This window comes from Arvicanthis niloticus, chromosome 2 (assembly GCF_011762505.2).
Source record: "Arvicanthis niloticus isolate mArvNil1 chromosome 2, mArvNil1.pat.X, whole genome shotgun sequence".
Classification (NCBI taxonomy): Eukaryota; Metazoa; Chordata; class Mammalia; order Rodentia; family Muridae; genus Arvicanthis; species Arvicanthis niloticus.
Genome location: NC_047659.1, coordinates 12,005,088 through 12,142,717, shown reverse-complemented (window position 1 = coordinate 12,142,717; position 137,630 = coordinate 12,005,088). Strand labels below are relative to the sequence as shown.

General features: G+C 46.9%; 4 protein-coding genes and 2 non-coding genes across 22 annotated transcripts; 3 read left to right on the top strand and 3 right to left on the bottom strand.

Moving 5' to 3' along the window:
* The first annotated feature begins 22,396 nt into the window (after positions 1–22,396).
* Positions 22,397–42,338, top strand: Traf1 (TNF receptor associated factor 1). Of its 11 annotated transcripts, none has more exons than XM_076928577.1 (11): positions 22,397–22,599; positions 24,565–24,707; positions 25,243–25,384; positions 25,566–25,677; positions 26,102–26,249; positions 27,400–27,484; positions 34,846–34,911; positions 35,382–35,792; positions 37,118–37,295; positions 38,756–38,904; positions 39,943–42,338. In XM_076928577.1, the coding sequence occupies exons 5-11, from the start codon at positions 26,128–26,130 to the stop codon at positions 40,159–40,161; spliced, it is 1,230 nt and encodes a 409-aa protein (XP_076784692.1). In that variant the 5' UTR covers positions 22,397–22,599; positions 24,565–24,707; positions 25,243–25,384; positions 25,566–25,677; positions 26,102–26,127; the 3' UTR covers positions 40,162–42,338. The 11 variants fall into 11 exon arrangements, with proteins under 11 accessions (XP_076784692.1, XP_076784695.1, XP_076784691.1 ...); XM_076928579.1 differs by lacking the exon at positions 22,397–22,599 and adding an exon at positions 23,006–23,086; XM_076928580.1 differs by lacking the exon at positions 25,243–25,384 and having other exon boundaries at positions 24,565–24,603.
* A 16,532-nt stretch (positions 42,339–58,870) lies between these two features.
* Positions 58,871–85,017, top strand: Phf19 (PHD finger protein 19). 4 transcript variants are annotated; one of them, XM_076928571.1, is made up of 15 exons: positions 58,871–59,085; positions 65,838–66,023; positions 66,403–66,484; positions 70,567–70,662; positions 71,167–71,267; positions 71,828–71,976; positions 73,623–73,718; positions 74,344–74,412; positions 74,500–74,620; positions 76,896–76,963; positions 78,805–78,966; positions 79,522–79,609; positions 80,358–80,443; positions 81,340–81,435; positions 82,563–85,017. In XM_076928571.1, exons 2-15 carry the CDS (start codon positions 65,844–65,846, stop codon positions 82,903–82,905), a joined length of 1,737 nt encoding a protein of 578 aa, XP_076784686.1. In that variant the 5' UTR covers positions 58,871–59,085; positions 65,838–65,843; the 3' UTR covers positions 82,906–85,017. The 4 variants fall into 4 exon arrangements, 3 of the variants coding, with proteins under 3 accessions (XP_076784686.1, XP_076784687.1, XP_034351102.1); XM_076928572.1 differs by having other exon boundaries at positions 65,835–66,023; XM_034495211.2 differs by lacking the exon at positions 58,871–59,085 and adding an exon at positions 63,512–63,637.
* On the bottom strand, positions 61,160–61,266 carry LOC117704886 (U6 spliceosomal RNA). Its single transcript, XR_004606392.1, has one exon. It is a non-coding gene; the product is annotated as a U6 spliceosomal RNA (small nuclear RNA).
* On the bottom strand, positions 82,633–107,181 carry LOC117704515 (protein CutA homolog). Of its 3 annotated transcripts, none has more exons than XR_013108536.1 (7): positions 107,009–107,181; positions 97,494–97,639; positions 92,766–92,825; positions 91,047–91,092; positions 90,676–90,725; positions 87,869–88,220; positions 82,633–82,811 (listed from the first exon to the last, which is right to left on the bottom strand). XR_013108536.1 is itself a non-coding variant. In XM_034496682.2 (6 exons), the coding sequence occupies exons 1-6, from the start codon at positions 107,075–107,077 to the stop codon at positions 88,118–88,120; spliced, it is 474 nt and encodes a 157-aa protein (XP_034352573.1). In that variant the 5' UTR covers positions 107,078–107,181; the 3' UTR covers positions 86,447–88,117. The 3 variants fall into 3 exon arrangements, 1 of the variants encoding a protein (XP_034352573.1); XR_013108537.1 differs by having other exon boundaries at positions 82,765–82,872; XM_034496682.2 differs by lacking the exon at positions 82,633–82,811 and having other exon boundaries at positions 86,447–88,220.
* LOC117704873 (U6 spliceosomal RNA) lies at positions 104,736–104,839 on the bottom strand. Its single transcript, XR_004606381.1, has one exon. It is a non-coding gene; the product is annotated as a U6 spliceosomal RNA (small nuclear RNA).
* Positions 107,182–110,514: 3,333 nt separating the features above from the next.
* On the top strand, positions 110,515–130,737 carry Psmd5 (proteasome 26S subunit, non-ATPase 5). 2 transcript variants are annotated; one of them, XM_034495718.2, is made up of 10 exons: positions 110,515–110,742; positions 114,330–114,474; positions 115,289–115,402; positions 115,730–115,858; positions 117,782–117,891; positions 119,769–119,911; positions 122,916–123,107; positions 124,290–124,399; positions 127,028–127,168; positions 129,996–130,737. In XM_034495718.2, the coding sequence occupies exons 1-10, from the start codon at positions 110,570–110,572 to the stop codon at positions 130,251–130,253; spliced, it is 1,515 nt and encodes a 504-aa protein (XP_034351609.1). In that variant the 5' UTR covers positions 110,515–110,569; the 3' UTR covers positions 130,254–130,737. The 2 variants fall into 2 exon arrangements, with proteins under 2 accessions (XP_034351609.1, XP_034351610.1); XM_034495719.2 differs by lacking the exon at positions 114,330–114,474 and having other exon boundaries at positions 110,543–110,742.
* The last annotated feature ends 6,893 nt before the right edge of the window (positions 130,738–137,630 follow it).

Genomic DNA, 137,630 nt, shown 5'->3' with positions numbered 1-137,630 from the left:
ATTTCCCCTGGAACTTACTCTTGCCAGTAATTACTCTACCAGAAGGCAGACCCCAGGGCAAAAGCCCAGTGAAAGGAAACCAAGACTCAGGAGACTGTCATTCTGGCCCGGACCTAGCCTCTCTTGGATCCTCAGTCTGTACAAATGATTTATACAGAGGTTAGATTTCAAGTGACATTGTGTGTCACACTTCAGGTCTCAGGAGTTCGAATAGATATCCTCACCCAGAGGCTCCAGAGTCTCTCAAAATGAGATGCTCGTAATCACCATTTTAGAGTTGCCAAAATGGAGGCTCTAAAGCATGAAGCAAAACCCCAGGGTGTCCCAGGTCCACACTCCCACACAGCCCACTGCTTGCGTGGCTTGATTTTCTAAGATGAAAGCAAATGTAACCAGAGTTTTTAAAGTATAGGCTAACTAATCCCACATAAGAACATAAGAACCTAAGAAACATAAGAAATAGGTCAGCTGACTGGGGAACAAGGACAAAAGGAATCTGCCTTTCACCACCACACATGTGAAACTGTCAAGACTTCACAGCATGTCCCATTATTGGCCGAGACTTTTCTACTTCCAGGAACTTTTAGTGTCACAGCCCACACTGCACAGCATGTGACCACGATGCCAAGCAAGAGTGGAAGGGCTCCAGCCAAGCGCGCCGGTGTGTGGCTCCTGCCTCTCCTTGTTGAACAAAGGATAGAGGGGCCCTGCTTCCATGGCACAGGCCTTCAGGCTGTTAGGCTTCTGTCCCCAAGTGTGGTGGCAAATAGGCCAGACCACAGTCACCAGATGAAGCCATAAATGCAGCTGAACCGTTGAGAGCGTGTGTCCGCTCCTCCTCTACCCCCACACCTAGCACACTTCCTTTAGTCACGTTTTGTGACACTCCAGCCTAAGCCAAATCCTGACTCACTCTGCACTCCTCCCCCAAGGCTCCTGCGCACCTGCCGTGATGTAATCATATAGAGTTGTGTGGCATGTGCCACCCTGAATCCGTTATGAGCTCCTTCATGGGCAAGTGGGCCGGTTTAGCTGGTACAAAGTCGAACAGTCCTCTGAAGGAGGAGTGAGGATGATTATAGGAAAGATGGAAAAGAAGACTTAAGGACAGAGGTTAGACATCAGGAGGGCTGTCCAGTCAGTGCTGCGGCAGTATCCAGTTTAATTCTCTTAGGCTTTCTATACTTTACAGCATTGTGGGAAACAAAGCTACAAGCTAACAGAAACCATTTGCTTAAACATATACAAGGTACTTGTTCCCATCCCAAAGGCATCTGCTTTTTTTCCACCAAGGTTAACAGAATCTTCAGCCCCTAGCCTTGCACCTCAGGTGCACCCCTCTTATCAGTCCATGCCTCAGCAGACCGGGAAATCTGCCAACACGCCCCGATCTGCCTTCTTGACTCTGCCTGGCAAGCAGATTCTTATTCTCTCTCTCTCTCTCTTTCTCTCTCTCTCTCCCTCCCTCCCTCCCTTCCTCCTTCTCTTCTTCCTCCTCCTCCTCCTCCTCCTCCTCCTCCTCCTCCTCCTCCTCCTCCTCCTCCTTCTTCTTCTTCTTCTTTTCTCTCTCTCTCTCTCTCTCTCTCTCTCTCTCTCTCTCTCTCTCTCTCTCTCTCTGCTTCAGGGAAGCAGCAAAATGGCCTCCCAACAGGCAAGATCTGAGAGCACTCTCTTCACTTTATCTTCCAGTGTCTGGCATAATGCCAAGAACTTGACAGGGCTCCAGGAAGCTCTTGTGAGCTATCCAACTGACAGATGCTGAAGAATGGAAAGATCCAAGTTTTAGTCTCAGCTTTGCCCCTAACTGGTAGAGTAAACTCCCTTAATCTCTCTGAGAGTCTAAAAAAACCAAGGGGCCTGGATGTTTCTCTCTAGAGTGCTAAAAGTATCTAATAATCTTATGGTGAGAAACAGGAAACAAAACCAAAGGCATGAATGCATGCAGCAGTGGGGTATGTATTTCCATCCATAAATGTAGAGAGAGCTGAAGGTGTTGTCCATAGCGTCTGAGAAAAGGATGTAGGGACCTAGAGCGGTGAGGAGGCACGAGGGTCCTCAAAGCAGAGGGGAGACACATAAGCAAATTATCCCAGGGGTTAGCCAGACTAGCAACAGTTTCCATAGAAGAGTTCTATGATATTGTATGCTGGGAAACACAGAAGCAGTTCGTCCAAGTCCTGGTTTAAAATCTTCTTTTACTATAAGTGTATCCAAAAGTAACTCTGAGGAAAAGTGTTAAGTAAAAGCCTAGATTTTTTCTTAAGGGAAAGCCAACTTGACACATAAATAGTTGAGATTTAAGAAGTTCATCTTAGGTTGGACAGATGGCAGAGTCAGGAAAACCTAATTCCCAGACTCTATAAAGAGCTGGGAGTGGTGGCGTACACTTGTAACCCCGGGGCTGGGCAGGTGGGGACAGGTGGGTTCAAAGAGCTCCCTGACCAACCATCCTTGGTTTGGTGAGTCTCAGACCATGTCAAAGAAGAAAGTAGAGGAGGAAGAGGAATGGAAGAGTTGGTTTTAATACGCATATTGCTTGATCATCTTTGTCCTGGGCTGGACTCAAGCTTCTGTAAACATGTCAGGTGACCTAGGTCATGTGGTCTCTGTAGCAGCTGCTCTGCAACCTTGTAGTGCAAACACAGCTGGGGACAACACATAGGGAGCACGGCAGATTTGACCCTTGGGCAGCAGCATATTCCTCCTTGACCATGGCCATCACAGGAGGCAGAGGATGTGAAGCAGAAGTGAATCGGTGAGCAAGTGTGCTGAGGACGCTCATGTCTCAGAAACCAGCAGAAAGGCCATGAAGACTCAGAATGAAAAAAGCCAACTGAGGCACCCAAGGAATGCAATTGTCTAGAAAGAGAGAAAATGAGCAGACTACAGGTGTATAAGGTACTGGTCCTCAGTAAGAAGAGTTTCTCAACATAATTTAAAGAGAGACTGGTCAGCCTGGATTCTGGGATGTTTCAAGCCACTTTCAGAACCATGCAGTCAGTTCAACCAGGAACAGTTGTAATTGGATAGAATCTGTTGACACACTGTGGGGAGGGTATTAGCAAAGACTTATGGGATTTGGGCTGTGATGGGGGATGATTCAAGGGAGCAGACCTCCTCTCTAGGCTGAATACAGGACCAATTCTATAATGGGCATCTTGACTCTAGTCTAGTTGAAAAAAAAAGGGTGGGGGGATGCCTTTGGCTCTCAGATTAGCCACAAGAGGGAGATGTGGTCATTTTGTGGTTTAGACAATGTTCTTGTCTTTTATTCTCTGCTCAAACATGATTATAGAGGTACTCTTTTTTTTTTTTCTTCTTGATGCGTTTTGTCTGGCCTTGGCATTCTGTGACACAATACACAAAGAATACTATAGCCTAACCTCACACACCAGGCCAGCTCCTACAGACACCAAGGCCAATGTCTATGTCAAGGGCCGTTCCCCTTTCCTCACACAGAGTCAGTTTCAGAGGTGCTCCTGAAAGGCTATGCAGAGACCTCTCGGAAGTGAAAACCCCGTCTCGAGAGCCGACTATTTAGCAGCCAAATCTGAAGGTTTCTGGAGACACAAGACAAATCTGTGGACTTTTCCTACACCTGAGACTGGTTCAATAGAGTTAGTGTGACGAGAATATATTGCCCGTGACATGATCTTTAACTTTGATTGGGAGATCGAGCTATATCTTTACAGGGCTTAGTTCAACTGATAATATTCTTGGCTTGCAAGCATGAGAACCTGAGTTTGATCCTCTAAATATACATTAAACAAAGCAAAACACGCTAGCTAGTGTGGTGTGTTTTATAAAAAGACCAGGCTATATGGTGAGGTAGGACGGGTGCCTCAGTGGGCTCATGCTGAGACATCTCTCCCCACTGAGGTACCAGCCATAGGACTATGGGTCTAATGTAGAATAGAGTTTATTTAGATTTAGGCCAAAGGAGTTGAGAAGGGAGGGGGAAGAGGGGGGGGGAGAGGAGGAGGAGGAAGAGGAGGAGGAGGAAGAGGAGGAAGAGGAAGAGGAGGAAGAGAAGAGGAGGAGGAGGAGAGAAGAGGCTAGGCCAGGAACATTAGGAGAGAGAGGGGAAAGGGGAAAGAAGAGAGGTAAAAAAGTTTGGGAGAGAAAACAGTCAGAGAGGCAGAGAAGGGGCAGAGAGAGAGGGAGGAGGGGCCAAACAGCCTCTTTTATAGCAAGCCATGCCTGCCTGGCTGTTGCCAGGTAACTGTTGGGTGGAGCCTAGAAGGAATGCTAGCATAGTGCATGCTTATAATCACCATGGTGTCCAAACGGGTAGACTATGGAGGGCTTGAAGTGTAGTCATCAGCCTAGGCAATTTGGTGAGTTTCAGGCCAGTGAGAAACCGTGTCTTGTGGCCTCCACACACAGGCGCTCACTTGTACCTTTGCAACTGCATGTGTGTACACACACACAATTAAATAAATGAATAAAATATTCACTGGGCCAGGACACAAGTCCAAGACCTCTGACTGGACCCACTGTTCTTTCTACCACAAAGATAAGCAGAAGGTATGGAGAAATCAATCCTCCCTGGGGAAAAGCAAATCCTTCTGGCCAGCACTGTTCAAAGATAACACAGAACTCTGTAGGAAGAACTGAGCTCTGAGCACTGGAAATAGCCAAGCAAAGTCCAGATACCAGAGGACTATTGCAGGAGTATTGCATGGGCAGGAGGAAGCAGGCTGCGGTGATGGCCCAGCGCCCTTGTACCTGTGAAACGTAACAACAATGAAGAGCATTTTACCTCCCTAGGTCTCAAGTCTCACATCTGACAACCAGAAGTGCTAATAATTCCAAGTCAGAGGATCTCTGTAAGACTTGAATGAGAACACAGGAAACCTATAAAAGGACAGACACAGTTCGAGTCAGGGTTAGTGTGGCTTGGCAACTCAGTAGACATCTGGAATCACCTACACAACCCTGAACATGCCTTGAGGGATCTCCTTTATTGGCTTCACTGAGGAGGGAAGACTCACCCTAAACGTAGGTGGGAGCATCCCATAGGACAGGGTCCTGAACTGAATAAAAAGGGAAAGATGAGCTAAGCACCCATCTATCTGTGTGCTGACACTGTGATTCTAACTGACTCTGTTGTGGAACCCTGGGCTCCTTGTTCTACCTGCGAATCGAAGAGGTCCTGATCATGTGACTTCCTGATCATGTGAGGCAGGCTACCAGCTGCCTCAGCTCCAGCTGTGTCTCCTTCACTGCCACAGGCTGTGAGTCGTGCTACATCCCTCCATCATGTGACTTTTGTCCTGTAGGTTTTCACAGCATTGAAAAGGTAACTGGTGCACGAATGACTCACTAGTAAGACGTTTTCTGGCATAATATTAATATCTGATCATAATATTAATATCTGGAAATGTTAATTTTAAAAATAAAAAACTAAAACCTTCCTAGTGAACATACTACTTAAAATTAGAAACTGTTAACATTCCAGAGTTCTCCTGGAAGTCACATGATCAGGACCTCTTTGCTTCACAGGTAGAACAAGGAGCCCAGGGTTCCACAACAGTCAGTTAGAATCACATCGTCAGGCTCTACAGGCCTCTGTCGGTGGCCTGAGCCACTCCCACCAGCTCCAGGACAGAAATGGCACCAGAGAAGGGAGGTGTTACCCTGTGGAAATAGTAAGAAGAAGTGAGATACTGAACCATGAGTCAGAAGAGCTGTCCCCAAAAGCCAAGTACAACAGAAACCCAGTTTTACTCCTGTGTAACTTCTGCTTATATGTGGGGAACTGCCCAGACCTGGGAACCTGGGAAAGTTCTAGAACCTCACCCATAAAGTGAAAGTGACATTCTTGGCCCTGAGGGCTGCAAAGATTAGATACTGCTATGTGCTAGCCAGGTAGCAATGGCCGTCACTGGCTGCGGGACTCCCCTCCTCTCTGTGCGTCCCTTCTCTCCAGGCACAGCTTACAGATGTGCTGCAAGAATGAAGCACATCAAAGAGATGGCTCAGCAAGTAGGAGAACTGGCTGCTCTTGCAAAGGACCTTTGTTTGATTCCAGCACCTACATGGTGGCTCACAACCATCTGTAATTCCAGTTCCAAGGGACCTGACACCCTCTTCTAGTCTCCATGGGCAACAGCTATGCACATAGAACACACACATACATGCTGACAAAACACTTATACACATAGAATAAATACATCATTTTTTAAAAAGAAAGAGTGAAAGCATTTCAACTACAGAACAAAAGCGGGATGTCTTACACTCTTAGTTTCTTTGCACATCGCTACAGCAAAATAATCTGATCAAAGCAACCTAACAGAAGAGGCATATCCTGGTTTACAGTTCCAATGGGGTACAGTCCATCACTGTGGAGAAAGCAGGAGTGTGGGGTGCCTTGGTCACACTGTGTGTGCAGTAAGGAAGTGGAGAGAGAACAGGAAGTGGGACTGAGCTAGCAAACCTCAAGGCCCGCCCCCGGTCATATACATCTTCCTGTAAGACTCCACTTCTTAGAGATTCCAAAAATTTCCCAAACAGCACTGCCTGGGGACCACAAATACACAGAGACCTGAGCCTATGGGGGACACTTCACATTCAAACCACAGTGGGCAGTACTAACACCCGCTGTATCTTTGTGCTGAGATATCACAGAGACTTTGTACTATGCTTTTAAACCATTATAGGGCTAGAGAGATAGCATGTGTTAGGGTTTTTAATTGCTGTGAAGAGACACCACAACCACAGCAATTCTTACGAAGGGAAGTATTTAATTGGGACCGACTTACAGTTCAGAGGTTTATCATGATGGTGGGAAACATGGCAGCATGCAGGCAGACAAGGTACTAGAGGGGTAGATGAGAGTTCTATACCCAGATCCTCGGGCAGCCGGAGGCGGGGGGGGGAGAGAGAGAGAGAGAGAGAGAGAGAGAGAGAGAGAGAGAGAGAGAGAGAGCTGGCTTGAGCATTTGGAACCTCAAAGCCCATCCGTGACACCCTGACACCCTTCTCCAGCAAGACCACACCTCCTAATGGTGCCACTCCCTATGAGCTTATGGGGGCCATTTTCATTCAAACCACCACAGATGGCGCAGTGGCTAAAGCACTTGCCACACAACCTTAAGAACCTGGATTTAGATCACAACTAAAACCACATAAAAGGCAGGCAGACATGGTGGCCACTTATAATTATAGCACTTGGTAGACAGGGACTTTCCAGGGTAAGCTAGTTAACTAGACTTGTTAGGAAGTGAAGTTTAAGTGCAGTTGAGAGACCCTGCCTCAATAAATAAAATGGAAAACCGTAGAGAACGACATCCAATGTCAACTTTAGGCCTCCACAATCAGATACGCACATGAGTGTTATCTATCCACAGTATACTTGCATGTATACTACACACAAAATAATCATTGGGGAAATGCCACTGTTTTAAAAATAATTTCCCAACAACCAGCTATCCTGTTAGCAGCTGTGTTCTTGGCTCGGTGGCCCTCAAAAACATATCCTTTGTCTGGCAGCATCCAGGTCACTGAAGAGCCTCTTAGAAGTAGAGTCTCAGTCGCTACCATACAGTCACTGGAAACCTGTATTTCAGGAAGTTTCCAGGAATATTATAGGGGAATTAAAGTGTATGGAGTATTGTTGGTTCTGATTCTGTGGGGCCTGACTGGGCCACAACTCTTACAACTACATAGTAACAAAGGTGCAGCATGGAACATGCAAGACACTGGGCTATTGTGTCTGTTAGTTTTAATTGTCAACTTGATACAATCTAGAATCACCTGGGAAGACAGCTTCAATTGAGGAATTATCTAGATCAGGTTGGTCTGTAGGCATGTCTGGGTCAGGAGAATCCTCCTGGTCCTTCACTGATATAGGAAGATCCAGCCCATTGTGGGTGGCGCCATTCCCTAGGCAGAGTCCCAGAACAATGTCGGAGTGATGGAAACCAGCTGAGCACAAACAGAAACAAGCAGACATTCGTTTGCCTTGGCTCTTGGCTGTGCATGTGAGGCTTCAACTTTCTGCCTTGATCCTTGCAATTAAGGCTGTAACCTGGAACTGTCAGCTAAACAAGCACTTCGTCCCCTAAGTTACTTGTTCTCAAGGTATCATATCAAAGCCACAAAAATGAAAGTCAATAGCTTTCAGACAGCAATAGGCACTGAGGACACAGAGGATACAATTAAGTAATTCTTAGCAGCCATAGTAGAGGGGAACTGCATGGTGTCCTATACAGAAGTCCATACCAGGGAGAGAGTGCACACGCTATGTGGACTCACACAGGGACTACAGAGACACTCACCTAGAATACACCAGTGCAGAGAGTGGGTGCCTCTTGTGGTTCCTCCTTGGCTTGAGGCCCTGAGCAAATTGTTCTAAGAATGGCTATCAGGAGGGAGAGGGACCATGTTCTAAAAACCTGGGAAAGAAGATCCAGGAAACATTGAAAAAAAATGCCAGAGAAAGACTTGGGTGAGAGGCAGGCCTGGGTTACCATGGACAGCTGGTGCGGCAGATCTGTTTGTGCTCAAGAGTTCGGAGTTTTCAGGGAGTGCCCCACCCAAGATAGATGGAGGCAGGAATCTCATTGTTGTTTAGATCCAAACACACCACATCATAATTAAGCCCACCTCTGCAGTTATCTATCCACCCGCAAGGTTCTTAAACTCCTGCATCTTACAGAGGACACTGAATAAAATATTTAGTCATAGTAATTGCTGTCTAGTTAGCATGCTTGCCCAGAATGTGCAGAGCATGCTCACATCAGTCACTTGGTGAAAAGAGAGGCATCACTATCTGGGTAAGAACTTGAAGGAACTGAGACTCACAGAGTTCTCTCCACCTGACCCATGGGCATGAGCCTAGAGAACATCACAGGAGGCTCTGGTCCAGCTCTTCCCTGTACATCTTCCTGGAAAACCCCATAGGGATTGCCTGCTGATTTACAGACGATGAGAGAAGCCCCGGGGGAGAGAAGATAACTTGCCCAATGCCACACTCAGGGCTGAAACCCAGGCCTTTTTAACTCCGTATCCCGCTGGCCACAGATGGTCTTAAAAGAAGAACATGGAGGTGGGTACTCCAGATGAGACCCAGCACCCTAGTAATATGGCCCGTGAAGAGGTAGAAAAGGAATGGCAAGCCCTAAAGTACATACAGCCTTTGGTTATTCATCCTGGAGTCAGCTTCTCAGGGGCCTGGCTAGCCTGGTTCTAGCCAAGGCCCTTGTGAGTACCTGCATGGAAGACTACTGACCACTTGTCTGAGTTTGCCTTCTATGGCTGTAATTAAGCACCGTAAGCAAAAAGCTACGGGGGGCTGGGGGTGGGGGGACAGGAATGGGGTTTATTTGGCTTACACTCTCCATCATAGTTGGAGCAGGAACCCAAGCAGAAGCAGAAGAAGCAGGAATCATGGAGGGGTGCTGCTTACTGGTTTGTTCCCTGTGGCTTGCTCAACTTGCTTTCTTATACAACCCAAGACCACCTCCACTCCCCACAGTGGACTGGGCCCTCCAATATTAATCGTTAATAAAGAAATGGCCCCACAGGCCAATCTGATGGAGGCAATTGAGGTTCCCTCTTCCCAAGTGATTCTAGTTTGTGTCAAGTTGACATGACATAAACTAACCAGTGTATCACGCATGGCCACTCCATTGTGGCCACAATATGTGCACCTCTTACCTGCATTTCTACCTGGTACCCGAGTTCAGAATTTTTACTTCACTTTAGGAAGTTTGTCCTGCCCCTGTAGTTTGTCATTCCCTGTAAGCCTCTTCGAATAGGGTCTTTCTCTGTCCTCTCTGTCCTAAGCACAGGATCTGGAGCAGGGCAGATATGAATTATAGTCTGTGCTGCTTAGCAGAGCATCAGGTCAGAAGTTGGTTGTCTTAGAGCTTCCAACCCAAGCATGTGGATAAGAGGGAGTCCCTCCACCTGAGGACAGCGGGGTCCCCAGAAGGAGGAAGCTGGAAGCCAGATGCACACAGCTGAGTTTTGTGCTGACAGTTAAGTGGCTCTGACTGAGGCAAGCACACACTCTTAGCCACAAGATAGAAGCAAACACTCCCAACTAGAAGAACTAACTAGAAGAGATTCATTTCACAGTATAACCAATGAAGTCCCTACATCCAGCAAACAAAACTCATTGCATACACTCAGGAATCCACATTCTCTCCTTACCACCTTGTAAGAGCATATTCAGGAGGAAAGAAGAGGGGGTCCTGTCTGCCTCCCTTTGAAGCCTTCAACACCTTATGACAATCTTGGTCAGCCTTGGAAAGTAGAAGGTTCTAGGGCCATATCGCCAGCAAATAACATTCAGTATTCTGTCCCATACAAAAGGAAGATTCCAAACTTGATTTACCCATCCTGGCAGGGCCCGCCACAGATGGGTTCCTGTACCTGGAGGTTTCATTGCAGTGGCTGATTTTGCTCTCAAGACCCCCCTTCTCTGTTTTCTAGCTGTGGCATCTTTCCTGACAATTATGGTAATAAATCCTAAATGTATGATGTGCGATTTATTAACTCAGTGTCTGCTGACTGAGCCCCAGTGGCACCAAGTGTATTCACATTCTTCGGCTGCCCTGCCTGGGCAGAGGGATGGGTAGGGAGGAGACATGGAGGCATGCAACAGAACACTTACCTGACCAAAGCTTTGCAAGATGGCTCTCGAGGGCTTTGGTTCTGTGTGCGCTTGTCCGTGGGGATTTAGACATCTCCTTATAGCCATTTATACAACCCCTTGTCCTCATTTGAATGCTGCCCATTAGTGCCTTGCTAACTTCTGCAGCCCTCTTAATCCAGCAGGACCTGCTATCTGATCCTTCCCCATTCTGGGATTTGTCCCCTCCATAGCACATGAGACAGGCCTAAGAGGACTTCACATCTCCTTTGTATATGATCATCATTTTGTACACAAGAACAGGGAGAGCTCGGGCTGATGAGAACAGAGCCATTTCCCCTCTGTCTTGCTTGTCTACGTGGGTGCCTACCTCCCAGGCTCTCCATTCTATGAGACAGTGTCCACCCCGTCTCTGCTCCTCAAACTACTATGCCATGGACTAACTGAGGAAACTCTAGAATAAAGCACATTCATCTCAAGCTTTCTTTAGCAAAACTCCCATTTAACCTCAGTCTTTTAATGGCAGAGCTGATAGTCTCAGGGCTCCTGCTGGGACAGACTACAAATGCCATATTAAAGTTCATGCATCACGTGCACACTGTGATGCCTGTACGGGATGATCTAAGACAAACCTGCTAGCTTCTCGGATATCCCACCCACTGCAGGGCCTGGAAGAGAAGAGCGAGGCAGGGTAGTTCTTGCTGGAGTCTGGAGAGAAGACTCCACAGAGGTGACCTCTGAGAGGGGTTTTAAAGAATGGCCAGGATTGAGCTGGGGAAATGGCTCTGTTGGTAAAATGCTTGTCATGTAAGCATAAGGAACTGAGTCCAATCTCTAGCACCCTTGTTACAGAGCTGGGTGTGGCGCGGTGTGTTTGTAATCCCAGCTCTAGGAAGGCAGAGGTAGGAGGCTGGATCCCTGGAGCTAGCTGGTCAGCTAACCTAGTCTCAAAACACAAGATGCACAGCTGCTGAACAGCACTGCCCAAGGTTCACCTCTGACCTGAACATGCACGAAGGAAGCAATCAATTAGTCAGTCCATTAAAAATAATAGCCGGGATTTGTATTTCAGACAGGAGTCATAAAAAGGAGTTGAGGACAGGCAGTCTTGTGCGTAAATGAGACAAGGGGAAAAGAAAGCCAGGTGGGACCAAATGCCAAGAGTCTCGCGCTGAAATATGTTCTGCATTTCCTTGCACCATTAACCAGGACCTTTTAAAATGAAAAGTAAACCCAGTGTCTTCCAGGACTTGCTTTCTTTTCAGGACAGCTGCAAAGCAGAAACCGAGTATCTAGAGAGGCACCTCGTCCTGAATTCACTGCTCTGGCTCTAGGACCCTGAGCTAAGCACGGCTCCAGCAGCTGATGTGCGGGAGCCCCATTAGGGCTGAGTACAGCTCCCTAGGAAGAGGCACAGGCAAGGGGCTTTCGTCTCTGAGCTGGAACATTGTGCTGTGTCTTCTCTTTGCTCTGGGCCAAATGCGGAAATCCAAGAGTCTCAGAAGACAAGAGGACGGCGGGTTGGGTTCAAATCCCAGGACCGTTCTCCTTGTTCTTCCTCATGTGAGACCTCTGTCTTAATCTTTAAATCAAGAGCAAAACTACGCGCCTCAAGAGGCGTAGGTAGACAACGGAGATTTTGCAAGTTTAAGCAGCCGTGGGCAGGTACTCAGAAACAACCCTTCCGCCCCTCTCTAAACCCCTCCCTGTGTCCCCGTTTCCCACCTGTTAAATGTAATGGACATTGAAGAGGCTGAGTTAAGTAATGTCCCCAAACTTCTGCCACTGGTTCCACTCAAGGGCCCTAAGTAGAGTCCACGACCTTTAGTTAGAACTCAGAATTATTTTTTCTTTTCTTTTTGATAATGAACACACACACACACACACACACATCCATCCACTGGTAGCACACACATTAGCGCATACCTAGGATGAGCACACACATCGCAACATCACCCTCTCTTAGCCACCCTTGGTTTCCCCATTTGGCGACATATGAAGAGAGGCCAACCACTCCCTCCTCTGCAAGTGCCCACTAGGTTGGGAGGACAATGCCCAGCAGGGGGCGCTCCAAGTGTAACCTCCTGGCCAAGGTCCTGGAGAAAGGCAATAGGCCAAGGAAATTTCTAGTGGAAAAATCAAAGAAGGATTCCAGGTTTACGAAACCCAGACTTTGAAAAACAGAACTGCAGATTTGTCTCCTGAGTTGGCGGGTAGGGGGAAACGCCACAACCACAGTCAGATTTCCAGGAAACTCTTGGTGAAGACTGGGTGAGGCTGGCACAGGGCAGGCAGAGGGAACTTGGGGTGGCCCAGCATAGACTCAGATACCCTCGGAAGTGAGAGATGAGGGCAGTGCATGCCGGAGCCTGGGTATGCATATGCTCTTTGGCGTGATGGGTTATGTATGTTTATGTGGTACTATATCTGGATGCAAATTTGTGTGACACTAACTGCGAGTACAGTCCCTCGACTTATTTATTGCGTGATTTCTATGTTCTTTTTGCAACAGTGATTTTAAAAGGTACCATCGCTAGACTCATGGGGCTTAGCAGACTAACAGTCAATTTAAGTTTGGGTGTCTGAGAGGCAGCTTGAGTTATATCAACAGACACTGGATTTGTCATCAGACAACCTGGTGTTCCTCCAATCCAGCCACCCATTGGCTGCATGACACTTGGCAACTTCCTCCATGTTCGCTCTTCTTAGATGAGAAATGTAAGTATTAAGCCCATGTCCTGGGGGAGAGCATGCATGTGTTGATTTTCAGTGGTGGTCATCATCATAAACCCACATCTGGATAAACACTTAGAATGTGTGTAACCTGGGTGAGTGGCATCTCATCATGCCCACACCTTCACTCATGGTGTGTTTATGGAATGCCAGGTTCAGCCAGAGGTCTCACACAGTGGTCCACAGACAGGAAGTGTGGACAGTCTCATGTGGCTCGAGGGGCTTTGTTGGTGGTGGTTGGTTGGTTGGTTTTGACTTTCGTTCATGGTGTGTTCTTAAAAATCACGATATCATAGAAAAAAATCTAGATTTCCGGTTTCCATTGGAGGCTTCTGCAGCCATGAGCGTGTCTGTGCCTGCATGCTACAACTACTACTTCTCAATAGACGTGTCCTTCCCAGGGGCACCCTACCCTCTCTTGCCTGGTTGGTTTCCGGGGCAGTGATTGGAGGGGATCCATGGCAGCTTAGGGGTGCTTTTGTGCAGACATGTTCTCTGGGAAGGAGCAGGACAGGGCCAGTATCTGATGCTGAAGAGCTGGTCTCCCCTATCCACTCTGGTCTCAAAGGAGGACAGAGAGTGCCTGTCTGCCCTCCATGGAAACCTGTGGCTGTGAGCCAGACACTAGTTACAGGAAATAGTTGGCAAAATGCTTGCCCTGGTAGCCTAAGGACTTGGGTTTGGATCCCTAGAACCTACATAATGAGCTGGGCACAGCAGCAGGCACCTGTAATGCTGGCACTAGGGAGATCCCTGGGGCATACTGGCCGTGAAGCCAAATCAGTGAGCTCCAGGTTCAGTGAAAGACCTTGTCTCAAAATAAATGAGGCAGAGGGTGATGATGGCCTCACCCCAAAACCAGCCTCAGGCCTGCACAGGCTCTGCACCCCCACACACATTTGCACAAGTATGCATGCACATACACAAAATATTGGAAGAATAGGTCTGAATCATGGGAGACAATGGCTGCCCCAGAAAGTATTTAGACATCTTTTAAACAAACAAACAAAAAAATGAGTTTGCCTGAGCAGTGGTGGCGCACGCCTTTAATCCTAGCATTTGGGAGGCAGAGGCAGGTAGATTTCTGAGTTTGAGGCCAACCTGGTCTACACAGTGAGATCCAGGACAGCCAGGGCTACACAGAGAAACCCTGTCTCGAAAAACAAAATGAGAGAGAGAGAGAGAGAGAGAGAGAGAGAGAGAGAGAGAGAGAGAGAGAGCTTGTTAAATACATTTTGGAAGCCCACAGATGTGAAGTCCAGGAATAACTCACTGGGTCCTCTTAGGATGACAAATCTAGTCTAATATTAACTGTGCTCCCACTGCATGCAAGAGGTAGGCTGGGGTGTACACGGGCCTTCAGAGACATCTCTGTCCTGCCTCCTTGGCTCTCAGGGTCCTATCTTGAAGAGAGGTCACCATCTGAGCAGAGATGAACGCAGCACCAAAAATAGATGGTATTACTGAGACATTCTAGAACAAAAGGCAAGGAGACAGAAGATGTGTCTGACCCTTAGACAGACTATGCAAGCTGGGATCTCTCTCTTTCTGGGCTCCCCATTCCCTGTGTAAGGAAAAGAGGTCAGAAGTGATGAGCAAGCTTTGCCTGCCTGGCCCCCAGTTTTGGATTCTTTGAGGAGCAAAGGCCACTGCCCTGATTCTCAGTCTTATACTCCCACCCTGCATTTCTGGTCCAAGTCTTGGCTTGTGCTGGGAATTTGTCTAGCTTGAGCTGTAAGAGGAATCCATTGTAGGAGTGATTACACATAGCTTCCCTCAAAAAAAAAAAAAAAAAAAAAAAAAAAAAAAAAAAAAGTTCATAGTTCAAAAAGGCTAGGCCTTTTAGTAGAACCTTCCAGCATTTTCTTACCATGCTTCCTGGTACTATTCTAAGCCCAAATATGGAAAGCAACCCCTAAACTGATGCTTCCACAGCATCAGGGTTTGAATAATAAAGGACACAATGAGAAACTTCTCCCACTCTTTAGGGGGACATGTGGTACAAGGATGAAGAGCGTCTCCCTCATTGCTGCAGGGGAGCAGAAGCAGGTGCCCAGTTTCTAAGAACAGCCCACCTCACACTTTGTGTGATGGCTATTCTTGATTGTCAAGTAGACAACATCTAGACTTAGCTGAAACCGTAAGCTGGCAGGCACACACGTGAGGGAATTTTACAGGATCATTTGAGGCTGAAAGAATCCCCTTAAATCCATATATTCTGAGGTTAGAAAACACACCTTTAGTCTGTACCACACCTTCTAAGTCTCTCTCTCTCTCTCTCTCTCTCCCCCTCTCTCTCTCTCCCTCCCCCCCCCCATGTGTGTGTGTGTGTGTGTGTGTGTGTGTGTGTCTGCTCATTCTCCCCCTTGCTGGTAAGTCCATTCCTTTGCTGGCATTAGATTCTACTTCTTTGGCATTCTGGTGTATACTAAAGACCAGCTGAGACGTCCAGGCTCGTGGACTGTACACTACTGGATTCTTGGACTTTCCACTGGTGGACTAGCTGGTCCACAGCCCATAAGCCACCCTAATAAATCCCCTTTCTCTGTACATAGATTTATTCTATGAGGTCTCTTCCTCTGGAGGAGTGGTTCTCAACCTTCCTAATGCTGTGACCCTTTGATACAGTTCCTCATGTTTTGGTGACCCCGACCATAAAATTATTTTCATTGTTATTTCATAACTACAATTTTGTTGCTGTTATGAATTGTAATATAAATATCTGTGTTTTCTGAAGGTCTTAGACAACCCCAATAAAAGGGTTGCTCAACCCCAAGGTGGTGGCAACCCACAGGTTGAGCACCCTGGCCGATACACTTTATTTTTCTCCCTGAGACTGAGTCTTCAGGATGATGTGCCAAAGGACCATCAGACTGCATCCTGCTTCCACCAGATGCCAACTGCCGATGACTTAGAACACAGGCCCCATGCTTCTGCACTAGCCAGTAGCCAGCAAAACCGTGACTCACTCAGTGTGGAGTAGTAATTTGGAGACCCCTGCCGATGTTCTCACCGTTTGGAGAAAGCCCATGAAAGAAGGAAGAAACAGTCACAGAACATGGTGCATGGGTCGCCAGAGAAGGCAAAGAAAAGTGAGTTGGGTTAAGGCCATCCCCAGTGTGGACATCTTGGGGTTGTTTTTATTAGTCAAGCTCTTTCCCTGGACCTTGCCACCTGCTGTAACCTCTGGCTTTGCCACCAATGGACCAGGTTTCCCAAAGTAAAGACTCTGAGGCTGAATTTTTTTTTTTTTTGAGACTGAAATTTTTTAATTGTTTTATTTATTTATTTTATGTATGTAAATACATTGTATCTGTCTTCAGACACACCAGAAGGGAGTATTGGATCCCATTACAGATGGTTGGAAGCCTCAGTGGTTGCTGGGAATTGAACTCAGGACCTCTGGAAAGAGGAGTCAGTGCTCTTAACCACTAAGCCATCTCTCCAGCCCTGAGGCTGAATTCTTTATAAATAAGTGCCTAGGCCAATAGCTTTCGCTCTATTCCTCAATTAGCTCCTATGTCAGTTATCCCATTACCAGTCCTTCAGTTTCATGTCTCTCTCCATCTGTGTTTCGGTGAATTTCCCATGCCTCCCACTCTCCCAGAATCCTCTATGTACTGGAACTTCCACCTCCCTATTTCCTGCCTAAGCTAATAGGCCAACAACATTTTATTGACAAGTGAAGCTTCCATACATTGTACAAAAGATTCCCTTTACAACCTGCTCCTGAGGGTGGTGTCCTTTCCATGCCATCTGCGTCACCTGCAAAGTGCCCAGTCAACAGCTAACTGAGAAAACCCCCAGGGAGCCAGTGCTTAGAATGCAGAGAACTTCTGCAGGGCTTGGGCATTTTTAATTTAGAATCTGGATCTATTGAGATAGGAACAAACACCAGACATAAATAGTCTCTACCTTCAACAAACCCATGCTTCTTTTCTTTTTTAATGTTTTATTAGCATACTAGTTCTAATTTTAACAACACTTAAAGGATAATGTCAAAGACAAATTTAATATTTTCTGATGATTACATCATCCTTAACTATTTTTTCCTAAAGTAAAACATTTATGTACTTGTGTCTGTGCACACACACACACATGTACACACACACACCACAGCAGTGAACATGTGAAGGCCAGGGAACATTCTGTTCAAACTTGCTCTCTTCTTCCATTATGGAGATCCTGGGATCTAACTCAGTTTGTCAGGCTTGGTGGCAAGCACCTTTGCCCACAAAGCCATCTCACTGGCCCTAAAGTAAACTTTCTACAGACAGTCTTGTCAGGTCTCACTGACAGAAGAGAAGCACACAGGCACCTAAAGCCTGAGCAAACTAGGAAACAACACAGAAGCAATGGCCGCTTCCCTGCCAGGCCACCATGTATCCATAGCCTCTTTTCTTATCATTTGATATGCCCTTAGACTCTGCTGAAACAGAAAGGGGGGAAATATTGGAAAATGGGATTTTTTTAAATGTCTAGTTATGTAGAGCAAGAATGCCTTTAACTGTCACTTAAGCAAGCACACCACAGTAAGCTCTGGCTTTTCTAGTTTTTCTGAGCTCATTGAGTGTTTTTCTGATCTGCCGTGAGCAGCAGTTGTGTAAACTCCTGCGACGCTGTCCCCCTGCATTGCAGAACCCAGCACTTGTTCTTCTGATTGGCTGTTGCTGGTGGCCCCGCAGTCATCTGTTTAACCAAAAGTCCTGGCTCTTGAGTCAGACTTCAGCAGAGGCTAAGCTGGTAGTGACTGGAAGGCCCCCTGTATGTGTCTTTTCTGACTTGAGCCTTGTCGGTGAGAAGAAAGAGGAGGAAGGTGGGGTGGGGGTGGGGTCTTTGATTCTGCTCAGTACAAGCAATCAAGGCCACTCTGGCTCTGCATTTCAAGAAGGGTAAGCAAGCAGGACCATGTCAGATGGCTACTTTGGGCTGTGTGGATTCATTCACTTCTTCCTGCACGTTGTCCTGTTCTGGGAGACAGCCACCAGGGCACCAGGACTTTGGCTGTGTGGCCTTTACCACTCACCGCCATCCCTCTGACTTAATGGAGCTGTGTCTTTCCGGGGCTGGGCTCTCAAAAGCACCCTCTAAAATGGAAATGTGGATCAAGGTGATTCAGGGTCAAGAGTTAAGGAAATGTCAAGAGTTAAGAAACTGAAGAACAGGCTTGCGTGTTAGACAGGGATACGGAGTCAGCTGTCCCACAGTTCCCAACTGTCCCCCTAATGATGTCAGCATGCAAAGTGTCGTAGGAAGCATAATTTCCATTCTGTAACTTTGTCACTGAACAAGGAAGGAAACTGAGGGCCATAGTAGGAGAACAATGTCAGGTTTGATTTCGGCTTTGTCTGGGCTCACAGTAGAAAAACAATGTATCTAGAGGTGAATGCCTACCCTTCCTAAGGCTGCCAATCACTGGCCGTTTGACTTGAGCCTAATTAAGTACCTCAAGGTGTCAGTTTTCTAAAGACCTGAGCAAGATTCGTTCAGAGCCATGACTGACATCAAATTAAAGGGAGCCACTTATTCTCGTTGTTATACTTTTACCATGACCACAGATCTCAGTGTTCCAGGCTGGAGCGGAAGGCTGGTGACCCAGGCCAGTGTAAAGTCTTCCTTCTGTAGCAACTCAGTGTGAAGTACAGGAAGTGAAGGTGAACATGTTGGGTGGGGGTGGGGGTGGGGGAGGGAGAATGGCAGGGACTGCAGAGGCAGGCCAGCCACAGAGAGAATCCCCTTCCCACATCTGGGACCTGAGAACATCTAATTCAATGCATTATTTGCAGATTTTTGTTTCAATGGGAGGCCTAGAGCCCAAGATCCAGGTGGCGGCAGAGGGAGCAGCCTGTGTACAGACTCCCGGCTGCCTATTCTGCTTACATTCTCTCTCCTCCCATCTGCTTGTGTATTTGGGCTCTTTTTGTTGAGAGTATATGAAAATAAGATCTTGTAAACAGACAAGGTTTGAAAAATCCAGTGTGTTTTATGATCATTAAGGTCATGGCCTTAAAAAAATCAAAAAACAAACAAACAAAAACACCTAACCCAGCAGAGGTGGTACATGCCTACAATCCTAGCCCTGGGAAGGCAGAGGCAGGTGGATCTCTGAATTCAAGTCCACCCTGGTCTACAGAGTAAGTTCAGGACAGCCAGGACTACACAGAGAAACCCTGTCTCGAAAAACCGAACAAAAACAAAAATAAAACAAGTCTCTATAAACTGGATTGGGAAAGGTAGTTCATTCAGTAAAGCACTCTCCACACCGAGCTGAGTACCTAAGGCCACACCCCGGAACCACACAAAAACAATAGTCAGCACCTTCCTGGGCACTTGTAGTGCTGGAGACAGGAATCTGCTGACCTCTGGAGCCTGCTCACCAGCCTGCCTGGGTTCATCTTCGAGCCCCAGGTCCCAGTAAGCAATCCTGTCTCTATAAAACAAGATGGATAGCTCTGGGATGGGGTTGAGGGGATGACACGCAAGGCTGACCTCTGACCTCCATCCACACATGCACCTGAACACAAAACGCAGAGGAAGAGAGAGACCAAAAATATCTATTAACTATTATGTCTTGCATTTTCTACTTAAGCATTCATTTACAGCCCCCTTCTCAGAAAACAACTATTTGAGTGACTGAGAAATATAAACCAAAACAGAAGCCTCCTTATCTCCCAGCTCAGTGCTCATTCTGGAGTCTCTGTATTTGGGGTGGGGGGTGGGGAGAGCGGGGCACAAAGCCTTTCAACACAGCCCTAAGCCATCAGGGCCACCTCAGTTTTCGCCAGTCTTCTGCTCTGTGTCCTAGAATTGGACCATAAATCTTCCTCTAGGAAACAGCGCCAGACACTTGGAAGCAGTTCTAGAGCATTCATCTGTGTCCTATGCTCCTCTTCAGTGCATAGTGACTCACAACCAGTTAATTACCCAGCATCCCCCTTGCCATTCAGCCCCCCAACTGCATGGCAGCTGCCACAAACTCTATATGAACTGTAAAAAAGCCAGGCAGTCCCTTTCAATGTCAAAGGGCTGACTGCTGAGAAACTGAGACAGAACTTGGACTGAAACGTTTGCGGTTCAGTGCCTCTGAGATCCAAAGGAACAGGTGTGGGGAAATGGGCGGAGGCATACATGATCACGTGCTCACACGATCACGTGCTTCTCTGTATAATCATGGATAACCTTGAGCTTCTGATCCTCTTCGCCCATTTTCCGGGTGCTAGAATTACAGGTGTTTGACTCCATGCTCAGTTTCATGTGGTGCTGGGGAGCAAAGCCAGGTCCTCCCAAATACCAAGCAAATACTTTATCAGCTAAGCTACGCCCGAAGCCCACGTCTGCTTTCCTGATCCTCCCACACAGACCCAGTCACAGACTACCAGATATGAGGCCTAGGCCAGGAAGACGATTCCTCTTTTAAAATTTCTTTTTAGAAAAGTAAAGCAAGTGCCCTGGATAGAGGTGAATGATCTCCAAAAGGTTTATTTTCTTTCTGAACCAAAAGCTTCATCCGTGCTTGGCTTTCTATTTCTGCTGCCTGGCTGATCCCTGGGCACTTAGTGGTCCTCCGGTGATGCCTCCTCTGTTTCAAGAGCCCCCAAAATTAAGCCGGGTGACTACAAATGAGTTTTTGGTACTTTCCGAAATTAAACTATTTCCCTTGGTAAATTTCCAGCATATGAACTCACTCATCTGAAAACAGGATGTGGCACATGAAGTGTGAGCTCAGACTGCCTGCTCTTTTTTTTCTTTACCCTAGGGCAGAAAGGAAGGAGGGGTGGGAGACAGATGGGACCAGAGAGGAGATCTTACAGCACCCACATTTGAGAAATGTCACTTCACCAATTGTACTTGAGACTCAGTGACTTTTATATGCAAGAGGTAGATCAGCCATTAAAGCTAGGGTCACAACCAAAACTATGAGGGAACCAGTGAGTTTTAATGTCAAGGACACAGGGAGCTCATAGAATCCTTTACTGTTAGAATTCAAAGGCCCACATCTGGCTGAGTGGTGTATGCCTGTGATCCTAGCACTTGAGAAACTGAGGCAGGAGAAGGACTAATTCTAAACCAGCCTAGACTACATAGCAAGACCCAGTCTCAAAAAAAAAAAAAAAAAAAATTAAAAGCAAAAGAATGGAAGACCCTTAGAAGTTACCTCTGACTGTGCTTGCACGGGTCACAGGACCTCTGACCATGCTTGCACTCATCACAGGGGTTGTGTTTTGAGGGTTCCTGAGACACAATACTTGTCTTCAGGCAGACATCCCCTTACAAGTCAACCCCCAAAAGTCTTTATTCCACCAGCCGGCCAGAGGCTGCTTAGCAACACCTGCCTGCCAGAAACCTGAAGCCAGCAGCAGCCGTGCTGTGGGCGGGGATGTACACACCTCCCATGTCCAAAACAAAAGCCCAGCCTGTAATATCAGCACTTGGGAAACTGAGGCAGGAGCATGGCTTAAAGTTTGGTGTCTGCAGGGATACTCGGGAAGACCTTGTCTCAAAACAAACAAACAAACAAACAAACAAACAAATCCAGTTAGAAATCAAGTGAGGAGCCCAAAACAAATTAACCAGATAAAGAACCACTCAGTGACTGTCAGACCACGAGACAGTGGACATCTGAATACAGATGGTGCCCTTGTCAGATTGCTGGTTTGCAAAAATCACACCATTTTGTTTGTTTGTATCTTTAAACTAAACTTGTATCCTGACATTAAATTCCCTAACTTTTTGGATTAAATGTGTGTGTGTGTGTGTGTGTGTGTGAGTGTGTGTGTAATACTATGTGTGTCTAGCTTAAAAACCATAACCACTTCCCTGCTTCACCCAGTTTTTTTAGCGTCCAATGCCAAGATAGCTATACTATCTCACTGCCATCTGCACCGTTCACAGAGACTGGCAGAGCTTGCAGGGTGCTGGGCTCTTTACAAGAATCCACTGTGGTAAGGCTTGCTGCTTTTCCGCTCATGCCCTGCGGAATTTCAGGCTGGAGCTCAATGGTGTTTGTGTGCTGAGTTTATCTCCGGTGCGCAGCCACTGATCGAGTGCTCTAGGAGTTAACTAGCCCCAGGACCCCAGCAGAAGCAATCCAGCTCTCAGTTTCCTTGAGGGAGGAGCGCTCGGCCCGCCCCTAGCCGGCCTCGGAAGCCAGCCCAGCTCAGTCCCTCCCGCCTGCCCAGGCCCTGCTTCCTTTGGCTTCCGCCAGCCGGGTTCTCTGCCCCCAAGGACGCTCCCGCCCGGTGTGAACAGGAGGTGGCGCGCAGGTTGGTTGCCCGGCACCCGCAGGTTCCCCAAGTGCGAGCATCTGGATGCGAGTTCACTCTGCGTAATCCGCCAGGGAACTCAGCCCCTCTACCCTCCGAGCGGTGCCCTGGTCCTGAAGCCATCACTTCAATTCTGCCCTCAGCTCTGAACTCCTAATGTAGCTGAAGGAAAGGGGGCGGGCAGACAGGGGGTCATAGGCAGGCGACTGGACAGCATGTCCAGGCTATGGGCAGCATGTGTGCCATGGGATCCTAATCTGGGCACTGTCACAGAGACGTTTCAACTTGTGGGGTGTGGCCCAGGTGCGTCCCCAAAGACTAGAAAGAGGCTGGGTGGGACATCAGCAGTTAGATTCCACATTCTGGGAACCATGGAGATGGGAATGGGGGGGGGGGATGGGAGTAAGGGAGATGGAGGTGGGAAGGCAGTGAAAGAGACCCATAAAGAGCCACGGAGATGTTTTTACTCTGAAGGGTGTGAAAGAAGGTGCTGTCATAGAAGGGAAGGCTAGAAGCCCACTGGCCCGTTTCTGATAGGACTGAAACTAGGGCAGGCCCAGAGCATTTGACAGCGTGTGGGCCTATAATGGGGTTGAGTAAATTCCCTAGAGTTTCAGCAGCTGTGTGGACAATCTTTTTAAAACTTTTTACAGCAGCGTGAGAAGAGAGAGTAGAGATATGGAAGCGGAATGTGGGATAAGGGCTAGGCTCATTGTAAAGCAGGTCTGGGCTCAGTCCTTCCTGCCTCAGTAGCTGTAAGGTCTTTAGCAAAGCACTCAACTTAACCTGTGCCTTGGACCCCTCGGCTATAGAGTAAGGGGTCTCCAAAGAGTGGAGGGAAATACTGACGAAATGTTTGTAAAAGTACTTAAAACGAGGCTGAAAATGTGGCTCGGTAAGCAGGCACTTGTGTGCCTTGGGTTTGACCCCAGTACGGAGAAAAACAAACCACTTAACTGGCAGCACTGAGCCTGCTGTCTTACTCCATAGCCAAGTGGGAGTGTTCTAATGCCGATCGCAGGAGCTCGGAGATTTGGAGTCAGTGAGGGGGGAGGGAATGGGACAAGAGAAAAGGACCCAGTAGCTAGATGGAGCAGAAGGTTGGGTCCCAACAGGAGAAGAAAAGGACATGTGGGGTGCAGGGGTTTGTTGCTCAGGCTGAGGATTGGAGTTAAGGGAATGCCTGTCTGAGAGTAGGGAAGGAGATGCAAGAGCCTCTTTTCCAACAGCCGTTAGACGTTCTGGTATCATCCCAGGGACGGTAGACCACTGAGTTTACCTAGACTTCCTATCAGAGTCTAACTTGACCTGACCACCTGAGAGGCTCAAGGAAGCTGATAGATGCAAAAACACTGTCTAAGTGCAATCTGCCATCTTAAACCTCTTTCGTTGTGAAGAATAAGAAGGGTGTGGCCATCACCTGAATAAATTATCAAAAGTTTTGGAGCCTGTCACTTGGGCCAAGGCCTCTGCCACACCTTTGCCACTGTGCTAGCTAGCTATATAATTGCCAACTTGGCATGAACTGGGAAGAGAGTCTCAATGGGAGACTGAGACTCGGAAACATTGGGTTGGCCTGTGGGCATGAAGTGGGAGGTTGTCATAATTGAGTTAATTGATGCGGGAACATTCAGCCCACTGTGGGTGGCACCATTCCCTAGGCAGGGGATTTTAAATTGTGTAAGAGTGGAGAAACTGAGCTGAGTGCAAAAGAGCAAGCATCCATGCATTTTTTTTCCCTCTGTCCCTGACTGTGGGTATAATTTGACTAGTTGTATAGAGTCTTACCCACTCCATCAATGATACACTTTAACCTGGAATTGTAAGCCAAATACATTTCCTCTCATGTAGCTTTTTGTCAGGGTGTTTTATTACAGCAAAAGAAATAAAACTAGAACACCATCTCATTTGATCACCCTAGCAACTGGGTAAAATAGACATTTTTTTTAATCCCCCATTTTACAGATACAGAAAGTGAGACTCAGGCACATTGAAGACCGTGTGGTGAGTTGGGTGTGGTGAGTCTGACACGGTGATTCAGGCATGGTGACACATGGTGGTGCTCGACTTTATTCCCAGCACTTGGGAGAAGAAGCAGGCAGATCTCTGTAAGTTTAAGGCCAACCTGGTCTACATAGCAAATTCTAAGCCAGCCAGGGCTGCATAGTGAGTGAGACCTTATCTCAAAATAAATAAATAAATAAATAAATAAATAAATAAATAAATAAATAAATATTAAAATACCATGTGGTGGATCCTTGATCCCATTCCAGACCTGTCTGGACTCAGAGCAGCATGTATGCACATCTACAAGCCCTATGGCGGTTTGATTGGACTGAAAGGTATACAGAGGTCATTTTGTCATTTGACAGCCTGAGACAACCTGATGCTCTGACACACATCCCAGGTCCGGAAACGTCACCACGCTGCCTCCCTCTTACCTCTTCCATGTTAGAACAGCACAGCCCTGGTTTGGCTCCCATTGGTCCACCACAGGCTGTGCCTCTGTGAACCTCACACCTTGTTTCATTGAGCTATCTGCGGCTGCAGAAGGGTTGTAAGGATCGCAGGAGAAAGTCTGCCCAGCACACAGTCAGTTGTATGTTTTCCATGTTCTCGTTTCATGCACACATGGATCTCCAGTCTGATGGGCTGCTTAGAGCAGGTCTCATGCACCTGGACTCCTCTAGTGTTCTCAACAGGGAAGTGGTGGCTCCTGACCAGATACACAGCCGCCTATGACTTCCTGAGTGAGGCTGGGGAGGAAGACGCTGCTGAGTCTGAGGTGCGGAGGTCTTGGGCTTAAGTGAGGTAGGGCCCTGTTTGTTCATTTGTCACCGTCATGACTCATGTCACCATCATGACCCCACAGGCAGAGTGGGGTCATTGGAGGCCTTTCTGCTGCCTCTGGTTGCCTCAGTCATAGGCCCTAGAGACCACTTGTTGCAATCCATTTTTTTTTTCAGACATAGAGTAACCAAGTGACAGTATGAGAAAGTGACATTTTCCTGAGGCCACCCAGATACCCCAGAGGACCCAGAACTTGAATTTTGGACCCTAGGGATTCCCATCAGAAAGGTGAGCTCCATTGTCTCAGAGAATTCTACTTGTCTCAGAGGTACTAGGGAACAAGACCTTGGCCTCTCTACCGGGGGCTCTGGGAGGAGATAGGGGAAGCTAGCAGCAGCCTGTGGTTCTCAGGCAGAGGAACCGTGACTCTGTAGAACCAAGCCTACTCTCTTCCTCTGACTCTGTCTCTGATTCTTGCTCTTCCTCACTCTGAAAAACGTCTGGACACTCCTTAAAGTTTTCAGCTTCTGTCCAGGGGATTTTTTTAACCACAAAGGGTAATTCCTACTCCACCCTTACTGTGACTCAGCTATGACGTCGTACCACACAAGCCAGAGAGGAGAAGATAAAGTCACCAGAAAGGGTAGCCTGGGGCCAGAACCCATCTCTCTGTACAGACTCCACAAGGCTGATCCTCTGCTCTTCTTGACAGATCTTGTGGCCACCTGAAACCCCAGGATGGCCTCCAGCTCAGCCCCTGATGAAAACGAGTTTCAATTTGGTTGCCCCCCTGCTCCCTGCCAGGATCCACCGGAGCCCAGAGCTCTCTGCTGCACAGCCTGTCTCTCTGAGAACCTGAGGTGAGGGGGGTAAAGAGCCAAGGGCCGGAGGGAAAGACTGCCAGGGAGGAACCCCTGATGGGATTCTGGGCTGAAGGGAACTGATGACTGTGAGCAGGTAACTTCACCTCTCTGGGCCTACATTTCCACACTCTTTTCTTCTGAATACTGCCCCCACACAGAGGGCAGTGGCCGCAGAAAGCTGTCAGTCAGTCCAGTTACTATTAAGGCAGAACTTTAAGCATCATTTGACCACTTACTGTGAGGCCTGACTGTGGACCTTGGATGTCTGCAAGCCTTGATGTCTTATCTGTGAAGCTGTCTTCTGCCTCACACAATTGTTACAAGACTTCATCAATAACAATCCTAGAACTTCTTACAATAATGTGTGGGCCCCCGTGGCAAATATCAAACTGTGATAAAACAAACAAACAAACAATGTTGTTTTATTAAACCCAGTTAAAGGGGGCAAAGATACAGTGGGGTATACATTTATGCTTAAAGAAAAAATAATTGCATCAATAGCAGAATTAACACCCTGCCTTGAGCAATTGCTATGCACCTGCTGTGTTCCCTGTCCCCGTGCCCTCACACCAGCTTGCAGAGGTACAATCACTGCTCTGTTGCATAGAATGAGAACTCCAAAGTCTCCCAGAGAGATCAAGTCACCTTGCCTCCTGTGACTTTCCTGGTGAAGATAGTCCTAAATGGTCTTGAGCCACAAGCACGATCTTTACTTTGGGACATTACAGTGTAAGAATGTGGGGAAACTGAGTCAGTCAAATAAGAAGTCCACATTCGGTGACTAAGGGCAGGAGGCTGCAGGAGCAGGGCTGGAGGTTGTGGCCGAGGAAAGGCCGGGGGCAGAGGAGGAGGCCACAGCTGACAGGTTTCCTGGCCAGCCGATGCTCTGTGCTCATGTCAGGTCCCTTGACCCACACCCCACTGAAAACCTGGCAGAAGAGTGAGCAGAAGCTGACTGGAGCATGCGGGCAGGGCTCCAGCCAGAGCTGTGCTCTGGATTTGCCTTGATATCCTATGGACTTCGTTTCCTCACCGAGAAAGCCGTTTGGACACTCACTGTCAGCCAGAGCTATGTCCCATGGACATATGCTCCCATGGCAGCAAGGTGTGGTCCCTTATTTGAGAGACTTTGTTCATGTTTCCCCAGAGATGATGAGGATGGGATCTGTCCTAAATGCAGAGCAGACGACCTCCACCCTGTGAGCCCAGGAAGCCTTCTGACTCAGGAGAAGGTACGTTAGCATACAAGGAAGAAGGTCTGTCCATCTTTTGGAGATTGATGGGATGTCTCCATCTGTGTGGGAACCCATGTAATAACAGCCGTGTGCATGAGAAGACACATGGATCCCCGGGGCTCACTGGCCAGCTGGCCTACCCTACATAGTGACTTCCAGGCTAATCAGAACTTTGTCTCAAAAGAAAATGAAAAAAAATGGGGTAGCTGTCCCCTGAGGATCAACTCCTGAGAAAGTGGAGGGAGGGAGAAGGGGGGTGGCGGGGAAACTCAGCTAGGTATATGCAAAGCAAGTGGTTGCCTATGAGGCCACTGACTGGTGCGGCTCTCCTTTGTCTTGAGCCTACAATGAGTTTGCTTTATGAGCAAGGCAAGGCACTCACAGTGGTGACAGCACATTACCCTAAGACACCTGACAGGCTATGACCCTTTAACAATTGGAACCACCAAGACTAGACTAGAGCAGGGGTCTATAAACTCACTCCTGGACCAAATCCAGCCCACCTCCTGGTTTTATATGCAGTCCATGGGATAAGAATGGTTTGTATGCTTCTAGTTGATGGAAGAAATCACATTTAGGAACTCATGAAGATGCTAGAAATGCAAAGTCTCGGTCCACAAATAAAGTTTTATTAGCATGTAGCCACCTTCACTCTCACGTGTTATCTGTGGCCGCTTTCTCCCTACAGCAGTAGAGTTGAACACTCATAATAGAAACTTCAAAACCCCAAAGTATCTCTGGCCCTTGACTTGAGAAAGTCAGCCAGTTCCTGATACAGACAGAAGCCATTTTCAGATCATCTCTTGTGTGAGCCAAGCTGTGATTCCAGGAGTAAAAGAACCTTTGGAAGGGGCCAGAAAGACATACTTATTCAACACAGCCTTGAAATCTGCCCGCCCCCCCCCCAAGCTGAAAGGACCTTCATGGGGTGCCTGTGTAGCACAGAGGTTTTCCGATCCCACCAGCTCATGACCAAATGACAAAAGTATAGAAATATATTCAGTCTTATAAGTTCAATTATCTCTATTTAGAGAGTCCATCTTTACTCTGAGTGTTTCTTCCCTTTATATTTCTTTGTGGAAATGACATGAAGGTAGTTGAGAGTTTGTGGTAAATCTTTTATTAGATACAGAAATAGGATGGCAATCTTCATGCTAATGTCACAATTCAAGTCCCAAACAAAACTTGTGTGAGTCCAAAAGTCCAACCACATAGAAGCCGCTGCATAAAACCCCAGCCTCTTGGTTTACATGTGAGGAAGACACACTGGGACTTTCAATGTCAGAGCTCCTCAATGGCCAGCATCTCTGCTTGGTCATCCTCTCTGTCCCCATGCTAAGACAAATACAGGCTGCTTTTAGCCAAAGCTCCATCTAGCCTATAGATCCTCGGTGTGCAGGGATGGGTTTATGTCCCTTTGTGTGTGGCTAAAGGCAAAGTCTAAACTCTATTGCTCCCTTGGTAAAATGCTTGGAGATGCTAAGTTGGTTCTAGAAGGTTCTTCCCAGGACCAGTGACATCTGAGTCATAGGTCAACAACTGCCAGGGCTCCCCTTCCTCCTACCCATTGGTCCAGATGTAGTAGGGACTCCACACCTATCCCCTCTCCTTTGCACCAGTCCCTGACATTCAGAGAGTGCAGGGACTTCCCTCCCTGCCCAGAGCTGACTGAAGGGCTTTCCCTTCTACTTCTCGGCAGCCTCCCCCCCCAACATCTGGTGGACTCTCAGACAATAATAAGGGTCAAGTTCATTTCCACAGAAGAACTTCTGAGCCTCCCTGTTTGGCTGTCTTTGGCCCAGCTACTACATGGGAACAGACCTACTGTGAGCCTCTGTGCCCCACGTGTACAGCACAGGGAATGGGCTGTATACTTTCCAAGGCTTGTTTTGTCCTTTCCTCTCAGGAAAATTAAAACACACCACTTATATAAATGTTAGGTAACACTGGCCAGATATACTTTAATGCCACTTAATCTGGCAGCTTTAATATTTTCGTCTTTATCAAGATAAAACCCAGTACAAGCAGAAGGTTTGGGTGGAAGAAGCACCTGGAGCCAGGTCTCTTACCTAACCCATTTTTTTTTTTCTCCTGCCCGAGCCTCTAAGAGACTTGAGGGAAGCCCAGGGTTCTGCAAGGGCACAGGTTGAAATTTGCTGCCTCAGAATGAACAAAGTAAAAGGCTGGAGAGATGGCCCAGTGGTTAGGCTTGGTGGACCACAGGATAGTTACAGCAGGGATAACTCTGCTCCTGCCCCTGATGGGAACTTTAGGGGACTTTTGACCTAAGGAAAGTGACTAATACTAAGCCAGTCCTTTCTTTGCATGTGGTCACTTCCACGATTGTCTTTGTGTCTGAAAGTACTTAGAAGATAGAAACTGGGCAGAGAGGCCAGGCTGGAGAGTAGATGAGTTCAGTCCAAGGTGCCTATCTCACACACCCTCTCCACACCATCTACTTCAAAGCCTGTCATCATCATCCTGAGCCCATGATAGATCAGTATCTCCTTACTAGGGGCCCAGTTACCAACATAGCAAGCAAATATCAGAAGGTCAATGATAACTTAGTTAAGAGGGGCCTTTCTTGCCTGGAATGATCTTCCTGAACAATCGACAGTGGGGTAGGAGACAAACCAGGAGCTTGGGGCTGGGGAAGGGCTGGGCAGATAAAGGGTGCCTGCTGTGTGAGTATGGGGACCCATGTTCAAATTCCCAGCACCTGTGTCTTTTAAAAAAAGGCTGGGCTTAGCCATGCATACCTGTAACACCAGCATTGTAGAGGATAGAGACAGGAGGATCACTGGAGCTTGTCTACCAGCCTGGCTCTAGGTTCACTGAGAGACCCTGTCTCAAGGGACTGAGTCTCAAGGTGGAGAGTGATAGTGCAGGTATCTGATGTCCTCTTCTGCTCCCCATTGGCACCTGGGTGTACACATACAACACCACACACACACACACACACACACACACACACAAATCAGGAACTAGAAAATAACATTTGATTCTTTTTGCTGAGACCCCCAACTTCCACCCCCAAACAGGAAACTGTTTCTCTCACTTTCTTCTCTCTGAGGTTCGGTCAAGAAGATTGACTGTGGCTCACGATAATGCATGGCTTTTTCTCCAGCCTCAAATGACAGAAATTTAAGCCGTGGAGTCCAACTTCCAGTGTGTACATATAGCGGGCTCCTGCCAATGGGGTTATGTCTAGGAAACATGTGGCACTGTAAAGTGACCCCCACACCCATATGTTGGGTTCTGGCTACAGCACCGACTGCTTTTTTATTTGTGCTGAGCTGAAGCAGACTTCCTTTGAGGAAAGCCAGTCAGTAGCCTGTTCCTAGGGTCCCGGTGTGTGAGTAGACACTAATCATGTCTCTCCTGCATCTCTCCCCGTCTCTGTATCTGTGTTCTCTGAAGTGTGATAACCAGTGTGAACTCCCCAACTTTACACTCCTAAACCGGACAGTTTGCATCTATAATCTTGGCAATCCAGTGGCATCCTGATGGTCCCATTGATTTATTGATAGGCATTATATCAAGGCCCAAGGCAAAGAAGCTGCTGGTACCTAGACCTAAATCATGTGGGAAAGCTATTCTCCAATGTCCTGCTTCATTCACCGGTGTCATTTTCTTCATTTCAACCTCAAGTAGAAAATCAGCCCCAGATGCTTTATACATGACATATGAACCTGGCAGGAACAGTCATGGGAAACAAAGACTCTGTAGACACAAAGGCTCCTGAGGTGGGGGAGAGTGCCGTACTCCTGGGTGTACACAGAATAACCACAGGGGCCTTGTGAGAAGGAGACAAGCATCCTCAGGAGATAGGAAAGCAATGCTGACTCTAAAAATGGAGAGAAGGCCCACCAGACCAGGGCTGCATGCATCCTCCAGAGGAACATACCACTGCCAGCATGTCCTGGTAGACTTCTAGCCTTCAAAACCATGAGATTGTAAGTGTGCATTGTGGTAAACATGTGAGGTGTGTTTTCACACCAAGAGGCAACCACTACGAGCACATATGTATAGTCTTCTGATAACTGTAAGATGGGTTAGGGGTATCTCATTTTGCAGATGGGGAAACTAAGACATGGCAAATTAGTAACTCTCCCAATGTCATGACAGCAACAGTAATACACACACGCGCACACACACATGCACACGCACATACATCTATACATATACAAATACACATACACATATACATACAGGATGCCTCTGGAGCTCACACCCCAAGTACATCATAACGAACGAGTCATTGGTGACCAAAGCTGGCAGCCTGGCTGACCCTAGGGCCTCAGAAGATCTCTTGAGTCGCCCTGCCCATCTTTCAGCATTAGAGGTTATTCACCATAAGGTCCTGTGCATGCCTCATCATTAGGTGTGCCAGGCATCCACGAGCCCCACAGCAGGCTGCCCTACCCATAAGCCCTGCTTACCTGGGGGTACATCCCGCTGTGCAGGCAATGTCTGAATTCCAGTGTTAGCTGTTCCTCTTTCTTCTTCTTATCCATCTGAGCACTGTCAGCTTTAAGCTAAGGGTGAGGACTGTGGATGTGAGGGAGTCATAGAACCTTAGAGGATCCTAGGTCAGATATACCTGCATCTGGTGTCCCTGAGCCACATATCAACAGTGACCTGTGGGAGACACTTCATTGAGATGGATTCCCAGATCCAGTGTGTCTCCCTGACGTGGCCACCCTCTGCTTGCTCCCACAGAACATCTGTTTCCTATTCTTGGTTGGGAACAGCTTGTCTCTGCAAACAAAGGGTAGTAGGGCAGGTGGGTGGGGCTTTGCTAGGCTAGGCTCAGCATCCCAAACCAACTGCATGAGCCAGCTGTGAGAAAAGCAAGTCCTGTGACCTCCTGTCTGCTCAGCCTGAAGCCCTCTGGCTCCCCTCCTTCCCTCTTAATCCCCTTTGATTATTCTGTCAAAACAAGTTCTCATAGAATCAAGCTATTATTTACATGTGGAAAAAAATGTGCTCATTTTAAGTGTACATTTTGATGAAGTCCTGGTTAATGTACAAAATCAGGTGAGTCCCCACTGCCAAGATGACAAATGCCTCTGTCCTACAAAGAGCTGGTCATTCACAGCACACACAACCCCTCCAGCCTAGCATCAGGCAGTATGTCTACTGTCAGTCAGGACCACAATGCTTCTTCTGGACTTCTTCAGAAGGATGTCTTAGAGTAGGAGGTTTTTTTAAACACTTGACATCTTTCCTTTAACATAGTAGATTCAAAGTTCCTCCATGTTATAGCCAATGTTAATATTAATTCCCTTTGCTATCTGTAGAGTTCTGTAGGGAGTAGATACTTTCTGTGATCCATTTGTAGTCCATTTTGTGACCCCCCTGGCTGTTCCCAGATGGTTTTCAGGTTGGGGTACACCTGTTTCTTACTACTTTCCCCCACCCTTCTTTACCCCCTTTCTTCCACTCTTTCAACCCTCTAACATTAGAAGGGAGAGAGAAAAGGAAAAAGATCCCTGAATAAGGTCAGGGGAGACGTTTTTATTAGACTACTTCCTGCTGATTAGGGGTGTTAAGTTCTTTGGAGCAAGTTTGATCTTGCTGGCAGAATATCTCATTTCTTTTTCTTCTTTTATCTTCTTTGTGCATGACTACTTAACAAACCATGGCCAATAGCAACCAACCAACAACTCACCCCACCTCTCCGGGCCCTAGGATTTATATACCCTTTAAAAGGTCTCCAGAATTCCAAATGTCACACAGTATCAGAAACTATCTGCAGCTGGCAAAATCACACCTTTGCTAGAGCACGAGGGAAATCATAGTCAGTTACCTGGACAACCTGACAATCTGCGTGGGCATATCCCCACACCTGGGATTAAAATGAAAATATATTCTTATAATAGTCCTGTGTTTTCTTAAAGAAATCAAAATGCCAAAGTTGTCGGTACATTGGGATTGTTGTGAATTAAGTTGCTGTGTATTCACATACATCTCTGTGTAGACATGAGTTTCTTTTCCTCTTGATGGAATTCCTAAGAGTGGAGTATGATCAATTACGACTTGTCAGCAAGTGATTTAAGCAGGGCTTGACTTTTTATAAAATACTTCCATGGGGCTGGGAACACAGCCCAATTAATAGAATACTAATGTGGCACACAAGGCCCTGGGTTCAGTCCCCTGATCCTATACACCATGACGGATGCCACATGCTTACTCTTGGCATGCAGGAAATGGAGGCCAGAGAATCAGAAGTTCAAAGCTGGCTGAGTATGGTGGTTCATGGCCTAGTCTCAGCACTTGGGAGAGGATTTGATGACAGAGGCAGGAAGATTTCTGTGAATTTGGGGCTAACCTGTTCTTCATAGTGAGTTCCAGACCAGCTGGGGCTAAGTAGTGAGGCCTTTTATAATAATAATGAGAAGGAGGAGAAGGAAGAAGAAGAGAAGGAGGAAGAGGAGGAGGAGAAGAAGGAGGAGGAGGAAGAGAAGAAGGAAGTTACTTCCATAAGTTTTCCAAGATGTCTGTCCTGGCTGGACCAGCCTTGCTGTCCTTTAGTGTCAATTTTAGAGTTTTGGATTCTTTGAAAAAACACAGAGATATTATAAGAATAGGTTTTCATTTTCATCCCAGGTGTGAAATACGGGGCTGCTTTAGCTCGTTCCCGGCAGTTGTCTATGATTTGCCTCGTGCTCTCACAGGGCTGTGATTTTACCAGCTGCAGATAGTTTCTGTGTGATGCTGGGAACTCTGGGGACTTTTTAGACGGTATGTAAATGCTAGGGCCCTGAGAGACATGGCGGGTTGTTGGTTGCTGATGGTCATGATTTAAGTACTCGTGAGCTAAGAAGAAACAAGAAGAAATTAGATATCCTGACAGCAAAAATAAAACTTGCCTCAAGGATCTCAACCCTACCTAATCAGCAGGACGTAGTCTTAATGATAGCATCGCCCCTTCCTACCCCTGGCTTTATTCCAGAATCTCTTTCCTTTCCTCTCTATTCTTTTTTTGTCTCCTATCTAGTGTTAGGGGGGTGAAAGGGTGAAAGAAAAAAGAACCCACAAAGTAGCCAAAGGGCCACCTGCAGCACATCCCACTTTCATCTGCCTCTTCCTGTGATGTATCTGCTCAGCATTCTGAAGCTGGAGAGTGAGAGCTAGCTAGCTCCGTTTTGCTGTGTGTCTGTGTACAGTGAGGCTCTAGTCCTCTTTCCGTAGGACAATTGTGGAAGGGCTGAGGCTCCTGAAGTGAAACAAGGAGAAGGAAAAGAGTGGGTCAAGTCTCGCGCCTGGCCGGTTCTGGCCTTGTTAGCTCCTGTTGCTTTGAGTGAATCCTGGGGATGCCTCCCAGCCTCCAGTGACACGATTATCATTTCCAGGTTCACCCTGATATAGCTGAGGCTGAAATCATGTGTCCCTTTGCAGGTGTTGGCTGTTCCTTCAAGGTAAGTGACAGTATCAAATCTCTCCATGGTCCTAGACCCTGTGTCTCTCACTCTCCAAACCTTCCCAAAACACAAGCTACTCCTATGTTAATGAGATACCAAGCAACAAATCCCATCATTATGTCATTATTGCACCATGGGAAGTGGTTCTTAATGCCTCACCTAAGCTCTTGTTGAAGCATCAGTCAAGGGGCCCCCATGCACACCCCTCTCCATGGTCCTGAATTGTTGTTATGCTGAAGGGCAAGGCAAGATGGTCACACTAGTGATTGGATGCATGATGCTCCCTGTGGGCATATCTAGGGACTATATTCCTGCATATGACTCTACTTCACCTCTACTATGTACAGACAGCTACTTCCCCTTTGCTGGGATAGTGGAACTGGCTTTTGTTTGGTAGCCATGTCTCCTTGCTTGTCTCCAGGGTCTCCTACTTCTCTGTTTACTAAAGCCCCTGACTCTCTCATCAGGGGAGCCCACAGTCCATGCAGGAGCATGAGGCCACTTCCCAGTCCTCCCACCTGTACCTGCTGCTGGGGGTCTTAAAGGAGTGGAAATCCTCACCAGGCTCCAACCTGGGCTCTGCGCCTATGGCACTGGAGAGGAACCTGTCAGAGCTGCAACTTCAGGCAGCTGTGGAAGTGACAGGTGACCTGGAGGTAGACTGCTACCGGGCACCTTGCTGTGAGAGCCAGGAAGAACTGACCCTGCAGCACTTCCTAAAGGAGAAGCTGCTGGCTCAGCTGGAGGAGAAGCTGCGTGTGTTTGCAAACATCGTTGCTGTCCTCAACAAGGAAGTGGAGGCTTCCCACCTGGCACTGGCCGCCTCCATCCACCAGAGCCAGCTGGACCGAGAGCACATCTTGAGCTTGGAACAGAGGGTGAGTGTGATGGGCATGTTTTCAGAGTCAGCCCCTATGCCATTCCAGTCGTCTCGCCATTCATCCCGCTCAAAGCAGTTGCTGCCAGCCAAGACCATCTCCCCTGTGTACCAGGAACTAGTATTAAGACCCTGAATCAGGAGTTTGGGTTAAAAACCAAAGCCCCACTCTCCAATGAAAATCAGGTCTTCTGCTTTCCCTAGGAACTCTCCCTCCCCGGCTCCTTCCCTAGCTGTTCATCCCATTGTAGACCAGTGTCTTTGCTTATAGAATTCTTTCCACTAAGCCGTGTCTTCCCTGTATTTGTTCCTGGCTGTGCACTTCAAGGCCTGTGGAACAACCTGCATCCTCTTCCCCACAGCTGCTCTGGACGGATGGTCAGTGCTTACATCCTAGCAGACAGTTTCCTTCCATGCCTTTACCTGCTCGTCAGCGCATGGTGGGCTATGATGTCCTCTTACTCTCTGCTTCAGACTCTACAATACTCCACATGCGGACTGTAGTCCCAGACTGACTTGAGCTGGTAGTTCTCAATCCACCTCCTTTATTCCAGAGACTATACTTTCCACAATGTAGCCAGTCACTGATATTCTGTTACTTTAAAACAAACAAACAAAAAAAAAACCAGCAACATTGTCTCATTGTTTCCCATTTAACTCCACCTGCCTTTAGTTCCATCTCTACATAAGCTGCTGAGAAGAGGTGTCTCTCTCTCTCTCTCTCTCTCTCTCTCTCTCTCTCTCTCTCTCTCGGCTGAAGTTTGTTCTTTCAAACTTCTCTGGGTAATCTATTACAAGGTCCAGGCACTGGGCCCAATGGGCAGGCAGAACCTCTGTCTATACCATTTACACCATCACCTCAGTTGTACATGCCCTGTACATGCCCTGAGGGCAATGGGGGTTTCCATCTCACCAGACTTCTGGCTCCACTCTGGTAGCTGGGCACTATGCAATGTGTGAACAGAGAGGAAAGGAGCCCACCAGGGGGCGAGGGGGGACAGCCTGGACAGAAGGATAAAAATCGTTATCAGAGCTATGAAACACAGTGAGGGAGACCAGCCAGCTAGGACAATGGCTGGAGGTTTTACAGGAAGGGATATGTGGGCTGGGCTCCTGCTGGGTGACTAGGAAGTTGGTGGCCAGGGGAGCAAGAAGAGAAAGGGACTCCAAGCATGGGACAACATGCAGTACAAACACAGGCTCAGGCTCTGGAAGATGCTTAGTCAGGAAAACTTCTTTGGGGCAAATGCATTCCCATGCACCACTATCCCCTACTGTCCTCCAAGCTGGGTGTTGCTACTTCTGGCTGACCAGCCTTCCCTGCAGGTGGTGGAGTTACAGCAGACCCTGGCTCAAAAAGACCAGGTCCTGGGCAAGCTTGAGCACAGTTTGCGACTCATGGAGGAGGCGTCCTTTGATGGTACTTTCCTGTGGAAGATCACCAATGTCGCCAAGCGGTGCCATGAGTCAGTGTGTGGCAGGACTGTCAGCCTCTTCTCTCCAGGTGACTTCTCCTCTTGGGCACAGAGACTGGTAGGAGAGACAATGTCCTAGGGGGCCTGGGAGGCATGGGGTGAGAACAGCCATGCTGGGTCAGGCTGGGGACCTTGCCCGTGATTTGAAGGAGACAGAGACAGTGCCCTGATCCGTGGCTCTTAGGAGCACAGCGGCACCCCTCTCCTCTGGCAGCACCCCTCTCCTCCTGCAGCACCCCTCTCCTCCTGCAGCACCCCCTCCTCCTGCAGCACCCCTCTCCTCCTGCAGCACCCCTCTCCTCCTGCAGCACCCCCTCCTCCTGCAGCACCCCTCTCCTCCTGCATGTCACCTGCACTCTGTAAAGAGAAACAGAAGTCAGGTTCTTCTTGAGGCTGTGGGATGAGAAAGGGGCCTAGAGAGCCTAAGGTCAATGGTGAGAGTGGAGCAGAAGGAGGAACTCGGCAGGCAGCAATCTGCAGGAGGAGGAGGACCAAGTCAGGCACTGGGGTGGCTCTTTGTTTCTGGGTCCCTTGCTCAGAACAATGATTAAACAGAGTAGTGACTCAGTAGCTGTTATTATTCACTGATAACAAAATGCTCCTTTGTGTGTGTGTGTGTGTGTGTGTGTGTGTGAGAGAGAGAGAGAGAGAGAGAGAGAGAGAGAGAGAGAGAGAGAGAGAGTCTCTCTGTGTGTGTGTGTGTGTGTGTGTGTGTGTGTACATATAGATGACATACATATAATATTTACACACAGCTCTGGGTCTATTTAAGCCATACCATCTGCCAGGACCAGGCCATTCCTGGATGTGACATTTGAGAGCCTTGTCAAGTGCTTGTCCTCACAGCCTCATTTTACAGAAAAATAAACTGAAGATAAGGAGGTGGGGTCCCCAGCAGGGGCTGCTTAGATATGTGCAGAGCTCTGCCCAAGGATGTGCTACCAGGGAAAGAGCCCCCACAGGGCCCCATGCTTGGTCACTGAGGATGACGTGCCTCTTGGGGTCATTCCCAAGGCTTGTTAGCAGAAGCTAGAAGTGCCCTTCTCACACCAGCCTTCAGGGAGGGCCCAACTTTGCGGCAACAGAGAAAACTCAATGCTAAGATTTGGGACACCTGGGCCTTAACCCTAATTCTGTTCCAGGACATAAAACCTAGCCACTCCCCTCCCTGGACTCAATCTCTAGTTATTTGATGCTTGGTTAAAATGGTAGCTCCCATGTGTAACTGGGAGGCAAGCAGCATGGAACCCCAGGAAAGTATGAAAACCACAAATGCCAGTTCAACCCCACTGCTGAGTTAGCACTGTCAAGTGTGCGAGCCCCAGGGCTAGGCAATAAGAGTATGGCCTTCCTCAACTCTCTCCTAGAGAAGAGAGCTGGCCCCAAACCCCAATATCCTCAGGTCCCTGTCTGCTGAACCCCATCCCCCTCATCCACACTGCCCAGTGCTGCCCAGCTGCCCTGTGATGACACTGGCTTCACTTTGCAGCTTTCTACACTGCCAAGTATGGTTATAAGCTGTGCCTGCGCTTATACCTGAACGGGGATGGCTCAGGCAAGAAGACCCATCTGTCCCTGTTCATCGTGATCATGAGAGGAGAATATGATGCTCTGCTGCCTTGGCCTTTCCGGAACAAGGTATGGGCCCCAGAGAAGATGGTTTGGGGGAGGCCATGGTAACCTGGGTCGTGCTGACTTTAGCCATGGACTTGAGACCTAGGCAAGCCTCCCGTGGTTACTGTAATCAATATCTTTTTATAAAATGAAGCCAAATGCAAATCCTGTAGCCAAGACTCCCCCAGCCCTCTGAGCAGGAGCTGCAGTGTCTGGAACAGAGCACCCTGAGGAGGGTAAAGACCCAAACACTAGGCTTAGTGTCTAAAGCCCTCCCCAGGAATTCCGGTGCCAGCAAGAACAGCTTCAGTTGTTGATGAGAAGCAGTGTTTCCTGGGGTACCTTCAAGGGCTTGTGCCAAGGCAGAGTTTGCATCTTGCTTAAGTGATCCACTTCTCAGGGAGGTTACATGGTCTGTTCTGGGTACAACAGATGCTCCACTCTGCAGAAGCCCCGCCCCCAGCGGAAGTCTGCTTCTCTGCCTGGTCTTGGGAGGTCCCAGCTCGAGTTTCTGAGTCAGGAGCCAAGGCTAGGTGCATGTGTCCAGCTTCCATGTCAGTACATCTTAGTCTCAGCCACCAATGTAACTATGACATCAGATTCCCCACTGCTGTTGGCCTAGGGAGAAGTCTCAAATGGTTAATCCAATTCCCTAGAATCCACATCAAAAGCTAGGTACATCTCGTCATCCCAGAACTGAGAAGGAGGGGACATGAGGACCCCTGGGGCTTGCTAGACCTCTGATTTATACACATGCACATATACAGACACACACATATACACATACACACACTCGCACACACACACAGAATTTCCACTTACTTCCTGCTGTGTGGGCCAGTGTAGGACAAAGCCTGAAGTTGTCATAGTACCAGATGTTCCTTCCACTCCCTAGCACAGATGTGAAGTCCTGACATTTCTGCCTCCACCCAATGTGAACTAAAGGTCAGAGGCATAGCCCAAGCAGTGATCATGGAGTCCCTCTGACCCCAAACACTTGGCTTCCATGAGGAATAGTGCCATCCTCTGAAGCCCGGCCCTCCACCTGCCCCCACCCTACAGGTCACCTTTATGCTACTTGACCAGAACAACCGTGAGCACGCCATTGATGCCTTCCGGCCTGACCTGAGCTCAGCCTCCTTCCAGCGGCCGCAGAGCGAGACCAACGTGGCCAGTGGCTGCCCACTCTTCTTCCCCCTCAGCAAGCTGCAGTCACCCAAGCACGCCTACGTAAAAGATGATACAATGTTTCTCAAATGCATTGTGGACACTAGTGCTTAGGGATCGGGGATGCCGGCATCTCCTGATGGGAACCAGCTTAGACTGGGGGACTTAGCTAGACAGCCAGGCCCTGCCCTTGGAGCCCACAATCCAGGACAAGGATGGGCCGAGGCTGGCATGACTTGAGCGCCACAGCATCTTGGCTGTGGCTGCTATGAGACTGAGGAACTTGAGCTGTGTGTACGGACAGTGGAGGAGAAGATAAAAGTGCTCTCTTCACACAGACTACACAACACCAGGAGACCAGCATGCCAGCAGGGCCGGAATGTTGAGACCAGCTTAGATCAGGATGAAGCGAGCCTGGCCTGAGGCATGGACATTGAGCCGAGGCTGTGGGGCCTAAGTGGAGGGGCACTCCTACTAGGACATTCTCCGGAGGTCAGGGTATAACTGGGAAAATGCCCCATCTCTTTGTTCAGACTCAAAAGTAGGACCACAGGGCAGAAAGAAGGGTCAAACATTAATGTGAATTTAACCTGTCCTGGACTGAGTTCCTATGTTAACAGACATGCAAACAGGTATACCCAGAAGCTGTTCTGGGAAATGCTTGCTTGCTGGAATTAAAGATCTCTGATGTTTTTACAGACAAAACAAACAATAACCAAAGCCTTGAATTTCGAGCTTCCTGTCCCTGGTGAGACTACACTCACAGAGGATTCTGGGGAAATACCCAGGATCCTCATCCCCTTTCAGCTCCCCGTTCACCTAAACCTCTAAATTTAGCAGCCCCATTACCCAAAAGACAGAAGCACACCCAAGATCTGGCCATGCGTGTCTGGGGCTGGTGTCCAACACACACACAGCACCTTCATGACTGCTCAGAGTGCCCAGCCAACGGGGGACTACACTGCTAGGGTCTGCCATTCCTCCATCCATGTATCTTCCTCCCTTCCCCTCTCCTCCTCCTACTCTTCTTCCTCCTTCTCTTTTCCTTCCCTCCACCCCCCATCTCCTTTAACAAGTCTCAGGTAGCCCAGACTGGTTTCAAACTCATCACATATCAAGGATGATGCTGAGTTCCTGATTCTCCTGCCTCTAGCTCCCGAGTGCTGGGATCATAGGTGTGTGTCAACCTGCCTAGTTACATGAGGTGCTGGGTTCAAACCCAGGGCTTCCTGCATGGTGGACAAGCACTCTGCTTAGCTGCATCCCCACGCCTTTAATGGCGCACTTCTGATGGGAGGAGATTGTCGTCTTTGCACAGTGTAAGAGGCACTGTGCTTTCAGTGAAGCGTTGCAGACAGCAGTGTGTGTGTGTGTCGTCTATGCCTAGACACTGCAGAGGAAACAATGAGACATGCAACTCACTCTCCTGACTCTTCATCGGGAAGCCCACATGGTGATAATTATCATTGAAAGTTGAATGGTGGGAAAAGCATAGAATCCACTGGACAAATGAAGGGAGGCTTCATGGAAGAAGAGAGCCTCAAACCAGCCTGAAATATGTTAAAATACAGAAGATCTGGGTGTGGAGGAGAGAACAGCCTTAGAGGGATGGGATGTGTCTCGGCTGCAAGCAAGGGCTGGGTGACCAAAGGCTGGACCAGCCAAAACATAGATAAGCTAACTGGCCAGAACACAGAAATCATCATATTGGAGCTCTCGCACACCTGCAGGACCCTGGGCCTGTTAACAGAAGGGTGAGACAGTGGTTGAGACAGACAGATCATTTATCTTCCAAAGAAGCCCTGTGTTTTCTCTTCCAGGTGACTGGGGGTCAGGGAGGCAAGCTGCTGGCCAATCTCATTTCACTGGGTTTCTTAGCCACCTGCTGAGGTGCACAGTGAAATGAGATTGCACCCATTTGCAGATGGGAAAGCTAAGGCCAGAGCAACCATGGCAAGGAAACTGGCCTTGCAAACCCTGTCTTCAGGGTCCAATCTCCCTCCCAATGTCCCTCCAGTGACACCTCCAGCCATGACATGGTTGGAAGGCAATGGGTCCTTCACACAGTCTGAGAGCCAACCCTGCATTTGCTCAGAGGCCACATTGTCCAGTCCACAAGTGACCCACAGACAACGATAAAAAGTGGGAAGAACTGATTTGTGCCTTTGACTGTGAGGTTGTATGTAGACGAGAAACACTTGTAGAAAAGCCATGAAGAAAACACCAGGCAGAAAAAAGTTACCGTGATCCCAGAGACTCAAGGGCACTCCTGGGGATACTTTAGTATGTTTTCTTGTCTTTTAAAAACAGTGCTTCACGGGTGAAGACATCAGCTCAGAGAGGTCAGGCAGTTTTCTCTAGGGCAAACAGGCAATAGGCAGATCTCTGCTTCTAGAGTCTGAAGCTTACAACTCACCGTGGTACCCTCCCCAGGGACTTGGATGAGTGGTAGGACATCAAATAGGAAGTGGCATGCCTCCTGGAACAGCTGCCAGCCCTTCGGGCTCCCTCTCCAACAGAGGCGCCTTTTGCTTGCAGCACTCTGCCTTGGCGGGGAGGCTTCTTGGGTGGGATCCCCTAATGACCCTGCGCCAGAAGCTGGATTTCATTTGCCTCCACATCTGGGGCGTGCATGCACACACATGTATGTATTTAAGCAGAGTGCACGCATGTGGTACAGATGGGATTTAGGGCGCATACCAGGGGGAGCTGGGTATTATAGTCACCTGGGCCATTGGCATTCTGCTAGGAACTTTCCTCAAGCCCCACCTGTCTCAAGCTTTTTCCTCCTGGAAAAGTCCAGAGAGTTGCAGTGCTGACAGGACCAGCCAGAAACCACTGAGGAGCAATAGGAAGATCCAGAGTGGGGCAGACACTGGACCAGGCCACCTACCAAGTCGGGAGTGTTTCCTCTCCTCCCACAATACCTACACCCTCAGCTTCCCACAAGCCAATGGAGCAGTTAGATCCATTCTCCACCCCACTCCCAGCAACAGGGACTGTATTTGCAGAGTTAGCAACAGTTCACCCCCCCCACTGTCTCTCAATGTGTGTGTGTGTGTGTGAACACACATGTACGTGTGTGTGAAGATGCTTGTAGGTGGCTTTTTATGTAGCTGCTGGGGACTGAACTCAGGTCTTCACACTTGTACAGCAAGAACTTTACTGAGCCATCTCCCCAGACAGGCCCCTTTGTAGAGGTTTTGGGGAAAGGGCTTGTGGGGTGGGGGTGGAGGCCATTCAGGGAAGCAACTCCTTCAGAAGAGCCAAGCATTGTGGGCCTAAGTCTTCTGGCCATGGCTCATAGCCTGCCTTACTGGTACAGCCAGGAGCCTGCTGGGGTCGCTCTGTGGAAGATTCCCTTGTACACAGAACAGATCTTGTTCCATACGCTCCCCCCAAGCACAGCTCCATCTATATAGTAGTCCCCAGCCCAGTGGTGATGGAGCCTATCTGAGACACAGCTTCCTCCCTGCTACCTCTGTCTTCCCTGGGACATTCATGTCCCATGTATATATTGTACTGTGTGGTGATGAGGGTACCCCAAGGCCCTCAGAGTACTGTTAGGACAGTCACTTGCTGTCTCTGAGCTCTAACCACAGGTAGGAGGGTGGTGATAGACACAGACCCTGAGGAGCAACCTTTTCAGAAGCCCATATTCACTCGGCCTCAGTCTTCTTATCTATTAAATGAGGCCACTAAGCCCTGTGAGCTAACTCAGGACACCACCACACACTTCCAGAACCCAGGTCTCCTACTACATGGAAACATATACCATACACATACACACACCACACCACATACCACACACACGTATACACCATACCACATACATGCCATATACACCACACACACAACACATACACACTGCACAGTATATACCACACACCACACACACATACCGTATGCACATAACACACACAACACACAGAGATATACACAGATCCACATATGCCACACACAGAGAAATATATACATACAACACACACACACACACACTTCTGCTAGGAAAGCTCCCTTTGCAGATAACAGGCACTTCACCTTCTAATTATGTTGCCTTAATCTGCACAGGTTATCAATTTCACAGGTAAGACAAATGCAATCTTGTCTCAGATATGAAGTAACTTGCCCCATGGCCCACAGTTAGTTTGTGACTGAGCTCTGGCTTCAGCGGGAGTCTGATTATACTCTCACCTTTGTCCCTGGAGCTACCTATCCAGCAGAGTGATCACTAATGCACATAGGCAGACGGCAGTAAGGCAGGCTGGAGACAGCCCTTCATTTGCGCAGACTTGAACATGAAACTGTGTTGCGATTAAGTTAAATATCTTTACTTGAGAGAGCATCTCGGATTCCCTCAGAGGGTCCCAAGGTCATCACCAGAGAGATTATAAAAGGAACCATAAGAGCCCAAGGCAGAGAAGACGAAAATGAAGAGAAACACAGAGATGACAATAGAAGCTTCAGTATGTAGCTGACCTAGTGACCCGTGTGCAACACAAGGGGCACCTTTACCAGAGCCTGACAACTTGATCTGACCCTGGAAATCTCGATTCAGGCTGCTAACTCTCCAGGGTTGGGGAAGAACGTGGCTTTGAGCCACTGAGTTTGTGGTAATGTGTCCCAGCAGCCACAGGAAATGAGTCCAGCCCTTGAATTGTGACTGCATCCAGTTGAGAGGTGCTGAAACCTAACACACAGACTTGACGGCAAAGAGAGAATTTCGCTTATCTCACTAACGCCATGTGGCTGACATGCTAAAGTGATTTCAGCTTTCTGGATATTAGATTTCTAGGAAACTTAGAAACATATCCGTAGGCCACGTGAGCTTGACACCCAACCACAGGAGAGGATTCTTTCCATTGCCTTGGCCAGAAGAAACAGGCCCTGCCCTCTCCAAGTGGCCTGTGGCCAGCTTTGCAGAGCTGGGGATAGGGATCCCCCTACACACACATCCCTTCAAGTGGGGAGTACTGTGGTGGGTGAGTGTTCCCCCCCCCCCCGCCTCCTCCCCCACTCCCGCTCTGCCCCGCCCCCGTGTCCCTGTAAGACGTGATAGTTATTTTTAGCTCTCACTGGCTCAGCACAGCTGGCTCTGAAACCTTGCTGGGTGTAAGCCAGCCCCAACTGCCATCTCCTTGCCAACGAGGGTCTCAGGAGAGGTCAGTTCAGTGGTTCTGGGGCCTTTCTGGGCCTATGAGCAAACTCCCAACCTCCCTGGCAAGGATAACCATAGTCTGTAGTTTTTGGATAATGAAACGGAGGTTCCTGGGAGGCTCAGAGGTGGCTGCACTGGATCTTAGAAGGAAACCTTCCTCTGGCACTATGACACTTGGCAAGGCTAAAGCTGTGGGTCTGTCAGCTCAGTGCTGGCTGCTTTGGGGCCTCACACAAGCTTCTCCGGGGCAGAGGGGTGGGTGGCATTTTGTACCTTGGAAAGTCTTCTTGCTTTGATTTTTTTTCAGTGATGGACTTGACCCCAGAGCTGCTAGGAAAGTGTTTTAATCAAGACAAGAGCCAGTCAGCAGCATGAAGGAGGCTGGCATGGAAACCCTTCGCTTGCTGAGCCATCCCACCGGCCCAGGGGCAAGGGTGCTTATGAGTGTTCCTTTCTGGTAAAATGGCATCACAGATATGTTCTCATACAAGCGCAGGGTGAAATGAAGAAAGTAATCTGCATAAATTCTTAGCCCCAAGCCTGGCTCAGGAAATGAGTCCTTATAACCAATGCTGATCGGTACCCCACTGGACGTTCTCAAACACCAGTATGTAGAACAGAACACATGCAATAAATGTATGTTTGGTTTTATGCTGGGGGTTGAGTCTAGGATCTTAGGTGCTAACTACATGCTTTACCACTGAGCTACACCCCGAAGTTCTCGGTAAACATCCAGTGGCTGTGGTACATGTTTATATAACCTGCAGACTGAAACCCAGGATGCTTAGGAGACATGCACAGGAGTAAGTTATTGTATCAAGAAGCTATTAAACAAAGCCCTGCACCTTTCTCTGCCCAGTCCAGGCCCATCTTAATGTCTGCACAGCACTGTTGGCCTCTAGCTTAAACTTCAGCCTCCAGCTACTTCCTTGGCTCAGGTTGCCTCCCTCATTCTCTTGTACATTGCAGTAGCCTGAGGAGGTAGCAATTTCATCAATGCCCTGGTTAATTTGAGAGACCAATCTGGCTTCTTTATGGCCTCTAATTATTCAGTAATCATCTAGGTGTGACTGGAAAGGAATTTTGTGGGTGTAATTACCATTTATAATTGGTCAGTTTTAATGAAAGGATTATCCTAGTTGATCTGTTAGCAGGTGCTTGGAACCAAACTGAGGCCTCTCTGAAGATGAAAGTCACCTTGTGTGCTGGAAGGGCAGCTGGCAGCTACAGGCCTCAGCAGATCTCACAATCAAGCCAGTTATTTGCAATAAGTCAACCCAAATGATTTAATCTAGAAAACCTATTCTATCCTCACACAATATGATCTCTAAATGTGAGTCTGTTTTTAAGTGTACAAAATAAATTATAATTCCAAGTAAGGTTGTATCTTACTTTAAGAAAATAGGGCATCAACAAAGCCATTGGAATAATTATACTAAGGTGGCATTTAGCTATTATATAAACAGGTACAGCAATCATGTTCCCTAAAACCCTGGATGCTGGCAGCAGAGGAAGGCTTAATGCTGGCTTCTGTACTTTGTTTCCTTAAGGGGCCAGTTTCTAACTTTATGAATCTTAATTACTATGGGGTTCCAGGGAGGAAACTCATTCAGAAGGCAGAGGAGATGGAGTGGGAGGCTTCCTCTCTCCTTATGGAGCTTTACGATCACGATTTTGAAGCCAGCCTGGGCTACACAGAGGCTGGAGAGATGGCTCAGCAGTTAAGAGCACTGACTGCTCTTCCAGAGGTCCTGAGTTCAAGTCCCAGTAACTACATGGTGGCTCACAGTCATCTTTAATGGGATCCGATGCACTCTTCCAGTGTGTCTGAAGACAGCTACAGTGTACTCACATAAATAAAAATAAATACATCTTTAAAAAAAAAAAAAAAAAACTTCATTGTATCTTCCCAATGCCTTCCCAGAGCCCTGTTCAAGGCTAATGCCGGTGTTTGGGGTGACTATAGAGTGTTCAGGGACACTGTCTGGCAGCCAGAGGTGTGCCAGTAGCTAAGTGGTAGGAGAGCATAGTTGGTAGACACATTGGCTGGTATCCCTGCCCCCTTCAACAGGAAAAAACGTTCGAACTAACTCTGAGCCCCAGGCTCCTGCAAAGCCCCCTGGGGTGGGGCACTTTTAGTTGACAGCCTCTGGTGGCCTGCAACTTCCCCCACCCAGCCAGGCTTGCCCCTAGGTCGGGCCACCTCTTGAGAGGTGATCTGGAGACAAGGAGCCAGGTGGCCCCAGAGACAGCAATTCTCAAGGATCTGCTGCTTTGTTGAAGGAATGTAACCTGAGCCTCTGCTGGAGGCAGGATGGACAGGGAAGCTTGCAGTTCTATGGATGGTTTTCTACTTCCCCCTTGTCTTCCCTGCTTAATAACTGAAATTCGGTAAGGAAGTTAAAGCTTCTGGATTTATACTATGTTACAATTCCTAACTCCAATGTCAAAGACTAGAAAGTGAAGATGGTAGCCTGTCTCCGGAAACGCGATGGACTTAGGAAAGTAGAATTACAGGCTATTATACAGCTGTGCAGTCATCATCAGGACCTCATCAGACAGGGACCCTTTGTCCTCCTTCTCCCGGTGGCTGAGGTCTTATCGTGAAATTGGGACTGTCACAGAACAGCACCAGCGGAAGCTGGTCTGAAGCCATTACTTGGCACTCAACATCTGCCAGGCAGGGTCTGTGAGAGCTTCACCGGATTTAGAAATGGCCACTGTTCACAATCTGAAATCCACGGATATGTCCAGAGGTCCCAAACCTGGCTAGGAACCTGCTTTCCCATAGGTTATCATACAGAGTACCAGGCCCTCCCTTCCGTGGTTTCATGGGATGGAAGATTTGCATTTGTGACAGGTTCCAGGTTGATATAGATGCCCTTAACCTGGAATGCCCTACACAACAGTGCCTCTCTGTCAATGACTGGTACTTAGGCAGACCCTGAGTTCACCACAGGCCACTGAGCAGTGTTAAAGAGTTGGACTTTCCTACCTGCCCTACCCTCCGGGACTGCACTTCATCATCCCCAAGACCCCTCCAGGATACTGTGCGACACATATGTATCTATGAAGCCAGAAGATCAAGTCACTGTCCAGGATGACACTGGAGGGACTAGGGGACAGCTGGAAAATGTTTGCCTCTTAAACATGACAACCTGAGTTCAGTCCTCAGGCCCCTCAGACATGCGGCATAGTAGTATGTGCTTGGAATCCCAGACTGGGGACCTGGAGACAGGAGGACTTCTGAGGCTTACTGACTAGCCAGCCTAGGCTACTTAGGGAACCCCAGATTCAGTGAGAGACCCTGACTCAAAGAAGACTAATTCCTGAGGATGACATCCAGGATTGTCCTCTGACCTCCATGTATATGAACACACAACATATACCCCCACATATACAACATAAACACTCACAAATATGCATACACATACCGATATAAAAATAAAAAAGATGGGGGCTGGAGAGACAGGTCAACTGTGAAGAGTATTGCTGTGCTTAGACAGGCCTTGTTTGGTTCTGAGCACTCAAATGGAGTGGCTCACAGCCATCTGGAACTCCAGCTTCAGGGGGATCTGATATCTCTGGTATCTGGAGCATCTGCATGAATGCACACATAGCCGCACAGAGACATTAAAATGAATGTTTAACTCATTAAAAATAAAAATAAAATGAATGTTTTAAAAGTAACGTTTTTAAAAATGACTCTATGGAACTCAGCTCAGGGCCACGGACGGAGCAGGGAAGCTTGCAAAAAGCTGTCAGAGACTTCTAGAAAACAGACACAGAGGAGGTAAGAGCAAGTGAGGTGAGTGGTGGAGCAGACAGGAAACACCTTCAGCCCCTAAGCATGCTGGGAGAGTTATGGGGCAGTCACTAGTAGAACTACCTGCTTGTACCCAAGCTTGGAAGGAGGCGAGGAGCAGAGAGAATATGGACACCTGTGGATTTCTTGCCAAGACTCTAGTCACTTAATTGAAGAGAGAATGGTCCCACTCAGGCACAAACCCCATCTATTAGATGCTTGAATAGCATTTGCATACCAAGATGCGTGTTCATTTTTAAAATATCCTCGGTTGCCTCTTATTAGGTGGCTGTCCTGCGCCAGGCACTTTACCTGCTCCAGTCCTCTCAACAACTCTGATGAGGCAGGTTCTGGGGTTATCACCATTGCATAGCTAAGGCTTCGGGCTCTTGTCTTTAAGCCCCACCCCCACCCTGCCCCAACACCTGCTCTGTCCAGAGCACCTGCTCTGTGCGAAGCCCTAGGTGGTTCATTCCAGTGGTGACTCACCAGGGCAGTTGCTTATCGGTCATCTTTTCTCTTTTGGAGCACTTGCTATTTATCTGGACTTAATTGTTTAGAGCGTGCTTCATTCCAGAAAGCACTTCATGTCTTTGGTGGAGGGGTAAAAGAATACCTTTTTATAGGTGCAGCTACAACCATGTAGAAGGAGCAAAAGAAACCAGGCATGAGATACAAAACTCAAAAGACAGGCATGAAGTCTTACATACTCTGGGCAGAGGTCCCAAATTGTTCTCAGAGCTTTCTAAATGACAAAGCGTGATCCCACAGTTCCTGGTGTCTGCAGACTCCCATACAGCGTTACTGAGGCAAATAAAACTCTCCAAGGCCCTCAGACCAGGCGTCTAAGAGAACACCACTGGTCCTGAGTAGACATGTCCCCAAACAGCCTTCTGCTGGGCATGTGCAGTACCAGCCTCTGAGGGCTGATTCCTGAGCCTTGCTCCGTATGGCTCCACCGCCTGCAAAGGAAAAGAAGCTAGAACAGGCATCTCTCTTTCCAGTTGAATCTGTGGAGGTCAGAGAACACGCCTGTAGCAAATGCTGCACTCTTCCAGGGCCTGTCATTGACCTGAGCTTTCTTTTCAATTGTTTGAATAAATTGTCAGCTTTCAGAAGCTAGAATTTGGCCTAGTGGTGGCCAGCCACTCAGGAGGCAGAATCTAGAGGGACTCTATGAATTCAAAGCCAGCTTTAGTCTACAGAGCGAGTTCCAGGACAGCCAAGGCTACACAGAGAAACCCTGTCTCCAAAAAACAAACAAACAAACAACAACAAAAAAAAAAAAACACACCAACAACAACAACAAAAGTAAAGTTAGAATTTTTCACACTCATACATACACAAATCCAGCTTTTTGCCAATCTCTTTCAAAACAAAAGAAATTTTACAAGGAGCCCATATCCTCAAAGGGCAAAAGTTGGCTATTGCTTCCTTTTCCATCCCTCTATGGTTCTGTGAATGTCCTGTCAGCCTCTAATGCCCCTCCCCAACTCTGCGAGATATCTGGAGTCTGCAGCCAGTCTTAGGATGTTTTGTGCATCAGAACACCAGGTGACCAGTGTCCCAGGGCAGGTTCCTGGTTCTGAAGCAGGAAGAGTGTACACAGGAGTTCCTGTAGCTGGCTGTGGAAGGCAATGTGATGTGAGAGGCTGGGCAAGCATCATACAGCCACATAGCACTGCCCGTCCACATAGCACTGCCTGTCCAGACAGATGGATGAATAGTTTTCTTTTAATAAATCATTGGGCTTCAGAGGTTATGAGACAAAGACCATACTCCCTGGCAAGTGGATGTCCAGAGCACAGCTCCTCTGAACGGCTGTGTCAGAGAACCACTTAGAAGAAGCTCTTCAACCCACACACTCCAACCCCCTGCCCAGGGCAACTCTTGACCAGCTTAACAGAAAGCTGTGTTGCTGTACCTTGTACCAGGTATCCCCCTTTCCACCCCCCAAAAATCCGTGATGAGCAGAGGAGTCGAGTGCCCTGGAGGGGTGCACAAGCAGGGTTGTCTAACCCTGCCTGTGGGATTCTAACCACTCCCCTACAGGAGAGGCGGGACTATCTGGAAGTAAATATCCAGCCACGAAAAAACCAGCCCCGGTGGGTTATAGTCCAAGATTCTGAGTGGAAAGTGCAGGAGACAGTCTGCAGCCAGTCTTGGGATGTTGTGTGTATCAGAAGACTAGGTTGGGATAGAGAGTATGAAAAGCCACAGACATGGGCGGGGTATGTATTCCATAAAGCCTTGCAATCGGGCATAGTGGTGCTTTCCTGTAATCTCAGCACTGGGAAGATGAAGGCATAGTTGTGAATTTGAAGGTTAAACTTGACCCTGAAGCTGGAAGGTTCCAGTGGAGGGCTTTAAGTCTCATGGGTGCACAAAGCTTTGCTGAGGCAAAGTTACCAAAGAGGACTTCCAGAAAGGACTCAAGCCTGGGACCAGGAAGTGATAGAAGCAGAAAACGAGGGTCTTCATCAGCCTCTCCAGCTAAAGCTATGGAAACTCTTCCTCTTCCGTCCACACCCTTTCAGACAGTCTGAATCAGAGACCGTGTGTGTAAAGGGGTATTGATCTGCTATTTGAAAGAGCTGCCGTTTTCTTTTTAACAGCTCCTGGGCCCCATCCTTTGACCAGGCACCAGGAAGGGATGAAGGAGGACCCTCTTGATAATGAGTGCAGGGGGCCTCGGCATGGCCTGTGGCGTCACTGGCTCTGTTGCCAGCCGTTTCTCATTTCTAACTGGGCAAAGTTTTCTGGACATTTTTATGGGCTGCCCCAAAGCCAGCTGGAAGCACTTTTTCCATAAACTCTCCCGGAGACAAGTAGCCAGGTTTCACATATTAAAATGAACATGTCAAAGGGGCTGCTAAAAAGAAAACATTGTGGGTTCATTTATGAGGCTGCAGCTCACAAATGCGGTACAGAGGCCTCTGCCCATTGTGTTAGGTTGGTGATGGTACTGGATTGTTTGCTTGCTCGGTGTTTGTTTGTTTAGCACAGGGTCCATGTAACCCAGGTTGGCCTCAAAACTTACTTTGTAGATGAAGAGGACCTTGAACTTCTATACTTCATGTCTTTACTTCCTGTAAGATAAGATTACAGGGGTACAAAGCCCACCATGCCCAACGTCATGCATTGCTAAAGTTGGAACCCAGGACTCCATGCATGCTAAGCAAGCAACTGCACTACAGTCCCAGGAGCTACAAACCTCTTTCTTGCGTTCTATTGTGGTATTACTTGTTTGTTTTTGCAAAAGCAGCGGCCAAATTGGGACAATGAGGATTGCTTGTTTATCAAGTTACTCTATAAACTGGACAGCTTGAGCAGAACACCAAGAAGCTATGTTGGCCATCAGTCCCTATAACCCCTACCCTCAGGCTCGTTTGTTTTCCATTTACAATGTCTGTAGGTTCCATGCTCTCATTTCTCAGAAGAGGGAATCATGGTTCTTCGAGATCAGCTATCTTAACCAAAGTTTTGATCTAATAGATGGCAAAACTTGATTTTGAGTTAATCTGGATCTCGGTCTAGGTTCTGTGTTGCTGGCTTAAGTTGGGCTACTGCTCCAAGAGGTTCAGGGGCCACTTAGAATCTTCCAAGCATCTAGCTCCACCTTAAATTCTCCTTTAGGGAGAATTCCCCATTTTGAGGGTTGGAAAACCTAACACTTACCACATACCATGTCATGATACTTCCGAGGCCAGCATCATGATAAGCGGGTAGTCCAACTACCATGTCTCTCTGCCGGGAGAGTAGACAGGATTTTGAAATACAGCTTGGAATGACATCAGATCAAGGATGACCCTTGGAGAGGAAGCTGAGCCTGCAGCCTTACCTTGGGTGGAGTTTCTACAGCTCCCTGACCATGGCCTAGGAGCTCTCTTGCTGGTCCTTGAGGCCTTTACTGTCCTCCGCTTTGCCTAAGAAGGGCAGTTTAGCCTGGTTGCTGGTAAGCAAGAGCCTCCATGGCTAGCACTCTGTGCACAGCTCTTTGTCCTGTTACAGAGCTGGAGGAAATGGCCATTTCCTGTGGTGCTGTGGACACCTCTGGATGCTGTGAACGCGCTGGTACAGCTTCTCTTGTCAAGGTCTAGGGAATGCCATTAGACAAGCCCAACAGGTGTGACCATACAACAGGCCCAACAGGTGTGACCATACAACAGGCCCAACAGGTGTGACCATACAACAGGCCCAACAGGTGTGACCATACAACAGGCCCAACAGGTGTGACCATACAACAAGGTCAACAGATGTGACCATACAACAGGCTCAACAGGTGTGACCATACAACAGGCCCAACAGATGTGACCATACAACAGGCCCAACAGGTGTGACCATGCAACAGGCTCAACAGGTGTGTGTCTGCCAATGTCCTAAAAAATCAGGCAGAATCTCTCACCTGTGGCTACAAGGCTCCAGATCTCCCCGAAGTTCTCTCTGGTACTTGTGTTTCCATCCAGACCCTTCTGGCCTTTGAATGGTCAAAAGTGTAGAGGAGGTGGCTGCAGGAAAAGCATGGGTGTGGCGAGCTAAAGAAGAAAGGTGGGAGATTTTTGCCCAGAAGATGAGACTGGCAAGGAGGAAAGGAGCCCCACCTGTTGTTGGGTACAGAGGAGCCTCAAGGGGCCCAAACAGGCTCTGCCCTCACAGACTGAATGAATGTGTTTCAGTCTGTTTGGCGAGAGACAGAGCCAGTATGAGACAGACGCATATCCATAGGTAATACAAAGAATTGCTTTGTGGGATTAGCTGGTAAGGCTGTGTCAGGCCAGCATGCTTGGAATCCGTAGGCTTGTGACTCAGGCATGCTGCAATCTTGAGAGGAGTTTTTTTTTCCCCTCTGGAAGCCTCATTTTTATTTTTCAGGCCTTCAACTGATTGACCAGGTCCCACTCATACTAGGGAGGATTGTTTCCCTCAGCTTAACTGGTGTGATCTGACTTAGGGTTACCTTCACAACAACACCCAGACCAGGGCCCCACAGCCTAGCCAAACTGACAACAAAGCTGTGAATAGCCGACTCAGAGGAAACAGCCCCCATTTCATCTCCTGTGATACAAGCTACAAGCTGGATGGACTGACTATGGGAATGGGAAGTGCTAGGGCTGCTGTCCAGTCACATAGAAGCCGTGGTCACACAAAAGGTGTGTGCCCAGGGCTTGGATTGGCCCGGAAGGCTGAGTGAACATGTTATTAGTGGTGTCAGGCCCTCACACAAACAACAGAAACAGACTTAGCAGATTATATTCATATGTATATTTATGTGCACACACATTGCACACACATATACATACCTATATATGTAACAGTGATTGAAGAAGAAGGTATTACCTTGAGAGTCGGGGTAGACAAGGGAGAAGTAGGAGAAAGGAAACTTGGGAAGGGAAGGGGGAGGGAGATAATTATATTTTAATTTTTAAAAAATTAAAAAATAATTTGTAAAAACCACTCCAGGGGTCTGCCTGAGAGCTACTGTGCAGATCTGGGCAGGGAAAGACTTATCACTCTCTGGTTCCTCCTCTGATTTCCAGCGCAGCCTGCAGTGAGTCTTCCCTATGTATTCTTGACCGAGTTTCTCCATAAGAAACTGAGGAATTAGGTGCTGACCTGGGAGGTCTTCTCAGCCAGCTGCCTAACCCACTTTTTGTGTCTAACTTCCAGCTGTGTGACCTTGACTAAGCCACTTAGCCTCCTTAAGCCTTAGTCACACCAAACCCAAGGGGAGGGAGCTCCGCCCTCCGCATGCCTTGCACACCTTGCAGCTGCTGTGGGGTGGGGTGAGGTAACACTTGAGAGTGAACCACCACGTGATATCAAAGTTGTCTGAAGCTGCACGTGGACAGGAGCTAAGGGCTGGGGAGGGGGTGCAGAGCAGGCACTTGGGTTGATGGATTAGCTTTGTCTCGTTTACCATCTCCTCAAAAGCAAAATGGGACAACACACCATAAAAATAAGGAGACAAAACAATTCTCAGTGAGAGACAGCGGTGTCACAAACCTTTAATCCCAGCACTCAGGCGGCAGATCTCAGAGTTCGAGGCCAACCTGGCCTACAAAGTGAGTTCCAGAAAAACCTTGTTCCCAATAAATAAATAGACAGACAGACAGACAGACAGACAGATCTCAATTATAAAGACTTGGAGTTAGACCAGGCCAAGAATTTATGTGAGATGCTTTATGATGAATGACTGAAAACCACAGATTTGTTCTAAATTTTAAGTTTAACCAGTGAGCAACTCTAATGCCCTAGTTGGTTAAGTATGTGCCCCAGGTTTACCCCATGAAGGACAAAGGTCACAGGGTCAAATGATTCAATGACCGGGCGTCAGGGGAATACTGGAAGTGTGTGTTCAAAGCCAGCCTGTTTATCTGAGCAATTACCTACCTGTACTGATGGGTCTGTCCCCACCTGTCTCCCCCAGCAGCTCTGGGCCAGGAACATCTTGAGGCCAGTGGTTCTCTAACTCTCTTTATCAGCATAGCATACCCAGATCCCACCAGATCCAAAACACAGCTCCCCAACTGACTGTTGGATGTTGAAAGTAGATATGAGAGACTACTTAATTTTTAACAGATGGACAGACTGAAATTCATAGAAAGGAAGACACTGGATTGCACAGTGACGTGGGGTGGGGTAGGGACAGTGTTGTGAGCTGGTAAAGGTTCTCTCTCTACAAGGTAGACACTTGGCTTCTGCTATTTACCCACAAAAGCCACAGGTAAAAAGTTTACAGCTTGGCCACTAACCAAGGCCACAGGCATTTTTTGTTTTTAAACATGTTAATGCAATGTTTTCTACCGTCATTTGAAAAATCAACACCTCCGTGGAGAGAGAATTCTAAACTGACTCCCAGATTTAGACAGCAGCTAGTCACCTGCATGATTAATTTACTCCGGAAGACTGGATATTCAAATATTTTTTTTTTAAAGATGGTAACATTCAAATGTCTGTGAAAAGTGTGTTCGCTTCATATAGCACTCTCAAGAATGATAAGTTGCTTATGACTTGAGCAAATGGTCCTGGAACAAAACAATGCTCTCTCAAAGTCAGTGACTGTGTGCCCGAAACAAGTGACTTATTGTTTGGGAGCCGCAGTCCAGGAAAGGCAGTTCTAGGTGTAAAATGGAGACCTTCTCCAGGGGCGTTGTTTTCTTACTTGCCTAATTCTGCATCTCCCCCCGTAACTGAATGAAAAAGGGGAGCTGTGCTGAGTGGTGAGGAGGCACAGCTGAGGGGGTGGAGCATGCCCTGGTGTGTGTGTGTGGTGTGTGTATGGTGTGGTGTGGTATGTGTATCTGTCTGTGTCTGTCTGTGTGTCTATGTGTCTGTGTATGCATCTGTGTGTGTGCTGTGTGTGTATGTGTGTGTGGTATGTGTGTGTGCTGTGTATTTGTGTGTGCTGTGTGTGCTATGTGTGTACGTGTGTGTGTGCTGTGTGTGTATTTGTGTGTGCTGTGTGTGTGTGTCTGTGTGTCTGTGTATGTATCTGTGTGTGAATCTGTGTTTGTGTTGTGTGTATGGTGTGGTGTGGTGTGTCTGTCTGTGTGTCTGTGTATCTATGTGTCTGTGTACTCATCTGTGTGTGTGGTGTGTGTGTCTCTGTGTGTGGTGTGTGTATCTGTGTGTGTGTGTTGTATGTGTGTGTGTGTGTGCTGTGTGTGTATTTGTGTGTGCTGTGTGTGTGTGTGTGTGTCTATGTATGTATCTGTGTATGCATCTGTGTTTGTGTTATGTGTATGGTGTGGTGTGTCTGTCTGTGTATCTGTGTGTGGTATGTGTGTGTTGTATGTGTATGTGCTGTGTGTGTTTTTGTGCTGTGTGCGCTGTGTGTGTATTGTGTGGTATGTGTGTGTGTTGTATAGAAATCCCACTGTCACTCTAAACCCCCATCCTCTCCCTGACGTCTGTCAAACCTGGCTCACCAAGTTGTAATAAGTCTTAAAAGAGAAGGACAGCTAATGCCAGTCATAGCGGAGCTGTGAGCCATAACCGCCTGCACACCTAACGTGCTGCACACCCAACGTGCTGCCCTGCCTCAAGCTTCCCCATCCACAGTCTGCTCAGGGCTTCCTGTGCCTCAATGGCCAGATGTCCCAATGTGTCTTCCCTGGGAACCTTGAACAAACAAACACCTGTTTGCCCCAAATAGCTAGAGCAGTGAGTTTACTGCAGCTAACTATAGTAGCATGGGTAACTTACAGGCAGCTGCATTGCCAAAAAGCCCACCTCATCATGGGTGACAGCTCACTAAATCCATGCCCCTGGATCTCCCACCTTACAGGCAGCTTCATCAGAGTCCTCTCTCTCTCCAGAAAATGTTCGCTCCATTGGAGTATATGCTTGTGAGTGCAGGTACGTTTGCCCATGTGTACACAGTGAAGGTCTGAGCTCACTGTCAGGTGTCTTCCTCTATCTCTTTGGGTTCTGTGTGCCTCCCACCTTTACAATGACTGGATTACTTGTAACTCTTCCCTAGGACACATAAAACACTTTTTTTTCCCTCCTGAGACAGGGTTTCTCTTTGTAACCCTGGCTGTCCTAGAACTCACAGAGATCTGCCTTCCTCTGCCTCCAGAGTGCCTGGATCTGTTTCAGGTAGACTTGGTGGCTGCTATATCTGCCTGCCTCCACTCTGAATCAATCCACTGTGCCCACTGAGATCGTGCGGTGAGTTCTGGGGATTAGTATCATACCCTCATGGTTATCAAGCAAGCACTTAGCCCACTGAACCTTCTCTCCAGCCCCGTTGTTTACTACTTTTAAGACCTTTTACAGGAGGAGGGGTTGTGAATCTTCTAATTTTCATGAACTCTTGGGGCCCTGTGGGTTTCAATGCTTCTAGTTACTGCCTCTTCCTTTCACTAGGGAAAGTTCCAATCCTGAGGAAAACCACTACAGAACCGCATAGAACGGGGGAAAACCGCAGCTCGGAAGAGAAACAGAGACAAGTATGAATCAGCCACCCAGCTCCATCAAATCCTCACATTTCGACATACTTGGTTTTTCTCCTGAGAAGGAAAATCTTACAGACCTGATTAAACCTACCTCTTTGCTTCTTTCTAATCCCAGACCTTTCTCTCCCTAGCTAAGACAGGCATCTTTCATTGTTCCTGCATGGTTAATACTTCTACACCACCTGACTGTCACTAAAACCAATGCACAGCGGAGCCTCAAATGTTTCATTTTTCACTACCCAATACCTAGGTACCTCCATGCTCATTTTCCCCTACAGGGTGTGTGCTAGGGTTCACTGTCTTACATTAGTTTCTCTCAGGATACAGTTCTGTTGTATGAACCTATCACACTGTATGTATCTGGACTGCTGCTGTTAGTGAGTAAGCGATTTCTTTCTTCCTCTCCTTTATTTTCTATTTGTTGGTTCTATTTTCTATTTGTTGCATGCCAAGTGACACTCAACTGAAGGCACCAGCATCTTAAATCCCACTTGACATTACCCAACAGCTCTTCAAAGTCCTAGCAACTGACATCTCCATCGGCAAATTCGAGAGGCCCCTGTCCTGCACCCTAACTGCCTCCATTCCCTAAGGCAGACAGACTTCAGTGCTTTGTCATTGGGGACATCTGATGGTGTGGCACAGTCCTTCAATTTGCATGGCCATGAGTCCTTCTTGCATGGCCAGTGAAGGTGAACGGCTCTTCTTATTTTTGGCTACTTTGGCTATTGGGTTTCCTCTTTTGGGAATGATCTGTTGAGATCTTTTGCCTAGCTTTAAATTTTAAATCAGTCTTATTTAAAGTTTTTCAACATCAACACCTGGGGGCAGAGGGAGACAAGAGGAAAACACAGAAGTGCAGCTAACAACATTCTTATGGAGCATAGTGGTTTAAATATGCTTGGCCCAGGCAGTGGACTATTAGGAGGTGTGGCCTTGTTGGAGGAAGTGTGTCACTGTGGGGATGGGTTTTCAGACCCTCCTCCTAATTGCCTAAAAACAGTCTGCTCCTGGCTTCCTTTCAATGAAAATGTAGAACTCTCAGCTTCTCCAGCACCATGCCTGCCTGGATGCTGTCATGATCCTGCCTTGATGATAGACTGGACCTCGAACCTGTAAGCCAGCCCCAATTAAATGTTGTCCTTTATAAGAATTGCCTTGATCAAGGAAGGTGTCTCTTCCCAGTAATGGAAACCCCAACTAAGACAGAAGTTGGAATCAGGGACTAGGGTATTGGTTGGTGTGATAGTGAACTGAACGTGCTTTTGTTTGGAAGAATGTGCATTTTGGCTCTTTGGAAAGCAGTGAAATGCTTTAAGTGGGGCTTAATGGGATATCCTGGTAGAAATATGGAAGACTGTGTTGCTGAGGGCGATTTGAACTGTGGAAGCCTGATTCTAGAGGCTCCAGAGGAGAAGAATCTTAGCATGTGACTGAGACTATTCTTGGGATATTTTGGTGAAGACCGTGGCTGCTTTTTGCCCTTGTCTGAGGCTGAGGTGAAGAGACTCAGATTAATTGTACTGACAAAGAAAGACTCAAAACAACCCAGTTTAGACTCCGTGCTGTGGTTTAGTTTCATGAAGAGCATTTTGATGAGTTCAAGGTCAATCTACAGACAAATCCCAGGACAGCCAACCTTAGGCGGTGAAGGAGTTGGAAAACAGAAAGCTGGTGATAACATAATAGAGCAAGGGGCCACGCCATGTTCCAGCTCCAGGAAGCAGCAGTACTCGGCAGCTTCAGCCATGTGTCTCTGGCTTTAGAATCAAGAGTAGGAGACTACTGGGACTATTGGTGCTGATGAGCTAGAGCTAAGAAATTAGTGGTGACTAAGAAGAGATTAGCAACACTGAGGTGACATCTTTTGAGGGAAGTGGTTTTTGTTTTTTGGTTTGTTTTTTTTTTTTTTTTTAACACAAAGAAAATGCATTCCAGAGATAGCCAAGGCTGTAGCTCATGTTTCAGCTGGACTTGGTAATGTGTAAGAGTCACCCGGGTGGTACTGGTTTTGAAGGTATGAAGGGGTCATGGAGAGCAGCTGAGGCTTGGCACTGTGAGAGGCCATGGAAGGTCATTGGTGAAGGTGCAGCCTCAGTTGCAATTGATGGCCCAGGACTGAAGGGGTCATGCAAAGGAGTTGAGGCTTGGCACCATGAAGGAAGCCTATGAGAGGCTATTCGTGAAGCCTGGTTGCAGTGGAAGAGTGCAGTGGAGTATTGGAGATGTCAGTACCATAGGATGATCACCAAGAACAGCAGCAGCCATGGAATGCAGTCAACCAGAGCCTAGAGTGCTACCGAGGGCAGAGCTGGAGAAGTGATACCAGCCTTTGGAGGAGCCCAGAAGATCATGTGTGGATCCCAGATATTAGAACAAGAAGCTGTAAAGCTGAAGTTGTCTTGGAGACGCCAAGACGTTAGAGATGCCAGAGCTGTTGGGATACCTGCTGAGGAAAGCTGCTCACAGGGAGTGGAAGCAGCCCAGGAGAAAGAAGTGTGTTGCAGTCAATAAAGCTGAAAGGAGTTGGAGATCTGAAGAGCATTTGACATCAGACATGGAGATGCAGAGTTTGGAGTTTCCCCAGCTGGTTTTTTTTGGTCTTGCTTTGGTTTTCAGTATTTCCTCACTATGTCATTTTGGAATAATAATATATATCCTGTGATGTTGGAGGTATGTGATCTGCTTTTTGATTTTTTAGGGGATTACAGTAAGTGATTGGATGAACATCAGAAGAGACTTTGAACTTTGGACTTTTAACATTATTGAGATTGTTATAGACTTTAGGTTTTTAGCATTATGCTATGGCTAGGTATGTGTTTGAACCCATAGACTCATGTGTTTGAACAAGCCTATGGGGGCCAAACAGTGGAATGTGGTGGCTTGTATATGCTTGGCCTGGGGAGTGTCACTATTAGGAGGTGTGGCCTGTTAGAGAAAGTGTGTCACTGCGGCAGTGGGCTTTCAGACACTCTGAATTGCCTGAAAACAGTCTGCTCCTGGCAGAAGAAGATGTAGAACTGGTGGCTTCTCCAGCACCATGCCTGTCTGGATGCTGCCAGGCTCTTGCTTTGATGATAATGGACTGAGCCTCTGAACCTGTAAGCCAGTCTCAATTAAATGTTGCCCTTATAAGAGCTGCCTTGGTTATGGTGTCTGTTCACAGCACTTTCCATAACTAAGACATGTGGAAGACATGGACTACTCATGAATCTGCATGTCGTCCTTGCACAGGGGCCATACTAAGTTTCTCTGTATTGTTCAAATTTTAGTATATATATTACCTAAGCAAGCACTAATTTTTTTTTAAATTTTTTCAAGACAGGGTTTCTCAGTGTAGCCCTGGTTGTCCTGGAACTTGCTCTGTATGTAGACCAGGCTGGCCTTGAACTCAGAAATCCGCCTGCCTCTGCCTCCCAAGTGCTGGGATTAAAAGCCGACACTACCACACCTGGCTAGCACTTATTATTTTTTTTAACCTGGATTTTTTTTTTTTTTTTTTTTTTTGCCAGTCCATTCAATTCCCTCCTCCTGAAATACATGCCTCTGTCTCTGCATCCTGTCAAATGCCAGTTTCTCCCTGGAGCTTAGGCTGTAAATCACTGTGAGTGACATACAGCCTTTCCTGTGGCATTACAGTCTTCTGTCGTTAGTACGTCAACACCTTCTGGTTTCACATGTCGCTCTGGAGTTTACCAAAGCACCTGCTCCTTCTTGAGCCTATGGTAACCTTTATCTGAGCGATGACCCTGTGAGACAGAGTAATCTTGCCCCTGCTTTGGAACAGATAGGATATAGTATATTAATAAACCTTGGGGGCTAGCTTACCCACAATCCCTCTGCTCAGAGGCAGAACTGGCCTCAGAGCAACAATTCCCTAATTCCATGTCAAACATCTTTTTTACATAAATGCGTTATCCCTGTACTGGCTACCTCACCGGACTACAGGCCCCATTTCTCTTACTTGCTTGTGTGTCCTAAGCCAGTCGTAGCCCCACACAAGAGAAGAGTGGATGAAGACAGACTGGACCAATCACACGACTTACCTTCTGCCCACACTCATGGGTCACAGGGGCTTTGTACGCAGTGCCTCTAACTTTCCCAACAGCTGGACAGCTAAAGTGACTCACTCAGTCTCACATCCAGGAATAGGTGGCGCCAGCCTCTGAGCAGAGACAGGCTTGCTCTTTTGTCTCTGCCCCTGGAATCCTAAGGGTGCCTCTGGACAGCCTAGAGGCTCATGACAGAGCTTCCTGGACAGAGAGGTGTTATCTCTGCAGAAGGTGATGTGCAGCTATGCCTTCCTAGGCTGGAAGAGCCTGTCTGGTGGGGCTGCTACCAACTTCCTTTCCAGGCTCAGCAAAGGGAGACAGATGCTCAAATTAACCAGATTCTGCTGTGGGTCAAATCCCCAGGAGGACCAGAGAAGCAGGAAGACCCAGGGGTAAAGGGGAATGTGGACATGTGGAAGAGAACTCCTGTATCTCAAGCTGGGGGACAAAGGTGGAAGGCAGGCAAGAGCTGCAGACCAGGCTGCCCACACCCCAAGAAGCAGAGTGCCAGTGTGGCCACTGTAAAATGAACAGGGAAGGCTCTGGGAGGAAAGAGCAGTGCACAGTCACACCAAGAATGCACTCATCCCAGCAGGGTGTGTCTGCAGGGGGCCATGCTAGCAGGTGCAGTGGGCAATCCAGATTGAAAGCAGGGATGCAGGTAAGGGGTGTTGACCAGCGCTATCTCCAGCCCTGGCGCCAAGAGTGCGTCTGGTTGAGGACACTTTTTCTTTTCTCCCGGAGGGAGATCTTATCTGATTGGATCCTATCCACAAGATCTGCCTTAAGTTTGCCCTTTACATATTTGCTGTGTTTGTGCACATGGTCTATGTGACTATCTCTCTTACTGTTAACTCTACAGTGTTATGTCTACAGTGCGTGACTGGCATACTCGAGTGGGTCTTGTGGTCACTGTATCGGGGCTCTATGCTGCTGACTTGTGTGTGCCTTGCACGTGGTTTCGCGGGAGTCTATGCTGAGGGCAGAGTCATTCTGAGTGTCGTGACTTATGGCACACATATGTGTGTGTGTGTGTGTGTGTGTGTGTGTGTGTGTGTGTGTGTCCTGTGTCTGATTCTCTTAGGCTTGCCCTGGTCTCCAGGGAGTGGTGGGGAATGTCGGTGCTGTAAGATCAAGGTGCTGGGAGACCTACCCGGGTCGTGAAAGGTCTGCGTGTAGTAGCTGTGTGCGTGTGGTGTGCGTACGCCTGCCCAGCCGTGGGTCTGTGCAGCTGTGTTTCCGCGTGTGCCCGCTCGGCTCGCTGCGCGGGGGCGGCCCCGGGAGACGCTGCGGGGCCCCGCCGGCCGCGGGCTCCAATGGCGAAGCCGGTGCGGCCCCTGCTAATTACATAAGCGGGGACGTCAATAATTCGCGGGAAAACGCGAAAAAGATGGCGCCCCGCGCCCGGGGGCTCCCTTCCTGAGCTCACCGGCCCCTCCCTCCCTGCGTCCCCTCCTCCCCGCGGCGCCCCCGCCCCTCCCCGCCCCCGCCGAGACCCCTACCCCGGCCCCAGGGGCGGACACTCGACCGGGCAGCCCTGGGCCGAGCGCACCGCTGCTGCCGATGTGCCTGGTGGCCAGACTCCAAGTAGGACCGGCTGACGCGCTGCCTCGCGGTAAGTCCCGCGCTGCGGGCGCCCCCGGAGTGTCCGCGGTTCATGCTTCAATCCCTGCACACACCCCTCTCCTAGAAACCTAGGTTGAGCCCTACGATCCCCGGGCGGGGGCTGGAGTACTGCGGAGCTGCGCGCTTGTGGGATGGGGACAGAGATGGAGCCCGAGCGGCACCCTCAGGGCAGCGGGAGTCCCAGCCACATACCCGGCGTTGGACAGGGTGTGGGTGACAGGTCTCCGTTTGTGGCCGCGTGTCTTTTCTTTTCCATTTGAAGCTATGGAGGGGAGGCTAGGCAGGGCATTTGGGATTTTGCTCACGTCCAAAGTCAGGCTACGATCGGCTGGGAGCCGGGAAAGTTTGCAATTAGAGCAACTGAGGAAAGGAGTGCCTGAAGCTGAAGGGGACACATTTTTCAAGCTATCCTCCCCCCTGAACACCCTTTTAAAAAGCCAACGGCCGCCCTGGAGAGGCCTCGGCGCATGAATCATCCGCGCTTCCTGCCCCCGCCCGGCCCCGCGCGCCCAGTGCCGCGGATTTGAACTGGACGCCGACGGGAACCCGCAAACAAGCATTTCTGTGCCGATGGGTTTGAATCAACCAATCACAGCCCGCGGGGGCCCTCTCCAGGAGGATGGAGGCGGGATGGGGGGGCCACCACCCGGGGGCCCATCACGGCCTCGGGGGGCGCAGCGACCCGGCCTGCCCCCAAAAGCTCAGTGGGGGAGGAAATGTCAGTTTGTGAACCTGCCGAGGCCGGCCGCACTCCAGGCCCGAGCAAGCAGGGACCTCCCAGCTCCCAAAGAGCCAAGTGCCAGGGAAGAGGGCAAAAGTTCTGACTACAGCCCTTACCTGGTGCTTGTGCCTCTGCCCTGGAGTAAAAGACAGGAAGGAGAAGGCAGAAGGAGGTTGACTCCCATCATCCGGAGACTTGGGACCCTGACTATGCCCCACCGCCCCAGGCCCCTCACATGTCCACGTGTATTTAGTTTCACATATAGGACTGGCACACTGCCATAGACTATCCTACAGTCTCTGAGGAGGCACTCACAGGAAAACACACCCAGAGCTGTCTTCTTGTGGGCTGGCAGAGCACCAGGTGCCCAACACCTAGGCTGAGGGAGGCACCCTGAGCAGGACCGCCCCCACCGTCCCCACACACTGCATCTTAAGGAAGCTGTGTTTGACCTTAGGAGAGTGTATGTGGAGGGATATGATGCCAAGTGAGGCCACGGAGGGGAGAAAGCAATAAAGCTGACCACCAATGCAAGTTTGGGAAGCCAAAAACCTTCTGGAAGATTGAGGTAGGGAAGCTGAGTGCCCTGAGGCTCCCCGTTCCAGGTGCCAGGCAGTAGCAAGCAATAGGCTCTGGAAATAGGCTTGGAAAAGGTGAATGAAATAATTGATGAGGAAAAATGAGACAGAGTTGGAAGCAGGACATAGTGGGGAATCAGGCAGGATGCTCCAACCACTCTAGGGGGAGATTCGGAGATTCTCAGACCAGAAGCCGCTATGGCAGTACACTGGGTGGAGAAGTAACCACCACGGAGACACGGATCAGGAACAAAGAAGCAAAAGGAAGCAGCACTTTAATGGGACGGAAAGAGCTAGATGTGTTAGGCTGGTGTGGTAATGGCTTAGCTGCTTTGAGCTGATGTGTATGTGGTAGGTTTAAATGCCCTGCACTGGTTCTCATGAAGTCATCAGTTAATCCAGGACAGAAATGGGAATTGCAAAAGAGGGGCCTGTGGCTGTGTCACTCCGTTCCCACCCCACCTCAAGAATCTTCATTGCTAGGTGGGCTTTTCTCTGAAGACATCTTAGGGGAATCATAACATCTTAAGTGCTTGCTTCCTCGGAATCGAGCCTACATATAGGACAAAGCCTCAGCCTCCTGGACATGTCACTCACTGTTCATGTCACAGATTCAGATCTGTGGGTCCTTCGCACCAGGTATGGTGGGAAGATACCCTCTCTTAGAAGCAGCGTGGTATGGTATAGAGCCACCTTGACTCCCCGTGAGCCATGGCTCTGCATCTGGACCATCAACCACTTCTTGCGTCTCCTGTTTCCCTATCTGTAGAATGAGATAATAATGTCTCCCTTCCAGGGTTGTCCTGTCAGTAAACGTGTTTGGGAGCCTTACAGGATTTCAGGAGCAGGAGGCAAGATAAACATTGTTCTTTCTCCTCTGGTGTCAGCAGAAGCTGATGGAGACTCAAGCTCTGGAACCAGGGACTCAGGAAGCCTTTGGTGCCACCAGCCCTAACAAGGGGGCCCTGTCTAAGACCAAAAAGAACTTCAAAGACTTGATGTCTAAGGTGACGGAGGGACAGTTTGTGCTATGCCGGTGGACAGACGGACTATACTACCTCGGCAAGATCAAGCGGGTGAGTCTGCTCTGGCCCTTGGGCCCAGGCTTGTCCCTTTTTATCCTTCATGCCTAGAAGGTGAAAGTGGAAGGGACCAGAGACTGGCTTTGCAGGCTCTATCCTCAAGTGCAGTGTGGCCCAGCAGGTTCTTCAAAGAACTTCAGCAAGCACCAGGCTAGGCAGGGCACAAATGACTGTCTGGCCTGCTCTTCTACCCTTCAAAGCATCCCTATAAGTCATCCCACTGTTCCTGATGGCCACACTCCGAGGTAGGGAGCACTCTCCCTACCCCCTCTCCTTCTGGCCTGTCTTCTGAAGCACAAGGCCAGGAGATGGAGGAAGACTGAGACCCAGCTCCTCCCTGCTGCTCCTCCACGCTTCTCTTCTCTTTCCTCAGGTCAGCAGTCCTAAGCAAAGCTGCCTTGTAACTTTTGAAGATAATTCCAAATACTGGGTCCTGTGGAAGGACATCCAGCATGGTGAGTGTCCAAGTGTCTACTGCCGCTTCCCCGTGCCTTCAGTTTTTCCTTCTCTGTCACCTTTTTTCCCTGGCATCTGTGCTGTCTATGAGCCCCAGGTCTTGAGTACTCATCTTGGGCCCATCAGAAATGATAACTAAATTTCTACTCAGGGCTCTCCTTTCTGAGTGCTTATACTTCAAGCTGGAAGCAGGGCAAATGGAAGAGGAACTTGGCTTGTCTTAGCACCAACAGTGCTTGGACTGGGTCTCAGGCCTGCAGTTTGTGTCCTTCCTGAATGGCACCTGCTACTCTGAGTCTCCTAGAGCTAGGGAGGAGGAAGAGGCCAGAGGAGAGGGGTTGTCAGTTATAGACTTGAACTGTGTTCCCTATTTGCATGTGAAGAAAATGGGTGGGGGAGATAAGGGTGACGTGTAGCCAGGAAAGCATAAAAATGGCCAGGCAGAGATGTAGCTGGATCATCTGTCAGGATGAAAAGGGAGCTGGACTGAGTGTCACTCCTGCCTTCAGATAGCTGACACTCCGTTAGAGATACAGCCAGTTGGGGTCATTCAATCTCCATAGGACAGATTTGGGTGATCACTAGTCACAATAACCATGTGTCTTTATCATGGAACTATGACCATGGCATAGCACCCATGACCACTGGCATGAGAGAAGAAACCTATTAAATATCATTTATCCTTAACAGAACAGATGTGGCCCACTGAGGCAGGTTCTCGGGTCAGACAGACTCTGGACCTCATTCCCAATGTATCTACTACAAAGCTACACAGCCTTAAGCAGTGATGTCACTTTTCTGACATCACTGTTGGGAAGCTCAGATACGGTGATGCATGTGTGTCAAATGCCCATCTCAGTGCTGCTGCACTGTAGGAAGGAAGTTCCTAAGAATCTGTTACTGAAAAAGATTATTCCAAGAAGCCAGCCAAGTGGACCACGGGACTAAGTCAGTTTTTATGTCTTTGAAACAAACAAATTTCTTTTCCTCCAAAACTCTGTGGCCAGGGACTACTGTCCCCACCCCCCCACCCCAGTCCCTTGCAATCTAACTCTGTTTTCTATAGATACAAAGCTATGAGCATCCCCTACTGGCTACACCTCTATGAAAAGCACAAAACTCCAGCCGCTGTAGTCATAGGTGCTATGTCATGTTTCAACTTCTCAGGGTTTAGGAAGCATCCCACTGTGTGCCAGGAACCAGGTGGGGCACAGCAAGTGTGTAGCTAGTAACAGGTTGTCCCATATCCAGCTGATTGCTCCTGACAAGCAGGTGACCCTTTGGCATCCCCTAAGATGAATGTTCAAGGCTGGGCATAATGCAGTTAAGATATCACTTTATTAAGGGAGCTAAGACTCAACCACCTTCCTTGGGTGTTGAACAAGGCAGGGTCCTTTCCTGGCCACTTAGTCAATAAATACATCTTGAACCATTTACTGCTTGCCAGAAATACCATTTCTGCCTTTACAAAAACTTTCATCCTAAGGAGAATGAGGAGGGGGGGATCACCAGTTCAAGGCCAGCCTGAGCCACATAGCAAGACTCAAAATCTCTAGAAACAAAACAAGAAAAATTTCAGGCGGCCCTCTGGAGTTAGAAAGCAGAAGTAATGCATCAAGATGTATTTAAGGGGTTGGAGAGATGGCTTAGCGGTTACAAGCATGTACTGCTCCTGCAGAAGTCCTGAGTCTGGTTCCTAGAACTCACGTCTCATGGCTCACAACTGCCTGTAACTCTAGCTTAGGACTCTAATGCCTCTGACCTAACAGGGCACCTGCACTCATACACACATACCCCCACATATACATACATATATATGTGTGTGTATATACACATAACTGAAATTTAGCTTAAAAATCATTTTCAAATGTGTTTAAGGAGAGTGTGGGAAGGTGACTCAGTCAGTAAAATACTTATCTCGATAGCACAAGCACCTGGATTTGATGCCCCAGAACCCACATAAGAAAGTGAGCATGGGGGCTGGAGTGATGGCTCAGAGGTTAAGAGAACTGGCTAAGAATTCACAGCCATCTGTAAATGCAGTCCTGGGTGAGCCAACACCCTTTTCTGGCTCCACGGACACCAGGCCCAGGAGTGATGCACACATCCATGCAGGCAAAACCCATACTCATAAAAACCAATGTATCTTTCAAAGAAAGCTTGCATGGTGGTTCCCACTTGTCATGCCAGCTCTGGAGAGGTAAAAACAGATACCTGGAGCTTACTAGCCACTCAGCCTAGTCAGTGAACCCTAGATCTCAGTGGAAGACTCCATCTCAAAAAGAAAGATGGCTGCCCCCCCCATCAATGTGACTTGTACACATGTACATCCACACATACACTAACCTTCATGCATGTATATACACCGAAAAGTTGTATTTGTGGGTGGGGGATGTGCTTTACCTAGAATGTACAGTCTTTGGTTTGCACCCCCCAAAAGGAAAAATATATTTAATATAGTCATGCAAGCACTTCAAATATAAAAATACTATATATTTAAAAGAAGACAAAAAAGAAAAAAACATCGAGGAGGGACCAGTAAATGAAAAGCCATTCTGTAACTGTATTAAGGGTGAGGGTTTACTTCAGTGGGAGAGAGAGAGTACCCAGCAAGCACAGGGCCTGGGTCTGAACCCCAGCTCTAAAATAAACTAAGATAAGCAAATTAACTGGTCATTAAATCTGGACCCTGGATCTTGATTCAAAACACAAATTTGTAGTGACATTTCAATTTGTTAGACATTTGGAAAGAAAAGTAACTTTAGATGCAATAAAGGCTATGCAGTGTGCTTTAAGAGAGCTCTGATTAGAAACGCAGTGGTTACAGAGAAATGAATGGGGGTCTGGGTCTGGAATTGAAATAACAGGGAGGAGATGTGGACGAGGCTGTCGTTTAAATAGGACTTTCTGAGTTCACAACTGATGGGAACATGGAGTCTCCTTACAAACCTACATTTTTATCAGATAGTAAGCGTTTTAAATGTCACTTGACACAAAAATGTTTAAACATAAAACGAGTCGGGATAGGTAGGAGAGGGAACCGGATGTGACAGAAGAGCACAGACTCAGCAGAGCAGTGGCTGTGCGTTTGAATCCCACTCATGCTTACCGGCTAAGCGAGGGCCTTACCTTCTTGAGCCTCAGTCTCTCCGTCTTCCGAGCAGGTGTTAACAGACACCTCTGAAGCCTGGGAAGATTCAGCGAGGCAGCTTGTGGGGTGGGGTGGGAAGCTTAGGGCACAGAAGTTCAGTTCCTGCTCTGGTGGTTTTTATTATGATTGATTTAAGAACTAAAGTCCCTGGCAGTTTTATACATGTACACTCTGGTTACACTCTCCTCAACCTTCCCTGATCCTCCCTTCCCACCACCATCACCTCTTCCCTCCTCCCTACCTGCCCCTTTCCCAGATACATGATTGTTGGTTTTGTTGTGTGACCCCTTTGGGTCACACAATAAGGGCCATCTGTGTGGTTATTGGATCGGGACTACCTACTGGAATCCAGTGGAATGGGTACACAGTAACTCCCCATCTTCCCCAGAATGTATCAATATGAAATTGTTCAGCAGTGAAGGACAGGCCCCCTGTGCCCCTGCCATGAATATATGCTACAGATGGGTCTGTTCTTGTGCAGACCCTTTGTCATGTGCAGTTGTTAAGGGTTCGTTACAGGGGCCACGCTTGAAGAATGGCATTTCACAGTCCTTATTTCTGCCTTTCAGCTCTTATGTTCTTCCTGGCCCCTCTTCAAGAGTGTCCCATGAGGGTATGGTGTGGATGTCTTGTTTAGAGCGGAGCTTCAACTGTCCCTTATTCTCAGCCTTTTATACAGATGTTTCTGCACTCTCTGTAGTCCACAGGAAACAGACGCATCTCTGGTTAAGGCTGAATAGGTATAGTGTAAATTTAGACTCTGTGTCAACTTAGCCGTGTCAACAGCAGAACTGAGTTTCCCAGTAGGGGGCCTATGAGCCCTTCACCAGATCCAAGTATGGATTCCTCCCCCCAACCCCCAACAGATGATTTTGACTATTTCTTGGTGGTGTGAGCTGGACCGGAGTTGAGGGGACTTTTCTTTTTCAGCTGGTGTTCCAGGAGAGGAGCCTAAGTGTGACATCTGCATGGGGAAGACTTCAGGGCCAATGAATGAGATCCTCATCTGTGGGAAGTGTGGCCTGGGTGAGTGGGTGAACATCTTGCTGCAAAGGCCCTGCCCTGTGGGCCCCTCCCACTTTGCGAGCACCTCCCACTTTGCGAGCACCTCCCACTTTGCGAGCACCTCCCACTTTGCGAGCACCTCCCACTTTGCGAGCACCTCCCACATCGCACTGGCTGAGGTCCAAGCTAGCTTCCTATTTCTCCTTCTATCCCTGGCTTGTTTCCTCCTACCTTGGGGAAGGACGACCAAAAGCAATTGGAAATGTAGTTTGTGTCCCTCCTAGGCAGAGAGGCAGGTGCTGGAGCTTGTCCTTGGTGCCCCTTGCAGTGGCCAGTACCGTCTTTTTGTGCCTCACTGGTTATCAGCTTGGCTTCTGGCTGGGTACCACCAGCCAGTACCATGAAAGCTGGCAGGCAGAGCTCCCTAGGGCTTGCCATAGCTTGGCTAGCCTCGCTGCCTTTGGCCAACTGGCCTTGGGCCACTGCTCCCTTGTGAGTGATTCACCATCCCCTCCTTCGCTCCAGGTTACCACCAACAGTGCCACATCCCCATCGCAGTAGATGCCAACTGGCCCCTCCTCACTCATTGGTTCTGCCGACGCTGCATTTTCGCACTGGCTGTGAGGGTGAGCAGCCCCAACCCCCATTCCCCAGCCCTTGCCTTCTTGCCTTCCAACTGGGTAGACCAGAGCCCCACGAGATTCAGGCCTGAGACTTCATCGCTGATGCTGTAGTCTAGGCAGAAGGGCTCCACTTGGACTGTGGAGACACAGGGTGCTCTCTGTCTTAGGCCAGATTTCAGAACCTCTCTAAACCTCAAGCTTCCCCAACCATAAAATGGATATAGTTTTGTGTCAGTATGAGGTCCCCAATAAAGGGCCATTTGCTATTAAAAGACAACCTTATGTATCTGCCCCTTCTTTTTAAAAATCTTGTTAAGATATATATATTCTTTCACGGAGTGTGTGTGTGTGTGTGTGTGTGTGTGTGTTGCTCTTATTACAAGTGACGCTATTAATGAATATCTTTAGGGGAAACAGGATGGTGAGGTTTAGGATTGGTGAGAAACGCTCCTTGTTTTTCTGATGCTCATAATTTGTCTGGGTCTTCCCAAACCCCGGCAGCATTTCTCCTGATAGCTGTGCTGACAGGTGTGGTTGGTGACCTGGGCCTTATCTCCCCCTAGAAAGGCGGCGCGCTGAAGAAAGGCGCCATCGCCAAGACGCTGCAGGCAGTGAAAATGGTGCTGTCCTACCAGCCGGAGGAGCTCGACTGGGACTCGCCCCATCGCACCAACCAGCAGCAATGCTACTGCTACTGCGGCGGGCCTGGAGAGTAAGGCGACGGAGCGGGACACGTGCAGGCTGCAGAGTGGGACTGACAGGCTCCGGGAGAACCCCATCTCAGGGGGCGGGGCCTGAGTGACAGCCTGAAGGGCGGGGCGCGGGGGCTTGAGTAGCAGGCTCTGGAAGCGGGACTTGGAGGGGCGCACTGCGAGTGACAGCTTGAAGGCGGGGCTTGAGCGTCAGACTCTGGAGGGGCTGACTCGGAGTGACAGCTGGGCTTCGGGGTATGAGTGTCTGGAGGCGGGACCTGGAGGGGCGAAACTGGAGCTATGAGGCGGGGCCTTAATGTCAAGCGGTTGAGGCGGGACCTAGAGAGACGTGACAGCTCGGGGGCGGGGTCTGAGTTTCTGGCTGTGAAGGCGGGATCTAGAGGGGTGGACCCAGAGTGACAGCCGCGGGGCGGGGCCTTAGTGTTAGACCTTGGAGGCGTGTCTTGGATGGGCAAACCCGGAGTGCCAGCTGGGGATTAAGTCTAGGGTAGACGGGCCTGAAGTGACAGTCACGAGGGCGGGGCCTAGGCGTCAGGCCATGGAGGCGGGATCTAGAGGGGCGGATTCGGGATGTCATTTTAGGGAGGGCAGATTTTAGTGTTGAGGCTGTGTCACTTTGCAGGAGGATGGGGCTTCAGGAGGGAGACCCAGAGTGGTCTGTGGGAATCAAGCTTTGAGGGGCGGGCCCAGCGGGTAGGATAGCAGCCATAAGGCAGGTCTGGAGCAAGGGGAACCAGGAGGTCTTAAGGGAAGGGCCCTGAAAGTAAGCTCAGAGTGAGAACCTGTGCAGATGGCAATGGAGAGTAGAAGGTGGAGTGCTTTTCTTGGAGCCACCTGAGAAAGGAGGAAGTAATGAAGCAGCTAAGAGCCTAGGCCTGACGAATGTCCATAGCGTGGCACAGAACTTTGGCAGCTGGGCCTCCCCTGATTCCCAGTTCACGTCCAAGTTTTTCTTTGTGTGGTTGTGATCATCAGTAACTATATAAAAGCTCACATGGGCTGAGATAATCAGCTGCTGATGGTGGAGGAGACTCCTCTCTTGCTGTGGGGCCAGAATCTGGTCTTGCTTGCCAACCTGGGCCTCCAAGGACAATTAAACCTGCTTCTTTGGGCTGTCTGCAGAGAGGTGGGATCTCTACCCTCAGTAGATGGCAGACTGCTCCTTCCCCTGTCCTGAAGTTTAGAGTGTCTGGAGGTTATGCTTATGGGCCAGCTAGCCTCTGTCTATGCCATTTGAACTACTTCATCTCTCTAATAGTCTGTTACCTTAATTACCCATGAGCATTTCTGGTGTGCTTGGAGGCATTATGAATGACAATGGAGAACAGTATACAGAAATCTATGTAACATTCATTAGTAAGTCGGTGCTTCTCAGTGTTTAATGGGCAGTTGTTAAAACACTCCTACACACACACACACACACACACACACACACACACACACTTCCGAAAGGCTCCTCTGAAAACCAAGCCAGATCTGAAGCCAACCAGATAACCTGCATATTAAACCTGTACTTTGAGGCCAGGGCCAATGGTGTGCTTTTCTAACGGTGGCCCAGAGTTCTCTTCCCTTTCTTGTAGAGGCAGGTGAGTAAGTTGCTGAGCCTGACTGTGATATGGCTGACCTAGCTCTTCTGTGCCTCCAGGTGGTACCTACGGATGCTGCAGTGCTACCGGTGTAGGCAGTGGTTTCATGAAGCTTGCACACAGTGCCTCAGTGAGCCTATGGTGTTTGGAGATCGGTAGGTGATTATCTACCAGATATCATACAAAGGAGGTCTGTGATAGCCTAGACTTGTCAGCAGGAGACTGCTCAAAAGAAAAGGGACCCTGCCTATGCTGGGCCAGGAGACAGCAAAGGAACATGCTGGGCTACATGCCTAGTTACTACTGATTTGTGGGGAACTTCGAGCACATTTCTGCCTTCACAAGTTCCAGACTTTACAAATATCTCAGAAAGAAGAGATGATAGTCTCTGCCTTAGCCTTACCAAGAGTTATTGTAAATACCACTAGGGAGATGGATGGCCTGTAATTGGTAATGCTAGGCTAATGGGAGATATTGTATCTGCCAAATCAGATATTATACTTCTTTGGCTGGTGGCTGGCAAGTAAGTGTGTATGTGGAGGGGAAGGGTCTCAGAAGGGACAGTGGTGACTATTATCACCCAACCTATGAACTGAGCTAAATTCTAGGGCAGTGATCTTTGGAGAGGGGTGGAGACATATTCCTTGGCCCCTGTCCCCTCCACTGCTCAGAGGCTGGAAGCCCAGAAGTGGCTGCTATGGGAAGCAGGTGGGAAGAGGAGAGATGGGGTGGGCTGAGGGTCAGAGGCTCTCCCACCACAGCCCCTCTCCTCTCACACAGCTTCTACCTGTTCTTCTGCTCCGTGTGTAACCAAGGCCCAGAGTATATCGAGAGGCTGCCCCTGCGATGGTGAGAGAATGGGACCTGTCCCTACCAGTTCTTCCTTTCCCTCTGCCCTGAGCCCGCCCCTCACTTGGCCCTTGCTTTCTTACTCAGGGTGGACATAGTTCACCTGGCCCTCTATAACCTGGGAGTACAGAGCAAGAAGAGGTACTTTGACTTTGAGGAGATCCTGGCCTTTGTCAACCAACACTGGGAGCTCCTGCAGCTTGGCAAGGTACGTAAGGTCCCAGGTGCCAGAGGTGCCTGCACGGGATCGCTCAGTGCAGGGCGAGGGCAGAGATATCCAAGTTCTCACCCTTGTGCTGCAACCTTGCCTCCAAGCCTGTGCCAGGGAGGGGCTTTCTGGCCTCCGGTTTGGGTAGTGGTCAGTTGGAACCTCGCTAACTCAGCTGCAGGGAGCTGAGGCATTGTGCCAAGTGTGGCTGGAGAGGGCAGGACTCTCTGCTAAGGTATTTGGCAGATTTCCTGGCTAGGTTAGAAATTACAGTGGTTTTGTCTTCTGCTGGTCTTGTTCTGTATTGTGTTTCTGGGGGCCTCAGTGCCCTGTAACTGAAAGACTTTGACATTGTCAGAGAGCTGGAGAGTGACCTAACACCCCCATGGGGCTACATAGGCCACCATCCTAACAATACCCTCAGAGCCTCTTTACTACTGCAGGAAGGAATGTCTCCCACTGACTACCCAGCCCTTCTTTGATGAGAAAGAGTTATAAAACACAAACAAGGGCCACTGAGATGCCTCAGTAGATGAGGGTGGTCTCTACCAAGTTTGAGAGCCTGAATTCACTCTTCAGGATCCAGAGAGTAGATGGTGAGAATTGAGCCAGGCCCCGAATTGTCCTCTAACTCCCAAACATGTGTTATCCATGCAGATGCTAAACACACACACACACACCACACACACACACACATATATACCACACACATACCACGCACGCGCACACACATGCACACACCACACATACACACACACACACTAAAGTGTATAATTTTTAAAAAATTAAAAAACACCAAATAGATAATCCTTATGTTTTGCAGTGAGTTGTGTATATGTCTCCATTTATAATGGTACTTGGTAAATTATAAAACACACAGAAGGCCTTGAAGAATGGAGTCAGTATTGTTTTTAGATTTATTTAATGCACATGAATGTTTTGTTCACGTGCATGTCTCCACACTATGTGTGCCCAGTGACCACAGATGCCATAAGAAGGTGCTGGACACCCTAAAACTGGGGCTATAGATGGTTGTTAGCTTCTGTGTTGGTGCTTGAAATCAAACCAAGGTCCTCTGCTGGAACAATTGGGGGTTTTTGTGTTGTTGTTGTTGTTGCTGCTGCTGCTGTTGTTTCTTTTCAAGACAAGGTCTCTCTGTGTAGTCCTGGCTGTCCTGGAACTCACTCTGTAGACCAGGCCGGCCTCAAATTCAGAAATCCACCTGCCTCTGCCTTCCAAGTACTGGGATTAAAGGCGTGCATCACCACTGCCCGGCTGCCACAGAGCTACTTCACCAACTCCTAGAGTTGGAAATTTTAAAATAACTTTTTCTGGTGTATGAAAAAAAAAAAAAAAACCATGCATCTGAGCTAGAGAAATGCTCGGCAGGTAAGAGAGCTCACACCGCCCTTGCAAGAACCCAAGCCTCATTCTCATACACGCGTGGCAGCTTACCAGCACTAGTGTCTGTAACACCGGTTCCAGGGATCCAGTGCCGTCTTCGGGCCTCTAGTGGGCACTGCACACACATGATATGTATACACACACACACACACACACACACACACACACACATGCATGCAGGTAAACATTCATAAAAATAAACATTAAAACAACATGTTTCTGATGGAAAAATTTAAATGATGAAAACATCAAGTATACTTTTTAAAGATTCATATTTTCACTACTCGGAAATAACTAGAAATAAAGCATGGCTATTTCCTGTTCCTCCCCTTTTTTATAGTTTACAAGAATTTACATACTGCTTTAGGTCATCTCTTCTCTGTTAGTGTTATGCTGTTTCAGGCTGTTAGTGTTCTCATAACCTTTTAAGTGGCTGGACTGATGTCCTCCCTAGTTGGCTTGTTGGGCACATAGTTCAACTTCTTTCTGTCTGCCATCAAGCACATTTGTGTATGTGTAATTTCGTTCATGCTCCATACTTGATCTGTATCATAGACCTCATAGGGTGGCATCACTGGACAGGAGTGTGGATGTCTTTAAAGCATCACTGAGGAATGAGCCCAGGGCCTTGTGCATGACAGTCTCCCACTAGGCTACAGCCTCGGCTCTGTAAAGCTCCTGAACCATTGAGGCCAGGGGCTTTCCTCTTTATCACAGATGGGGAAACTGACCTCAGAGAGGTAAAAGGTTGCAAGCCAATGGTTCTCCCTTGGAGGCCACTGCAGCAAGAGATGGGGTAAGTCAGGATCAGGCCAGTGCCTTCTTAGATGCTCCTGTAGATCTAACTCTCCTGTTCGCCCACTTCCCATAGCTCACCAGCACCCCTGTGACAGAACGAGGGCCGCACCTTCTCAACGCTCTCAACAGTTACAAAAGCCGGTGAGTGCAAGGAGGGAGGAAGAGCTGTGGGTCCTGACTGGGATTTCAGTCTGAAGGCTCTTCCTACCACAAATCCTCTGCTCAAGCTGTGCTCCTTGCCTGGCTCTCCTTCCTTCTTTTCCACCATCCAGGGAGTAAAGACATCTAGAGGCTTTCCTTTGCAAAGCTTTCCCAAGTGCTCAGGGCCTTGTCTCAGATGTATGCTAAACTCCATTCTATGCCCCAGCCAGCTAGAGAGCTTAGAAAAGCATCATTCAGGGCTTCCGCCTCTGAGCTACTTCCCTAGCCTGTGCCTTCCCATCCCAAGTTTTAGCACACACTTGTCCCTCAGCCATGTTCAAGGCCTTTTATGATACAAGCCTCCCTGTTTGCATCTTACACTGTTATCCTTTTGCTTTATGGACTCTGGGTATCAGCCAGCCCTGCTCAGCCCTTGGCTTCTTACCCGTTGGTTGGTTGGTTTGTTGGTTGGTTGGTTGGCTGGCTGGTTGGTTGGCTGGCTGGTTGGTTGGCTGGTTGGCTGGTTGGCTGGTTGGCTGGTTGGCTGGTTGGCTGGTTGGCTGGTTGGCTGGTTGGCTGGTTGGCTGGTTGGCTGGTTGGCTGGTTGGCTGGTTGGCTGGTTGGCTGGTTGGCTGGTTGGCTGGCTAGCCAACTGTTTGGCTGGTTGGCTGGCTACTTGGCTGACTGGTTGGTTGGCTGGTTGGCTAGTTCATTCTTTGGTTAGCTGGTTAGCTGGTTAGCTGGCTGACTGGCTGGCTAGCTGGCCAGCCGGCCAACTGGTTGGATGGTTGGTTGGTCGGTTGGTTGGCTGGCTGGCTGGCTGGCTTGGTTGGTTGGCTGGCTGGTTGGCTGGTCGGTTGGTTGGCTGGCTGGCTGGTTGGTTGGTTTGTTGGCTGGCTGGCTGGCCAGCTGGTTGGCTGGCTGGCTGGCTGGCTGGCTGGCTGGCTGGTTGGTTGGTTGGCTGGCTGGCTGGCTGGCTGGCTGGTTGGTTGGTTGGCTGGCTGGCCAGCTGGTTGGCTGGTTGGCTGGCTGGCGGGTTGGCTGATTAGTTGGTTGGTTGGCTGATTGATTGGTTGGTTGTTTGGTTGGCTGGTTGTTTTTTGAGATAGACTCTCATTCTGGCCCAAGCTCAAACTCTTGATTCCCCTACCTCAGCCTCCTCCATGCTGAGTTTACAAGTGTGCACCACCACATACCGTGTATTGAGCACTTTGCTCCTGCCTTCCCTCAGCCTCTTGTTCCCAACCTTCCTTCAGTTTTTGGCAGCAAGTAGTTTTTACAGAACTGTAAAAACATACAGTTACAGTTACAGGCTCTGTAACGGGCCTATCTAGGTAGATTTTGAGCTTCAGGGAGATTCTGAGCTACAAGATGCAGTCTCTGCTTCTGTGAAAGCTTGCCTGAAGCCTCTTGCAGGGTGACCTGTTTACACCTTCCTGTGGTTTGAGGTTCGACTAGACCTCCCCTTGAGGATGAGACCACTTGGCCTCCCAGTGTTCAGCTTCCTAAGAGCAGGCCTGGATTTGAACACTCTCTACAGCCTCAGGGCCCTACTCAGCCAGTGTTGAAAAAAAGAGATATGCCTACAGTTGCTTCCTGGCCATAGAACATTAAGAACTGGCAGCAGTACCTGGGTCCTGCAAGGTCTGCCCTATGCTGTACCTGGTGGCCTTGCAGCTGGCCAAGGCTAAAGAAGCCTTCAGGAGGCAGGGACAGGGAGGTGCTTGGCTGCATTCTCCAGCTGGGGACTGGGGACTTATTCTCGGGGCGGCCTTGGTGGAAATCTGCTTCACTCTGTAGAGAATTAGCTGACAGCCGAAGCCTCTCTTTTGCCACTCCAGGTTCCTGTGTGGCAAGGAGATTAAGAAGAAGAAATGCATCTTCCGACTGCGCATCCGTGTCCCACCCGCCCCTCCAGGAAAACTGCTTCCCGACAGGGCGCTGATGCCAAGTGACAAAGGGACCTCTGAGCTGCTTCGTAAGAAAGGAAAGAGCAAGCCTGGGTCAGTGCTGGTGGGGGGTCTGTGACTGCAGCCAGCTTGGGTTCTCAGCCTAAGCTCCCACCTCCTGCAAACGGTAGAAGCTACGCAATGGGCCCAGGCAGTGTGGTGGCCCCCCTGTAAACCTGGAGTCCTAGACCCAACAGGGTCCAGCTATAGGCACTCTGGGAGAGCTAGTGAGATGATCCTAGGTCCCTCTCACCACAGGCCCCTTACTTCCTAGCTCCAGGGAAGCCTGATCCTGGGACCCAGCACTGCTGCATTAGGGCTGGGCAGCAAATGGACACAGAAGTGTGTGATATGCCCTTGCTCTCCTGGCTAGGCAGAGCCTCCTCTCTAGGGGCACTGGGGCAAGGAGGCACCTCTCCTTTTTCTACTCTCTAAAGCCCCTCCACATTCACTGCCCCCAGAGGATGGCCTTCTCCCAGGCTCCCTCTACCCTGCCCAAACCCTCTGCTGACCACTGCCCCTGGCACTCCTGAGGCCTTTCCCACCAAGCCTCTGCCTCGCCCTCCCCGGCTCTGACTGGGCCACCCTCTCCCTTTTCTGTCTCCACAGTTTGTTGCCTCAGGAATCCCAGCAGCAGAAAAGGCGAGTTTATAGAAGAAAAAGATCAAAGTTTTTGCTGGAAGATGCTATTCCCAGTGTTAGTTCCTGGTTTTCTTATTCTCCAGTTCCACATGCAGGGGCCACACACATTAGGGGTCCTGTGCAGAAAATAACGCACTGTCCCCTACCCAAAGGGGCACCCCAACATCCTACTTCCAATTACAGAGAAACAAGGACGAGCCAGGCACCCTAGGACCATTATTGCCTTATCCCGACAAGTTCTGAGAACACAGGTTAGGGCAGGGGCAGATAATATCCCAGTTCCTGTCTGGGCAAACAAGGCTGTGTCAAGGCAGCAGCTTTGAAGATGGGATACATGAAGGCATTGACTGAGCCCAGCCTAGAACCAGGTCTCAGAGCACATTTCCCTTCTCTGATTATCCTTACTGGAACCCTCCTTGTGGATGACAGTGTTAACAGTGTGCCTCTGCACTCCAGCGCTTTACACTTTGCAAACCACATTCACAGGCGCTATTGATTCCTAACTGCTTCCTGTGGCCCCCAGTAAAGCAGGCTCTGAGTTATTCCCATTTTGCAATGGAGGCAGCCAAGACCCAGAGAGGCGAATAAGAAATCAGGTGGCTGGGAAAGAAGTCAGACTAGACACCAGGGTGACTTGGCTCTCTGCTCACAGAGTCCAGAGGAAGTGACAGGTTTTACCCAAGGAACGGCAGCCCTCATAGTCCTGGCTGAACAGCAGGCACCCCTCAGCTAGGGAAAAGGCTGCTTGGGGAGAGGCAGGTCCGTTGGTTCATTGACTGACCCTGTCTCTGCTGTGTCCACAGAGTGACTTCACCTCAGCCTGGAGCACAGACCACCACCTGGCCAGTATATTCGATTTCACACTGGATGAAATTCAGAGTTTAAAAAGGTACCTGCTATTCTAGAACTGACAGTGAGGGGGCGCTCTACTCCCCAGCATGAAGGAGGGACACAGCCTGAAGGTGTGGACACGCCCCATATGGGTCTTCTGAAACTTAGCTGAAAGGTCCAATATGCACAGGGCTACCTGAGAACTTTGTACGTTATAGCTTTCAGGCATAGCGCCCCCTACCCTCCAAAGCAGTGGTCTGGGCTGACTTGCCTGCAGCCCCACCTCTCTAGACCCCTCCCCTGCCTCACCCTACTCTCACTGCTTCATCCTTGTTTATACTGAGCCCTCTTCCTGGACCACTCTGTGCCCTGCCCTTCCCCAGCCAAAAACTCAGAACATTGCTTCCTCCGGGAAGCCCACACAGATCCTCCCAAGCTATAAGCCTGCTTATATCTGGTCAGATGAATATAAAATAGCCATGTTTGGGTATTTGAAGGGCAAGAATTTCATCTTTTATCACTCGACTCCCGAACTCACTGAAGACCACACTGTCTTGGTCATGGATCAGGAAGGGGAGGGTTTAAAGTCAGATGGGCGCTCTAGGCCATGCTTACCAGGTCCTACTATGCAGCATTAGCTGACTCCCTTAATCACTCAACCGCCTCATTTCTCCCACTTTGAATCTGTGAAATTTTGTACAATTGCCCATTGGCTCATGAACCGTGTCACCAGCCTGTCTGTTGCCATGGGAGAGTGGTCTGGGAACGTTTTCTTGACTCTTGGCTTTAAAGACTGAATGGTAGAAAACAGAACAGACAGATATGGGGTGAGAATCTTGGCAGTGAGGAGTTGGGCCCTGCTGGGATGGAGGACGCCTGTCAGAGACAAGAAAGGTGGAGAAGCTCCACGGTGCTGGGCCAGGCCAATAGCAGGCTCTTCTTCTCTCCTCTCAGTGGCAGCTCAGGCCAGACCTTCTTCTCAGATGTGGATTCCACTGATGCTGCCAGCACCTCCGGCTCTGCCTCCACCAGCCTCTCCTACGACTCCAGGTGAGCTTCCTGAGGGTGTGTTCTATAGCTTTGCGAGGGACAGTGGTCCCCAGCCTGGCCATTCCCTGCTGCTGGATGCAGACTTATCCTGCACTTCCAGGTCTTCTGTGACTGAGTCTGCTCTGGACTCTGTTCCAAAGCACCAGGGTGAAGCTAAGGTTGCTGTGAGCCCTTCTGTTTGTGAGGTCCTTTGCATGCTATGGTTAGAGTGATCCCTCTAGTCTATCGACCCAATTCTAATCAAATTCCATTTGATTAGAGAGGACATTTCCTTCTGGGCTTCTTGGCATCTGTGTGTCGTAACTGTGTGTCATCTGTGCCTTGGACTGCAGGGCTCCTGTTCTCAGTTCCTGGCTATCTGGTTTATATCCTAGGATCTTTAAGAGAAAATCCATTTCTTTTAAGCAGAGTCGAAGGGCAGACTGTGAGGTCTGGCTGAGAGTAAAGCCTGGTTGCCTGCTAGGCACAGTCCCCTCTGCATTCGTATTTTAGAGCACGTGGAGACTTTGCAGGTGTAGACTTTGAAACAATCTATAAAGATAGAAATCCTCTGCTCGTGCACATCTCTGTCTAGGGTCCTTCTCTGCTGTTGTTGCCTCTGTAGCTTTAGGAACCAAACCCAGGGCTCCGTGCTTACTAGACTAGTGATCCATCACTGAGCTACACTTCCCCAGTCTTCTGCTCCCTTGGGTTCTCACTATGCCTCCGTGTCTTGGCATCTGTTAACAGGCAGTTAACACCTCTGCCTGTATGGTACAAGGTCCTTCAGTTCCTGTCCCTATGTAGCTCACCCAGCTCATACAAAGGACTGAAGAAGCTAAGTAAGGCCTCTGCACTGTGCGACTTCAGAAGCACACACAACAATGACCCAACCTTCCAGATACAAACAGCATATGCTTCAAAATTGAATATGCCCAGGTTGGAATCCTGGCCTTCGTGCTCCCCAGCCACTCTCTTCTTCTCTGAAGCCTCAGTTTCCCTATTACAGGACTACTCTGAAGTCCCAATAAGATAATCCAAATGCCAGGGTCCGGCCTCGTCACTGGTACCTAAGAGCCTCTCTGGCTGAGGAGTCTTCTGATGGCTTCCACTCATCCCCATCATTCCCCTCTTCCTTCCTGATACAGATGGACAGTAGGCAGCCGCAAGAGGAAGCTGGCAGCCAAAGCGTACAGGCCCCTGAGGGCAAAGCATCGGGCGGCTGAGCTGGAAGGGCGCTGTGCCTCAGACAGCAGTGCAGAGGGAGCTCCGGTCCCTGAGCAGCAGGATGAAGGCATCGACAGCCACACACTTGAAAGCATCAGTGGAGATGATTCCTCCCTGTCCCACCTCAAGTCATCGATCACCAACTACTTTGGTGCAGCTGGGCGGTTGGCCTGCGGGGAAAAGTTTCAGGTGTTGGCGCGGAGGGTCACTCCAGAAGGCAAGGTTCAGTACCTGTTGGAATGGGAGGGGACCACCCCTTACTAATTACCCCTCAGAGGCTGCCCAGATCCATGCAAACCAAAGGAGGGACAGAAGAAGCCACCAGGTCCCTGTTTTCTCCAGGCTTGGAGTGGTGGAGGGAAACAGGACATCCTGGCTGCAGCCCCTGCCTGCTGCCTGCCAGGCCGAGGCCTGTGTGCTGCTGTACCAATTGCCCGAGTCTCAGACCCCAACTGGCTTTCTCTCTCTCTCATTGTCAATACTACACTCCATACCCCTCAAACTTTTTATTGGTTCCTCTCACAGTACCCTGGCTGTGACCCCTGATCTGAGGCCTGAATCTGTTTTTCATTGTCCTCAATTATCCATCTTCTGACCTCTCACCCCTTTCAGGTGTTTTGTGTGGACACACATCTTCCATGCACATACGCTCATCTGTCTCTCACTGGGCATCTTTTATTGGGCCCTCACTGGGAGGGACCATAGTGAGGGAAGGGAACCCTGGGGGTCTTCTTCTTTCTCGTTAGTACCCCTCACCCCAGGAGGGTAGGGGTGCCTGAGAAAGTTTAGGGTACCTGGGACCCAGAGCCTGGGGAGTGATGAGCTGGGTCTCTACTGAAGGGACTGGAATCAGGGTCCTTTATTGAGGCTGGGAGGGGAGACTAAAGGAATCAGGGCCAAGGCTCCCAGATGTTTGCCTGTCCCCAGCAACAACCCTTCACTGTTGTCACAGACTGGGGTCTGGCTTTGCTGCATAGACATGTTCTTAAACACATCGATCTGGGAGGAAAGGATGGGGAGGAAAACTAGGCCAGATTAAATCCCATCCCGAACACTGTGTGTACAGACAAACACCAACACATAATCCTGCCAGGGCCCCCTGGCTCCGGTCCTTGGCCTCTCCCGGGGATACATGCTCCAGTTAAATGTGAAAACCAAACTCCTGCCTCCTCTGGCCTGTGAACCAGCCTTGGTCCCACAGAGAAGCACAAAGACACCCCTCTCCTGCATGGCTCCTGCCTTGCCCTGGAGCTGACAATCACTTTTGGGACAGGCTGGGGGCTTTCGAGGGCCTGAATCATTGTTTCCCTTTAGAAAGGAAGTCTTTGTCATCGATGGTACAAATAGAAGTTTTAGAATGGACAAACTCAGCCGAGTCTGGAGGGAAACCAAAACTAAGAGGTGGGCAGGGGGCCCTTATTTTGCCTGCAGAAACAGAAACTGACTCACTCGGTTGGAAAAATGGAAAGAAGTGCCTTCTGGTGGGAGGCAGGGGCACCAGAATGGGACCAGCCTCCCTGACTGCTGCTGTGGCCTCCAGCTGGGAGTGGGAAGATGGCCTGCATGGTGACATCAGACTATATCAGTGGCTCTGATTTTCCCATGACTGGGTTCGACCCCTCCACACCTGCCTGTGAGCATTAAGTGGGGTCCCTGCGGCAGGTTAGATGGCCCCTCCCTTAAACCTCAGCCACCATAGTGCCTTGCAAAGGAACCTCGCCTCTCACTAAACACAGCTACCAACTTCCTTCTGCTTCTCCGGCTGGCTCAGCAGATGGACACTGAGCCCGGTTGTCAGCCCACAGCTGCTGTTACTGAGGTCCCCAAGTGGGGCCTGCTGGAAGGAGAGTTGTGAAGCCAACTCCCAGGCCAGCAGGCCTGTGGGAACTGGGGTCAAATTTGTGGCTTCCTGTTGGCTTCAGTGAGCATGGCAACCTCCAACATGTGTTTTCCAGGCTACTGGGGAAGCCAGAGAGCTAGGATGGCTATTTGTACATCTGCCCTTCCCCTGCTGTGCCCCAGAAGCTCTGGGCCTGAGCAGCAGGAAGGCAGGCAGGGTGCACATCCCTTTGGGGAAGCTAGCACAAGGCCTGACCAGGTCACCGGACCAGCAGGCCTGTGGGAACATTTCACTTCTACAAGATAATAGCTGCATTACTGCCAACTGACGGTATAACCCTGAGCACCTTTGAAAAGATTTTGGTTTTAAATTGCTGCTTTTAATGATATTTGTTATATTAAAGTTATAATTGATGTGTCTGGTTTACAACATAAGCGTGTCCTTGGAGCCGTCTGTGGGTTCTTTTCTTAGCTTCCTAAAGTTTAGGCAGAGGCTAACAAGGCCAGCCCTCTGGCCACCCAGCCCCGCCCCTGCATCCTCTGCACCTGTGCTCTCAGCAGGGATCCCCTATTGCCCCTAGGGAATGTGGGACTTTCTCTCTCTCTGCTGTTGAGTAATAGCGAACATTCACCCTTAGGATTTAGGAATAAATTAGAATTCTCAGGAAGTCCCCAAATCACATTAGTCTTAAAATACTTTGCTCTTCCCATCCCTTACCCTCATTATCATATTTACCTGAAAATTGTTGACTAAAGAGGCATGTTGTGCCTTTTTATTGGGACTAATAATAGAGGACCATAGCCTGGGGGTTAACCGTGAAGCCCGGAGAGTGCCAGCGAGCATCGTTTGAATAGTGTTCTAACTCACTGGATTTCCTAATTGAACGGCACAAAAGACCAACCTTCTGTCGGAATTACCAACTGAAGTGTCCCTTTCACTTCTTAAGTTTGTTTCATGCAACACCGCTCTCAGAGTTTGTATAAAGCATACACTGTGTATATAATATTATTTGCGAGAAAACCTCATCAATAGCAGCAGACTGGCTGACAAGGCCCATACGTTAGATGGTGGTGGTTTCTCCTTTGCACGCTCCTGGCTAGGCTCTGTCTTCAGTTCAACACTACAATGTTACCACTGCTGTTCTTTACTTGATGAAGGGGGTTTGGTTTGGTTTTGAGATAGGGTCTCCCTTTATAGCCTAAACTGGCCTTGAACTCGGGGTTGCCCTGCCTTACCCTCAGAAGGACTAGGATTATCGGGTCCACCATCACAGCCATATGCACAGATTCTTTTAAAGCAGTGGTGCTTATGTCTAGTGAGATTTAGCAGTTAAAAGATAAGTTTTTACTCATTTCTACAGTGGCCTTTTTTTTTTTTTAGAGATTCTGGAAATCCTACGAAATGCTGGAAAGGAATTCCCGTGTGGAGACACTAGTTTGGGAGCCATCAGTGTCTTCCACAGCTGCATTCTAGGAAGACAGTGTAGGACAGTGGCAGGTCACTGAACACTGCTCTCCCTTCATCCATGGAGTGGGTTACACCCCCCAGATCTGTGGTAAGGAAGAAACACCACAATGGATGTACAAATGTCAGGCTGACTAGCAGGTGTCTGTGGGGGACTGACTAGCCCCTTTGAGTAAAAAGGAGGAGGATGTTAGGTTTAGAATCTGACTCCAGTCCACATCCTCACGTTCCCCTTAAGTGGCTCATGCCCTCTGGCATGATTTCACCAGTAAAATGGTGACAGCGAACAAGCCTAACTTAGCAAGAATAAGACAGGAAGTTTCCTAGACAGTTCAGCAAGCATCCATCTCTGCAGTTTCCTGCACACCAAGGCAAAGACAGGCCACCAAGGAAGGTTATGTTGATGACATACATAGCACAGAAAACAAATCAATAAAAACCACAGGTATAAAAGTCTCTTGGATTTTAAGAAAAAAATAGGTATTTTGCATATTTCACACCTTAAAAGTAGAAAGCTTTGTTTATTTAAATCTTTGAAACTGGAATGCCAACTTGGGAAATAAATTCCCAAGCTTGGGCAAGAGATAAACAAGATTCCAACAGGCCTCTGACCTCCAGCCCAGGAGAGAGGCTTTTCAAAGGTGGAGGGGACTTCATGAGCACAGGGACAGTGCAGAGTAGGGTCACCCATCTGCCACAGAGGGGTGACACTTGTGATGAAAAGGACAGGGTTCTGAAAGGAAGACCTAGAAACTGGACTTTATCCAAAAGGCAACATGATCCATCTGGGGTCATTTTAAGTAGGGTTTTCAAGACTTATGAACACCTCAGAAACTGGATTTTTAAGACCAAGGGCATCTCCACTCCTTAGCCTTCAAAACCACCAGTGGAATTCTCTGGCCCTTTGGAAGGTCCTTCAGCCTTCAGTCCTGATCAGGTTTTCACAGGTGGGCCCTTGGAGACCCTTTGCCATCTGGTATTTGGGGACATCAAGGTGGGAGACACACAGCAGTTTGAATTTGAATGTGGTTCTATTTGGCTTATGTAAACCCACCCCTTTCCCCACTGCCATAGAGGAGACCAGGACACTATAGCTGTCTGTATCCCAACTCTAACTACCTGTGGTCCGCCCATTGTGGAGTTAGCTTGTGAAATTCACAAATGGAGTTTGTTTCAACTTTCCCTTTTCACAGCCATGGACTCAGCATCCCCACCTTCCCTGTTCTCTTCACCAGAGATGCCTGTGACCAGTGGAGAAGATACCAGTATCGTTCATACCTCAGTACTGTATAAAAAGCCATGGCTAGATTATGTAATTCAATATGCCCTCTTTATGAAATGTACTTTTTTGTGATGATGCATAAAATGGGGGAAATCACAATAGTGATTTACAAACTTCTGACAGCTTCACTTTGGTTGTGAGTGATAGCTACATTCCTCAAGAAGTTCAGGGATTCCTCTGTCAACCCCAGAAGCTCTGGCCAATTGATTCAAAAAAACACTGGCCCAGCAGGTTCCCAGGGCTCAGAACCTACAACTCCAGGATATTTTTATCTATTATATTAAATCCAGTAGAAAAAAAGTCTAGACTTACTCCCAACCCAAGAGTTTGTGTTGAAGGCCTAATATCCCCCTAGTCTATATAGGCTCAAGAACCCCTTACCCAGCTTCACCTCTGCAAGATTCAGGAGCAATAATTAATTCTGCTGACCCCTGAGTCCTACCAGGACAGTTGTTTTGAATAGAGCCCATATCAATTGCTTTAGAAGATAGCGTTCCCACACGTGCCTAGATGAGCAAGGTCACCCATCCCCATAAGAAACAGAGGAACAATTACACCCTAGGTACTTTCTGGTCAGCCCAGAGCCTGAAGATGAGGAACCTTGCCCCCACTGCTGCCTCCCCTCAGTCCCTCATCCTTACCCGAACGCCCTCAGGCCACCTGCAAACACACAGCACTCAGGAACAGGTTCTGCTTGGTTCCTGCAGGCCTTATTGACCTTCACTTCCAGCCTTGAAATTCTCAGCCCATCATTCAGCAGGCTCAGGTCAGCTAGAACCTGTGTGCTGTTAGGAACACTCTATGGGAGGCAGAAGGAAGCCTGCTTTTTCCCAGAGCACAGTCAACAAAGGCTAGAGCCAGCAGCCTGCATGATGAGCTTCTCTCTCTCCTTAGTTCTCCTTCATGCCCTCCTCAAGCCATTTTAAATAGCGAGCATCTCCTTGGTCCATGGGAATACTGAAGACCTCTGGGATTTCAAAAGGATGGGCCAACCTTTGGAAAGAAAGCAGAACTCCAGTGAGTGACTATGATAGGATCAACCTACATGATAAAACCCAACCCATAGGCTCTCTAGAGGCCCATACAATCTGCTGCAGCTCGATGCTCAATGCCATGGCTCAGCCTGCCTGAGCCTGTTTCCCATTCAACAGGTACTGGGTTAGGTTGGGTGCCTTTAGATTCTTAGAGATATGGGTTCAAATTCGATGCCTGCTCTTACTAGGTCTACAACTACTGGACAAGTCATTTAATTGCTCAGAACATCACTACAAAAGGGTATAAAAACATATAAAAACATACCTTTTGACTGGCTCACTAAGGACTAGCTAAGACAGGGTGTGCAAAGCACCTAGCTAGTGACCAGGACTGCACACACTCATGTTCACTACTCTTTCCATCGTCATCCACTCACATTACTGCATCTTCCTGCCCCTTCCCCAAAGCCTCTATAAGCCTTGAGACCTATAAAGTCCTCACTGTCCCTGCTGATCAGTCCTAATCCCCTCTCTTGAGCCTCTGGGCCAAGAAATCCCTGACTTTTCCATGAGGCCCTAACTGACAAGCCTGGCTCAGGCGCCTGCCTCTCTGTTCACCTGGCACACAGCACACAATGCCAGTTCTCTACACACCCATCTCTCGAGTGTCAGTTGAGGGCAATAATTATTTGCTTGCTATATAATCAACTTAGAGACATTGCAAAGTTCCCAAGAGATACCATGTTTAACTGTAGTGTGTTTATAAGTAGTGTGGCATTTACAGCAAGTAGGATTGTTTTATTCAGAACCTGAGATTTTCGACTTAATGAGCTTATTTCATGGACACCAAGGCCAGAATCTTTTTTTAAAAAAATAAACAGACATAGAATTCAAAGAATCTGAACTTCTTAGCAGTAAGATGAATTGTTGGAACACTTTATAGGTATACTTCGTGTATTCTAATATGTATGACAACCTGTGAACTGTCCCTCACAGGTTTCGATTTTGGTTCAACCAAGCCTCATCCCCTCACCTATGCTGAGGAAGTAATGAAAAAGCCTTCTCTGTAGTTAGAATTAACACTCAGCTACAGTCATATGACCACAAACTCCTAGTCTCTCTAAGATGAGAGGGAATGAGTTTTATCACGCAGAATAAGGGATTGTAGCCCAAGCTGCATATTACAGTCAACTTAGGGTGCTACTTAAGAATAATGCACTTGATCCCCACACCAGACAAAGTCAGAATCCATGAGGCAGGACTTATACTGGACATTTGAAAGGTAATTCAAAGTTATCTATCACGTGGTCAACACTGAGACTGCTAGTTAGACCCCTGCTTCAGATGTTAACATGAATAGGAATCACTGAAAACTTGCTAAAATGTAGCTCCATTTAGCAAGTCTGAAATGACAGAAGATCCCATCTCCAGTACTAGGGGACAACTTTTTATTGCCAATGAAGAAAAACCATTTGCAAGCTAAAATTCTAAATTTTGAAACGTTGAATTTATCATTGTAAACTTAAAACTGTCCCTAGCAACTCTCTTATTGTCACAATTTCCAGAATGCAAATGATGCCATTTTTTCATTACTTTCTTGGTTTTGAAAAAATATAATGACTTTTCATAAAAATCCAGTGTTTGTGTTATTAATATATAATGGCTTTATTATTATCTTAAGCAAAAAAACAGTTTTCAAAATCCTTAGCATTTATGACTTCCATGGACTTCATCAAAGTCTTGAGGACCTCAGAAGTCAAGAGACCTCGCTTTGTGGACCACTGATATGAACCGCTGAGGAACCTGACAGAAAGCAATTTAGGGAAGAAAGAGCTTATTTTACCTCACATAAGATCATAGTCAATTATTGTAGGGAAGTCACAGCTGTAGAAACTTTTTAAAGTAGCTAGTCACATTACCTGCTTGTTTGTGCTCACTTCCATTTTTCCAAGATGTCTAGCTTAAGGAATGGTGCCACTCACAGTTGGCTAGCTTTAATTAACTTAGTTAAGGCAATCTCACATACACGGCCACAGGGCAACTCCGTGTAGTCTATCCTTCACTAAGACTCTTCCCTCATGATTATCGGTCGGTTCAAGTTGATAATTAAAATTAGTCATCATAGACTTTAAGTCAACATTCCACAGAAATACTTGTACTACTCATAATAGCCGAAATATGACAAGTGTGAGCTTCAGGACGACAGTGCTGGTAACTAGCAGGAAGTTAACCCACACTGCTTCTGAGGGTCTGAACCGTTTTAAAGTATGAAGAGGCCCTGAGACAAGTATTTTGAAGCTTCCAGTGTAAATGATATCACTCTACTCTCCAATGTCCAGATGGAAACCTGAGACAAAGAGGAGGACAGGAGTCTTATGGGAGGCAATGGCTGAACCCCAACTCTCCCACCTCCCAGGTTCCTTTGCTCAGTGCCTAGAACATCCTGACTTGGTCCTGTGGTAAATGAACCTTACCTTATATAGGCGAACAGCCGGGAGACTTTGGAAGTCTTTGTCTTTATTAGCTGTGACAAGAAGAAAATTAGTCAGCAGTTGGGGATCTGGACCATTCATTTAGCCATTTAACATTCCCCCCGGGTCACCAGGCCAGGTCTCTAGCTTGTTAACGAGCCTCAGACATCTTACGTGGCGTAAGAACCTCAATCAGTTGATTGGCACTAATTTTTTTTCTTCTGTGGGGATCAGACTCAAGGCCTCCTGCATGTAAGGAATCATTGCTGGGCTACACCCCCGTCCTCATTGCTAATTTCTAAGGACATCCTGGGAAGAGGCTCTGATGTCATGTATTCTCCCATTAGAACCTCCTTTGCCCAAACCTCACTTACCAACAAGACCTCGGTGCCTTCTTCTATTTCTCCTTTCCAAAAGTACCTAGAGAGAACAAAATCAAACTGTAATGCTCACAAAAGGAGCCTGGCGAGTTGTCAGTCTGGACCAAGTAGATAAACTACTGAAGGGTAGAGACTTCAGAATCTTTCCCAATCCACTGTGTTGGCTGGTTTTTGTCAACTTGACCCAAGCGAGAGTCATCAGAAAGGAGAAAGCCTCAACTGAGAAAATGTCTCCATAAGATGGGCTGTGGGCCAGGCATTTTCCTAATTAATGATGTTCAAGGAAAGGCCCTGCCCATTTTAGGTGGTACCACCCCTGAGCTGGAAGCCCTGAATTCCATAAACAGGCAGACTGAAGTCAGATAGTGGTGGCACACGTTTTGATCCCAGCACTCAGGAGGCAGGGGCAGGCAGATTTCTGTGAGTTTGAGGCCAGCCTGGTCTACAGAGTGAGTTCCAACACAGCCAGGGCTACACAGAGAAACCCTGTGTTGGGGATGGGCTGGGACAAGAAGGCAGGTTAAGCAAGCCATAGAAAGCAAGCCAGTAAGCAGCATCCCTCCATGGCCTCTGCATCAGCTCCTGCCTCCAGGAGCCTGCCCTGTTTGAGTTCCTGTCCTGACTTCCTTTGACAGTGATATGGAACTAAAAGCCAAATAAACCCTTTCCTCCCTAACTTTGTGTTTCATCATAGCAATAGAAACTCTAAGACAGCACACAAAGACGGCTAGAGTTCTTGAAGACAGCTACCTAAGATTTCACATAAGGTCTCTCCTTCTTTCCTTCCTTCCTTTTTTCCTTCCTTCCTTCCTTCCTTCCTTCTTCCCTCCATTAGCCCTTCCCTCCTCTTGCTTTTATTTTATGTATGTCAGTACACCATTGCTCTCTTCAGACACACCAGAAAAGGGCATCAGATCCCATTACAGATAGTTGTGAGCCACCATGTGGTTGTTGGGAATTGAACTCAGGACCTCTGGAAGAGCACCTAGTGCTCTTAACCTCTGAGCCATCTCTTCAACCCTCCTCTTGCTTTTCTTGTTATGCTGGAGAGCAAACCCCAAGGCCTCCATGTTAGGCAAGCAAGCACTCCACGGCTGAGCTATATAATAAACCCCTAGAGCAGAAGTTCTCAGCCTTCCCATTGCTGCGACCCTTTAATCCGGCTCCTCATGTTATGGTGACCCCCAACCATAAAATCATCTCATTGCTATTTATAACTGTAATCTTGCCACTGTTATGAATTATAACATAAATATCTGCTATGCAGGCTATCTGATAGAGATAGCAAATAGGTGGAGACCCATAGGTTGTATGAAAGATTTAAAAATTTGGGCCTCACCCTCAGAGAGACTAATTGGACAGACTAGGCTGAAGCTTAGAGATCAAAATTAGAGCCAAGTTAAGGAGCCATGCTCAGCATGGTGTCAGAGCAGCTGAGCAAACACTGTGACATTTCCCTCCTTTTTCTATACACAGCGCTTTGGGGGTTTGGGGTTTTGTTTTTGTTTGTTTGTTTGGGTTTTTGTTGTTGTTATTGTTTTGTTTTTGCTTTCCTCCAGTGACATAAACTGATGAATCTCTGAATGCAAGTCAACTGTGACATGTTGACTAAATATTCTCTGACAGGTTGCCATTTGCTCCTTGATCTCTCAATCATCCAGGACCAAACCTTATCACCCCCAACTCCCTGCCACTGGCCTTGGCAAAACTCACAATGAAGAGATCTTAGGCGAAATGTTCACAGACGAAGCCATCTTCTTATCCAGGATGGCCCTAGAACAAAGAAAAAAAAAATGACCACTGGAGCAAGTCCAAAGTCCTAAGAGACAGGATAAGGATTGCCCAAAATATCTGAGTCTAAGGACAAAAGCATTCAGGGTGTCCCTCCTCCCTCTACCAGAGCATAGCCCTGAGGATTCTCAGGAAGGAAACTTATCCTGGAAGTCTTATGCTAATGAGGCTGTAGGTGAGGACACTGGGAAGGAATCAATTGGAGTAAACTTCAATTAATTGAAGCTGCTGTGGGAGCTGCTGCTGTGTTCACTTAGGCAATGCTAGGAGAACCACAGAGACTAAACAGCAGTAGAACTAACAGCATGAAATATGCACAGTGTGCTTCAGCTGAACTCAGCCAAGTGGCTGCACAAGGCCTGTGGCCCACCCACTATGGAATCAAGGAACTTACCCTGAGCCTTCAGAACGCAAATGCTATTGATGTTGGACTTACATGGTGTTCTGGCTAGTTTTATGCCAACTTGACATACACTATAGTCAGCTGAGACAAGGAACACTCCATTGAGAAAATGCCTCCATTAGATGGGCTGTGGGCCAGCCTATTGGACATTTTATTAATTAGTAATTGATGGAAGAAAAGCTTAGCCCATTGTAGGTGGGGCCATCCCTGGGCTGGTGGCCCTGGGTTTTTTATAAAAAAGCAGGTTGAATAAGCCAGTAAGTAGCACTCCTTCATGGCCTCTGCATCATCAGTTTCTGCAACCAGAAACTCCAGATTCCTGCCCTGTTTGAATTCCTGTCCCGACTTCCACTAATAATGAACAGTGATGTGGAAGTGTAAGGTGAATAAACCTTTTCCTCCACACTTGCTTTGTGGTCACAGGGTCACAGTGTTTCATCACAGCAGTAGAAACCCCAAGACACGTGGAGCCAGCAATTCCTTATTTCTTGCTATTTCTCTCTTTGGAAATGAGAATGTCTGTTCTATGTCTGCTCCCTCATTATACTTTAGAAGCCGGTAACGGTAACCTGTTTGATTTCACAAGCTAGTGAAGTCAGTTTGCGTCAGAGCGGTTTGAGTCTCACCCAAATCTGATTCAGAGGAGACCCTGGACTTTGGACTTTTGAGATGATGCTGTAGCTAGTTAAACTTTAGTGCTGTGGGGATAGAAGGACTGTGTTTTATATGTAAGGTCACAAATGCTGAGGGCTGGAGGCAGATTTCTATGATTTGAGCATGTCCCCAGAATTCCTGTGCTGGGAATCTAATTTTATAATCATATTAATGAATTTGGAGAGAGAGCTTTTAAAAGATGGTTAGTGAGGTTATGAGGGTGAACCCCCCATGATAGAGTTAGTGGCTTCATAAGGAAGAGAAACAGGGAGTCAGTATGCTCTCTACTGCCATGGGATGCCCTGTGCCTTGTAATAATGCAGGACTGTCAGATACCAAGCAGCATGCTTCTGGACTTCCCAATTCTACTGCCATAAGGTGAAATAAATCTTTATTTATAAGTCAATGGCCTACTTTATGACATTTGGTTACAGCAACAGAGGGGCAAGTATCATACCCACCCTCAGACCTGCATATCCTGTAACCACACACATCACCTCTGAGGACACAGAGAGGCATCTGTGAGGAGGCCCAGTGTGCTCTGGGAATGACTGGCCCTGGGCCTACCCAAGACAGGTCTAGGCCCTGCCTGGCTTTCCTGCCTGAAATGAATACCTATATCTGCTCAGAGACGAAAAGCTCTCCTGTCTACCTTACTAGATGAAAGACTGGCTTAGCCGGTGGTTTCTAACCTTGTTACTACTGAAAGCTCCTTTCATAATGCCACTGCTAACTCTGCCATGTACCCAGCTGACCTGTAGACCCCCATGTGACCAACCATAAAGAACACATACAACTCCAAGCAGAAACACATTAGTCAGTGGTTGTTTTGGCAAGTAGAAAGTTTTTTTCAAGGTTTTTTGGTGTTTTTGTTTTCTGTTTTAAAGGTTTCTAACCACAACCTCAAGAGCTTGGAACCAGGACAAAAACCGGCCCTAATCACAGGTCCTTCCTTTCCTCTGCTGTTCCAAGGAGAAGGCTGTGAAGTGGAAACTTCTGGTTTCTTTGGAAAGTCAGTTATGTCAAATGATGTTTTGCTGGGGCACACAGGTGAAAGGATGTCTTGCTATAACAGACTCGTGAAAGGATGCATGATACTCAGAAGGAATATAACTATGACCCCTCAGACAGTAGGAGCTTGTGCACTGGTTTGACTTACTCCGCCTCCCTATTCTTTGCTAACGACACACATATATTGGTTCACCTTACATTGTGTTGCTGAGCTCCGCTTGTGGTGATGCCATAGAGAGAAGCTTGCCAAAGAATTTCTTGTGAGGTTCCTGTGGCTTCTGGCCATTTCTGTAGCCTCAGGCTGGTTGGTGAGCCCTTGCTGGTTCGTATATGTTGTCTGCTGACAGGATTGGACTGCAGCTGCTGATTCGTATTTGGTGTTTGCTACTGGACTGAACTGCTGATATCCTGACAATGAAGATTGGACTTGCCCCCAAAAGAACTATTTCTAACCAGGTCTACTATCCCTGTGTCCTGATAACCTTTCTTTTCCACTACCTCAGGTGGGTGGTGGGCTAGAGGGGAGGTTGAACACTTATTAAAGTGGGTGAGAAAAAAATTATGCCTACAGAGCTGTTTTCCTTTTCCTACCCTTGAACCCCAGGCTAAGAGTACTGTACTTAAAATTCCATGTTAGGATCACCTCACTGCCATCCACCATGGTGGCTGCTTTGGAAAATCACCAGGGTATGACACATAAAACAAACCCGTTCACACATCCTCATCAAGGCTTGCCTGCTCAACTGTCCACTGGAAAATTTCATTTTTTGGGTGGCATACAAACGAGAGAGAGAGAGAGAGAGAGAGAGAGAGAGAGAGAGAGAGAGAGAGAGAGAGAGAGAGAATCTGTTGCTTGTTGTCCTTCACAGTCTCAGGAATGTGAGCTTCTCTGCCTCTGATCACAGCCATCTGTACTCAAGTAACAGACTACAAAACCATGGAGAATTTTTATGCAAAAAATAACCTGCACCCCCAAAAGAGAACGAGAATAAAGAAGAAGAGGAGGAGGGAGAAGAAGAAGAGGGACAGGAGGAGGAGGGACAGGAAGAGGGGGGAGAGAAGAGGAGGAACAGGAGGAGGGAGAGGAGGAGGGAGAGGAGGAGGGAGAGGAAGAGAGGGAGACTGCTTGAACTCTATCTCAGACAGAGCAGGTACACAAACCCTGCAGACCATTGAGTCATGCCCAGGAAGCTCAGGCCCTCGGAAACTTCAAGAAGAAGAGAGCCAGGCACACAGAGGTCACAGATAAAATACATGGTTTGACCCTCTGAGCATTTACAAAATCTTGACTTTGTTACCAATATTTAATATCAGGATATTTTATAGTCACAAGAACACAGATTATCTTGATCCTCAGTTCCAAATGGGTCTTAGCACATTGCACATCTGTCCAACTGAGCTGAGCATGCGCTCCTGTCTGTCTCCAAGCAGCTGTGTTTCAGGCAGGAAAGCCAGGCAGAGCCTAGACCTGTCTTCTGCAGGCCCAGGGTCAGTCATTCCCACAGCACACTGGGCCTCCCTCAGAGTGGCCTCCTCATAGTTACCTCTCTGTGTCCTCAGAGGCGATGTGTGCGGTTACAGGATATGCAGGTCTGAGGGTGGGTGTGATACCTGACCTTCTGTTGCTGTAACTAAATGTCACAGAGTAGACACGACACATGATTCCTGGGTCAACACACTCCCTTTCCTCCTTCCCCCAACACCCAGGGAGGTCAAAGGTTGCTGTCTGCCATTCTCTTTCATCATTATACCCTAGGCCAACTTATCAATCTGTCTGCTAAGTGTTTGTAATTGTAACCCCAATCTCCAAGATTCTTCCATAATAAAACAAGAAGAGAAGGGGAAAGTCCCACTTGCCCTCTCAGAGATATATTTATAAACAGATAAGATGGGGTTTTTGATACATTTAATGAGCACCTACTTTATTCCATTTCCTGGGGTGTGTGTTATAACATGTTTCATACCATGTAATCTTAATTACAACACTGTGAAGTAGGTGACATAATGCCATCTTGTAATTCAGCATTTTAGTACTTACCTAACGTGTTCAAGGTCCTAAGTTTCCATCATCATGCAACTTCTGTCCTCCACCACAAAGTCACATAAATAAAAGTGGCACGGCCAACATTAAAACTGTGGTGTAATTATAAACCCAGTGCTCCTCCCAGATCACCACAATCATTTCTAGAAAAATACCCAACACATGGGTGGCCTCTTCCTTAATTGAGCTAAGAAGAGAATGAGAAAGAGGTTGGAACAGCGATTGGGAGATTTGAATTGTCCCCAAGAAGCTCTCCCAGTCTCTTACTGCTTCAAGAAAGCCACTTCTCTCTATGGGTCTCATGTTCTTTTTCTACCTATTAGCCACTTAACACTGTATCGTGGCATGGGAGGGTCAGCCTTGGGGTCAGTCTGAACAGGATCATGCAGTGGCTTCCTCATCCCACCCCAAGCAGAAAGTATGGAGTTCCTTGTGCAGAACAGGCTGTCAAAAGCAAGAGAAGGTTTGCAGTGTGGCCCGTAGAGAGCACCCCGGTAGCCTCCCACACATTTAGGGGCAACACCCAGCCCCTGCGCTATACCTGGCGATGTCTCTGGCAATTTGCTCATTGGGACAGTTGACAAAAACGATGGAATACGAGCCAGAGACATAGCTCCCAGTGAGGGAGGAGTGGAGCCAGAGGCTAAAGGTCCTGAGCATGGGAAACGTCAGAACAGCTGTCAGGATCTACATGGTAGAAAAGAAAAACACAATGTCAATGGCTCCCGGCTCCACCAGACAAATTGTTTTGCCACCCCCATTCACAAAATGATTCCTGAGGTCTGTATTCAGCTGTACTACTTGGAGTCTTCATGCTCTGGGGCTGGGAAGCTAATTCAGTTTGACAAAGTGTTTGCCAAGTGGCTTGAAGACATAGGTAGATCCCCACAAGCCACAGAAAACAGTTAGGTTTGGCGATCCATGCTTGCAATCCGAGCAATGAAGATGCAAAGTCAGCCAGCATGCTCGCGGCACCCACTTGTCACGCTCTAGGCCAATGGTAGACTCCATCTCAAAAAACAAGGTCAGGAGCAATGCATGTTCTTTCAGAGGATATGGGTTCAATTCTCAGCACCCACACGGAGGCTCACAACCATCTGTAACCCAAGTTCCAGGGAAGCTGACACACTCTTCTAGCTTCTGAGGGCACCAGGCACACATGCGGTGCTAGCAAAGAACCCATACGCATTAAATAAAGAAAGAACAATATGAAAGTCTCCTGAAAAATGATATGCCAAGGCTGACTTCTGGCGCGCATGTGCGCACACACACACACACACACACACACACACACACACACACACACACACACACACACATTCATGCCTAGACGTTTTCCTTTGCAACAAAGGGAAAAAATGGACCATCACAAATCAATGAAGCAAAAAACTTGCTCAAAACTATAGCTTCTGTTGAAGGCAAATTTTCAGCTCAAGTCTGGATGGTTTCAAATCCAGTTTTATTGCACAAAACTGTCACTGCAGGTAACTGTAGCTGTCACTCACTGAACAGCAAGCATCCTGTGAAGATTATTTTGAATGGTGAGCACCTCTCTTTCTCTCTCTCTCTCCTGTTGCTTTAGTGAATAATTTCACTTGCATTTATTTATCTGTACCAGGTGTTGTATATAGCTTAAATGCAAACATACCAGTTTTAAAATTATGCAATATATGCTACTGGCACTGTGGATTAGAAGAACCAAGAAGCAGACATGGGGATGGGGTCCAAACAGGCTTGACTGAGAAGATACTTTCCGTATTGGTCACTTTTTTTATTGTCATGATGAGAGGCATCTTGGCTTACAGTTTGAGAGGCTGAGGAAGGCAGAGCAAGAAGCAGTGTTGTGGTGTGAGGCAGTTACTCACATTTTATTTTACTAAGAAGCAAAGACCAGACAGAGGCTGGCCAGGCCCTAAACCACAAGGCCCATTCCCAGCACCCAACTTCCTCCAGTTAACAGCCACTGCCTAAAAACCTCACAATGTCCAAAGCCACACCATCAGCTGGAAAACAAGTGTTCAAATACATGAGTCTACCCCAGGGCATTTTATATTCAACCTAGAACATTCTATACCTGGCCCCCATAGATTCTCATAATGCAAATCTTTTTGGTCTATCTTGAGAAGTCCTCATAGTCTTAGGGTTCCAACACTACTCAGAAGTGCAATGTCAGGAGACTCAAGGCAATGTCCTGGCTGTGAGCCCCTGTAATTTAAAGAAAAAATGCATATAATACTCTAGTATAAACATTCTCATTCCCAAAAGGAATAGGGGTTTACCGTGGAAAACTGAGACAAAGCACCACCAAAACACAGCAGGGCAAACACAGATGCAGCAGGGAAGACTTCGGTGCTTCAGTGAGCTCAGTCAGTCCTTCCTCCACCTCTGTCAAATGTGGTGTGTGTGGTCTGTCTTGGATCAGTTCTACCAGTGTGTACAGCTTTCCTCCGTGAATGCCCCATATTTCTGGCATCCCCAGTATCCTGTGGTCACCATGGCAACCAAGGCTTCACCTGCGCAGCTTCATACTCAGCCCACTCATGGAATCAGACTCCGATAAAGTGTTTCCTCACCGTGCAGTTTTGTGGAGCCTCTGTGCAGGTCTCTATGATCCTGCAATTTGCACTTTATGTGCCTGTAATACCAGTATCATGTGACTCAAGCCAAGTTCTGCTGCCAGCTCAGATGTAGCCCATCCCACTCAGACCACAGATGCAGTGTTCTCTGTACCTTTGAGGGTACACCTGGAAAACCACTACCCTAGGCAGCCTGTTGCAGAAGGCCATTGTAGAGGCACTCTCTGTTTAAGAGCCTCTCCCTTTCAAGCAGATTTGCGGTGGAGCTTCCCATGGATAAGGTCTTGCCCTTGAGGCGCCTTTCCTAATTCCCAGGCAGCTAAACTCAGGTTTCTCCTAACGGCTAAACTATTTAACAAGTACAGTTGTTTTCTCCGTGCCTGCCCTGTTCTGAACTTTAAGTTAAATTAGTTCTGTTACTTATCCTTTTCTTTGTGAGGGTTTCTATTGCTGCAACAAAAACGCCATGACCCAAAATCAAGTTTACGGGGAAAGGGTTTATTCAGCTTATACTTTGTTTGTTTGTTTGTTTGTTTGTTTGAGACAGGGTTTCCCTGTGTACCCCTGCCTGTCCTGGAACTCACTCTGTAGACCAGGCTGGCCTCGAACTCAGAGATCTGCCTGCCTCTGCCTCCCAAGTGCTGGGATTAAAGGCGTGTGCCACCACTGCCCCGTCAGTTTATACTTTCAGATCATAGTCCATCACTGGAGGAAGTCAGGACAGGAACTCAAACAGGGCAGGAACCTGGAGTCAGGAACTAATGCAGATGCCACAGAGGAGAGCTGCTTACTGGCTTGTTTCCCATAGCTTACTCACCCTGCTTTCTCATAGCACCCAGGACCAACAGCCCAGGGATGGCACCACCCACAATGGACTGGGCCCATTGATCACTATTTGAGAAATTGCCTTACAGTTGGATCTCATGGAGGCATTTCCTCAACTGAGGCTCCTTCCTCTCTAATGACACCAGCTTGTGTCAAGTTGACACACAAAAGCAGCCAGCAGAGTCCTTGTTAAACTCTGAAACCTTGGAGACACAGTTCTAACCACCCACATGTACACAGGCATTCCAGGCTTCTACACTTGCAGCTCAGTGACCCACAGGCTCTATTCACAGCAGCTATGGTTTCTCTAGCCCACAACTCTGAACTGTTCCAGATTCCTCCCACAAACCAGTTCCAGTGGCATGATAAACAACAGGGTCAAGCTTGTCACACCGACAGCCCTACACCTTAGCACCAATTTTCTACATTAGTTACACTTGACATCATGTGACTCGATGCTTGATAAGATTCAAATTAAGAGAGGAAGGATTTATTTGGGCTTACTTTGAGGAACACAGTTAGGCTAGGGAGATGGCTCCATGGGAAATGTGCTTGCTGTGCAGCTAGGTCTTGAGTTCGGGTCCCCAGCACCCAAGCAAAAATCCAGGCATGCCCGCACATGCTTATGATCTCAGTGCTAGGAGGCACTGAGACTCCCAGGGGCCCACTGGACAGCAGTCTAGCCACATTTGGCTTCAGGTTCAGTGACAGACCTTACCTCAAATAAATTAAGTAGAGAGCTATGATGGAAGACACTCAACATTGACTTGCACAGGAGTGTGTGTACACATGAACAAACATAGACACAAATATATACATATATGTGCATATATGCTACACACACACACACACACACACATATCACCTTTAAAATCAGAAAAATTTAAAACAAACAAAATAGTAGTCCACCATGATAAAGGTAATGTGTAGAAGCTTGGTTCTTCGAATTTTGCAAACCAAACAGCAGAGCTTGGAGAGGCCACACTATAAACATCAAGGCCCATCTCCAGTGACCCACTTCCTCCAGAGTCTCTGCCCTTCCCAATAGGGCAGCTAGTTGGAGACCAAGTATTCAAACACATGAGCCTGTGGCCAACATTCAAACCACAATACTGTTTGAATGGGATCTGAAATAGTAAGTCATCTATTGATGGGGGGCACTAATGCACTAACCAACTGCAGGGGTACAGAAGACCCGGTTTACATGGCTCTTCCTGTGTGGGTGGTTATGCGAAGCTCAGGAGAAAATGAGGCTGGCTACAATTACAAAGGAAAGGGTCAGGCCAAGAAGTTTGCATTTGGATTCAGGTTACAGGTACTTTGGGGGTTTTAAAGTAGGACAGTAACAGTATGCTACAGTCAATCTGAGTAGACTACTGAACAGGCAAGGAATGGAGACTGACCAGGAAGCAGCCTGTTTAGAAAGCCAACTCACTGACCTGGAAGATCTCAAGATGCTGAGTAATGTGACAGCAACTGTAGGGCTGTGATAGGATGACTTGGTCTCCGGCAGAGCACTGGCTCTGAGATAGGCAGACACCCAACAGGTGTCCATTGCCTGGGTAGGGACAACACATATCTCACCACGCCCCCAGATTTCAGACTCCTGACTCTCAGTCTATGATCTCCATTTGGTCTGCACCTTGCAGTCATGTAGGGGCTATGCAGGCCCTCCCAAAGGGGTGTCACCTAATACAGGTAGAGGGCGTGACTACAGGCTTCAGCCTAGAAAGATTTCAATATTAATGAGTTACCTAAAGGCCAGAGAGCATAGCTAATTAAGTTATTCCCTCCCAGATCCTTCCTTCTCCTCCTCCCTATTTAAGCCAGCTCCCCCACCCCGGCTTAAACTGGGGGGGAGGGGGTGGCACCCAGACATCTACATTCACCATGAACAATAAACTTTTGGCACCCCTTTGGACTTTCTCGTGCTATTGGGGCCAGTCGTGTGACCGTTGTGGAAGACATTCCCCGCGTCCCACCCCCAGGTCCCACAAGCAAACATGTGAGAAAACCTATTCTCCTAATGACAGAGGGAAAGATCAGAAGTGCCTTCCATTCCAGGGTCATCAAAGAATCATTAAAGGGGGCAGTGGCAACCTAGGAGTCAGGCTGGGACCTAGCCAGGCTGAGCCACCATGCCTCTCCTGCCTCCCAGCCAGGCTTGTGTCTTGTTCTAGTGAACTCTGTCCTTCTCTATTTTATATTATCACGTGAGTCCTCACACTAGCTCTTGATAGACTCTGAATAGTGTTCTTGTTCTGTTTTTACATAAAAATAAATTCATATGTGTTTTGCGTGCATATATATCTGTGCACCACATGCATGTCTGGTGCCTGCAAAGGCCAGAAGATCCCACTGGAACTGGAGTTACAGATGGTTGTGAATTATTGTGTGAGTGATGGGAACCAAACCCAGGTCCTCTGCAAGAGCAGCCAGTGCTCCTAGCCACTGAGCCATCTCTCCAGCACACTGTGTAATGTTTTTAATGTTCTGGCTGAAATCTTATGTCCTGGCACTTCTACTAGTGCCTCCATTTCAAGATAGTCCCCTACACTTCTGAACTGACCTGTTAGCCATGCAGCACAAAAAAAAAAAAAAAAAAAAAAAAAAAAAAAAAAAAAAAAAAAAAAAAAAGCCAGCCTTTTCAAGGGAGCTATTGCTGTTGTTTCTTTAAGGGAAACTCATTTGGTTCTAGGAAGAAATTCAAAGCACTAGAGGGCCAGAGGGATTTGGACTGTCACTAACTGTTGCTAACAGCTTGTGACTTCTAACAAGGCACAAGTTACTTCCGATCCTTCTATCAGCCTCAGTGAGGACCTGGAGATGAGGATGCTTGTGCTGCCTGAGTTACCAGGGTTCTGATGAGAAGTGCAATCTGCACTCACTAACTCAATAAAGGAAGGGCCGTGCTTTGTGACCCCAGCCCTAGCCTAGTCCCTTGTACATGGCAGGCTCTCAATAAATACTCGCAGGCTAGTAAAGGGACTAGGCTAGTAAGCACATAAGTGGCGCCAGGATTAGCTAGCTTGGTAAAGTAAGTAGGGCTTGGGAGCCACCCACTGTGAGTGTCACTGGCCTGGCTGCAATACACATATGCTTAAGACACATGTGTCCCTCAATCTGACCAATAGACTATTGAAACAATAGACCCAAGAAACTAGCCTCAACCCAGGATCCTCATGTTAGGAAAAGAAAAAGGTTGTTCTTGACACTGGCCAGAGAGGGAACTTGACTCCCAGAAATAGATTGCACTTCGTGGTTTGCTGGACCACCTGGTTGGAGACTGGACCCCAGACCATGATGGGTCACTGATGGTGGATAACCTTGACCTGTACAGCCTAGATGTCCGGATCCCTGGTTCTTTAAATCTCGATTCACTAGGACAGGTTTGGTGGGGATCACTGGGTCTCTTCATCGCTGGCTGTTTTAACTGACATCTCAGTGGCAGCTGGGGCACAGAATGTGTCCCCCAGTTCAAGTTCCCTAGCATGAGGCTTGAGCATAATTGTAAACAAAAGGAACACTTGCCAATGACCCGCAAACACAGAAGAAGGATGGTGATGTTACTGGAAAGAAAAGAGGCACCCTCAGTCTGTTCCTCAGCTGACACAGCCAGGAAGATCTGGGGCATTTCAGCCAGCAGATAAATGCCCTGGAAACATGAAATGGGCTCACAGCCAAAAATCTAAGAGGCAAGAGACCATCCAACACTATCTAAGTCAATTCTCGACTCAAGGTAACCAGAGGTCGTGGGTACAGAAACTCAAGCCAGGGTGATCTTTGTCCTCCAGGGGACTGAACATTGTCTGGAGACTGTTTTGACTCACAACTGGGAATGCGATGCTCTCATCAGCTAGTAAGGAGGGATCAGAACTGCCATCACTGTGGTTGCTACCACCTCCTCCATCGGACAGGAGGTTGTCATTCCTGATCACTTCTGTACTGACAACACCATAGCACCTTAACGGGGTATCATAAGCATGAAAGGTCAGCATGGACCCAATAATGGGTGGTAGTTTAGAAAATGACTTTTATGACTGCAAAACTGATGGGTGGAAAGCACCCTACTCCCTGACAGAAACATTGCAACAGAAGGCAGCCGCTTTCCCCACTGTCAATGCCATACCAAACACTCACTTTAATGGGAAAGGAGCTAACTATAATTTGTGTGTTGTGTGTGTACCCTTGCATACATGTGCTTGAGAGAAACAGAGGTCAATGTTGGGTGTCTCCCTCAGTTGCTTCCCACCTTTTTAAAAAATATTCTTTTTTTTTTAAAGTTATACAGTGTTGCCAGCATTGTAAACCAGAATCTCAACATTGGGTGTAAACCCATATACTTTATTTCATACTACAGACTGATAATATGAATGGAATTGAAAAATATGGAACGATTCACAAATTTGCATGTCATCCTTGCGCAGGGGCCATGTTAATCTTCTCTGTATTGTTCCAATTTTAGTATATGTGCTGCCACTAGTATATGAAGTGAGCACTTAAAATATTCTTTTGAAATTAAAATATAATTGTTATTCTCTCTTCTCTTGAAATTAAAATATAATTGTTATTCTCCCCTCCAGCCCTCCCACTTTCCCTTTCTTTGTTACTATTGCGCATATATAAACATGAAAATATATACAAATATAACCTGCTCGATCTATCTAGTGTTACATGTGTGTGTGTCTCTGTGTGTGTGTGTGTGTGTGTGTAAAACCTGCTCAATCTTTATAGTGGGGTGTGTGTGTGTGTATGTGTGTGTAAAACCTGCTCAATCTTTATAGTGTGTGTGTGTGTGTGTATGTGTGTAAAACCTGCTTAATCTTTATAGTGTGTGTGTGTATATATGTGTGTAAAACCTGCTCAATCTTTATAGTGTATGTGTCTCTGTGTATGTGTGTGTGTGTGTGTGTGTGTGTGTGTAAAACCTGCTTAATCTTTATAGTGTGTGTGTCTCTATGTATGTGTGTGTATGTGTGTGTGTGTAAAACCTGCTCAATCTTTATGGTGTGTGTGTGTATGTGTGTGTAAAACCTGCTCAATCTTTATAGTGTGTGTGTGTATGTGTGTGTGTAAAACCTGCTCAATCTTTATAGTGTGTGTGTGTGTGTGAGTGTGTGTGTGTGTAAAACCTGCTCAATCTTTATAGTGTGTGTGTGTGTGTGTGTGTGTGTGTGTGTGTTTGGGGCTGACCACCTGGTGTTGGATTCATAGTTAGGGAGCTCGTCCCTGGGGAAGATTACTCCTGCTCTCAGAATTCCTTAGTTGCCTGTAGTTCTTTGTCTGGAGTCATTTTATGTTTTTGTAACAGGGTCTCTCATTGACCCTAGAGCTCATTGGTTCATCTAGGCTGGCTGGTCAATGAACTCCAGGGTCTACCTGTCCTGCAACTCCCAGTGTCCCTAGAGCTGAGGTTACAGATGCGTGCTGCTGTACCTGGCTCTTCTTGACATAGCTACTGGGGATCTAAATGAGACTCACAGCCAGCTCCTTACTGACTAAGCCACCTCCCCAAGTTGAGTTTTAGATAAATGTCTTCACGTTATAAAGGGTTTATACTTTATATCTTTTGTATCTTCACTATACAGCTTTTCTAATTTTACACTTACATAAAATATTATATGTATCTGTTCAGTGATGTCTTACTTGGCCTTGCCATTATCTATCTTTCTTCCTTCCTTTCTTTCTTCCTTTCTTTCTTTCTTTCTTTCTTTCTTTCTTTCTTTCTTTCTTTCTTTTTTTCTACTTTTCTTTCTTTCTTTCTACTTTTCTTTTTTAGACAGTCTTGCTGTATACCCTTGGATAGCCTGAACTCATGTAGACCAGGTGAGCCTTGAACTTGCAGGGATTCTGTTGCCTCAGCCTATGTTGGGATCACAGAAGTGCACAACCACGCTGGGCTCCTTTCCCTCTGTCCTAGAGTATTTAGTATTTAGTATTGTGAAGTCAGCTTCACAAGTCTGGGACGAGGCAGAGGAAGCCTCACCTAATTCAATGGATTAACTTTTAACCAACCTAGCTCTATGGAATCTGTAAAAACCTTGAGATCAACACAACTTTCAGCTTATACGTTTTTCTGGCTACAAATCCAGAACTTAAAAAAAAAAAAAAAAAATCCTCAACTAGATTTACAGCCGTTTTCACAAATAAGGAAATAGTGGCCAGAGAAGGAGAGTAATCACTCCAAATGAGGGTACCAGAATCAGGCACAACCTTGGGTTCCGCTCGCTCCTACAGTCCGTCCTCACTACCATTGGCAGCTACTATGCCTACGTTCGCTTTCTAGGACACTTCAGAGATGAGATAGCAGCCTGCCGAAAGCAGGGGGAAACCATGATGGTAATTGCAATAGGCGAAGAAGATCCTATAAACAGGGCTTAGGAGAGACTGCACCACAAGCGCTCCTCCCCTCACACAGCACAGCCCCTTAGCCCCTCAAGGCAGGCATGAAAGGGTGCTGGTAACCCTTTAACCCTAGACGGCCTCCAGAAAGGTAAGGACTTCCAAGAATCTCAACTGTTCTCCCACAAAGCTGCCCACACTTCAAACCCCAAGAGCAGCGAAGAGAAATAACCTTTCCTTCAGTTCTTCTCCCTCAGTGCCCAGGTAAAAGCTTCAGAGCCAGGAGGACGGTATAATAAACCGGGCCACTCACCAGGAGGCATGTGAGGACGAATAGCCGGAGGAAGCCCGGTGGAGGGCACCGTGATTCTGGCCTCTCCATGGTGGTGTTGGGGATTTAGCCCCAGGCAGTAATCGTGAACTACAACCTCAGGTAGGGTGCGGGCTGGTAGGCGGGCACTGAAGCCTAAACTGCAACCTCCTCCGCCTTCAATACACACCTTTTTCCAGGACACTATCCAGCTCTGCCCCTCCCAGCCGGGCTGGCCAGCGGACTGCCAGCAGCCAGGGAAAGCCTTTCTGTTTGTTTTTCCCCCAACTAGTTACACCTCTCCCAAGCTTCCATTTCAGAGCTACTACTCTTTAAAACCTACTGTTACTTTTCCTTCCTATTCATGAAAACATTTAAACCATATAGGTAGACAGATAAAAACACAAAGCCTTTCTTAGGAAACAACACCTTCTGAAACCCCAGCACACAAAGCTGGAGCACACAGATAAAATCCTTCTGTCAACAGGCCAAAGCCACCCACAAAAACCGGCAAGTGAACTTGGACACACACACACACACCACACATCGAATTGCTTCTCTGGCCATAAAGCCTTTATTTAGTTCTAGTGCTCCAGAGGCAGAGGCGGGTGGATCTCTGTGAGTTTGAAGCCAGCCTGATCTATGAAGCAAGTTCCAGGTAATGACACAGAGAAACCCTGTCTTGAACCCATCCCCCAACACACACACACACACACACACACACACACACACACACACACACACACACTCACTCAAACACAAAAGGAAGAAAAAAAAAACTGCTTCTCTGTCACCATCTCCCTCCCTCCTGCTCCCCTCCCTGTACCTGTACCCACTGAACTAATTCCTCTCTTCCCAGACCAGTTGCTCCGGGAAGCCTTTCCTAGAATTCAGCTTAGTGTCATCTTTTTTTAACACACATCATACATACACAGTTAGAAGCATTCCAATGGGGTTGGGGGGCTGCCACAAACTGGAAAAGCAGTAAGCCAGCGGCTGAGTGTTGTCCTCCAGGGATGCAGAGTCCTCGGTTCTAACTTCTTGAAAAATATTTTACTCTGTGCTTGGAGAAATGGCTCAGTACTTAAGAGCAATTGTTGTTTTTCAGAGAACACAGGTTCGGTTCCCAGAATCCACATGTCATCCATAACTCTGTTCTAGGGGGATTTAACACCTCTGAAGGCGCCAGACATACATACACTCAAGCAAATACTCACACACATAAAAGTAAACACATCTAAACATATATATTCTTTTAGTTCTTTGAATTTTTTTAAAAAGTGAGTTACTATATTTTGTCCACTTATTTATTTAGTGTATCTGTGTGGTTCTGGTACACTGCTTTGTTGCACTTATGGGAGTCAAAGACACTTTGCATGAGTCTGTTCTCTTTTGTTAACCATGTAGATTTTGTCTGAGGAACTGAACTTGGCAGCAAGTGCACTTGCCTGCTAAACTATACTGCATTGGCTCACAGATTTCCAAATTTTTAATTTATCTCTTCAATGTGACATACCCTAATTTGACAATGATCACAACTCTAGACACAGGGAAAAGACACCGCATAAACTGGTTATGGAACTAGTTTTGTATGGTTTGTTATGGTTATGCTTTTGTATCTAGATTATTCTGGGGTGTGTGGGTGTGTGGGTGTGATTTTTTTGTTCAACAAAATATAAACTTAAACTGGTGAGTTTGAGCCAGAGAGATGGCTCATTAGGCAAAGGTGTTTGCCACCAAACCTGATAAATTAAGTTCAATCCCAGAACCCAAATGATGGAAAGAGAGCAAGTTGCCCTCTGACTTCCACACGTGTTGTGGAACATGTGTGTGTCTGTGTGCCAGCACTTAGACTATGTACCACGGTTGGTATCCAGAAGACAACATGTACGAGTCAGCTTTCTCCTTACACGATAAGGAATGGAGCTCAGATCTTCAGTTTGACAGCAAGTACCTCTACCTGCTGAGCCACCTCAGGTGCAGGAGCCATGTCAATTGCAAGCAGTGAGGACTGAGGCCTGGCGTGGGCAACATTCACTTCCCTTAGAATCATCTTTATCTGTGGTTGCAGGGACTGGTCTCCTTGTCTATGGATATACACTCTTGGTTCACTTTTCCTAACATTAATCTTAACCAATCAATCCTACACCCTTTTAAAATCTCATCAGCTCTAGGGAAACATGTGGCCATTCATAACATACTCCTAAAGTTTCCAGCTAACTTGAGGAATGGCTAGCTATGTGCCTTCTTTATTTTTTATTTTTAACTTCTTTTACAACTACTAAAAGTAGTATAAGGCTGCCGTACTACTTACATGTGTTTCATTTTTCAATGCAATGAGCAAAGTGGCCAAATGTCTTCTTGATATAATAATTCCTGAATATCTCAAAAATATTATGATCCAAGGGCTACAGAAAACACACCTCTGGGGGGTTGGGGCGGGGTTATAGTACCATAGTATCGATATTTAGGGTGAGCAAATGAATTTGAATGCCTGGGACTTCTGTTCACAATCACCAGCACCCTTAACTCAAGATTTTTCTCTGCCAATTAGCTTCTAGGCTTCAAGGGCACGATAATCGTGAAGTGACACAAAGAGAAGGCAATGGTTAGTGATATTTCTACATGTGCATGGCATAAAATGGGGAAATGGGTAGTTTAGCCTTCTCCAAAAGACAAGTGGGATTAGGGTCTTTGTAAAGTCACAGAATTTTATTTTTGTCACCTGAGTCCCTGACATGCACACAGCTTTCCGGATTTTTGTCTCTTTCCTTAAAAGTACAGGAAGTCATGCTTTCCCAAACAGACTTGTCTCCTTGGCACAGAGGACCAAATGAAGTCTACAACTCTGACCAGACTTTCCAACGGCTTGAAATAGTTGGATGTCAACTATTGAACAATGGTTCTTCTCCAACAATCCCGTGTTTCGCAGATGGCAGCGATTTTTAAACTTTTTTTTCCTCTCTCTCTTTTTCATGAAACTTATAAGGATTGTCCTTGACCACTGGTTTCCACCAGATACCTCTATGTGCATTTGGCCTGCTTGCAAATGGCCTTCGGAGTCTGAGGCCAGCCAGCCCTTCCATGGCCTGCTCCTCCACTCCGCACTAAATGCTGTCTATCCTTCAGATGATGACGTCACGCGCAGACTCTGCACACTGGCCCCAAACGTCTCTTTATCAGGCTTTCCATTGGCTGACAGATGTCAAAACGGTGGCCCACGTCTGCGTCCAAGTTTTCGGGGACCATGTACCTCATCTTGATGCCCATCTGGACTCGGATTCGGGTTCACTCATCCCGGTTCCGCCACGGAAGCCTTTGCAGAGAGCATGCACAAAGCCTTTCGATTCCCTGGGCGTTCAGACGCTCACAGTTACCTCGGCCACCGCCAGCCTGCCAAGCGCAGGAACCCTGTCCTCCAAGAAAGGGGCGGTGACCGCGCTGAGCGAGGATCTCGCGAGATCTGACAGATCTGTTGGGAGGCTGCGCTCCCTCAGATCTCGCGAGACTCGGAGAGGCGCTCTAGGAACCTGGTAGGTGGGCGGGCTGACGGGAGCCAGGAAGATGGCGGCGCAGGCTGTATCGCTCCTGCGGGAGGTGGCCCGGCTGGAGGCGCCGCTGGAGGAACTGCGTGCGCTGCAGTCAGTGGTGCAGGCTGTGCCGCTCCACGAGCTTCGCGAGCAGGCGGCGGAGCTACGCCTCCGCCCGCTGTTCTCCTTGCTTAACCAGAACAATCGGTGAGAGAACCCCGGGGCTTGGGTGGGTAGGGATGGCTGCAGTGGTTTTTCGCAGAAAAGTCAAGGTTGTCCAACTGCAAAAATTCCGCAGCTGTGCAGGAATTGACCAGGTCTTGGGGGTTCACCTCTTCAGAAGGGATCTTCTGCTGGTACTGTGGCGGGAGCCATCGCACGCCTTTTAATTTCAGTATCCAGTGAATGCTTGTCTACTTGAATTAAAACGTACGATGTAACAGATTTGTGAGACAGCAAAAAACTTTAAACTAGAAACAGCCATAGTAAGGACATAAATTGTAGCTGCATAACTTAAGTTTGAGGTCGATCTGTGTATTTGAATATAAAAAAAGTTGAATGTGAAAAAGGGAAACTGAAAAGCATATGTGTAAATTAATCCATTCTGTATACCCCTTGCCAGCGAGAGTAAACTGCATAACCCAGGATTATATGTAGAAATCATTACTGTTGCATCGGGAGTTAAAATGTTAGGATAGCAACCTTTGATTTTATATGCATCTATAGCATTAAATTTAAAGCGTCTTGTATTTGGTAATGAGTTAATGTATTTTTTTTAATTTGAATTTTAATTTGAAAAGATAGTGAACTCCAGTCAGTCAACACTGAAGGCTTTCAAGTGTGCTTTCTTACGTCTCTGATGCTATGTCTCTCCTCAGGATAAGCTGTCATTCTCTTCCTCTTGCTATGTCTGTTGAGTTGGTTTTAACGATCGGTATTTTAATGGTTATTTTCCTTTTCTGACTTGCCCTCACCCTACAACCAGAATTAATGTCTCAGGTCAGTTGGCTTGGCCTGTCCATGGTTGTTACCCTTGCCTACAGTGTGAAGTCATGATTGTATAGTTTGGTATTTAGGCCCTTCCTAGTATATTTCCAGTCTGCTTTTCCAGGCTAATCTTAATTTGCTCCACTGAGTTCATCTGTCCCACCTACTGTGTAGCATCACTAACGTTCCTGGGGCATGACTTGCACTTTCTGAACTCCACTCACACCAGTTCTGGTGACTAAGGACCAGCCGATGTGCCATCTCTCCAGAAAGTCTTTCTCCAGCTACAACTGGTTCTTCCTCAGACACTGTAATGGACATTTTCATTGTTTCTGTTTATAACTGGACACCTTTCCCTTGTGATAGTTCTGTGTATCTTTGTGGTTTATAAGATTTCTGAAGACAGGAGCCACCTTTGTTCCTCTCTGCATCTGCCCTGAAGCACAGTACATAAAATACAGGCTAAATACAAGATGAGGCCTACAGCCTTTAAAGAGTGTACCGGGTCCAACTTTTGTTGTTCGTTTGTTTTGCTTTGTTGTTTGTTTTTGAGATAGGATCTTACTATATAGAGCTGGTCTCAAACTCAATATGTAGCTCAGGCTATCTCCCAGGGCTCCTCGCTAGCCAGCTTTTCTTATTGAAAGTGAGATGATGTTGAAAAGTCCTACTGCGGGTTAGCAACAGAAACTGAAGTTGGGAAGTTTGGGAATAAAGAGAATGGAAAAGACAGTTTGCTACATGCTGGGGTGGTATCCTAGGAAGCAGTTTTAATGGAAATTCAGAGCTGGATGTGTACTATATATGGAGGTTGCAGTTTGCTCGAGTGATTCTTCTCTGATAGGATTACACACCTGTTACCTTGGCTAGACCACATAAGAGATTATGTTGATTCAGGTTCTGATTTTGCTCTGTAAATCTGTAATCTTGACACTTTGCATGAGGGAAAGTAACACCTAAGATCACTGACTGATATGCAACATAGAAGTCAAACAAGAATGACCGACTGACTGACTTACCACCTTTAGCTTGTTTGACAGCTAAGGGTCATATAGGACCTGCTACAGTTTATACACAATACACTTTACATCACTGCTTTTAAAAATTCTTAGAGAGAGGAGAAAGAGAGCGTGCAAGTGTACATATGTTCTCTCGAGTGCACACACACACCATGACATGCATGTGTACATGTATAGACAACTTCAGGGAGTCTGTTCTCATCTTCCAACTTGTTGAGGCAGGACCTCTGGTTGGTTGGTTTGTTTATTTGTTTTTTTGTTTGTTTGGTTTTTTTCCCCATTAGACTCCTGGCCAGTGGCTCTCAACCGTCTCTTAATGCTGCAACTCTGCAATACATTTCTTTGTGTTGTGGTGACCCCCAATCATAAAATGATTTTTGTTGTTACTTCATAACTGTAGTTTTGCTACTGTCGTGAATTGTGTAAATATCTGTATTCTGGTAGTCTTAGATGACCCCTGTAAAAGGGTTGGTCCACCTCACAAAGAGCTTGTGACCCACAGGTTGAGAGCCACTGCTCCAAGCTGACCCATCAGCATCCTGCCGACTGTAATGCGACATTTCCCATGGGTTCTGCAAGTCATCGGGCTTTGCAAGCCTTTTCACTGCGCCATCCAGTTCCTATAGGTCCTGGGAATCCCAACTCAGCTCCTCACTTAAATGGAACATACTTTACCTACCCACTGAGCGTCTCCTCAGCTCAAGTGTGTTCATTTATAAGGCTTTTGATATGTATTTTTATCACAGTCTTGGAAAGTTAGGCCAGTTTAATTCTGTACTGGCATCAGACATAAATTAGCCCATTTATTTATATTGCCTCTTCAGAGACAAGTAAATTGTTTGGGAACAAGATGCGCACCTGCAGTGGGCAGTCATCAAGCTCGGATTGGTTGACCTCTCTGGTAGCTTTCAAGCGTTTTCCCTCTTCTCTGCCCTTGCTGCCGCTCTCATTCTCTCTTTCATCGCCTTCACATCCATCGGCTGCATTCTACTTGAACTGTCTCTCTAACATGCTGCAGAGTGGCCTCTCTTTCTTCCTTCTTCATGCATTTTGTCTTTTCTGTTGTCTTGCCTTTAGGAGTTGGCCCAGGAGTTTGCACATGCTAAGTGTATGTTTGACCACTGAGTCCCATCCCAGCGCCCAGGAGATAGCTATAAGCTAACTGTCCTTGTTTCTGTTCTCTGCTTAAAGCCACTGGATCTCTTGCTTCTTCAAGGATGGCATAAGAGATCTTAGTTTTGTTTCTTACCACTCATCTTACCCTTCTGCCATCTCTCCCTCTCCCCAGTTCTGACCCCAGGCATGACGTGCTCCATAAGGCTTCTTTGAAGTATTAGTGTAATATCTTATTTCTCTGTGTGTTCTTGTATGCTGCTACTGCCTCTGCTTGAAACACCTTTCTAAACCATTCATTCCTGGGTTTTCCCTACAACCTAGTTCAGCATTACTGCTCCTGGAAGCCTTACCCATACCTTGCAAACTTACGTTTAATCTCTACAGCCTATCCTAGTTTACAACATTCATCTATACTTTGTCTATCTTCTTGTGTGCATGTCTTCTATTAGAGTGACCTTTCTAAGGCTAGACAATATGTCTTATCTGTCTCTGTAGCCCTAACACTACAAAGATTGTAGTGCAAAGATACACCAAATGTCTAGTGAGTGACTAGAATCTGCTTCTTTGAAGAAAATCTTCAGAAGGAAATTATCACTGAGCCAAGCTTTAAGGTGTTAGGTTGTTGTCTGCAGTCTGACATGACATGAATGAGATCTGTGCTGTCTCCTTTAGGGAACAGACTGCTTTGTGTGTATCCATTCTGGAGAGGTTGCTCCAAGCTGTGGAGCCAATTCACTTGGCCAGGAACCTCAGGCTTGACCTACAGAGGGGACTGACTCACCCTGATGACTCTGTAAAAACCCTCACTCTGTCCCAGGTATGGAATCATAGTGGTAAATGCAGAAACGTATCAGTCGCTCACTGACATCCTTGGACATGCCAGGTGTCCTGCCATTGCTGTGTGAAATAATAAGACAAAGCTGTAAGGAGCTCCTAGTCTGTAGAAACTGATTTTTAGGTGTTTAGAAGTTACTTTGCTATATTATGTTGTATCGGAAAAGCTTGAAGTGTAAACATCACAAAGTTAACACATATAACAGTGGCGCTCATCCTGGTAGCCAAGCATCATAGCATTTGTGGGGTGTACTGCTAGGGTCATGTATGTTAGGCACCTGCAGTTGGTTACCCAGCAGACAGTCCGCAGTTTTCCCTTTTCTTCTCTAAACTGTATATTCACTTTGGGGTGGGTGGGTGGGGTGGCATTTATTCACTGCCCATATGTATGCCAGAGACTGTAGCACTGTAGCAGGTACTTTGCCTCATCCACTTAATCATCTTATTGCCCTAAAATTTAAAATTGTACTCTTATTTTTCTATAAAAAAAAAAAAAAGTTCAAAGAAGATGATTTGTCGAAGACTTGTGCAGTTAAAAGTTGACACACTGGGGCTCACACTGTTGTGACTCAGTGTCTCCACTCCTCACCTGCTGTTTATTGTTCCTTTCCATTTAAAAGCACGACTATACCCTGTGTGTGTTTGGCTTTACTGAATTTGTATCGTTGTGAAGTTGTAGTGGTTTGTGTTAGATAACTCTAATAACTACTTGTAAAATAATTACACACTAAAAAATACAAATATCCTGTGTTCACATGTTCTATTTGGGAAGAGTGTCTCTCTGCTTTTTTTTCCAGATTGGAAGAATTGTTGAAAATTCAGAAGCTGTTACTGAGATTCTGAATAATGCTGAACTGTTGAAAGAGATTGTTTATTGCATTGGTGGAGAGAATCTATCTGTTGCTAAAGCGGTGAGTTCACTAGAACTCTCAGCCAACTGTGCAGACATTGGTGTCCTAAAGTCAGTAGAGAAGCTTAGTGCATGGTTTGTAAGGTTTAGGTAGAAATGAATCTTCAGTCTTGTGTAAATGGTGTCAGAAACAGCAGTGAGCTCCTGAGACACCTGTGTCATCTGTCACACTTAAATTTGGTTGCTTAATGTTTTACAGTTATAAATAACAGCAAAAATGGGAATCTTTGTTGGATTAGGGTATTTTATGTACTAATTTTACATCAGGCTTAAGAAGGAGATAAAAATCTTCTGTACTTTTCTGACAAATATTTTCTTTCTATATAAGGCTATTAAGTCCCTGTCAAGAATATCACTAACCCAAGCTGGACTGGAAGCTCTATTTGAAAGTAATTTGCTGGATGATTTGAAAAATGTAATGAAGACAAATGATATTGTTCGTTACAGGGTATATGAGGTAAGACTAAAGGCACACTTCCTAATGCTTCCAAAACAGTGGAGTACATTTACAAAGAAGCCAAGGTGGAGTGTGTCACAATATAGGGGTGTGTTTGCAGCCCCATGTGAGACCGTCACAAACATACTTACAGTGTGTTGTATGTATTACACCTGACCAAACGCCTTGACTCAACACTGAAAAGAATGTCAGTGCTCTTAGTGGGAAGAATGCTCTTCCTGCACCAGTTTTCTACTGAACCTCACACGCTGTCATTAGTTCCTTTCATGTGTTTATACTTGGGGTGTAGATATGTGCACGTGGAGCCCAGAGGTCAGTCTCGTTCCTCAGGTCTGCCTTGTTCTTTAAGACATGGTCTCATTGGTCTGGAATCCACTGATTACACTAATCTACCTAGCTGGTGAGCACCAGGGACCTGCCCATCTTTGCCTACACAGCACTGGGATTGCACACCACTACACCTGGTGTTTTTAACATGAGTCTCCTTGCTTGTATGTATGCACTTTAATGACCAATTGTCTTAGTCCCAGTGTTATTAAGTAATACAATAATGTTATATATTGTTAATCTCACTGCTGAGGATTGAAGAAGCATTTGACCCAGTCTACACACATAAATAAGTAGCATATCTAAAAATGAAGCCATGTGTAATCTAATTCCCTCCCCACGTGTAACTTACTCCCTTCCTGGGGACTCTGACTTTGCATGCTCTTGTTTTCCCGTGTCTCTTTCTGTTTCCTGGTTCATTGCTCCTTACTAGACTTTTGCTTCTAGAAGACTGTGAGAGTGAAGTAAATCCCGGCGTCTGCGGCCCATCATGCTCAGGGAGATTTTATTCTTGAGATTTCAGTTCCTATCTACGTGATAAGACTGACTCGTGACCTTCTCACCCACACATGTCTGCCCACCCTCACCGAACTGCTTTCACTGCTCCTCCATGTGCATTCCCAGATTGAATTCCTGGTCCTTCTGTTCCCTCTGTGATTGATGGGTCCTAGACCTTGACCTTGCTCTTTACAAAGGCTTCTTCCTGACATGTTGCCCGTCCTGTCAACTTACTGAAGCTGTGTGTCTCCTTGGTGGCATAGCTGCCACCACTCTAGGCCAGACTCCCAGCGTCACTTTGTACTGTATTTGCATCCAGATGAATCTCCCTTCATTTTTCTCATTGTTGGTTTCTCTTAAATGCAATCAGTATTATTTTCCAAAATTTATATTTTAATTAATTGCATGTATTGATCATGTACAGCATAATGTTTGAAACATATATAAGAGTGATCTTTGGGCCAGTGGAATGCTGTGGTGAGTGAAGGCACTTGCTGCCAAGCCTGCTGACCCGAGTTTGACCCTCAGAACACTTAGTGTAGAAGGAGAGATCCAACTCCCACAGGTTGTCTTTTGAGCCCACCTCCCTTGTATACACACTCCCCTCCCCAATGAAGACATAAAAACCAAAATTCCCTGATTCCGCCACTTCTGTTAAAATCTCTCAGTATCCTTTGTCTTTCATTAAGCTTTCAGGACATGCTTGTCAAATGAACATGTGACAGGCGGATACGTGGATACCATTTGTTTTGTAGCGTTTAGATACAGGCCTTGCACATATTAGAGAAGTTCTACTATTGACTAGAGTGTATGTATGCTTACTGCTTTGAATGAATCATTTTTATGTTTGTTGGTGATGCCAGACTCATACCCTGATTAATGCTTCCTTGGTGGAAGGAACACGTCTACCTAGATGCAATGGAATACTTCTTTACGAAAGTAATTTGTTTCATGTTCAATGACATTTTCCTAGAAACAGATGATGAACTGTTAAGAATTGAGTTATATACATAGTACATATATAGTTGTGTATTTAATTTAAAATGACAGCTGACAGATTTGGACCTGCTTTGACCTTCTTTCTTTGTGTTCTCTCAGCTAATTATAGATATTTCTTCTGTGTCGTCAGAATCTTTAAACTACTGTGCCACAAGTGGACTGGTGACCCAGCTCCTAAAAGAGCTGACGGGTGAGGACGTGTTAGTCAGGTATGTAGACTGGGAGAGTTCGTCAAGTGAAAAGCCCTCTTTTGGAGGGCCACAAAGCAACTGTGGGATTTAGTGTAGTCTTCTGTGCTGTTGGAGACTATATAGCTTGTAATCTCAGTACTGGTGTTACCTTCAGGAAGCACTTTAGGAAGTAGCTATTTTTATCATGATAATACATTTAGGTTTGCAAAGTCCTGCAACATGTCTTAGCTATTTTCAAATGACTATATCCTCTGTCTCTAAGTTTGTTCTTTGATTAATATGTTACAATATATGTAACTTAAACAGTTATGAATCACTTTGATATATGCCATTTTAGATGACTTAGCATCTTACCAAATAGTAGCACTATGACATGATAGAAGAGATGCAGTGTTTTAACAGGATGAAGACTTGAGCTTCATAGCTCTTCTGCCTCTTACCTGTGTGGCCTTGGACAAATGGCTGTAGCATTTTTGTACCCAGTTCTTTATCTTTTGCTGCAGTATTAGGAATTGAACTCGGGACTTACATGTCAGGCAGTCACTACCACTGAGCTATATTCCTACCCTGTTTGCTTTTTTATTTTGAGATAGGGTCTCACCTAGATGCCCAGGCTGGCTTTGAGCCTGCATGAAATCCAGGTAAGCCTTGAACTTATGATCCTCCTGATTCAGCCTCCTGGGTAGTTGGAATTACAAGCCTGTGGGACCATATCTGACATCCATGACTGAGAAGAATAACAATTCTATAAAGAATATATGAGGGTTGAGTAAATTAACCATACAAACCAATATAATGGCTGACGAGGGTCCTTGCTGAGTGTTAGCTGCGTCTCTTAGAGCTCCTACTCCCAGGTACTCTTAATATTGCCCAGTGCTTGCTATATTCATCTACATTCTCACTACTGAGTGCTTAAGTCTGTGCCTTTGCTGTTAAAATAGCATGGTAATTGCCATCTTTGCATATAGATACTTCTGGTATTAAATGACTACCTGGTTGTCTTTCTTCTGAAGTGTGACTGGATTTGTTTATATATATATATTTATATATATATATACACAGACACACACATATATATATTACATATATATATATATACATACATACATATACACATACATACACACATATGTATGTATATATATGTATGTACGTATTGGTTACTGGGTTTTTTTGTTTTTTGTTTGTTTTTGTTTTTTGTTTTGTTTTTTGTTTTTTTGAGACAGGATTTCTCTGTGTTGCCCTGGCTGCCTGTAACTCACAGAGATCTATCTGCCTCTGCCTCTGGAGTGTTAAGATTAAAGGTCTGTGCTGTCACCACTTGGTACATTTTCATATTTTAATTGCATGAACAAGGTGTAGGTAAACCTGAAGAGGTCAGATGCTAAGCTTAGCCTCAGCTAAACTGTGTTAGTTATTCGTCATAACTGTGTGTGGGACAGTACTGAATGATTACTAATGTGTGGTGATTACTGTGTGAGAAAGTGTTGCTGCCTTTACAGCATATGTGGGGGTAAATGGCAAGATGGCAAGCTTTCTTTAAAATAGTTTTTAAAACAGTAGAAAATAAGATAAAATGTTGATACTTCTAAAAACAGAGTTATGGGTGCATGGTAGCTCATGTGACTTTGCTTTTGTGTCTATTTGGCATTTCAAAATAAAACAAATTATTTTTAAAATAAATCTCTTATGAAACAAGTATGTTACAGAAATAGTATTGGGTCTCCGGTCAGAAGGTCAGGCCTCAGATCTGAACTGCACCTTAAAATTGTGTTGCTCTTGTATCCTCATCTGAAGAAGGAGCCTTTCAGATTTGGTGAGAATAATTAAATAAAATAGAACCCATGTGAAGTCAATTTTAAAATGCTGTTCATTTTTGTCCTTTTTGACTTTAGAGCCACCTGTATAGAAATGGTGACGACACTAGCATATACCCATCACGGACGACAATACCTTGCTCAAGAAGGAGTCATTGACCAGATATCCAATATAATTGTTGGTGCAGATTCAGACCCTTTCTCTGGCTTCTATCTGCCAGGTGAGAGCAACTTGTCCAATGTCTTCGTTATACTGGCTCCTGAAAGGCAGGGCTTTCTTTCCTTCATGCTTCCTTTACAAGATGCTGCAGCCACTGTCTGTGGTACAGTGAGAGGATCCTGTATCACACCAGAGTGATTCCATGAATCCAAGTCAATATATGTGATACACCAGATTACTAAAATGAAGGACGGAAAACATACCAGCAGATACCAAAAATGCATTTGACAGAAATTCAGCATCCTTTTAGAATGACAGCTCAGTTAGGTGTAAAAGAAATGGTTTTAATACAGCCCAGGCCATTGAGTGAGGGCAGCTGGTGGTGTGCACAGGTGTGTGATGATCTCACAGTTGTGAGATCCTAGAACACACTGGTAAGAGAAAAATAAAAGATATCTAAACCAAAAGGGAAGATATGAAGTTGTTCTGTTTATAGGTGTAAATATGAAGTGATTTTACATGGAGAATACTTCAGACTGCACCAAGAAACTGTCAGAGTTAAGAAATGAATTCAGTGACGTTGCAGGACCAGCAGCAGCATACCTTCCAACTAATGATGAACTGCCCAAAAGAGAGCTCAGGGAACCAATCCCACTGTGATAGCATCTGAAATATGGGAATACTCAGTGATAAATCACTGTCTTATTCCAGAAAGACACACAGACTAATAGGACAGAACAGAGAACTCAAAATAAGCCCCTATTTTTACAATCCATGCCCAAAACAAGCAGTGGAAAGTACATTGTTTTCAGTAAATGATCCTGAAAGAGAAAACTGGATATTTAAGTAAAGAATGAGATTAGACCTTCACCTCGTGTCCTAGAACTCAACACGGTGTAACTAAGGACTGGACTGTGAGACGTGAAGCTGAAGCCACTGGAAGAGAATGTAGTGAGAAAGCTTTGCACTTTGTTCTGGACCAAGGTATTTTTGGATATGCTGCTCAAAGCACAGGCAACAGAAGGAGAAATCAACAAAAGTAATTGTACAAACTAAAAGTGATCTGTATGCTCAGACAGAACAATCTCCAGGGTGAAGGAGCAGTCTGGAGTTAGAAGGATATTTGCAAACTATCTAGGAAAGAGTCAGTGTCCAGAATATAAGGTACACAAATCAGTAGCAAGAAAACAACCCAGTTAAAAATCAGCAAAGGACCTGGATCACATATTACTCAAAAGAAGTCCTATAGCTGCCGGATAGGTTCTTAGAAAGATGCCCATAAACCACTGTGGAGAGGTGCACCTCTCCTGTTAAAACTGTTTGTATCAAAAAAGGCAAAGGGTGAGGCTGTGAAACAGAAGAGAATTTACATTGATGGGGATGTAAATTGGTGCAGTCGTGGAGGACTGGAAAGTCTCTAAGATAGACTGTTGTGGATCCCGTTTGGTTACGTAGCCAAAGGAAACCAAACCAGGCTGCTGAAAAGCTGCTGTACTCGGTGTCCCTTCTCAATAGGCAAGATACAGGGTTAACCTAAGCATCTGTCGGTGGATACCTAGATAATATGAGCTAGATAGTACAATGGAAGTTATCCAGCCTTAAAAAGAAAGAAATTCTGTCATTTGCACACTGCTTAATCCTGAAGGACAGTGGTGAATGAAATGAGTACCCTGTGATCTTAATTAACATGTATAATCTAAAAAAAAGTTGAACCCAGATATGGGTTAGTGATTACAGAGGCATGCTTGTGTAGATAGGAGTGAAACATTCAGAATGCCAGAAGTAAGTACAGTGTGATGACTGTTAACAGTGTGTGGCGACCTTAAGTATTTCGTAGAAGAGATTTTTAAGTGTTTTCACCACAAACAAAAAAAATTAGCATAGTACATATATTAATTTGCTTAATGTGTCCACTATACAATGCAAATATATTTCCAGACATGATATACATAACTGCTATGTACAGAGGCTTTTTTGGTTAGTTTGAAAAATTAATGAAAACAGAAGACACAGAGTTCCTTAATGAGGTGGAATCTGTTGTACAAGGACAACTGCACTGTGGACTGACGTTATGAAAACATGGGCACTCTAGAGCATTAGATGGTTTTCTTTAAAAATTCAGTGGGCTGGTGAGATGGCTCAGTGGTTAAGAGCACTGACTGCTCTTCCAGAGGTCATGAGTTCAAATCCCAGCAACCACATGGTGGCTCACAACCATCCATAATGAGATCTGATGCACTCATATAGGTGTCTGAAGACAGCTACAGTGTACTTACATAAAATAAATAAATTATTTAAAAAAAAAAAAAATTCAGTGAGAGCCAGGTGTGGTGGCACATCCTTTTAATCCCAGCACTTGGGAGGCAGAAGCAGGCAAATATCTGTGTTCGAGGACAGCCTGGTCTACAGAGTGATTCTGGGACAGCCAGGGTTACACAGAGAAACCCTGTCTCAAAAAATTAACAGTTCAGTGAGAAGTGAATGAGAAGAATACAATACTGCTGTGTACTGTGTCTAGATTCCTGCAGTCTGTGGTTAGGTGATGAGGATTCACCCAGCCCATTTCACTCCAGGACAGGTAGATTAGTCTTCCTCACACACTTTAGTAGCTGAGGGTAGGTAATGCCTCTTGAGGTGGTCTGCTGTATTTTACAGTGATTGACCTGGTGAACAGTTCCTGCCAGTAATGTCTTCAAACTTGCCTCCCTACCATGGGCATCCATTGGTGTGCCTGTGTTCTCTCTCTCCCTCCCTCCTTCCCTGTCTCTCTCCCTCCATTTCCTTCTGTCCCTCCCTGGCTATAAAGCAGTGTATAACAGGGCTGACCTGTAACACACAGATAGTCCTCTCTACCTCTCCCCTCTAGCTCCATTGACACCTTGGGGTATTTTGTTCTCTGAATCACACAGATGGATCTTTGAATCTCCTTGGCTCTCCCCTGCAGGCAGCACAGCGCTTCTCTGTCTCCTTCTGCCTGCAGTTATTGATGCTCCTGTGGAGATATGGAGCCCCCAATTTGTGGTGTCTTATCCCTTTCCTAAAGTCTCTTTTTATAAATATTTTAGGATTTGTGAAGTTTTTTGGAAACCTGGCCATCATGGATAGTCCTCAGCAGATCTGTGAGCGCTACCCTGTTTTTCTGGAGAAAGTGTTTGAAATGGCGGATAGTCAAGACCCCACTATGATTGGTGTAGCTGTAGACACAGTTGGAATCCTGGGATCCAGTGTTGAAGGAAAACAAGTTTTACAGAAGACAGGTTGGTGTGACTAGACTTGGCTTTTGTAAGAGGTATTTTTGGCCAGGATTCCATGTTGAGGTCCATCTGCTGGAGGGATAACTGGTGTAGAAACTACGTTGCGAGTGGCAGACTTCCCCCTCCCCCCGACATGAACTTGTCTCCCAGACTCTTGTAATTACTACTGAGGAGCCGTGGCTTTTACTCCTTTCTGTATGTAGGTTTTCACCCAACAAGAACCACGGGGTTCGCTGCTAACATTTTCCTTGAATGGATTTTACCATTGCTCATGTTGTGTCCCAGTTTCCACCCTGACGGAAACTGTATGAGTTTCGTTTACATAACTTCTCTGGGCCTCACGTTTCTCACTTACCAAAACAGCACAACAGCAGCTTCTTTGGGGTTTTGAATATTTCAAAAGCACAGAGAGAGTTAGAAAAGAAAATTTTGTGTCAAGACTCTTCCAGACCTGTGCAGACTGGAGCCTTTGATGCACTCCCCTACATAATGCTTTACCATGCTGAGTCAGGCATAACGCTGTGTTAGGATGATAGTCATGATGCATAAGTGTGCATTGCTTTTCACTTCACACCCATTACCGTGGCCATTACTTTTTTTTTAAAAAAGCATTACAAGTGTTCAGGTGTTAGAAAACAGTATGGAAGTTCCACAGGAAAAAAAAGAGTTAAAGTATGAACCAGCAATTCCACCTCCAGGTATAAAGGATACAATATGGAAAGCAGAGGTTCAAGTGGTGTCTGTATACTCCTGTATATAGCAGTATTGATCTGCTCAAAACAGTTGGAAACCCCACAATGTATGTGATGGATGAATTAATTACATGTGATGGAATCTTTGTAAAAGTGTGAGGCTGTGACAGAAACTGCAGCACAGGCAGACTGAAGACATTCTGCTAAGACAAAGCCAGGCATGGAAGACAAATCCTGCACAATTTCACAGACAAGATTATGTTAAGCACAAGGGAGGTCAGTTCATAGAAACAGGAAGCAGTGAGTGGATACCAAGGAGAGAAAGGGAGGGTGGGGTTTGCTTATTGAGTACCGAGTCTCAGGTTGGGTTATTGAGCGGCTCTGGAGATGGATGTGGTGATGGAACACAGCACCGTAAACAAGATGGGTGCCATGGGCTGTGTTTAAGATGGTTAAAGTGGTAGGTTTTATGTGTCACCATTGTCCTTCACAGGAACCCGCTTTGAACACCTCCTCATGAGAATAGGATATCAAGCAAAGAATGCTTCCACAGAATTGAAAATTAGGTGCTTAGATGCAGTTTCCTCTCTTCTGTATTTATCAGTAAGTAGACGGGGAATTAACGAAGAGCAGAGGGCTGGGTTGGGAGGACGGGTCGGCATGGTACCAGTCAGTTTAAGAGAATGTTCTCCTGGGTCTTGTGCTTCTCACTTTAGTTAAGATGGTAACCTGCTGGCACATACAGTTAATTCCAGCCCTCAGGAGGGAGGATCTGAGTTCCAGGGCTGCAGAGAGAAACCCTGGCTCAAAAACTAACAAAACAAAGCAGGGCAGTGGTGACACACACCTTTAATTCCACCACTTGGGAGACAGAAGCAGGTACTCTGAGTTCAATGCCAGCCTGGTCTACAGAATGAGTTCCAAGACAGAGAGCTACACAGAGAAAAAAACCCTGTCTCTCAAAAACAAACAAACAAAAAAAAAACCAAACCAAAAAAAAAAAAAACACACACAAGATAAACACCTTCATTACATTACTGGAGACATGAAAACTTTGTGAGGGTATTTTTCAGTTTATTCTTTCATACATGTATGTATACATTTAATCATATCGACTCCTTTCCAGTGCCCCCTCTCCTCCCCCCTCCCCCCCCCGTTCCTCCAATGCCCCTTCCAACTTCACGTCTATCTGCTTTCTTTTTCATTATATCTGTTGAGTTTAATTGGTGCTGCCTACATGCACAGGGTATGAGGTCATGGCCACATGACTGTCCCTCCTCCCCTGGCTGCTGTCAGGCACCTCTAGCTCTTCCTCATCTGCACTGGGATTTTGGCTGGCTTAAGCTTGTGCAGATAGCCACAGCCGCTAGGAGTCAGTGGGTGCAGCCGCCATGCCATGTCAAGCACTCCTCCCAGCTTCCAGCTCACATTCTTTCTGCCCTCCTGTCTGCAGTGTTCCCTGAACCTTGAGAAGCAGGAGATTGATACAGATGTCTCACTTTAGGCTGAGCGTTTAATTAAGTCACTTATTCCCAATAACCACTCACTGCCCATTGCAAAAAGAAGCATTTCTGACCAAGGCTGAAAGCTGTACAAATCTAAGAATACAAACACGAGCAGGTAGCAAAACAGCAATTGGAGGTTCCCCTCCAAGACCTCACTTCCTCAGCCATGGGCCATTTTATTTTACTGTATTTTATGTGTATGGTTGTTTACTTAGATATATGTCTGTGCACCACTTGTGTGCACTGCCCGTAGAGGCCAGGAGAGGCATCAGATCCCCTGGAGCTGGAGTTACAGCCTTCACATGGGTGCTAGGGATCTGTCCAGCGCCTACCCATGGCCTTTTGACAAGGTTTACAGTGCCAGGCCTGAGTTCTGTCCTGTGGAACAGGCCTCAGTCCAGTCGGAGGTGGTTGGTTCTCCTCATAACAGTCATTGCACTCTGTGCCAGTGGACACAATGTTCCTTGCAGGTCAGAGTAGCAGCATTCAAGTCGGCACTGGGCAAGAACTTTCCTACCCTGAATCCTGCGTAGAGCAGTTTATGCTACTGTGGAAGCTGGTCAGCTAAGAAGTTTGCCAGTTACTGACTTCTCTATGTCTTGCAGTCAAATGGTGGGTGTCTTCAGGAATAGGGTTAGTTATGACGGGCAGCCAAGAGCAACTGGCATGGCCTGCTTTAATGGAGGAGGTGCTCTCTGGGATCTCTCAACTGTAGGGAGTTGCTGAGATTTTCATTTAATACAACAGCCTTGGCCACTCATACAGGTGTTGTGGTAAATCTCTGACCCAAACACGTCCGGTCAAGGAAAACACAACTCAATATTTATGATTATAAACTGCAAGCCTTGAATTGGGCAGATTTACCATTGTACTACTCTATTCCCCAGCTATGAGATCCCTTAAAACCTGCGGTTTTCTAAGCCAAGTTCTTCTCCTCCTCCTTGTCCTCCTTCCACCAACGGCTTCAACGGCTCCTCTCGCTCTTCTGGCTCTCTGCCTACCTCGCCTCTCCCCTGGCAACTTCTTTTCTCCCTCCTCCTCTTCCGACTCCTCCCCTTTTTCTCCACCTCCCCTTCTACTGCCCAATCACTGGCTCTAGCCTTTATTTTACAAATTCAATTGGACAGAAGGTTCACAAAATTCACTCCTCTGCAGCCCCTCCCAGGAGTGGAAATGCCATGAAAACAAAAGGCTGGGGCTATCCACAACATACAGGGGTCAGATTCCCTTGTCGGGAAGGGGGCTTCTTTAGTTTTAGTTAGCTTTCCCATAACCCCTCTTCACTTCCAAGATTTTATTATTGTGAATGAGAGATGGGGGGGTGGGGGGGGTTAACAGGTGAGGCGTATATGTATGGGCACACGTGCCATAATACACACGTGGAAGTCAAAGAACAACTTTATATAGAGTCAGCTCTCTCCTACTTTATATGAGACCTGGGGATTGAACTCAGTCTGTCAACCTCACACAGCAAGGACTTTCACCCACTGAGCCATCTCAGCAGCTCAATTACTCATACCTTAAATGTAACATAGACTCACAGAGTAATAGAACTAAAGAAACCCTAGTGATTAGTTCATCCTGTCCAACAAAAATGGGAATTTTCAGGCCTGGATTTGGGAATGAGTTCTCCAAGGATAGCTCCCAGAATGCCGTTTATACAAGGCTTTCTGATTCAGCTGCATGCTTGTCTCAGGTGTGGTAACATTTCCTTCCTGTGTCGTAGCCTGAGCAGCAGACTGATGACTTCCTGGGAATGACAGAATCCTGGTTTTCCTCCGTGTCTCGGGACTCCCTGGAGCTCTTCCGTGCTATCAGTAACCAGCCCTTCCCTGAACTGCACTGCGCTGCCTTGAAAGTGTTCACAGTAGGTATCTCTTCTCCGCAGGTCCTTCTGTGACCACCCGCTCAACACAGAGCACTAGAATGAGCTAGCCTCGTGTACACACAGCAGTTTCTACCCTGCTACTTCAGGGGCCATTGAGAGACACATGTGCTGACAGGCTGTCAGGAAAGGGTATTCAGTACTGTCTGGGGTTTAAACAAGCTGCTGTTGGGCACAGGTTAACCCAGCTCCTCAGCTTCTGCTCAGCTTTAGCCTTGACTCCTACGTTCCCTTCTGGTCCTTGGTACTGCAGTGATGGCAGGCTGCTGGTTTCTCACCTCTCCTCTGCTATGGTTACTGACCTCAACACTCTGCTAACTCTGCTTATGAACCTCTTGCTTATTCAAGAAGTAGCTCCAGCACACTTTTCCTACGTCTCCTACAATGGAGTTAATGATCCTGGTTCTCATATGATATTTTCATCCAACAGGCATTGAGTTTTCCCCTACCCTGTTAGATGGTGGGCCTTTTCTCAAACTTCCCATCTATGGAGGGAGCCACACCATAAATATAGTTACAAAGTTCATTATAAAATTATAGCTATGGGGCTAGAGAGGTGGCTCAGTGGTTAAGAGTACAGACTGCTTTTCCAGTGGTTCTGAGAATTCCCAGCAACCACATGGTGGCTCACAACCATCTGTAATGGGATCTGATGCCCTCTTCTGGTGTGTCTGAAAACCATGGCAGTGTACTCACATACATAAATAAATCATATATATGTATGTGTATATATATATACATACACACACATATACACATGTACACACGCGTGCACACACACGCACACACACAACCACACATATACATATACGCACACGCACACATACGCACACACATACGTACACACATACACCCACACCCACACCCACACATATACATATACGCACGCACACACATACGTACACACATACGCGCACACACACACCCCCGCGCACACACATATATGGTAAGGATTACACCGTGCGTGTTTTATGTTTGAGCTCCTCCCCCAGCTAAGGCGAGCGGCTGCTTTCCTTAGCACTGTAAACTTGCTAAGTGTAATCACACTGGTGGCCTTACACAGGGTCCAGGCTGCATTAGGCTCTGTGGAGAAGAATGAGAGGAAGATTTCCCAAAGCAGGTCTTAAAGAGCACAGGTATTCCTGTGGTCTTGGACACTGCCAGTTCAGGTCTAAAGCAGTAAGACATTAAACGTGCTCGGTGCTTCACCTTGGAAGCACCTGCATTGATGTGGCACAATGTTCCTTGTTGTTCTTCTGTCTGAGCTCTGATTTAGTGGGTGAGGTAGCTGGTGCTTCTGGCCTGAGGAATCCATTTTGAGAGGTAGAAGCTAGGCCACAAACACACTAAATGTAGTATTGAGCTTTGGTAGACATGTAGGTTGCCGACTCATTCTTTTAAAGTTTGCAAAAGACTGAAAAATAGGGAATTTTAAATCACAAAGTTGGTGCTTGCGTCTCATCTTGGTTTTACTATTTATTTATTATTTATTTGGAGTTCAGTGTTTCCAGAGGAAAGTGCTTGCTGTACGCTCCTTACTGCTGCCCAGTCCCATTTGTGGTCTTTTTCCCAAAGTCTAATCACCACCACAGGTACAGGGTTTACAGGCTCTGGGCCTTACAGGATGGTGCTGAGGGGGCTACTACATGCAGTGCAGATCATACATATCCTTACACTTAAGAGGCCATTAGGAAGCTGGCATTCTCTTGGCTAGTTGTAATGTGTTATTCTCCTGCAAGTGAAGATTCAGATATGTCTGTTATAAATGGTACTACAGTCAGCATTCCCAACATTCCCCGAAAGGATTGATTATCTTGTGTACAAGTTTAAAAGTGTCTCTGCTTGGAGTAGTAGTGCATTCCTCTAATCCCAGCACTTGGGAGGCAGAAACAGGCCGATATCTGAGTTTGAGGCCAGCCTGGTCTACACAGTGAGTTCCATTATACCAGGGCTACAAAGAGAAACTCTGTCTTGAAAAATAAACAGAGTGTGTGTGTATCCCTGAAGCGACATCATTGTCTTCTGGTTTTGCTCTTTATTTTTGCTTTGTTTTAGTCTTACCTAGAAACTGGTTCTATGTCAGCAGTTTTCAACCTGTCAGTTGCAACTCCCTTGACAAATTTCTGTCTCCAAAAACATTTACATTATGATCCATAACAGTAGCAAAATTACAGTTATGAAGTGACAACAAAAGTGACTTTATGGTTGGGGGTGGTGACCACAACCTGAGGGACTGTAGTACAGGGCCACAGCGTCAGGAAGCTTGAGACACTGCTCTGCGTCTCTTTGGGGTAGACTTACTTCTGCTGTCAGGGTTCCTTATAAATCATTAAGTCTTAAGTCTTTATTACAGTGGGCCGTAATTTATGTACACAGTCCCATTATTACACTTGTAAAGCTTCCACACGGTTGTGGTGAGCATCTCTGTACACAAAGCTTTTTTATCTATATAATTGTTTTCTATTTACTTCTTTATTTTATGTATACAAGTTCACTGTAGCTGTCTTCAGACACAACCAGAAGAAAGTATCGCATGCCTTTACAGATGGCTGTGAGCCACCATGTGGTTGCTGGGAATTGAACTCAGGACCTCTGGAAGAGCAGTCAGTGCTTCTAACCACTGAGCCATCTCTTAAAAGCACAAAGCTTTTAATATATAGAATTTTTAAAAATGTTTCTCGGGAATCTGCTTACTTGGACGAAGGGAGATACTTTTAAGGTTTGTCCTATCATATGTATCTCCAAGTATGATGTTGTCCTCTCATGAACTTACCTATAAATTGTATTCTCTTTCTGCCTTCAATTTCAGGCTATTGCAAACCAGCCCTGGGCTCAGAGACTTATGTTTAACAGTCCAGGTTTTGTAGAATTTGTCATGGACCGGTCTGTGGAACATGACAAAGCTTCAAAGGATGCCAAATATGAACTGGTAAAAGCTCTTGCCAATTCCAAGACAATTGCAGAGATCTTTGGGAACTCAAATTATTTGAGGCTCAGAACGTACCTAAGTGAAGGTCCGTACTACGTGAAACCTGTTGCCACAACAGCAGTGGAAGGAGCTGACTGATTGCTTTCCGTCTAAGACAGCAGAATTTCTCAAGACACGTGATTCCAACTGTGCTCCACACTGCAGGATGTCTGTCTTCCCAGAGCTACCATGGAGTGTGACACAGCCTCACCATCAGCAGTGTTGTCCCCAGCGCTTAGGCCGCAGTGAAAGCTGCAGGAACCTGAAAGCACTCCAGCTTTCTGGAGTCCTCTGGCTACTGGAGTCTTTACTGCAAGGTCAAGGTTTGTTTTCTCAAAGTTTCCATGGGCACACTCATGACCTCATTTAAAAATAAAATGAAGCCAAATGATTCTGGATTCTCTTAACCACATTTTCTTTTTCCTTACCTGATTTTGCCTCAAAATCTTAGGTATCTTGGGTAGTCTCTAAAAATAAGTCATTTAGAATCATCGAATTATATTATTTGTATACAAGGAATAAATAGTTTTAATAAGATTTCTTGGTTACTTTTCCTTTGAAAATAAAATAAATCTAAAACTTGTTTGGCATTGGTACTTTGGCTGTGTGTCACTTTTACCATGTTGTAGTTACAGGGAAGGGCGTGTGATAATGCCTTGACCAGAAAGTTTCCTTAACTATTGTTGTATTCATTGGTGGGTCATCATCATGGGTTGGGGGGTAATTTTTCAGATATGAAGTCTAGTCTTGAGGTGATCAGAGAGACACTCTGGCTCCTAATGTCCATAGTCAGAAGAGAAGGGACAGCATGTACAAACCAAGGTGCCCTGTCAGAAGGGACAGTATATACAAACTAACATGCCATGTACACTGTTTTGCAAATGTTTATTCCTTCTTTACCTTTTCCCAGTGTTACTTTATCTTAACAACAAAGCTCTTGACACACAAAAAACACTTGTCCAGGGTTTCTGCGTGAGCTTGTCAGTGACGGTTTAGAACCAGGCCCTGTTTCTTTTAGGCTGTGCTGAGGTCCTATAACATGATTCTCTAATGACTGGAATCCTGGTCCAGTTGCATCATTTTTCCGCCGCCAACTCTTGAGTTTTCTTTCTCTATACTTGATCATCTCTCTACAGCCAATGTCACGTTAGGCTACAGCTAGATACTTCCTGGCATAAAATATTCAAAGTGACTTTTGTTTTAATGATATACGTGTTTATAAATATATCACATGGTGAAATAAAATAAACTATTGTAAGTGTACTTTTATTATATATGTGTAGATGTACAGTGATTATTGCTGTCCCTCTCCAAAACTGTCTTATCTTTCAAAACTAAAGTTTTATATCCACTAAATGGTAATTCCTCCCGCTGCTGCCAGCCACCATCCCAAGTCAGGCTGTTGACTTGTTTTTAACTTCAGGATTCAGAGGCGTGCCCTCTCTCCTGTGTATGGCATGTATACTCATTCTGCTTTATTTTGTTTTGTTTTCCTGAGACAGGTCTTCTCTTGTATCCCTGAGTTCCTGGCTGTCCTAGAACTCACTATGATTCACCTGCCTCTGACTCTCAAGTGCTATAATTAAAGGTGTGCGCCACCAACTCTTATTCTGCTTTTGTTTTGATTTTTTTATTCAGATTTTAAAAGAACGATAAGTTATTATTTTGCGTTTCATAAGTGTGGTTTGAATAGGTTTGACCACCAGAGATCCATGTGTTTGAATGCTTGGCCCATAGGGAATATCACTATCAGGAGGTGTGGCCTGGCTGGGGTAGGCGTGGTCTTGTTGGAGGAAATGTGTCACTGTGGGTGCTGAGCTTTGAGGTCTCCTATGCTCAGACTCCACCGAAGGGTGGAACAGAGTCTCCTGGCTACCTTCTGATCAAGATGTAAAATTTTCAGTATTCCGGCACCATGTCTGCCTGCAAACTGCTATGCTTCTTGCTATGATGATAATGAACTTAACATCTGAAACTGTAAGCCAGCCCCAATTAAATGTTTGCCTTTCTAAGAATTGTCATGGTCATGTTTTCACAGTAGTAGAAACACAAACTAAAACAGTATGCAAATGTGTGAGTGTGAGAGAGAGGTAGAGGGAGACTTAAAAAATATTTGGTTATTATACATAGAAAACCTAATTATTACCAATATATAAAATATAAAAGCCATGTTGCTGAAAAACATTGCGCGCGCACGTGTGTGTGTGTGTGTGTGAGAGAGAGAGAGAGACAGAGAGAGACAGAGACAGAGAGGAGACTGAGAGTTATAGGATATTTGTTTATTATACATAGGAAACCTAATTGTTACCAAATATAAAAGCCATGTTGCTGAAAAACACTGTGCCAACATTCCTGATCCTAATTCCAAGGTTTCACAGCCCCAGGCTTCTGTAGGCAACAAGATAGAGTGCTTACCACAGTGGGGAAAGTAGCAGGTCTGTTCTGAAGCATTTCCGCACTGCGCCATGCTCACACAAGGGAGCAGACCATTTCCCAATCACATTGCTTCAGGTCTCTTTTCCATGATAATAAGCTGTCTCCTATCCCGTTCCTGCTGCATCCTGTTCCTGATTATTTGGAACCCAGGTCCAGCAAAACAGCTGTGAATGACTCCAGTCACTGAGCTACATACATAGTGCCTTGTCCTTCAAGAAATAGACACATCTACTGAAGAAGCCATTTCCCTTCAAGGCCTACACCAATCTGCTGCTCTGACTCCAAGGCTCTAGAGCTTTATCCAGAGGAGCAACCTTGGTGCTTAAACTCTCATGACAGCTCTTCCCAAAGTAGCATCCTTGTCTGGTCTATCTCCCTACAGCCACAGTGTTTCACCTTCCTGCATCTGAACTTGCATTACAGTCTGAGATGCTGAAGTATCCCACTTGATGGGGAATGAAGTCCATGCTACACTGCTCCCACCCACCAGGGTTCATAGCACAACTCTCCCCCACCATTCCCAGGACATGGCTGCCATTGCAGCTCTAATCACAGAGGCCTGTATCACTGGTGTGTCCTAACACCCCAAGATGTGGATCACTACTAAGCAGCATGCTTTATGCCAGTGTTCAAGATGCCACTGTGCCCCATTGACTTCAGAACCCAAACTGCAACATTTCCTCTGATGTTGAAAGTATACATTCCGCAGGGAAACTCTTAAGCACAGAAGAAAACAGCTCAAAATGATTTCAGGAAGTTCCTGAAACTGACCAGATTCACTAGGCCTTTCCCTCCCAAAGTAACCTATAAAGCTGATAGTCTCTCTCAGAGAAGCCAAGCTGCAAAGAAAACTGATACCTGACCAGCTGCCTAGAAGAAGCAGAAACCAGTCTGGGGAAAGTAGCTCAACTTAGTCATTTGGAAAGAACATTCTTCAACCTGTTGCGTTGCCTGCAGGCTCAGATTGGCTTTGGTGACGTAGGTGTCTGAGCCATTTCTGCTCCTGTAACACCTTACCAATATTCCTATAAGTAACCCCAACAAACCTCATTGGTTCACCAGCTGCACTTTGGTGGTATCTGGACTCTGATCTGTTGGGAGTTCCCTATCTGGGGAGAGTACAAACGTACATAATGACTCCTCAGGAAAAGTTTTATCACATACCACCTCTGGAACTCAGTGCTCCCTGGACCCATGCCAGTGCTGGAGCATGCTGCTCAGCACAGATTTACAGTTGACTATCTGTCCCTTGGGTCTAAGCTGCTAAGGAATTCCCTACAGTTTTTGGCTTGATGGGAAAGCTGTGTCCACCTGTGCCTAAGTGTGACAGGACACTGAGCCCTAGAACACAGTGGAGTCAGGCTCAGCACCATCAAGGATCCACTCAGGTAAGTTCATCCTGTGAAAACTTAGAACAAGACTGACCCCTAAAGCCCTCTCAGTGTTGCCACAGAAACATGGATCCCGGGGGCTGGAGAGATGGCTCAGCGGCTAAGAGCACTGCTTGTTCTTCCAGAGGTCCTGAGTTCAATTCCCAGCAACCACATGGTGGCTCACAACCATCTGTAATGAGATCTGGTGCCCTCTTCTGGTGTGTCTGAAGACAGCTACAGTATACTCATCATATATATAAAAAATAAATAAAATATTAAAAAAAAACAAAACATTTAAAAAAAAAAAAAAGAAACATGGATCCCAGGCCACTAAAACACCCATAGCCATTGGTGACATTAACTATAGCCAAAGAAGTTGTACAGAGGCAGCGCTGTTAGAAATCAGAACAGCACTCTCTGCCCAACAAGTTAACCTAGGATCCGACTGCTGGGGAGTCCCTAGGAAGGGCAGTCTATAAAATTAGAAAAGTGACTACTATTGTGCAGATATCAATAGAGATAGGAAACATCATATTTCGATGCTGTAGTGGTTTAAAAAGGAATGGCCCCCATAGGCTCAACTATTTGAATGTTTGGTCATTAGAGAATAGCAGTATTAGGAAGTGTGACCTTGTTGGAAGAATTGTGTCACTGGGGGTGGGCTTTGGGGTTCCAGAAGCCCAGGTCAAACTTAGTGACTGTCTGTGTGTCTTCTGCTGCCTGCTGATCCGCACATAGAACTCTTAGCTACCTCTCTGGCACCGTGTCTACCTGCATGCCACCATGCTTCCCACCATGTTGATAATGGACTAAATCTTTGAAACTATATAAGCCAGTCCCAATGTTATCCTTTATAAGAGTTGCTGTGGTCATGGTGTCTCTTCACAGCAATAGAACACTAACTAAGGCAAATGCTATCAAAGAAATCCAGTAGTTTTCCAGTAACTAACCCCACAGATGGAATCTATAAAGCGCCTGATGAGGACATTGAAAGGATTAAAAAAATTTCAAAACCTCCTAGTAGACTGAACAGAACCAAGAGTGCAGGTCAGCTTGGTCGTGAGCTCTGTGTTTCAGGAACTTGGCTGACCACAAGATAGATGGCTGATTATGTACAGGCTCTTAGAGAATAGTCTATACATAATGTTCCCCATGACTGTTCCTTGTACCCTGTCACAAACTGAATAATGGGCTGGGACTTTCCACAGGTGCTCTCCAATAGCCCTCTTTTACTCCCCCTGGGTTGTGGTTTCCCCCCTGGGTTGTGGTTTCCCCCCTGAGTTGTGGTTTTTGACTTCAAATTCTCTCTGTCTCCAAAGCCCCGGGGTCAGACCCCACTGCCCCTGCGTGGATCATGGGTCTTGACCTCAGTATACTGATTGAAATATACCTCTTGCTGATTACATCAAGTTCGGTGTCTTGTGAGTTAATGGGTGGCCGCAAATTCCCGAGCCTTGGGTGAGGTCCTCCCTTCGTGGGGGCCTTACAACATCTAAATAATGATCCCAAGAAAACTCAGCAAGATATAAGAGAACACAACCAAATCAGTGAAACCCAGATAGCATCCATGTGACACCACACACACACACACACACACACACACACAATTTAATAGTCTTGGAGCTGAAGAACTGAAAAATAATAAACTATAATTAAAATTTTAACATCAGAGCAGCTCAAACAGCAGAATTTGGGGTTGCAGGATGGCTCCGCAGTTACAAGAACATACTACTCTTGAAGAGGACCTGGGTTGGCTTCCCAGTACTCACATCTGGCAGTTCACAGCTGCTTGTAACACCAACTCAGAGGACTCAATGCCCTTCTGGGCTCTACAGGCACCAGCACACAGACATGTAAATAAAAATTTTTCATTATTAAAAAAAAATTTTTTTAATCGTAAGTCTTTAGATAATCGTAAGTCTTTACAATTAAATATTGCAGAGCATGACAGGAGAAAACTAAGTAAGATGAAGAAGTCCTCTAGGACTGATCAAAAAATTCTCACATTATCAGATTATCAAAGGGAAACAGGTTGGAAAATGCCCAGGAATGTTACTTAACAGCATAATCGCAGGACATTTTCCAGCTCTTGGGAGATAGACTTCCAGAAAAAAAAAAAAAAAAGAAGAAGAAGAAGAATGTTAATTCAGACTAGTGGGAAATGTATGCTCCGGGGAGAGCAAAATACAATAAGTGAAAGACTGAAGCTAGCTTGTGGGATTCATAGAATGGTATGGTGAGACCAAGTCTTTGCATTATAGGAGCCCCATAATGAAGTGGATCAACTACTTTAAAGAAATCATCTTAGGAAACCTTACAAACTTCTGGAAAGATATAAATGTCCAAGTACTGGTGGTATACTGGCGCACACCTGTTATTCTAGCTCTCAGAGGCAGGAGGATCACAATCTCAAGACCAACCTAGGCTGTATGGCAAAACTTTGCCCCTGCCTCCACCCCCAATAAGCATCCACATTGCTATCCAGCTATCCAGATGGTCTACTTAATCTGCAGATTTGCATTTAGTCTATTGTTAGAAATGAAATCTAATGGTTCATTTTCAAAGGTGCCTTGAGCCAGCTACAAGTGAACTGAAAATACTAGACCTCTGCTAATGCCTGTTAGTCTAGCTATTCCTGAAAGTCTGCTGAGCTAGACACACCAAGCAGCAGCTTAAAATAAAGAAATTACTAGCACCCAAGCTTGCCTACAATAGTATCTTCCTAATAAGCTTTAAAAGAAGCAGGATGTAACTCAAGAGAACCTAAGCTACAGAGGGAAAGATAAAACCTGGATGACATGAAGACTGTGCCCTCTTGATTAGTCAAAAAGGGAGGAAGGGTCATGTGTCCTCTTACTGGCCTGGCATTCTAGGACAGCCAATTTTGCAAGGACATAAAATAAACTATGTCACCTTTGCTTCTCTGAGTCTCCAGTATTCTGACTATGAAGTGAGAGTCACCGTTTCTCACATCCAAAGAATCTATTAAAATCACAATGACACCTCCCACCAAAACAGAAAAGAAAGGTTATAAATCATGTAGATGAGAAAAAGACCCCAATTCATCACACCTGTATCAAGCAAGAAGAACAAAGCTAGCTGCCTCACACTACCTGACTTCAAAATACACTCCAAAGCCACAGTGAACAAAATAGCTTGAGCCTGTCATGAAAGGCACGCGGATTAGTAGAACAGCACAGAGCACTCAGAAATAAAAGCTATGGTCAATAGCCAAGAATGATGCCAAGAGCAGAATATATTATCTTTAGTAAATGGTGGTAGAAAAAAACAGTATCTACACGTAGAAGGATAAAATTAGACCTTCAGTCCAGAGCACATACAAAAAAGATGTCACAACAGAGGAAAGCCTCAAACACAAGGTTGGAAATGTCAAACGACCAGAATAAACTGTAAGAGCAGAGCTGAACAACGGTGCTGTGGGTTGGTATGTTTTCATATGACTCACCAAATACAGGCAACACCAGAGCAAACATGCAGATGAGACCACGGCAAAGTAAAAAGCTGTGTAGCAATGGTAAGAGTCAACGGTGATGAGAGACTGTGAAATGGAAGAAAATACTGCATCATCTGTTAAGAAATTAGCAATCAAAATATATAAGAAAATTAATTAAAAATAGGAGAAATGCCAAGCAGATGCCAGTGGCAC

What these genes read in the sequence shown, in the direction of transcription:
- Traf1 (XM_034495340.2), top strand. Translation starts at nt 26,128, where the DNA reads ATGGCCTCCAGCTCAGCCCCTGATGAAAACGAGTTTCAATTTGGTTGC. An exon ending in GCCTTCTGACTCAGGAGAAG is followed by an intron (nt 27,485 to 34,845) that starts GTACGTTAGCAT and finishes TATCATTTCCAG; the next exon opens with GTTCACCCTGATATAGCTGA. An exon ending in GTGTTGGCTGTTCCTTCAAG is followed by an intron (nt 34,912 to 35,381) that starts GTAAGTGACAGT and finishes CTCTCTCATCAG; the next exon opens with GGGAGCCCACAGTCCATGCA.
- Phf19 (XM_076928571.1), top strand. Translation starts at nt 65,844, where the DNA reads ATGGAGACTCAAGCTCTGGAACCAGGGACTCAGGAAGCCTTTGGTGCC. An exon ending in TACTGCGGCGGGCCTGGAGA is followed by an intron (nt 71,977 to 73,622) that starts GTAAGGCGACGG and finishes CTGTGCCTCCAG; the next exon opens with GTGGTACCTACGGATGCTGC. An exon ending in TGGAAGATGCTATTCCCAGT is followed by an intron (nt 79,610 to 80,357) that starts GTTAGTTCCTGG and finishes CTGTGTCCACAG; the next exon opens with AGTGACTTCACCTCAGCCTG.
- LOC117704515 (XM_034496682.2), bottom strand. Translation starts at nt 107,077, where the DNA reads ATGGAGAGGCCAGAATCACGGTGCCCTCCACCGGGCTTCCTCCGGCTA. An exon ending in ATTGCCAGAGACATCGCCAG is followed by an intron (nt 92,826 to 97,493) that starts GTATAGCGCAGG and finishes TCTTTGTTCTAG; the next exon opens with GGCCATCCTGGATAAGAAGA. An exon ending in TCGCCTAAGATCTCTTCATT is followed by an intron (nt 91,093 to 92,765) that starts GTGAGTTTTGCC and finishes TGTTCTCTCTAG; the next exon opens with GTACTTTTGGAAAGGAGAAA.
- Psmd5 (XM_034495718.2), top strand. Translation starts at nt 110,570, where the DNA reads ATGGCGGCGCAGGCTGTATCGCTCCTGCGGGAGGTGGCCCGGCTGGAG. An exon ending in TTCGTTACAGGGTATATGAG is followed by an intron (nt 115,859 to 117,781) that starts GTAAGACTAAAG and finishes GTGTTCTCTCAG; the next exon opens with CTAATTATAGATATTTCTTC. An exon ending in ACAAGTTTTACAGAAGACAG is followed by an intron (nt 123,108 to 124,289) that starts GTTGGTGTGACT and finishes TGTCCTTCACAG; the next exon opens with GAACCCGCTTTGAACACCTC.